Source organism: Typopeltis vanoorti, chromosome 15 (assembly GCF_054136105.1).
Source record: "Typopeltis vanoorti isolate ZY-2024b chromosome 15, IOZ_Tvanoo_1.0, whole genome shotgun sequence".
NCBI lineage: Eukaryota > Metazoa > Arthropoda > Arachnida > Uropygi > Thelyphonidae > Typopeltis > Typopeltis vanoorti.
In genome coordinates this window covers 39,113,293-39,257,471 of record NC_143563.1, presented here as the reverse complement: position 1 = coordinate 39,257,471, position 144,179 = coordinate 39,113,293, and the positions used below count along the sequence as shown (strand labels likewise).

At 36.3% G+C, this 144,179-nt stretch overlaps 2 protein-coding genes across 6 annotated transcripts in view; one reads left to right on the top strand and one right to left on the bottom strand.

Annotated features, from left to right (window-relative positions):
* Nucleotides 1-1,923, bottom strand: part of LOC150098660 (protein GVQW3-like) — a 6,357-nt gene extending 4,434 nt beyond the window's left edge. Inside the window, exon 1 of the mRNA XM_090405186.1 lies at nt 1,304-1,923. Coding sequence (XP_090261312.1) covers nt 1,304-1,555 — 252 coding nt within the window. The 5' untranslated portion in view covers nt 1,556-1,923. The remainder of the gene's footprint in view (nt 1-1,303) is intronic.
* Nucleotides 1,924-82,837: 80,914 nt separating this feature from the next.
* Nucleotides 82,838-121,745, top strand: LOC150098659 (uncharacterized). 5 transcript variants are annotated; one of them, XM_090404869.1, is made up of 3 exons: nt 82,838-82,880; nt 94,581-94,689; nt 118,040-121,745. In XM_090404869.1, the coding sequence occupies exon 3, from the start codon at nt 118,386-118,388 to the stop codon at nt 119,718-119,720; it is 1,335 nt and encodes a 444-aa protein (XP_090260995.1). In that variant the 5' UTR covers nt 82,838-82,880; nt 94,581-94,689; nt 118,040-118,385; the 3' UTR covers nt 119,721-121,745. The 5 variants fall into 5 exon arrangements, with proteins under 5 accessions (XP_090260995.1, XP_090260994.1, XP_090260996.1 ...); XM_090404868.1 differs by lacking the exon at nt 82,838-82,880 and adding an exon at nt 82,897-83,026; XM_090404870.1 differs by lacking the exon at nt 82,838-82,880 and adding an exon at nt 82,921-83,022.
* The last annotated feature ends 22,434 nt before the right edge of the window (nt 121,746-144,179 follow it).

The following is a 144,179-nucleotide window of genomic DNA, read 5'->3' as shown; positions in this document are numbered from 1 at the left end:
TTCCTGGTGTACAGTACCATCAATGTGGTACACAACTTATAATCTTTCTAACCCAAAATGCATAACTACACTTTTCCACATTAAACTGCACCACCCATTATCTTTTTTTCTCTCATACATTTAGTCTATATAAACCATCCTGCATTAATTATTATTACTATCCTGAATAGGCTTTCACATAAATTTACAGATGAGTGTTTTTATGTTTGTAGATGCTGTCATGTAATACAATTGAAATTGAAAAAAAAAAAAGACAATTGAAAGTCCAATTCAATTTATATTTGGGTATCTCTCTCTCTCTCTCTCTCTCTCTCTCTCTCTCTATATATATATATATATATATATATATATATATATATTGGAACTTGGATCCTTGAATCTATCTATGTGTGTGTGATGATGAACAGCCTATTTTTCTACCCACTGCAGGGTGAAGGCCTCTCCCATTGAGGAAGGTTTTGGGTCTACTACTCCCATGGTGACCCAGTCCATATTGGGAGAGTGTATCTATACTTGGGTGAATGAATGTATGAAGGCAGAAGACAATCACAAACATCCATGCCTATGCGGGATTTGAACTCACAGCCTCTTGGTTGGAAAGCAGATATGCTAGCCATTCAGCTAACCAGGCCCAGTAACCAAATAAGGTAATCATGAAACTACTAAATAAATAAAACCTAATTCTGATTAGTACAAAGGGTCAGGCCATCATTTTCAAATATTGGAAAATAACCTAAGGGCAATGAGAGCAGTTTTTTTTTTTTTTTTTTTTATGTGACTCTCACCCAGGAATAATTTTAAACCTATAAAATGTTAGTACAGTGGGTGGGCTAAATATCTTTTCTATAAATTTTTATTTATCTTTACATGGTTTGGAAGTCACCACAGATCTTTACTGGGAAGGGGTCTCACACTAAGGAATGAAATCAATCCGCTACCTGTTAACTGCGTTTCCTTCTAGCCGGTGTGCCTGTTTTTGTTCAATTCAGTGAAAACTAGCTTATTGACAACTTAAGAATAAAAATAAATAATAAAAACCCTTCCACCACTATGAGATCGGATAAATCACCTTCGCCTGAAAGGCTCTTCTAAATATTCTTCGCATCCTAGACGGGATTCAAATGCAGGTCTTCCAAGCAGAATGGCATCGTCGTTACCGTCTGGGCAATGGGAGCTTTTACACTTTTACATGCGAGTTGGTTGCGATCAACATCTTTAGTAACGAATATAAATCAAGGATTAATGATTGAAAAGTAACGAACCATTACAGTTATACGAAAGGAAAAAATGCACTAATACATACGGTGTCAGACTGCATTAATTCCTCGCGTTTTGCTTCGTTGCCTTTCTTTCGAGACCTGGAATATCGTCCTCTATCGATATCATCTTCGTTGCTTTCCTGACCTTTTTCAAAATTCTTAAACCATTCAAATACGGTTTCAGAGGATGGGGTGGCATCTCCATACGCCGTTTTCATCATTTCATAACATTCCGTAGGCGATTTCCCAATTTTAACACAAAATTTTACACTTGTACGCAACTCGAAATCTGACATTGCAACCGAAATTCCAAACAAATAACAACAAAGTAGCGGATAGCGCTAAGCACAAAAACTTCTTAAATTTATTGGTGTTATATTTTATATTATTTTTTAATATAAGTTTGTCGAGATCGATTTCTTTGCATTTATAGAAATTTAATTATCATTAGAAATGGATAAATTTACATCCACCCTTTTCTAACTTCCTTCATAAAAGAGTATGCAACACTCAACCACTAAGGATTTTTCAGAATTCTAGTGGTGCTAAATGCTGCTACGGCGACTGCTATATGTCATTTGTGATTACAATGATATAATGCAGCCTGAAATGATACACTTCTGCAGAGAAATCACTAACCTTCTCATACAATTATACACGAAAAGAAATAGCGGTTAGTGCCTTGACTAGAAGGAACTTCTACAATTATACATGAGAAGAAATAATGGTTAGTGTCTTGACTAGCAGGAGATTTCTACCTTTATATATAAATATAAAGGTAGAAATACTTATATTCAATAATTATATTTTAAACAACGGTTTTAAATAAAGAATAAAATATCCCATAACATTTCATTCTTCAAACGGAAAAAATAACGCACTTTTAGCCATAACGTTTCGGAAAGAGGTACATAAGATGCCATGTTTTCTAACTAATATTTATTTGTATGCATTTGTAAATGTTCTGAGATCAGAACTTCTACATTAAAATCTGAAATTTCATCTGTGAGAAAGAGGCCTGGGTTCCAAAGATGGACTAACGCTAAAATCAGGAAGGAAATAATAATAATAATAATAATAATGATAATTTTATTATTATTATTATTATTATTATTATTATTATTATTATTATTATTATTATTATTATTATTATTATTATTATTATTATTATTATTATTATTATTATTATTATTATTATTATTATTATTATTATTATTATTATTATTATTATTATTATTATTATTATTATTATTATTATTATTATTATTATTATTATTGTCTCAACCGCTACACCGAACCTCTACAACCAATCATCTCCATCAATGCCATCTACCGCCCACCACCAACAGTATTTTTTGTCTGTAAATTGCGTGTGTTCTGAATGGACGATTTGTTTCTATGTAGGATGAAAAACCCGAGTTTCCTGGAGAAAAAACCCTGCTACCTCCGTATGAGATCGGCTAACTCACCTTCGATTGAAAAAATCAAACTTAGGCCTGTTCCAATCGAAGGGCGCAATGTACCTTCGTTCTTCCAATTGCGTTACAGAGGCGCTCTAATAATAATAATAATAATAATAATAATAATAATAATAATAATAATAATAATAATAATAATAATAATAATTGTTTTTTAAATTTAATATGTATTTATTTATTGATTGCTAAAATATTTATACATACAATAAACATCTTGTGCGACATTGCACCTTATAATTTTACAGAGTTCAGCACAAAGTGCTGCATTTCCTACATTGGATTTCAATTAAAAATTTTTAATAATACTTTTTTGCCTTTATATTATGTATTTACAACACATGTTCTTCTAATATTAACAATGAAGATTATACAGAATTTTTTGTATAATTTTTTATTTTTTATTTTCTTTTTTTAAATTTTGAGAAAGAGTGATTATACATACAATTTTCTGCATTTGCTTATAAGGATTACTTAGATGAGTGAGACAAGTTAATCCCACCTACTTCGAAGCTTGGGTTAGCTTTGATGAAGAGGAGTGGGATTTAGCCTTCACTATTTGTGTTGTTGCTACTGTTTATGTATGGGATGTAGGCATTGGATGCTAGTGATTTGTGATGTGTATATTAGTGTTAATGGTTTCTTAACTTTGTTGGTATATTTTCCAGAGTTCGTTTTTTAATGTTCTGTAGTTATCTACTTGTTTTAACTTTCTTAGTAGGTTGTTGAATTGCGTGGGTATCTGATGTGATCTCACAAAAGAACCGTATGAGTTGTTGAAGGGCGTGGGGATGTAGAGAGTTGTTGTAGGTCGTGTTATACGATATGTGTCTCTGTTGTTTCGATAGGTGATGTTGAAGTAATTCCTTGTTAATGTCATGTAGTGTTTTAGTTTTTTAATGCTCAGAATTCTGTGTATCGCCATGTGCTTGTCGGATATTGGTTGTTGCGTGTAAGGTGTCCAGATCACTGTTGACACGATTTTCCTGATAGTGTTTCTAATTTTGTTAGGTGGCTATTTGATGTATTTGCATAGACTGTTATTCCGTATTATCTGAGTAGGGATTCGCAGATACCGTGATATAGGATTTTTTTTATGTTGGGTGGAATAATGTCTTTAACTTGGAAGAGTTTTGATGCGATGATCCGGAGTTTGGTGTGTAAATATTCTATATGTTTCGATAGGTGATGTTGAAGTAATTCCATTTAAGGTGGGAATCTATATAGAGACCGAGGTATTTTGCGTGTGTAACAGGTTTGATTTCGGAACATCGGCAGGTATTTTTGTTGTTAATGCACCGGTATGTGTGACAATGTATCGATAGTGATGCGGGGCGTATGATTCTTGGGTTGTGAATTTTCAACATCTGTGTTTTGATGCCGTTGATTAGAATTGCGTTTTGGCGGAAATATGTTGTGATTTCGTTTAGGTCTTGTTGTGCTTTGCAGAGAGCCTGTGTTAATGTCTGTGTGGATTGCTGGTAGTGCAGTGTCATCTGCGTATTGATAAATTTGACTTCTTATGGATATGTTATGAACATTGTTAATGTATATGTTGAATAGAGTGGGCGATAATATGGCACCTTGAGGTACATCGTGTTTTACTTGTATACGACTGTGACATGTACCTATTTTTATTACTTGTGTTCTGTTTGAGAGGTAGTTCTTGAACCATGTATGCGGTGTTCCTCTTATCCCTATTGCGTATAGTTTGGTGAGTAATATGTCATGTTCTAGTGCGTCGAATTCTTTGGTTAGGTCCAGCGGTATAAGGACGGCGTACTTGTTTTTGTCGAGAGCTTTGTTTATTGTGTCGTCGATGTCTTCTAATAAAGTAATGGTGCTTTTTGTTTTCTGAAAGCCGTATTGGTTTTGTGAGATGATGTTGTACTTCTGTAAATAGTTCTGTAGTCTGGTGTGTGTTATTTTTTCTAGAATTTTTGAGATGACTGGTAGTGTAGCTATTGGTCTGTAGTTCTGAGTATCGTTTCTTTTGCCGTGTTTGTATATTGGCGTAATTACTGCAGTTGTTTTTTAGTTGTTGTGGAATAATGCCTGTGTCGAATATTATGTTCACGAGTTTCAATAGTATTGGATTTATTTGTTCAAAGTGTGTTATAAGATCTGTGATTCTTATTTTGTCTATTCCTGGACTAGTCTTTGGTTTTAGTTGTAGGATTGCTTCTTTCAGTTCCAGTTTTGTTATGGGTGGAAAATACATCGTTTGTTGTTGACTTTGTGTCGGTAGTTTTTTGTTGATCGTTGGTAGTTTGTCTTATTTGAGTTGTGTGATGTTGTTTGTGAAAGCATGGTTGAAGGAGTCTGCTAGTTCCTCTTGGTTTGTGTCCTGACCAAAGCGTTTTGCAATAAAATCTTGTGCTGAAGTTTTCTTTTTTCGGGTTACTAATTCGTTGAGTGTAGCCCATGTTTGCTTAATGTTGTCGTTATATTCCATGAATTTTTGGAAGTAGTAGCGTCTTTTTACCCTACGAATTTTTGTTGTTAGTTTATTTCTTGTGTTTTTGTATAAGGTTTGTAAATCTGTGTTATTGGGCGACTTTTTAAGTTTTTTCCATAGATTTTCTTTTACAGTAATAGTATTTAGTATGTCGTCATTTACCCATGAATTGTTCTCTGTTTCTCGCCTCGGTTGTGTAGGTTTTGTTGGTTTTTTGTATATTTCTGTGAACTTTAGTTGAAAATTCTCGTATAATGTTACAGGATGGTTTATTTTAAGTAGGGAATTCCAGTCTTTATTTTTTACTTGGTTATCGATAATGCTCTTTAGTATGATCGAGTTTTGTCGACTTTGTGGTGGTGGGAGGGGGGAGGGGTAGGAAACGTAATAAAACGAAGTTGAGACAAAGTAGTCATCGGCAATTTTTACGTTAATTACTGATGATATATATGGTCACCTAGTGAATGCAGATGACGTCAAACTTTTGCAGGATGATTTGGATAGATTGGAGGTCTGGGCTAAGGAGAATGGATGTCAATTTAATGTGGCAAAATGTAAGGTTATGCATTTTGTGGTGAAAAGATTAGCGGCAGTTTACTGCATTGGTGGAACCGTGCTCCAGGAAATTGATGAGGCACGAGATTTAGGATTGTTGGTGGATAAGGAATTAAAATTTAGGGGACGCATTGCAAAAGTGGCCAAATCAGCTCATCAAATCACTTGGTTGCTGAAGAATACGTTGACAAGCAGAGACAAGCAGGTTATTGTTCCTCTGTATCGAGCCTTGATAAGACCCCAATTGGACTACTGTGCTCAGATTTGGTCACCTAGGTTTCTTCTTGATGGGGAGGAGGTGGAGAGGATCCAGAGGCGAGTGACCAAGATGATAGCAGGTCTGTGGAATGAACCGTATGAGAACAGGTTGAGGATTTGTGGGTTGCAAAAATTGGTTGATAGGCTGAGGAGGGGAGATATGATTGAGACATTCAAATTACTGAAGGGTTTCTATAAAATTAATTCAGAAGATATTTTTGAGAACAGGACTGGTTGTAGGAGGACTAGGGGACATCCATGGAAACTGGGCAAAAGTGTGGTTAGTAAAGGTGTTAGAGCTGGGTTCTTTACTTTTAGAGTAGTGAATGAGTGGAATGCGCTCCCTGAGTCTGTGGTGGATGCTGTGACAGTGAATGAGTTTAAGGCGAGGTATGATAGATACTGTATGAATGTCGAATAGTTGTGATGAATATGATTTGGGGCCACCCTCGATGAGTCTAATGACTCCCTGGAGTTGCCCGTAATAATAGTAATAGTAATAATAGTAATATGTATGAATGGGAGCCCGTGTGTTGATATGATCAATGCATGATTGTGTTAGTGAGTTACTGAGTATTTCTTCTCTTGTTGGGGAGTTAATAGTAGGGTTTATGTTGTACTGACTTAGTATATCAAGATATGTATTAGTGGTTGAAGAAGCATGGTCAAGAGTATTTATGTTAATGTCTCCTATTAGGATGAGCCTGTGTGTTGTACGAGGTTCGATGCCGCTTAGCCATATTTCTAACTCGTGAAGAAAACTGAGTGGATTATTATCTGGGGGTGTGTATATTGTGTATTTGACACTATTGTGGCTATTTATGATTTCCAAAATTAGTGTTTCAGTATGTTCGAAGTGAGTTTGTTTTTCAGTCACATTGTATTTTTCTTTGATAAATGCCACAATGCCACCTCCTCTTTTGTTTGGTCTACATAAGTTGTAAGTTTGATCATTATTTATGTTGTATCCGTAAATTTCTGTGTCGTTTATTGCAACTTCGGTCAGTATTAGCGCTTTTATGTTTATCATGGTATAATTGAGCTGTGTTATCAATGTAAGCCAGTGTTTTTTTTTATACTTCTTATGTTTGTGTGTATGATAGTGAAGTTGGTGTTGGTGGAAATGTTGTCTGACCATTTCTTCAAAGAGTCAAAGACCTTGAAATTTATGTTGTCTGACTGGGTATGTTTGCCTATGTTTGAGATCTCCATTATATAGTTTTTAAATGAGTTCTAATCTTATTCTTGAGGATGTGAAAAGTTAGTGTTTATATTAGTACACTGTGTAAGACGGATTCACTTGTAATTATGTATACTCGAGTGTTTTTATCCTTTCTCAAAAATATCTGGGTTCCTCTTTGTCCAGAGGAACTTGTAGTTTTTCTCTGTTTTTATCTTCCTTGCTAGGTATAGAAGATTTTTGAAGTATGGAGTCCAGTGTTCCGTTATATAGATTGGTGTTGGGAGTTTCTTATCAGTTGGGATCGTTGTTGTCGGCCTTGTTTTCTTGCTTGCTGTAAGAATGGAGTCTCTCAGATTTCTGTTGGTAAAACGAGCGATGATTGGTGGCGGTCTCTCTTTATTTTTTTGTGGGCCTTTGCTGATATAGGTGATATCTCTCGTTGCGATTTGAATTCCAATTTTGCTGCCGATCAGTTGCAATATGTTACTTAAGTCTTCTGTATTTTCTTTCGTTATTCCCTCAATTTGAAGTTCTTTTTTTCTCTCTTTCTTTTTGTAGCATGTGTTCCATTTGAGACTTGAGTGTGTTTACTTCTTTCCGCTATTCTTGATTTTCGCGTTGGAGTGTTTCTTGCGTTTCTATCGCTACCGTTAATTTCGTCTTTATTTCTCGCACGGTTTCTAACATTTCTTCAGAGGTCTCGTAATTGAACTGTATGTAACGTTCATACTCCTCTAATTTTTAGTTAATTTGTCCATGTGTGCATTTAATAAGTCTTTTACCATCAGTTTAAATGAATCAAAGTTATCTGTAATTTTAGGATCCAGAAGCGGCTAACCTTGATGTGAGTCGTTACTTTTCTTTGGTGTCTGGTCTTTGTTCTTCGTTTTCTCACGGCACTGTTGATATCGCCCTTCGGTCCGTTTCACTGCTCCTTTTGCTTTCCACGTGCTTTTTGAGATCCCTGAACAGTTGAGGTGAGATTAATAATAATAATAATAATAATAATAATAATAATAATAATAATAATAATAATAATAATAATAATAATAATAATAATAATAATGCTTACACAAAGTAACTCTCTCTGTTAATGATCAGAAATGAACCCATGATATTTCAATACGTTTGTGTATTTTATTTTCCTATGCTGCACTCCTCCTCTCAAAAGTAGAAAGGCCAGATCGACCTGCTTAGGCTAAGGTAATATAAAGAAAATCGAAACCTATTAGTGATTATAAAACTAATTATAACAAAGGATATCCATTATAAAACTCCAAAGCACAAACTTTTCCAAAATACAATGCTAAGTGGTTAGAGATTTTTTTTTTCTTTATGTCTGTTCACTCATGTAGCTGTTGAAATATATTTGTGAGTTAGATAAAATAAGCTGGAAACAAACTGATTTTGTAAAGAAAGGTAGCAAGTTTACGATTTTATAAATGGTTTCAGTTTGGTAGAAAAATCAAAGATGGTTGTTGACCAGAAATGGCAATCATTTGAGTGGTCTTTAAGTTCGATACCATTATGACTCCAAATGAACTTTTCAAATATCCTATGAATTGCATTCATACATGGAATAAAAAATTCGGTTATTGAGAAACTGAAATGTTGTAATGAAACTTGATAACTTATCTGAAATTGAAATCGCCATTTAATTCCAAAGGGTGAAGGGTATATCATGCCTCAGTAACTTGCTCAAGTTTTATAACACAGTGACGGCTGAACTGGATAAGGGTAATGGATTTACAGTGATAATGATGGACCTAGCTAAGGTCTTTGACAGGATACCACATGGAATTCTAATCCGTAAACTGCAACATATGGGAATGGATATAAGGTTGGTTAGATGGATAGGTGGGTGGTTGATGAAGAGATAACAGAGAGTAGTTTATTCAAGATTAGAATCCAAATGACGGCCTATGACTAGTGATGTGCCACAGTGTTCGGTTCTTGGACCACTGCTGTTTAATTTGCTCGTTAACGATATAGGGAAGGATCCAAGAGGAACGGTTCATTTGTTCACTGATGATGCAGAGTTGAGTAGGGCAATAGTGAATGCAGAAGATCTCAAAATCTTGCAGGCTGATTTGGATAGATTGAAGTTCTGGGCTAAGGAGAATGGATGTCAATTTAATGTGACAAAATATAAGGTTACTGCATTTTGGGGTGAAAATTAGCAGCAGTATACCACATTGGTGGAACTGTACTCCAGGAGGTTGATGAGGCCAGGGACGTGGGAGTGTTAGTGGATAGGGTGATGAAGTTTAGGGGACACATTGCAAAAGTGGCTAAATCAGCTCATCAAATCACTTCACTTCTGATAAATACTTTAACATGCAGAGACAAACAAGTTATTGTTCCTTCGTATCGAGCCTTGATATGACCCATTTGGACTACTGTCCCAGTTATGGGCGCCAGGGTTTCTTCGTGATGGGGAGGAAGTGAGATGATCCAGGGACGAGTGACCAAGATGAGAGCAGGTCTGTGGAATGAACCTTATGAGAATAGGTTGAAGATTTGTGGGTTGCCAAAATTGGTGGATAGGCGGAAAAGGGGTGATATGATTGAGACATTCAAATTACTGAAGGGTTACTATAAGATTAATCCAGAAGATATTTTTGAAAATAGGACTGGTGGTGGGAGGACTAGGGGCCATGCATGGAAGCTGGGCAAGAATGTGGTTTACAGGGATGTTAGAGCTAGGTTTTTTACTTGGAGAGTGGTGAATGAGTGGAATAAGCTGCCAGAGTCTGTTTTTGGTGCTATGATGAGCGAGTTCAAGGCAAGGTATGATAGATACTGTGAGAATATCGTATAGTTGTGTGGACATAATGTTTAGGGCCTCCCTCGATGAGTCTAAGGACTCCCTGTAGTCGGCCATAATAACAGTAACTTTAGCATCAAGCATCGAAACCAAGTTTTCCCTACTAAAGAGCATGAATAAACTCATCCAACTTTGAAGCTAATCATGCAGCCGTTTAATTATATTTAATACAAATTGCAGTAGAATGACTAATGTTGTCCCAATGCATAAAAGGTAACAGAAAAGTGAATTTGGGAAATTACAGATAAGTCACAATCATCTGAAGTGAGTAATATAATGTATATGTGGTTAGAATATCCAGTAATAATAAAATAAATCATCTACACCTTCCCTTCCTAGCAGCAGGGAGGGGTATATATATATAGCTTTTTCAGGAAAAATATGAAAATCGGTCACCATGCTTTGTCACTGTATCTAATTGAATTCATTTCTACCATGAAATAATAATGCTGATTTCTATGGATCAAAGCCAGAATTTCTCGCAGCAACAGAAAAGGATGGGAAAGATCTACTTACTTGCTCAGAATTTCAACTCAGCTAAACATTGACGGAAAACATGCTAGCGAATCTGTCCGTTTCTTTCTTTTTCAGATCAAGTTTAATGGATGTTATCACTAGGCTAATCAGTTTTTCCTCATTTAATAGATAAAATTGCGCATTTATCTAAAACAAATTCCATTTTGATGTCCTGACTGAAAATACTAACTGTGTTCAGTAAAACGTCTATTTGCTGGGCCGATTTTCCGTTTTAACTTCAAGTCATCCATAAGCAATAGATGGGAAATTTTAATATTACATTTAGGAATTTCATATCCAAGTTTTTTTTTTTTTTTTTTTTTTTTGTTCAGAACCATAAATAAAGGTTAAAGACAGATAAAGGACTCGCAACTGATTCTGGCAACTAATCCCACTCATTCACCCTCACCAAGCGAAAAATCTTATCCTCACACCCATGCTTATCACACTCTTCTCATATTCGAGGAGTAACATCTGTCTGATCCTCTAGACAACTGCTGAAATATACACTCTTCAGCAATCCTGTTGTTAACTTAATTTTTTTTTTATCATATCCCCTCTTTTCCATTATCAACTAACTTTCGTAAAACACAAATCCTCAATCTATGACCATAGGGTACACTTCACCAATCTATTAACCAGCTTGGTTAGTTTGTTTCTGGATCATCATCATCAACGCTTCCTCATTCCAAGGAAATCTAGGTGACCTGACCTGAATTCATTAACATGCATTAGTTTCTATAAGTTAAAGAATAAGGGGGAATTCGCGATATCTCATGCAGTGGTGTAGCTAAAGCGTTTGCCGCCCTGGGCGGTACTTGAGTTTGCCGCCCTTCTCAATACACACCAAAAATACTATAAAAAGTCAAAACGACGTATAGGGAAATAAATTAAAATACTATGTTTATTTTAAAGTAAAACTTTAATTTCAACATTCTAAAATGTTATTTTTCTTGCTTTTCTGTTAGCAAAATCGTCAATGATATTGGTGAAGTCTATTTAATAGTAATGTTAGTAATTCTTAATCAATTGTATTTAGGAAAACTCTTCTCACAACTAGCAACACTTACAGCAATTATGAGGAAAATTCGCAGTAGTATTACAATATTTGGAAATGATTTCTCGAGACTGTATTTTAGAATTAACTGCAAAAGTTCAAAAAGGTTCAAAGTGCTGCTGGGGCGGACCTCCCCCTTTGCCCCTCGCTAGCTACGCCTCTGATCTCATGGGAAAAGATAAACAGAAATCATATGATAGTCAGGTACATTATATGAGCAGTGAGGATGAGTCGGTTTAGTATATACAAATGAGTATCTAGTAGCAAGTTTGAGTACATGGGATCCAATATTATTAATGAAGAATTGCTATTCAGAAAACGTCAGAAGAAGAAGAAGATTAGGAATGCTAAAACAAGTCAGAGATTTGTCTAAAATCTGGAAGGATGGATCCATCTGCATGGGAACAAAGTTCAGGATTTTGGATGCAGTTGTTTTTCTAACAGCGACTTATGGATGCAAGACAGGTAGGCTGACCATACATACCGTTTTTAACGGGAGAGTGCCATTTTTTTTTCCATATTTACCAGCCGTCCTGTCGTTTTATTAAAAATGTCAATTTTGTCCCGTTTTTAATTAACTATAAATATACTTCAATCATAAATTATTATTCCTAACCTATCATGAATATCAGTAATTTGTATAACTATGGAGTCGCATTGTTCGATACTAAATATTGATATATGCTGTGATTTATTCAGAAAAGAAAATACATGTTGGCAACACTTGCGCGTCTCGCTCGTCGTGTCTGTTCTGTTGTAACGTTAGTTTTCGTTTTGCCTATGTGCTAGCTGGGCTTTATTATTCAATGCCGGTAGTTTAAATTTCATATTCTTCAAGTCTATCCTTGCAATGTCAAAGAGGCGAAACTGCATTTTTAATCATGATATTCAGAAAGAATTCAAATTTATTAAACTGGACAAGGTGTGTAGTGATGGAACAAAAGTGGTATGCCTATGCCAACATTGTGATGTCCATTTTTCAGTTGCTCATGAAGGCAGAAGCGACATCAACCAACATCTACGTAGAGAGAAACATAAGAATACTGAAGAGACTCTGGTTTCAGTTAAAAATATCAACTCGTTTAGGGTGAGACGTCATGGTAACAGTGAAAGCAATAAAATTGCAGCAAGTGAAGCTTCCTGTTTATCATACTGTGCGTCACGGCCAAAGTTTTCGCGCAAATACTGCTTGTCGACATTGACAAATAAAACTTGTGAACCAAAATTTTCTTCAGCACGTACCAAATCAGAAGCAGTAATTACCAATGTTTTTTCAACATACATATTGGGCAAAGAAAAAGTTTTTTTTTTTTTTGATCGTCTTACATTTTCATGAATACAGAATATTACGTAATCCCTGTCCCGTTTTTCCCTCAAGGAAATATGGTCATCCTAGAGACAGGGAACTTAAAGAAGTCAGCTAAGAAAAGGATGGCTGCTTTTGTGATGTCGTGTTACAGAAGGCTGTTGAGGATATCTTATACTGAAAGGCATACAAATGAATGGGGGGGTAGAAAAAATCAGTAGAACTTTAAGGCTCCTTAAGGATATTGACAGAAGAAAGTTAAAATATTTTGAACACATTGAAAGGATGGAAGGAGGAATTCTCAGAACAGTAATAGAAAGTGAAGTTCCTCGAAAAGAGGATTGTGTGTGTGTGTGTGTGTGTGTGTGTGTGTGTGTGTGTGTGTGTGTGTGTGTGTGTGTGTGTGTGTGTGTGTGTGTGTGTGTGTGTGTGTGTGTGTGTGTGTGTGTGTGTGTGTGTGCATGCGCGTGCGTGCGTGCCTGCGCGGATGCCGTGAACATATGACGAGTTGTGCTGTTAATGGTATGTGCAAGTCGTCCATAGCATAGAAGTAGGCATTTTGGAGTGATTTACCATTTCATGTGTGGATTGGGAACAAAACATTTCTTCAGAGAACAACTCTTGAACCGAAATTCAAGATACCATCATTTAAATGAATTTGGGTGGCGAACCATTGTAAGACTAGAGTCAAGCACAGGCAGCTAGAGTAGTTCCTCTGTTTACGGACTTTGGAGCGAAATTCAACAGGCACAATCAGCATTCTGTAGATATAGCAACGGAAGAACATTTCTTACAACTCAGTGGGTGATCAATATCTCCGATTATCAAGCGTCGAAACAGAAGTGGAACAGGAATCAGCCACGACATGACCTCTCCTCGGCTAGAGGAACATTGCCATTTGCTTGCACTGTGAGCAGAAGAATTCACGAAGGTGGCCGGCACATAAATCAACCCCTATATCAACTGCACAGGAGAGAACCTTTGAAATGGACCAAGCTGCACTTTAAACTGAATCCAACAACAACAGGTGTCGGTATTATTTACAGAGTTCCGATTTCCTCTACTAAGAAATGCTAAGCGTGCCCATCATACTGACGATATACTCATAATATACCCATGTGGTATATGATGAAACGCCTTTACAATATCCAGGAGAATCATTGTGTAGCTGTCCCCTTTACACAAGTCAGCTATCCCTTTATTATAAAAAGTTTACAAAAACATGCTGCCACTCCATACACTACCATATTCTTATCAACGCATCTCTGAATTTTGTCTTTCACCAACTTTTCCAGAACTATTCCTTTGCATAGTCAGATAGAATGGAGTCAAATTTCCATACAATCCTTTGGAGATAATTGCATTCAGATTCTGCGATATCTTAAATACTTGTCTTTCATCACTCTCTATTCTCATACAGTTTTTGTCAAATAAACAGAAATATCCTCACATTAAAGAAGTTGAAGTTTAGGAGCCATGTAGTAATGATTGCATATACAGCTCAAAAGAGAATTGAAATGCTGAAACGAACTTCACATGTAAAAATAAGCATGTCATTTTTCCTCTTTACAAAGCCTTGAAAGACCTCACTTGGACTACTGTACGCAGGTCTTGTCTCCTGGTTTCCGTTGAGATTCTGATATATTAGAGAGACAGTGCAAAGGAGAGTGTTAAAAATGATATCAAGATTATGGTATACTGATTATGAAGACAGATTGAGAATTTGTAGGCTGCAGACACTAGCAAACAGAAAGAAAGAGGAGGTTATGATTGAGACTTTACAAACTTCTGAAAGGGTCATACAGGATTTCAGTTGATGGAATTTTTCAATTTATTGAGGGTGGGGAAAGGGCAGGAGGGCAGCCTTGGAAACTGAGAATGAATACCGCTAAGTATGAGGTGAGTTTTAGATTTTTCTGTAATAGGGTGGTGCTTGATTGGAATGGATTGCCATTGGATGTTGTAAGTGCAAGCAGTGTGAATGAATTCAAGAATAAGTAAGACAGTTGGTGCGTGTTGTATATGGCCTCCCTCCATGAGACCATGACTCCCTGGAGGTGTCTCTTAATAATAATAATAATGAATAATAACCTTAAAAATGATCATTTATTAACTGAACTATTTCATCTTCTTCTGTCAACTCATTCAAAACAGAACTAGCTAAAGTTATCCTTCCATACTCATTCTTCGTTTTACTAATCATATCGCAGAAGAACTGTGTGGGGTTTTCTTTCTCCTGTTCGGCTAATTTATTATTATGACCCGATTTGCTTTCCTTGCCTTTCTCTTCATCATTCTTGCGTATCACAGTACGCTGCTCATGAGCTTAGTGATCATCTTTCTCCTTGTTTACTCTCTGCAATATATTATCTTTTGATTTTGAAGCTCCTGTTTAATAATACCACTCATTCATGCAACTCCTACCTGATTTATCCTCTTCAACTTGAGGCCTGATATTGCTTCTTTCAAATATCTCTTTCTATATCTCCTTGCCTACTGTTGATATCCTTCCTTTGTAGATTTTTGTAGTCGTCTCGCTTCAAGTTGCTTCATAAGCTTTTCCTAATCATCCGTCTTATATTAGCACAAGCTCTTCTTAACTGAAAATCCCACCTCCCAACTTCTCCAGTCATGACTACATGATCACGCTACCCAAATCTAAGGCACTGTGGTTATGGTCCTTAATTATGGACAAATCTTCTGATCCTATGTGCAGATCCACACTCTAATATTCAGTGTCGCCTACATCAAATGTTGCTTCAAAAAATTACCTCTTATTAGGTGCATATATTCCGTTTGCTTCTTCTCTCATTTCTTCCTTCTTCTTTCCAATGTATAACTCCATTTCTGATGGAGTTTAACCTGTTCTCCTTCTGCTAATGCGCCAATGTGGATTTTCTACATCATCCCCTATACATGCTAGCATATATGAGCAACTAAAATTGTGTCCTATTTGCCACTATTTGGCAGAACTTCTCTGCTATCATCGTTTGTACTCTACCGTCGTATTTTCCTTATCCTCTCCGAAACTACTAAATTCGTTGCATTCTGTCCCTGTAATTACATTATCTGCAGTTAGCTAAGTCTCACTAATGACTAGAACTTTTGATCTGGTTTGCAATGACTCATGGCAAAAGCATTTCCCTCCTATTCTTCTAGCATCAGTATACATAAACTGCAGCATCTCCTCAGTCCCAAAGTCATCTTTATATTCTTATTAATCACCCTATTTATCGTTGTTGTTTTAGAGACTTTCGCAATTTTTCGCATTTGTACTAATCATTTGCTCGTGAGTTACAACGGAGCCACCAGTATGAAGCTTTACCTTTCCTGATTTTTTTCTTCCATGCTATCAGTGAGCACAGCTAACTCTGAATCTATTTAGGTGTAGTCCATCAGCATTATAAATCATTCCATCAGTTAAATTTCGTCATTATAAGTAGAAACACCACACCAAAAATTCCTTCTGCACAACCTGTGCATTGATTCATTTGCAACATTGTCCTTATCCTTCTTCTCCTCCTCCAGTTACCTGTAACACGGTCTAATATCAGACATAACATTTTTCACTCTCTCTCTCTCTCTCTCTCTCGTTCTTCATTTTCACTTTTAAGTATAACCCTTTCATATCCTCTTTTTCATTAGTAACAGAGAAAACTCTCCATTCTTTCACTATATCTTTTGCTTTGCAGAAGTCCAACGCCACGTCCGAAGCATTTGCCAAGTGCAAGGCGAAAGTGGCAAGAAGTAAGGGATTGCCTGTAGGGTGAAGCACAGTGGGGACATCGAGGGCGCTGAGCCGATACAGTAGCTGTGAAGGCCTGCAGAGAAACCTGAATTTGCTGACTAACTGGTCTCTGGCGCACCCAATTCCATGAAGAGTGTCTGTTCCGAAAATTCGAATTTCTCATCGGGAGCTCGATGAGAAATATGCTAAGAAGACTCTCAACATATTTCAGCTTAACATCAATTGCACTCGAAAAAGAAGATGGAAAAGCTTAAGAACATTTTATACAAACATAGCATCCACATTTCATATCTACAAGAAACGATAATAAATCAAAATCTGAAACTTCAAATCAAAGGCAATTCAACACTCAGGAACGACAGACAGGATTGTTCTGGCTGAGGCTAGCTGTTCTCTTACGGACCAAACACATTAAATATAAAGAAATTATTTCAACTACAAATAGCAATCTAAATAGTAACACAGAGGCTCAAGCAGTCCAGTTGTTTCTACCAAAACGCATTATTACAATAGTCAATGTATATCACCCAGATAACACAGACATCAATACAGAACTAATTAAGCAACTAAGTCAAGCAATGTCAGATACAAAGATCCTTTTAGGAGATCCAAATGCCAAAAGCCCAACTTGGGGCTCCCCACTACTAGATCGCAAGGAGCACAAATAGAAGACATAATTGATGATCTAAACCTTGAAATTATAAACAACAAGCAAAATACATATCTGTCAAATACAACAGATACAGAATCAGCATTGACATCACAGCAGTAGATTATGAAACTGCAAATCATACCCAGTGGAAAATACTAAACAATGCCATCATTGATCATAGGCCTATCATCACAACCATTAAATTGCAGTTAGGCCAAAAACCACATAAAAAAGAAATCTTGGAACTTCAGAAAAGCAAATTGGCCCAAATACACACACCTATTAGAAACACATTGCACAGGCACATCCACTAGTAAATAACTTTATCAGCAACCGCTAGAATTAACTAACAACATACAAAGAATCAATTCCCAGAGTACTCAGGAAAAACAACTGGTTCCATTTTGGAAAGATCATAACATCAATGCTATGATCACCGATAGAGATATTATCAACGATCAGTTAAAACAAAATAATACAGAAGAAAACAGAGAGAAGTTAAAAGAATTAACTCAAAAAATTGAAGATGAAATTTCAAACTGCAAACAAGAAAAGTGGAAAGAATTCTACAACAAATTAGATCCAAAAAAAGAGTCACAAAATGGAATACCATCAGATTATTAAACAACGCTTTGCCCAGATGCTGATCACTTTTCAAACACAATCTCCTCTGGAAATAATACAGCAACAACAAACAAATAGATGGCAAATGTTCTAGCCAAACATTACTCAAAAGTAAGCAAACTGCAATACAACAACGAACACAAATGTGCAGGAAAATTGTAAAACATCTGCTAACACAATCCAGAACCTATCCTTCTGAAGACATCTTTGCTCAGGATCTCACAATGACAGAATTAGAAACAGCAATTAGTCAAGTTGATCTGACAAATCATCTGATATAGATCTTATCTTTGGACATATGATATAAAAACATAAAGCCAAAACCCGACTTCTGAAGATATTTAACACTTCCTGGAATACAGGCAGACTGCCAAAAATGTGGAAAACATCAGTCATTATACTCTTACTAAAACCTAATAAAAACACTACTGACTGTAAGAGCTACAGATCAATAGCTTTAACTATTACTCTCTGCAAACTAAATGAAAGAATAATACATACTAGACTTATGAATTGGCTCTTAGAAAATAACAAGATCAACTTCTATCAAACAGCTCACAGGTACCAACACAGTACAGAAGATCAATTATTTTATTTTTGCTAATCAATCATAGATAGCTTTCAAGAAAAACCACCAAAGACGACAACAGCAATTTTCTCAGATCTTACAGCTGCCTTCGATCGTGTATGGAGACAAACGTTAATAAAAATTGCATGCGATACTGGAATAAGGGTAACGCATTAATTTGGATTTCAGATGTCATGAAAGGAAGAAAATTTAAAGTAAAAGTTAATGGAACTTCTTCCAACATACACCGAACTTGGGCTGGAGTCCCACAAGGTTCTGTTCTAACACGCTCCTGTTTCTCACCTATATGAACAATATTCATCCTCACGTAATAAATGACACAAAATTAGAATGCTCTACGGATGATATAGCAATCTGGCACACAAGGGATAATCCTTAACAATCTGAAAAAGTCCTAAATAAATCAATAAAAGGCTCGGGAAGATGGGCAAAGTAACTCAAATTACAGATAAACCCAGAAAAACCAAAACTCAGTATCTTCTCCACTGATAGAAAAAAAAGGCACAATTACAAGCCCCAAATCAAAATATATAATACCAAAATAGGAAAAAACAGAGTCTTCCAAATACTTAGGCCTTACCATAGATACTGAACTAAGATTTACAGCCCATATCACAAATGTATCTAATGAAGCTCTTAAAAAGCTTAATATCATCAAAAGGCTTTGTGAAACAAAGGGGGTGAAAAATCGAAGACACTAAAAACTACATATACAGCACTCATACTCACACTGTGTAATATGCCTCAACAATCTGGTGTCCAGCTTCGACTTGCTCAAAAGAAAAGTTTGACAGAGTACAATCAAGAATAGCAAATATTATTATAGATGCAGTCTCATCCACAAATAATTTTAAAACTCAACAAGAGTGTGGGCTTAACATACTAGATGACAGAAGAAAACTCTTCACGGTTAAGTTCACTAACATAATCAGGAGCCAACAACAGGATGTCATCTCACTCAGGACTTTCGATGTCTGGACAGGTAAATCTAGACTAAAGAGATCATCTACTTTACAATATGATCATGAAATTAGAAAACAGATAGACCGCGAGCACCTGTCCACTGAAATAAGCAAAGAGCCATTCTATTTCACTAAACTACCAAAAAACACAATAATTAACTTAAATCTCTTAGAACGATGCTCAAAAAGGATTCACAGCATGTAAATAAAAGAAAAGGACTTGACACTATATACCACTTAAATAATTAAAACCATGTCATTGCCTACACTGATGGATCATCTGATGAAGCACTCAACCAAAGAGGAGCAGGGGTTTTTATAACTCTACCTAGAGGAGAGGTAATGCAAATGAAAACCAAAGCTAGCAAAATAGTTTCAAACTTCACTTGTGAATTAACAGCCGCACAAGCAGCTATCAAGTTCTATCTATCTAATCTAATAAATAGTGGAGAAAGAATTAGCATCTACAGCGACTCAAAATCTGCACTTGAAACATTAAAAAATTGAAAAACAAAACTCACACAGGAAATTCATGAACAACTAACAACTTTAAATTTGAAAAATAAGAACTGTACACTGCAATGGACACCAGCTCATGTAAATATCGAAGGCAATGAGAGAGCAGACAGATTAGTCAAAGAAGCAAGATACTTACTTTACACAAAAATCAAATCCACTCTCAATAACTGATGCAAACCCTGTAGCAAAAATAAAAATGGTAAAACAAACTAACAAGAAGAAGTATGAAATCTGCGAAATGAATGAAAATAGAGAAATAATCACCAGGCTAAGGACGAAACACTTTAAAAGCATGAAAATTCATTCGGACAGTACTACAAGTTATGAAACATGCAAGAACTGTTCAGGGATCGAACTAACACCTGCCCATATCTACTCTTGTCACTTCTCTACTACAGAAAATTGGCAATAACCCTACGGAAAGTTTTACTTCATCAAAGTTCAAGAGATTGCCAAAGCAGTTCTACAGGCCCACGATCATATCTAGAAGCTCTTTAGTAGACTCAACAACAACAACCCCAACTATATCTTTTTACATTCGAATAGCTTCACTACAATTAATTTTTACACCAGCAAAGCATAATTTAGTCTTGTACCTCTTGCTTTTTTCTCTTATTTTCTCTACCAATCTCTTGACGTTTCTGCATCTGTTTAATTTCACGATTTGTCTGGGGAAGGATTTAACTGTCAACGCGGATTCTTTGCCTAAGATCATATTCGCTCTTACGTGTCACCGCACTTTTAACATAACTGTCAATAATAACATTTCCAAACTTCTTTCAACATTTTGCAATCCACTGTCATGTGATTTTCTCTCTTCACACAACTGGTACTCACTCTCAAAACATTCACTACTCCTCTTACGACTCTTGATAGTCTTCTACAAATATTCCAACTCACGCAACGACTACGACAGTCAACCGCTGCTATATCATGATTTCTGTACCTGATACTATATGCTATTGTCAAAAATTGCATGAGTTCTCCTGTTGACTTTATTGAGTGAAAATGAAAACCAGAGATTTCGACGGGATAAAAATGGAAAAAAAAACTTGCCCTGCCAGAGAACGATTTATTCGGGAACATGTTGAAGAATAAACTAAATCCGTATTGTCCAAATTATGCAACAGCCTACCATGATGTATTCTGTCAGAAGCCTTAGCAAAATCCAAACGTATTGTGGTGTATCCATTCCTGTTGTTTAGTTCAATGGTAACACTGTTAGAAAATGTGATCAATTTGCTAAAACATGACCTTCCCTTACTAAACCTATGGTGTTCGTTGCAAAGTAGAGATTCACTTTCAACTCATTTCTGGATGCGAGCTCTAACCAATTTTTCCAAAATCTTTTCCACTCCTGAGATACTAATTGGTAGATTGTTGGATGCATCGGTCTTAGCACCACCCTTGTACAATGGAATTACCATGCCTTCTTTCCATTCCTTTGGTATGTATCTAACCAATTTTTCCAAAATCTTTTCCACTCCTGAGATACTAATTGGTAGATTGTTGGATGCATCGGTCTTAGCACCACCCTTGTACAATGGAATTACCATGCCTTCTTTCCATTCCTTTGGTATGTATCTTCCCTGTTCTGAGACTCATATTAAACAGCCAGGTCAAAGATATAGCTAGTTCAGCTGAACAATTTTTAGCATACATACTAATATCCCATCAGTCGTTATTGCTATATTCTTATTCAGTTTGTGCAAGCTCTAATACCTCGTCCTCATACACCTGAGTTTCTTCATCCACTAAAGAAGCAGAAGTGAGCTCAATGTCGCGTGTTTGATAGCTTTTAACAAAATGGACATGCATTAGTTGAACAACCTCTTCTGCTTCTATAACCCTCACACTATCTGCATTTAGACGAGTTTTTCTTTCATGTTCATTTTTTCTTTTACTTCCAGCATATCGATAGAATTCTTTGGGATTACCTTGAGCTTGCAGAGCCAGTTTCTCTTCATACTCAGACAATTTCCATACAACAGTTGTGCCTCTTCTCGCCTGCTGCTTATAATATTCATAATGGACATCCCCTTGTATACATGATATTCCTTTCACATCATCCTTTTCTTCCGAATCTCTTGCTTAATAAGATTACACTTCCATATGATTCCTACCCTATTCTTCTTCAAACTCTCGTGACACATTCTGATATCACATCATTCGAGTATTGTTTAAATATTTCCCATGTACTGTCGATATTCTTCCCATCCAGCAACCGATCCAATTTCACTGAACTCAGTATACTCCCCCAGTTGGTCATTATTTCCTGCTTTGTAGTTCAGCATGTAACCTTTTCTGAATGGAACATTCATAAACTTAGTCACTTTCCAAGTGAGTGCCCCATGATCGGTGCCACGAACTAGAGGCAGAATAGTTACGTCTTTAACTGTAACACACCCTCTGACACTATAATGAAATCAAACACTCTTTAACAAATAAACTCCTTATAAGAATCTTTCTAGATTCTTATAAGAAGAATCTAGCCGAGAAAGCCAATGGAAAACACAAAGAGCTCTTTCGTTATGTGGCAAGTAAGGAGAAGAACAACAATGCAAGATAAACATTAATGAGTGATGATGATCACGAGGAGCAGAGGCTGTTAAATAGTTAAGTTACTGAGTGATCACTTTGCAAGGGTAATCCTAGTGACAGATTAATTCTTCCACCTCTGACAGACACTATTGTGGGAACAGAGGTGGAAGAATTAAAGTTTCTCAGGATATTTCAGAATTTTAATGTAAATAGAGGATGGGATCAGCGAGAGTTAGAATGTACAAGAGAACTGGCAAGACCTTTGAGCAGGGACTTTCGTTTAAATCTCAGCTCTGGTAGAGTTCAAAGGGAGAGGAAAGAGGACCAAATAATTCCTTTGCATAAGGGAGGTCTAAGACAGCAGTAAAAAATTATAGACCAATCAGTATCTCAGGCATGGTGATAAAAGTACTAGAAAAATGGTAAAAAAGAGAATTCAGAAATGGATAGATAAAAATATAGTACTGTATGAGAATCAACCTGGCTTTGTGAAGGGTCAGCCATGCCATAGTAATTTACTAACTTTTTATAATAGAGTAACAGCTGAGTTGGATAAACGAAATGGCCGCACGATGATTTTGCTAGATTTTGCAAAGGCATTTGACAGAATACCACATGGAACTCTCTTATGCAATTTAGTACAAATGGAAATGAATATGACACTCGTTAACTGTAGAAGAGGGTGGCTGCTAAGCAGATACCGAATAGTGGTATATGGAGGGACAGAATCGAGGCGGAAATTGGTGGCTGACGATGTACCATATGGTTCAGTGCTGGGACCATTGTTGTTTAATTTGTATATAAAAGATATAAGAAATAACCTGAAAGGAAATATTGAGTTGTTTGCTGATGATACAAAATTAGGCAAAGTAATAGTTAATTATGGGAATGTGGAGAGCTTGCAGGGTGATTTAAATAGGTTATCACTATGGGAAAAAGATAATGGGTATCAGTGTAATGCAAAGTTATGCAATTCGGAATAAATAGATTACAAGCCGTGTATCACATTGATGGCACTGTACTCAGGGAAATAGATGAAGCTAGAGATTTAGAGGGTGGTGGCAGTCATTGAGTTAAAGTTTGGAGAACATTTTACTAAGGTTGCTAAGCAACCTTAGTAAAATTATGTGTAAAAAATCCTTAGTAATGGATTACGTGCTCAAGTGTGATCCTGGTCTCTTGGGGATGAAGAAGCAGTGGAGAGGATTCCAGGCGAGTGACCAAGATGGTGAGTGGCCTGTGGAATGATACCTATGAGGATAGATTGAAGTTGAGTGGGTGACAGAAGTTGATTGATAGGAGAAAGCGAAGAGATATGATAGAAACATTAATTTTTCTTAAAGGGTTTTACAGTACATATGCAAGCGATATGTTTCAACACTTGGCTAGAAGGACTAGAATATGGGGGTGTCATCCCTGGAAGTTGAATAAAGATGCAGTTAGTAGTGGTGTAAGGACTGATTTTTTTGCTTGGAGAACTGTGAATGAGAGGAATAGGTTGCCAGAGTCAGTTATGAGTGCTTTGTTACTTAATGGGTTCAATGATCGATTGTGTGGATAGAAGTGGTCTCTCGCGATGAGTCTTCCGGCTCCATGGAGGTGCCCGTATAATAATATTAATTATAATAATTATAACTGTATTGAAGTAGGCTGACCATACGTACAGATTTGAACTGGTTTATTATTCATAACCTACAATCGTATATCAATATTATGGATACAAGTAATTTGTATAACCATGGAGTCACATCGTTCGATACGAAATATCGATATCTGCAGTGATTTATTCAGAGAAACTAAAAAATGCATGTTGGCAACACTTGCAAGTCTAAGACGTGACGTCTGTTCTGCTGTAGCGTTTTTGTTTAGTTTTTGTTTTTGTTTTGTATGTATGCTAACTGGTGGCTTTCTTATTCAATAGCGGTGGTTTAAATTTCATATTTTTTTAAAGCTTTAAGTCTATCCTTGCAATGCCAAAGAGGAGAAACTGCAGTTTTAATGACAATTTCGAGAAAGAATTCAAATTTATTTAACTGTACAAGCTGTACTGTACAGTTTGTCCAGTACACAGGACTGGACAAACTGTACAGTTTGTCCAGTCCTGTGTACTGGACAAACTGTACAGGACAAACTGTACAGGTGTAAACGTATTCTGTTTCTTACTATTTATTTTATGTGTCTTTATTTTTTTTCTATAACTTGTATACCATTAATTCTTACAATATTTATCTTTATACTTTATTCTAATTATCTGTGCATGCTTTCTCTCTCTGAATCTTTCTTGCTTATATTATTACGCACTATGTTTAACTACCTTTCGCACTACGAATCTTATGCCTAAGATACAAGAAAATGTATTTAATTTAGACTGCGCCACTAATATTATTTAATTAGCATAAAACTCAATAACACGGCCGACAGATTTCTCTCTCTCTCTCTCTCTCTCTTTCTCTAACACAATTTCCTTCAGTAAAACTTTACATAAACAGCCTTGGTCTATTCTTTTGCTTAACTTTACGCTTCAGCTATCTCACTTAGTCTCCAACTCACAAGTCCGATTTTTTAGAAACAGTGCAGTTGTAAATAAACAATCAGGCAGCATTCTTTTAACAAAAAAAATCAAGACAGATTTCTATTTACATTACTATGAAATATACACGAATTTAAACATTAGGGCGATTGCTTTCTCTATCCATCTATAAAAATTCTTTAGCCTAAATTAGAACATTTTTACTTCAACATTAATTAATTTGTTTAACCGAAAAACGTATTTACTCTCTGCTTACAATTTTCACTTATTAAACTCCTAGTTTACTTGCATAGTAAACTAGGAGTTTAATAAGTGAAATATCAAAATATTTCACTTATTATAAAAGATAAGTCTAAATATCAACCTCAAATTTCAACTTTAACTTCAAATGTCAATAGATTCTCTTCATGACACTTTTTGTTACTGTTAATCTATATCTTAAGTGTCCAACTAAAACACATTATAAGAGGAATTGTACAAAGGTATATAACATACAAAGGCTCTGTATCGCACATTCAGTCAAAAGACTTTCATTAAAAATTTTATGGCAATTCTTTCAATTCAGATCTAGAGCTTCCTCAGGAAATCTGGCATCAGCAGTGTCTCATCAGGAACATACCGGGCTGTGGACTCGTACAGCTGTGCAAAAATGTTGCTCTCCCACGGTGAAAAGAATAAAAAAAACTTGAGGGCGAAGGTGCTTCAAGTAATTTTCCTCACCTTTTCTCCTCTGCTTGGGCTCGCCGAAAATGCCTGGATGACTGCCTCCTTTTTCTGCCGCCTCCACTAACTCGAACTGCCACCAATTGTCAACCGGGATTCCTCTCTTTAGCGTCTGGAAACCTTCTCTTCTACGGCGTTTGGGACTTCTGTTTTGGGCAATTCTGAGCCCTCTCTCTCTGGCCTGGAAGCTATGTCTCTGCAATTGCTGGAGCCCCTTCTCTGACTGCGACTGGAACCAGGAAGCTCTCTGTCTCTCTGACGACATCTGGAACCGGGCAGCCTACTCTCTAGCGACTTCTGGATCCAGGAAGCCCCCATATGCTTGGCTCTGTCCCATTTTATTATGCCTTCTCTGATGATGACAAACTTCGCACGAAGTTTGTCATCATCATCATCATCATGCATATCAAGGATTTAGGCCCAGCATGGCCTGTTCCGGCCTTAGAAGTCATCGTTGAATCGTTTAAGAGGACGTCCTGGTTTTATTTTTTCCTAATGACTTGTATTTTAAGGCTTGTTTTGGTAATCTTTCTGTTTTCATTCTTTGAATGTGTTCCATCCATTTATGTTTATATTTTTAAAATTTTTCTATTACTGGTTCTTGGTTTAATTCTTTCATAATTTCTCATTTCTTTTGTGATCGAATAGGGTATACTTTGCAGGTTTTCCCATAAACTTCATTTCTGCTGTTAATCTTTGTTTGTCTTTTTGTTTTATTGTCCAGATTTCGCTTCTATACATTAAGACTGGAAGGGCTAATGTATTGTATACTTTTAGTCTGGTTTGTTTTTGGACTAGGTTTGGTTTAAATATAGAGTTAATTACACCTGTTATGTTTAAATATTTTGCAATTTTTATGTTTATATCTTTTTCGTTTTCATATGTGATCGTATATCCTAGGTAGTTAAATGAATTCACCTGTTCTAAGATCTTGTTATCTATCACTATTTTAGTTCTTGCTGGATCTTGTCCTTTAAAGGCCATAGTTTTTGATTTTTTGGTTGATATTATCATACCATAATCTTTGGATATCTCTTTTAGATCTAAAATAGCTTTCTGTAGTTTATCTTCAGAATTCGTAATTATTATTTGGTCGTCGGCAAAGAGGAGAGTGTTAAAGTTTACTGTAGGAGAAAGTTTAATTCCTTGATGTAAATTTTTATTCCATTTTATTATTATTTCATTTAAGTAGATATTAAAAAGAGTTGCTGAGAGGGGACATCCCTGTCGGACCCCTTGGTTTATCTCTCTCGTATATGATAGCTAGTGATTTAATTTTATTTGTATTTGATTATATACTTGTGATAGCTTTTAGGATATTATTTGGTATTTGTCTTTCTTTTAATATGTTAAATAATATGTTTCTTTTAACTTTGTCGAATGCTTTTTCAAAGTCAATAAAAGTGATTTATTGTGTTACAAACGAAGTGTTACAAACTTCATTTGTAACACAGGAAGAATTCGGCATGATTCTTTCATCTTAAGTTTCAAGTTCGGCCTTCTCTCTGTTCTCCTCCGCGTTCTTTTGATTGTAAGTTGTCGGCCATCGGAAAGTTGTTCGAACCTTTCTGACTGACTTTGGAGGTGCTTATGTGCAGAGCTTGTACGCCTTTCACATACACACAAACTTTATAAACAATCTTTCTTATGCTGCCATGTAGGTCTATTAGATACAGCTCTGGCGGCAAAACATTGCCTTGTTTTTTTTTTTTAACACTCTGAAATATTCTTATTAAAGGATTATATACAGTTAACTTCCAAAGGGTTATTTACAAAAATATCTAGTACAAAATATGCAGAGACAAACACGTTATTTTTTGCAACATTCTTATGGGACTTGACCTAAGTAAAAAATCGACGTAATGTGCTTTGGAATATTTAAGCTACAATCGAGTTTTTACACAAGTGATGGAACAAAAGTACAGATTTCATTTTCTGAAATGAGCGAAAAAGGCCTAGACTTTCAAGACTTTTGCAATATTGTAGAGTTTATTCTTTGTCTCTCAGGAAGTACAGCACCTGTTGAGAGAATATTTTCTGTTATGAATCTGTTATGACAGTATGTGGTCAAAGGAGAAATCTAGGTTGTGTTGAGACAACGAGGGCTATGTCAATTTTAAGACAAAATTGTGTCATGGAGTGTGAGAATTTTTATGATAAGATGTTGAAAGACCCATATTTACTGCGTAAGATCACTTCATCGGAGAAATATTCATGGTACGATCGTGGTGAAATACAGTCCACCCTTTCTACGTCTACCTAAATTTTTGTATGGGTTCTGTCACTGAAGAATAATGGTGAGTTCAATATGTTTATGTAATAAAACTTTTTTTTATCGTCTTACTCTTTCATGAATACAGAATATTACATAACCCCCGTTCCGTTTTTGCCATCTCAATGTCCCGTTTTTGTTTCAAGAAAATATGGTCGACCTAGTGAAGTTACAGTGACTGTTAGTGAAGTTAACAGTCACTGGAACAGAATAATATACAGCATTCAATATAACATTAGTTTTTCACAAGGATATTGATTTACTTCAACTTTCAATATGCATAATGTAAACAATGCCAACTGTACAGAACTTTTAATTCCATTTCTGCAACAAAAAAATAGACAAATATCGCATAATAATTCAAAATTACTAAATATTTGGTCATTGTTTAAAGAACGAAAAGAAAATGAAAGAAATTAAAAGTTTAAAAAAATTAATATATATAATTTATTATATTCTGACCAAAACGAACGTTTCGTAGATTACAAAGAATGAAGGTGGAAGTCTTAGGAACAAACAAAAGCTTCGCAGAGAATTTGTCGTTTCGTCGAGATTTTTGTCATGATTATGTGGCAGTTTTTCTGAATATTATTTGGCTTGTTTCCTTTTTTGAATCCGATGATTTCTAGTCTTCAGCGTGACGTTCGTTCAGTTTTAGGCGCGGCTACGCTTCAATTGGAATTAGGTATCATTTCCGTAACGTTAATTCGTGCCGCCATTAACTCACCTGCTTTTGTTTATGTACAGGTTCTAGGAGAGTAGGCTACCGTCCTATAGTAATGTTGTGGTGGAGATACTTCTGCAGAAGAGGATGTTAATTGAATGGAATGGCTGACCCGCTTCCCAAATCTGAACCGCATAGAACACGTTGGGAACGCAATAGGAAGACGCACTGCTGCTCGCAAGCCCCTCCAGAAAACAAGGCTTTATCCTTGCTCTGAAGGAGGAGTGGGCCAGTTCGCCTCAAAAACTCCTGAATCACTTGGTGCTAATCATGGTATGACGTTGTGTGAGCTGCATCGCAGTTCGGGGTGGACATATTCCATACTGAAATATCTCCGCATTGTCTTCTGTAAGCACTGCACAGTAATTCCTTAACTACGTCCTTAGGTAAATTTGTAACATTTTCCCAAAACGCATTGCAATATGATTTATACGAAATTCATAATACATTTGCTAATCATGTATGCTGGCAATAAATTTATGTGCACATTTGGCTCTAGTCATGAAAGTTTTTTCATATACAGGGGAAAATGTAGTTCGTCCTTAGCTTTTGGACACTAGTGTAAGATGCAGTCCCAGGGCTCAGAGAGATAACTTCAGCTGACTATATTCTACCATATTAAACATATATACTGCTCAAAACAATTAGGGGATATTTTGATTTTCTTGTAAATTATAAAGTTATAAAAATAATTTACAAATGTAACATAATTTGTAATAAATATCGATTATTTAAACAGTGTCAATCAATTACACCCAATCCATAAGTAAGAAATATTTATTCATGTATAAAGTATCCAATAGTTATAATTATTTGCAGAAATTTATAATTATCTGACAGAAACTAAAATATCCTCTAATTGTTTTAGCAGTGTATTTCTGTGTTGATTGTGTGTGTTCTCTCTCCAGATAGTTTTCCCTGAAGAAAAAGCCTTTCTCCTTGCATTGCATAAGACAAAGCTCTTTTCACAGTTGTATCTGAAGTAATGAATACAAATACTGTAATGACTTCAGATACAACTGCAAAAAGAAACATGTCTTGATGACCTGATATCATTGTGATTTCTTGTTTACTCAATGTGTTGTCATGCTCATATTTAGGTTATTTCTAAACACAGACAAATAATTAACATTTAGTTGTGTGATTGCTGTTTCAGTTTATGTAAATCATTTCTTGTAATGTTTTTCTTCCGCAGTGATGATTAGCATTTGTTATGTTAAAATTATGGATATTACTACTATCATGTTAGGAATAGATACTACATTCTCAGGGAATGTATTCGTTATTCCCCACATTATTAAAGTAGCAATGTCATAGAACTGCTCATTTCATATATCAACTATATCCTCTGCAGCTGTTATACTTTTATCATATTCTCCAATTATTGTCTTCCATAATCATTTTTTTCTTCTGCTAGCTACATAATCTACTCTTGATGGAATTCTTTATTAGGTAACTGCTGCTTACATTACACTTTTGCTAATCTTAGTGACATCCTCCTTTGCCTGTTGCTTGTACTCTTCATAAAAATTATTATTACCATTCATCTTATGGTGCCTCTAGAATGCTTTCTTCCTGTATAATGCTTAATCTCTTGATCCATCCATTTCATACCTACATTATTTAACCTTCTGATCTTGGAATACATTTTGACATTGCTTTTGCTAGGTGATTTTTAAATTGCAATAAAAGACAGCATTAATCTCCTTTACACCCAACTCCTCATTCCATGCTATAGCTACAAGCCATTTCCAGAGCTTTCCATAATCACCAGCTTGTAGTTCCATATATAACCTTTCCTCACAGAAGTTTTTGTGTGTGTTGAGAACCACTAAGATAATCACTTCATGATTACTCTCACCAACCAGAGAGAGATTTGACATTTCATTTATATTGACATCCCCTGATGAGATGATCATATTGAAGATCCTTGATCTTCACTTGACCTCTGTTGCATACTTCCTGATGTAGTTGTTCCTCAAACTTGAAAAATTCATTTCCTTTACTTTCAGATGCATACATGTGTGTATGTATGTACTTTCAGATGCAATCTCATGATCCCAGTCAATATTGCCATAATTAAAATGACCCATAATAATCACCCTTTTCATATTTGCTTTGCTAATTTGCTTATGCATTTCATCTTCATTACCCTCCACATTATCAGGTCTGTTCAAACATCCATCTAGGTATTTCATTCTATTCACCTCTGTCATACCATAATGTTTCAAAATTACTGCTACTCTTTCCCCTTGGATCTTTACCTTGCTTGTGCACAGCTCCTTTTCTGTTATCAATGGCTTTCTACCTTCCTTTTTTTCCTTTTCTGTTAGTATGATAAACATCATAACCTTTTCTGAAGGTTATGATGTTTTAAGAAAAACATCATAACCTATCTCTATTCCTGTTGGGATGTCATCCTTATCCAACTATATCTCACTCATTCTAACAGTTTTTGGGTATGCAACTCTATCAGTGCACAATTTTATAACCCTTGTTTCTTATAATTGCAGCATTCATATAGAATTGTAATAGTTCGTTCTGGATCTTTAACAAATTCCATCGATGCCACTTATTAGATGCAACTTCTCCATGCCTTCCTCTAGTCATTTCTTTCTCGTTCCACATCCCAGTATCCTTTCTAAATCCAGCTGCTTTCTTTACAAACGAGTACATTTCATACCTTTCTTGTCTAGTCACACATTCACTTCCTCTTTGAGCATCAAGGTTTTCACATGTTGTGTCTTTGTCCACCTTGACTTCCATATTTAGCTGTCCATCTTGTATACTTGTTCTCTCATTCTCTACATTCATGCTAGTCATTTCTCCATGTATAAGTTCTCTCCCTCAACCCCCCCCCCCTTTCATATTGCTTGTTACTTGGTGCTCAGATTCATTCTCTGCAGACTTTCACCAAAACCATGAATGAAAGATGAATGTGACTAATACAGTTACATTCATCCTTCAAGCTCATGCCACACATTCATAAACTTAACTACTTTCTCTTCACACATATCCACTAGCATCCATAATCTTTGTTCTTAATTTCAACTCAACGTTTCTTATCACACGATTATCTTTTATTCTTCTCAACTACCTCCTGATATCCAGTCTTCTCTTCTCCTTGTCTCCAATCAAGTCATTTGTTTTTACTACACTACTAACTCTTTTGCTCGCTTACTCCTAGTATTCAGTGCCTCAATTACTCTACTCATTCTACTTCCCAGAAAACAAAATTTTGTTCACCACACTTCTAGTAATCGAATCCCTTACAATTTCACTCACGAATCTTTCATTACCTCTTTCATATGGCCATCATTAATTTCTGTCTTCTTTGCTCTTCCATACATAACTACAGTTCTTTTTATTTAACTCTGCATTTGCATCATCTCCTTCCTCATCTTTATCTTTGCTTTTAAATCTTGAGTTATTTTTTTATTATCATTCACTCTGTCTTATCGTCATTTGCACATGCTGTTTCGCTGTCAGTCCCACTCACTATCTTATTGTTAGTTGCACTCTTCTTGACAAGTTTCGGGCACTTTTCTGACATTTGCACATTCTTCCTTGGCATGCGTTTCACTTACGATGCTATGTTCCTTACTCTGATTTAAACAAGCCTCATGGTCTATCAGCATATTGCACTTTCTGCATAGCCAAACTCACCCATCTCTTATTCAACCTCTAAATATAATACACACAGAGAAACAAGCTACATTACATCTCAAAGAATGTGCCCAAGTATCACTGATTTGGTCATCCATTGTCCCGCCAGCCTGACTCTATAGAATCAAAAAAGACAGTCCTCTTTGACAAAGATTAAATTCAGTCAGCTGTCATTTAAAAAATTTAATTAAAAATATTGGTAAACTAAAGTTTGTTGTTATCAAATTATGCCTGGAGTAATTAATATCTGAATTAATATCTGAAGTAAGTGATCGTGAGATCTACAGTCCTAATTGACCTTTTAGAAGAGAGGTTATGTAAATTGAGTGTGTTCCATACATATTCTTGATATTTTTAGGCCATTATTATTTTTAAATTGGGGTAGTTGATTAGAATTAAATATGCACTTGAGTTTTGGTATAGTGTAAAAAAGAGATGCTTTTCCAGTCGTTTCTGTACATAGTATCCAGGGCAATGAACAAAAAGGCCAAATTTTCCATGTTAAATTTGATTTGTCATTTGTGTTCCTTATTTCTGATAGGAACTGTGCATCCTGTTTTGTTTCTATATTACAAGTTACAGGTAGTACATCAAGTTATGGTACACTCCAGCATGGCCAGAATGTACCATAGCTATAGCCACAATGGGGAGGAAGTATTCTTGTTTAGAATTTGTGTAGTAGTCTGTTTGTTTTCGGATAACCTTTTTTAAACTGTGAAATTACTAAGATTTTATAGTAATCAGATTTATTTTTAGGTTCAGTCTTGTTGAATTTTGTTGATAGCTATTTTTGCTATAGCCATTGTTTATAAAAGTACTTCTGATAATTTGAAATTCACGCTTAAAAGCTTTCTCCTTGGAGAATTATTTCTCTGTTTTTAAGAGTATTAATGACACTGCTTCTGTTAAGTAGCAGAAAGAGTATGGGCATATAGTAGACAGCGAGGGTTGGGTGACAAGTGTCCTTCAGAAATGGAAGTGTATTCTGGTTTTCAGTTTGTGCTGAATTTGTATTGTTTATTCAGTGGCTAATCAGATAATGAAAATATTATCACTATATCGAAACAGAACTTTGGGAGAAATGGGAGAAATGTAGAGCACATTGCTCAAAAGATTTCAAATGAAAGTATGGCATTAGGAAGGGATATTGGCAAGCCCATGGCTGTGCGTTCTGTTTTGTAGATAAAAAATATTTTGCCACGTGAAGGAACAAGAACAATATCCGGGCAGAGGACTTTCATAGTGGGTGGGTGTAAAAGAAGAATTGTCTGAGTGGGGCAAACTGACTAATGAATCATTTTTGTTGAGTGTGGTATTCTTAATTTTCTTTATGAAATGTTGCATTTTTAACATAGGGGGAGTGGAGAAATGACCTACCAACTTCTTGAGTGTTGATTGTGTTAGTTGTTTGGCCAGGTTACAATTAGTTCCTCTGCCACTGGAATAAACAACATAAACACGTACAATTGACCACTGAAATTAAACCAGGATACTCATCCATTTCTGGATACATTTGTCACATATCTTCCCTTAGCCATCTGTCCTACACATATTGGCCAAGACTTACATATTCCACCTCCCAATACAAAAACTGTCATTAACACCCCTCAACAGAGGAATGAATATTTGTTCCAATAAGTTCTCAATTATGAATTATCAGCAGTACTTTTATGACATTATAGCTGTAGCAAAAATACTATTCATGAAAATCTTTACAAGACTGCAACCTTCCTATCTTTCCTTGTTAACATGTTCTTCAACATCCAAGTAATCATCTGAGCTATTTTGCCAACTTTTGCAGTATGTCCTCTGAATCTCAAATCTCTATCCACCATCATCCCCAGATCTCTAGCCTCATCAATTTCCTGTAATCTAGTACCATCAGTATGATACGAAGTATGTAATCTTTTCATCCCAGAGTGCATTACTTTACATTTTACTACATTAAATTGACATCCATTGTCCTTTACCCAGACTGTCAATTTATTGAAATCATCCTGAAAGATATCTATATCATCTTTATCAACTATTGCCCTCCCCAGTTTTGCATTATCAGCAAACAGCTATATCCCCTCCCCCATTCTCAAATCTTCTGCTGTATTATTGATGTGCAAATTAAAGTGTAGTGATCCTAGTACAGAACCCTGGAGCAATCCACTAGTCACCCTCATTTGCATTGATTCCACTCCACCATACACCACCCTCTGATGCCTGTCTATCTTCTCCTCTTCCCCACCATGCCACCAACATCACATCCATTCCCATAATATCAACAATAATGATGGCAGAAAAATCTCAAGAAAGGGATGGCACACAGGTAATCCACATAACTTTGATTCTAACAGTTATAATAATTAGGGCTGTAAGCATCACGATCTACATAATTTGACAATAATAAACCCCAGTCCTTATTTTAAATATCAAACTCCTTACTAGCCTTGACGTATTTTCACAACAAGTTTGGATGTGAAGCATATGATAGAAACATAAATGAGAAGTGTTAACCATCAATTATCACCATTAAAAGGTGGGGTAATGCTTCACACTCTGTGGAAGACACTTAACTGGATTAACCTGTGTTCATAGCTGCATCTTAGAGCCAATACCACTAGCAGCATGAAACATGGCTTGTTTTCCTGGAGGTAAAATGGATAAAGTGACTGAGACATCGGATATGAGGACTAAGCGAGCAAAGGAGTTGGTAGTGGATATAAATGACTTGACTGGGGACAAGGATAATATAAGATTGGATATTACAAGGTTGTTGAGAAGGATAAAATATAATAATAGGAAAGGTAGTCAGTGTGTTGAACAGGTATGTTAGTGATGAGATGAGGCGGAGATCAAGAGTTATGAATGATATGTTAGCAGAAATTTGTGAAGAGAAAGGAGTGCAGTTTATTAATATGTGGAATGAGTTTGAAGAAAGAATTGAACTGCATAAGAGTAGACTACATTTGAATGGTTTTGGTGTGAGTCATTTGAACACTGCTGCTGAAAGGGAGAGTAAACAGTGCAGAGAATGAATCTGAGCAAGTAAGAAGTGATGTGAAAGAGCAGGAGAATAAGGAAGGAGAGATTGAAAGTGGTGCTTTCAATCTCTGCTTATGAATGAAGAAGTGGGTAGCATGAGTGTGAAAATGACAAAACAAGTGTTCAAGACAAAGAGACTCTAGATGGAGGGGAACACAACATGAGAAAGGTTGATGCTCCAAGAGGCTGTGAATGCATGTATATAGACAAAAAGGGAAGAAGTAACCTGAGATGTAGTTAAAACAGTTGGATCTGAAGAAGGTTCTGGGATGAGTAAGGAGAAAAAAGATATGGCTCAAGGAAGGTGTAGAGAAGTTGCATCTAATAAGTAGTATCGGTGAAACTTGTTATGCATCTAGGAATGAGATGTTATGTTTGTATATGAATGCCAGAAGTATCAGAAACAAGGGAAAGGAAATGGTCTATTGATTCAGTTTGTTCACCCAAGAATTGTTGGAATAAGTGAGGCATCATCGGATGAGAATGACATCCTGACAGGAATAGAAATTGAAGGGTATGATGTATTTCGTGAAGATAGAAGGGATAAAAACAGAGTGGGAAATGCTGTTGATGATAGAGAAAGAGTTACGTTAATACAAGATGGAGATGCAAGAGGGAAATAGTATGAGTGGTTTTGAAACAGTATGATATGAAATAAAGGTGAATAGAATGAAATACTTGTCAGATGTTAAAGACCTGGTAATGTGGATGGTAGTGACCATGAAATATATAATCAAATTAGCCAAGCAAATAAGAAAAATGTGATCATTATGAGCCATTTTAATTATGGCAATATAGACTGGGATAATGAGATAGCAACTACCTCAGGCAGTGTGTAATAGAAAGCACACGAGGGTCTTGGATTTGATCATCTCATCAGAGGATGTTATTATAAATGAGGTGTCAAGTCACCCTCCTGTTGGTGAAAGTGACTATGAAGTGATTATTTGGGTAGTTGGAAGCCATGTGAGAAAAGGGTATATGTGGAACTATAAGGCTGGTGATTATGCGAAGCTCAGGAGACAGCTTTGAGCAGTGGCATGGAATCAGGAGTTGGCTGGAAAGGAGATCAGTGCTGCTTGAGTGATATTCAAGAACTATCTAGTAGAAGCAATGTTTAAATGTATTCCAAAGGTCAGAAGATTGAATAAGGTAGGTGTGAAATGGATGAATGATGAGATTAAACATTCAGTACAGAGAAAAAAGGCATTATGGAGGCCACATAAGAGAAGTGGTAATAATAGATTCCATAAGGAATACAAAGAACAGACAAGGATGGTGACTCTGTAAGGGTAGCAAATGTTCAGAAAGAGCAGCAGTTAGTAATGAAGCAAAAAAAAAATCCTAGTGAGTTCTTTCGATATGTAGCCAGCAAAAATAACGATTATGGTCAGATGGCATTGATTGGAGAAAATGGTATAAGGACAACTACCGGTTATAGTTGAGGTATTTAATGAGCAGTTCATAAAGGTCTTTCATCCTTGTGAATGTGACATGATGGAGAGTTTGAGAGCAGCGGATGATGAGGAGGAGAGACTGACTGTGGGTGAGGAGGAAATACATGAGGAATTAAGCAAACACCTTCCATAACCACAACACCTAACACAGAGATTGGTCTATAATTTGATGCTTGACTTCTGTTACTTCTTAAGTGGTACAATCCTGCCTTCCTTCCACTCCTTTGTAACTTGATCTAATGTAAGACTCATATTAAACAAATATGTCAAGGGATGTCAATACCTTGGCACAATCCTTCAAAATACCTGGTGATATATCAAGTTCCACAGTTGATATTAATAAAGCTGTGGGACTTGATGATATTAGTAGGATGTTGCTGTAGACCTGATAATGTGGATGGCAGTGAGAAGGAGCTGTTTAGGCAAGTCTGGCTAATAAGAAATGGTTGATCATTATTGGCAATTCAATTATGATAATATAGACTGAAATGAAGAGACATCATCAGAAACCAAAGATAATGAATTTCTTGGGTTTTTAAGTGAACTACTGTCTTAAACAGTACGTAATAGAAGCTACATGGGGATTGAGGATCTTGGATTTGTATCCCATAAGAAGATATTACTGTAAATGAAGTGTCAAATCTTCTTTCAGTTGGTGGAAGTGATCACTTGGGTGATGGCCAGTCATATCAGGACTTCATGAGAAAAGTTATATGTGGAAGTATAAGGCTGATGATAATGACAAACTCAGGAGGTGGCTTGCAGTGATATTGTGGAACGAGGAATTGGATGGAAAGGAAATCAGTGTTGCTTGATCTCTACTCAGGAAGTATCTGGCATAGGCAATGACTGAGTGTATTCCAAAGGTCAGGAGATTAAGTAAGGTAGCTGAAGAGGTGAAGCATGCAATCTGGAAGAAAAAGGCATTGTGGAGGTGGCATAATATGAGTGGAGATAATCAGTTACATGAGAAGTACATAGAGTGGTAAGGGTAACAAAAGTGCAGTATGTGCAGCAGTTTGCAAAAGAAGCTAAAAGAAATCTTAGAGTTTTATCGATATGTGGCCAGTAGAAGGAAGAATGATTATGGGAGGATGATGCTGGTCAGTGATAATGGAAATATGATAAACATTCATGAGGATATGGTAGAGGTGTTTAATACACAGTTCATTAAACACCTCTAGAATTTGAGTAGTGGGAATGGGGAAGGAGCCAATGATGGTAAATGAGTAAGAGGTATATGAGGAATTGTGTAAACTTGATCAACAATTTGATGGTATATCACCATGTGTCTTCAGGGACTGTTCCACAGAGTTAATAACAGGTTTAACTTGCATTTTTAATATGAGTCTTTGATTTTCCCGCTTATAATCCTTTATGCATGAAATAACTTAATGACTGAGAAACTAATTTCTTGGCATCTTTATAGTATAACCAAGTGGAAAACCTTTAAATATTTATCTTTAACCCAGAGTATTTTAGTAATAAGGTGAGATGCCTTTTGGCTACTTGTATACAGAAATATGATTTCTGCCTTACTTTAATCTGGGTATCACTTCTGGTTCTGGCTACCACTGATGAGACCTTAATAAAGGTCAAATCTGGTCTGGGTAGTGAACCTTCCCATAATGCATAGCATTATACATGTCCATAAGAATGTGCTTTGCATTATGGGATACTAAGGGAAGTGATGTGAAGTCATTAGCCTCTATGCATGAGTTGCCCAGTCGTGAAATTATGTCTACTGTTCACCACCACAACTAGTATTTTGTGTCTGTAAATTGCATGTGTTCTGAAGACTGATTTGTCTGTATGTGAGATGAAAGTTGTTGGAAGTTTTTCCACTTGGGTATACTATAAATTAAAGATTCCAAGAAAATATATACTTGGTTTAATCATTTATCCAAGTGTAAGCAAACAAAGTTTGTGCCAGAAATATAATCAGAACTGGAGCAACTTGTATATAAAAACCAATGACTTCACATCACTTGCCTTAGCATCCCATAATGCAAAACACTATAATAAATTTAGTTTAATCCTTTATCCAAGTGTGTGCAAACAAAGTTTGTGCCTGAAAGTATCTTCAGGACTGGGGTAAAGTGGTACAACACCAGGAAACTCCTTGCAAAAGTGGAGCAAGCTACCAACACTCCTATCTCAGTATCTCCCATATTGCAAAACACATCTCCTTGCAGATATGTATAATGTTATGCATTAAGGGAATACCCAGACTTGTTTCGACCTTTATTGAGGTTTCTTCAGTGGGAGTCAGGCCCAAGTGGAGATACCAGGCAGAAGCATTGGCAAGGTCATCTCCTCCTATAGGAGCTGCCAAACGGTGGGCCACCTTTTTATTAAATTACTCTGGATTTAGAGAAAGATGTTGAAAGTTTATTTTTCACTTGGTCAGACTATAATAAATTTAGTTTAAGTCTTTGTCCAAGTGTGTGCAAACAAAGTTTGCATCTGAAAGTATCTTTAGGACTGGAGTAATGTGGTACAACACTGGGCAACTCCTTACAAAGGTGGAGCAAGCTACCAACACTCCTATCTCAGTATCTCCCATAATGCAAAACACATCTCCTTGTGGATATCTATAATGTTATGTATTAAGGGAAGGGCCACTACTCAGACTAGTTTCGACCTTTATTGAGGTCTATTCAGTGGGAGCCAGGCCCAAGTGGAGATACCAGGCAGAAGCATTAGCAAGGTCATCTCCTCCTATAGGAGCTGCCAAACAGTGTGCCACCTTTTTTATTAAGTTATCTTTCTCTAAATCCAGAGTAATTTAATAAAAAGGTGGCACACCGTTTGGTAGCTCCTATAGGAGGAGATGACCTTAATGCTTCTGCCTGATATCTCCACTTGGGCCTGGCTCCCACTGAAGAGACCTCAATAAAGGTCAAAACTAGTCTTATAACATTATACATATCTGCAAGGAGATGTGTTTTGCATTATGGGAGATACTGAGATAGGAGTGTTGGTAGCTTGCTCCACCTTGGCAAGGAGTTGCCTGGTGTTGTACCACTTTACCCCAGTCCTGAAGATACTTTGAGGCACTAACTTTGTTTGCACACACTTGGATATAGGATTAAACTAAATTTATTATAGTCTGACCAAATGAAAAATAAACTTTCAAAATGCAAAACACATATCCTTGCAGGTATGTATAATGCTATGCATTATGATGTGAAGTCATTAGCCTCTATGCATGAGTTGCCCAGTCATGAAGTTACTTCTACTGTCCACCACCACCACTAGTATTTTGTGTCTGTAAATTGCATGTGTTCTGAAGACTGATTTGTCTGTATGTGAGATGAAAGTTGTTGGAAGTTTTTCCACTTGGGTATGCTATAAATTAAAGATGCCAAGAAATTATATACTTGGTTTAATCATTTATCCAAGTGTAAGCAAACAAAGTTTGTGCCTGAAATATAATCAGAACTGGGGCAACTATATAGAAGCTAATGACTTCACATCACTTGCCTTAGCATCCCATAATGCAAAACACATATCCTTACTGGTATGTATAATGTTATGCATTATGGGAATGGTCACTACCCAGACCGCTTTTGACCTTTATCAAAAATAAAAATTTTAAAAAGGTCGCACCTTATTCTTAGTAATGCTAGTCATATATTTTCATATACAAGTAGCCTAAAGGTGTCACACCTTATTATTAAAATACTCTGGATTAGAGATAGCCGTGGAAGTTTTTCCACTTGTTATACTATAAATTAAAGATACCAAGAAATTATATACTTGGTTTAATCTTGTATCCAAGTGTAAGCAAATGGGACACTAAGGCTGATGTTTCCATAGATTCTGCAAGGAAAGCATAAATTACTCACTTACTACTTTCAGCTAGTAGTAACTGTGTTACACCAACTGATAATGTACACATAGATGAGTGTTTTATGTTTATTTGACGTAATGCTGTTGTATTCTTTCAGAAATAATACCTAATACTGTTGTTTTTTTCTCCATGATGAGCATTATATGAAAATTACACTAAACTTGAGCGAAATTTATATTGTATCCTCTTATTTTTAAGTGATTTTGTATATTATTATTATTGCACCCTCCATGGAGTTGGCAGACTCATCGTGGGAGATTATTCAACTGACAACACATTTATTGTAGTGAAATCTTAAAATCATTACCACTCCTTGCATTAACAACACATTCTGGTAATGTGTTCTATTCACTGACAATTCTCTTTGCACCCTCTCTTCACTGTGCGTGTGCGTGCACGTGTGTGTGTGCGTGCGTGCGTTCCATCGAGTCATTTTTGACTCCTGGTGATTCTGTGAATATAGAAACTGTCAGCTTCTGCTATATGTCGAACAGGAGACCTGCATTTCAATAACTTTTTATTACCGGGCTGATAAGTATGACAAGTTTAGGAGTTTGCTTGGTTCAGTGCCACGGCATGTAAAACTGCAAGGGCTGGATGTTGATAGTTCATGGGAGGTGGTTAAGGAGTGTTTGCAGGAGGCAATGGCTGACTGTATACCTAAAGTCCGAATAGTAACTCAAGTAGGAGTTAAATAGATGACTACGTCTGGCTCATGCAGTTTGATAATGTCTCTCCCTTTTTTGCCAGCCTGGCTAGCCGAGTGGTTAGCATATCCGCTCTCCCGCCAAAAGGCTGCAGGTTTGAATCCTGCCGTGGGCATGGATATTTGTGATTGTCTGTGGAAATACTAGTGGTAGTCGTCGTAGATGCCGTTGGCGTAGTTGTGGTCAGTTGGTGGAGAGAGACCTGTAGAGCAGGTGCCCTCCCTTGATGAGTCTCTGGACTCCCTGGAGGTGTCTGATAATAATAATAACACCATTAAACTTGAGCTGCAAAAAAAGAAACAACTGTGGAGGGAATTTAAGGAGAAATGTGATCTGCAGGCACATGAACGGTATAAAGTGCAGGCCAGAAGGGTAACGAGTGTGGTAAGAAAAGCAAAAACGGATTATGAAAGAAAATTAGCCATGCAGGCTAAAGAGAATCCCAAACAGTTTTTTCGATATGTTGCAAGTAAAAGAAAAAAATGTATACGGTAGAGTTTTAAAGAATGCCGATGGTAGGGAGGTAACTGAATCAGTTGATATAGTGGAATTACTGAGCAAACACTTTGCAAGAGTATATCATCCAGGTGGTGACATTGCAGGAATGAAGGAACCAACAGCTTATATGGGAATGGTGGTGAATGAAGTGGAGGTGAATAGTCTATTACAAAACCTCAATGTCAATACATCTGTGGGATTGAATGGTATGCCAGCTCATGTCGTATGTGAAGCTGCTAAAGAATTGTCAGTGCCCTTGACCATTTTGTTTAATTTGAGTCACGGGTCTGGGTTAGTTCCAAGGGGATGGAACTAACCCAGATGACCAGATTTGAGTACAGCAGTCCATGTGTGGTCTGACCAGTGCTTTATATAGTGGCACAACCACTTCCTTATTTCTTTATTTGCTTATTATTTGATGCATTGTAACTAGCCTTTTAATTAATAACTTTTTTTTAAAAGTAGTATATTTAAGGCAAATAGTATTATTTTATATTTGTGTAGTCCAGCTGTGATTTGTAAAACTACGCTGCACATTTCAGATATTAATTTAAAATTTTTCTTTTTTTGAAGGTCATAATGAGAAGATAAGATACTAAAAATCAAGCAACAATATTCTTTGTGGGGATGAACATTAAATTATTATAACATGTTCACTTCTGCAAGAAGTACTGAAGAACTGTACTTTTGTAAAAAAAAAAAAAAAAAGTATGGTGTTTTGTAAAACAATTCCTGAAGGCATTTTTAAGATGGCAGCAAGCCTTTCATTGAGTGAAGCAAGACTGAATTTTATGAATATGGATGAAATATCTTAGTGAAGGACAGACTTATGAAGATAGAAAAACATTATCTGAATCAGAAAATATTAAGCCAAATAGGAGATTGAATATTAACAAGAAAAACATTACTAAATACAATAGCATTTACTTTGAACAGAATCCTTTTGCATTGTGAATTATGGTAAGGTTTTTACTTTATCATTAGTTCTGACGACACAGCTATTTGGATACTTAGAATATAGGAAATATAGAATAGTGTGCAGTGAAGAGGGTTTATATATATATATAAAATGAAGACATCCTTAAGTTACATAAAACAAGAAAGAGTAATCATTAACTGAACTATTATAAGACTTCTTCTCTTACAGTTTATATTAACATAAGATCCAAATCTATTATAATTTTGATACATCCCAAACAAAGTTCTTGGGTACATCACTTTAATAAAGTTAAAGGGATTAAATCAGTTTTGGTTACTAAAACGATAATTTTTGCAAAAAAATAAAAAAGGCCAAGAAATTATATTCTTACTTAATCCTTTATCCAAGTGTGAGCAAACAAAGTTTGCATGTGAAGTATATTCATAACTAGGCTACTTGTATTATACATACAAATAACTGTATAAAAATGCAAGCTCTTCTTTATGGAAAAACATAAAAAGATGGGAAAAGGGAGGAGTAATATGAATTCACAGACACAATACCTTGGCCACTTAGCAGATAGGTGTCAATCCCAACATGAAAAGTTGGAAACAATCACTTTGTTTGCACACACGCTTGGATAAAGGATTAAACAAGAATATAATTTCTTGGCATTTTTTTTAAAACTATATTTGTTAATCTTACTAATATTTCACTGGTTTTCTACCCAGAATCTTCAGAGCACAATTATAAAGTGTGACAAACACATTACTGAACTAAATAATTGTAGAAAAAATTCTAATTGTAACTGAAGCAGGACTAATATCCTGCATGGTGCTCTCTACAAGCTGGATAAACATAAATTTAATTTGGAGAAATCGGGCTCCAAAATGACATCCTCCTAGATATTGGCAAATTAATGCAACCATACTTGTCAATGTTGGGAGAGTACTTCATAGCTGATGCTGATTCTATAGTCTCTCAGACCTATAATGACTTCCACATAATATCGAATACTCCTTCACTCTGTGAAGGAGTAACCAGAGCATTGTCTGCCAATCCTGACTTGTCATACAGATGATTGTGGATGTAATTTTTGTGTTCTTCAAGGCAAATGTTAGTTGATCTACCAGTCTGTTCAAAGTAGGCTAAATGCAGACATGAGGAGCTTGAAACAATCCAGGATGTGCAAGAGGATACAGTTGATCTTAGGAGAATGGATGGATGAAAGTAGCTAGCTGAATGAAAGGTCTAAAAGTGGTATGGAGATCATATTGGCTTAGAACGTTGTCTATTTTTTCTGATATATCCTTAATATATATGGGATGGAAATGGATATTGTGTGTGATTGCAGGAGGATAGGAGTACATGCAGTATTTTATCTATTTTATGTAGGTTGTAACTATTGGCTAAAAAGGTGTTGTGATATGTATTGTATAGTGACAGTTGACTGTACATAAGCAATTATTATTTTAATTTGTGCATGAAAAATATACAAGTTATGTCTAGACTATAGGGTTCTTAATCTTTTTTCAAGTCCTGCACTTCTTGATGATGTATAGAAGCTTTATTCCCATGTTTTTTTTTTTATATTAATTTTGATTTATTTGAATAGTTCAAGATTGATATTTGTTTACATTGTTGAAAAAATGAACTGTTTTATTATAAGTCTTTCTAAAGAGTTTTTTTCCCCTTCTTTTAACTTTAAGCATAATTAAATTGTAAATGATTGATTTTGAAAACTAGAATAATTCAATAATTTTGAAAATGGTTCACTGGCCACAATTTTTTCTTCACTAGTTAAGTAATGTGTCAGCTGAAAAAAATTACTTTTTGCTTAATCACAGTTCAGTATTTAGTGGAAATATTGCAGCTATTAAAACATTAGCTGAAGTCCAGTCCAGTCGTTTTTTTTGTTCTGTTTTGATGTTGAAAAGCCTGATTTGCAACAGAAGTGGGTTATAGCAAAAGGAGCAATTATGGATGAAACTCACTTAGTATAAAGCATCCCTGGATTTGACACAATTTTTTGCACCAAATTCACTTCTTAACAATTCCCTCATCCTTAATCAGATCACAGCATCAGTGGTATTGGGGTCGATAAGACTGTGAATTCAGGAGCTATATATATTTTTTAAACTGAAAACCGTATGTTGGATCGTGATCCGCCATCTTGTTTTAACTCTGTTCTTAAACAAGTAATAAGTTGCTGGTTGATTACTAATTTAAATATAGAGAAATTTATATTTTTAGACTGCACCACTCTATATCTAGATTAGTCTAATGAAATATAGTGAAACCAAGCATCAACTTATTTTATATCAATATTATTTCTTACGTAGACCGAGTTTATCTTTTATTTTAAAGCTCCTGCTAGGTCCAATAATTTCATGAACGGTGCAGTAAAGGAGATTCAGGCAAACACAATTTTAAAATCATTAAAACAAAACATTTAATTCAGGGTTATATATTATACATATAAACTCAATTCTGAGAACAAGATAATATAATTGTCTTAGCTTAACTGGTCACAACATCTTACAGATTCAGTCTATGGGCATTCTGCCATCAGACTTATAGCTTTCACAACATTAAAGTAACTTTTAATAGAGTTCAATATCACAAAATCTCTTAGTAACAAATTTTACTATTATCACACAGTCAGTAAAGTCTCAATACATTAATGGTGGCAACAACTGCTTCATGAGTATACACTTTCATACTTCATACTCTGGCTGATTTCAGCAAAAAATGTTATAGTTAATGTGGGGAATAACAGGAGGAATTACACATATCTCTGCACTGAAGTAACATAAAATTGGACAGTTCTTACCGGATAAATCCTTTGCTCATCATTTTCACTATGGGTACACTCTATAACTATATTTACTTAGCACACTATGACAACACTATTTAGAATAAATCTTCTCAATGATAACTGAACTATTAATGGTTGCACTTCACGTGTATAGATGTACTTGGATAATGGAAAATGCTCATTCCTTCTTTAACACTATTTGACCAATTCAGCTCTCTGTTAGTTCCATGAAACGAATGGAACACATAGTAATTCTTTTAACTTCTAGAATTATTCTTAGTTGCCTATTACTTTCCCAGTCCTCAAATATTCCAATTACAGCACTAAAGTTCTAGACACAGCAATCCTTTGCATTCACTTTGCTGCCTCTAGTATTCTCCTTGTCTGTCTGTGCTATACTCCATGCTTCCTTGTCCCAGCATGGTCAGTCCTGAAAAAGAGAAGAGCTCCTGGTTTTCTCTGCCCTCAGCTTATATACCTCCCTTCTTTTTCCCACCCCAAATTGTTTCTCACACTCTTATGTCAATTCCTTCTCTCAGTTGAATACCACATCTCGTGATCCATGCATGTGCTAGCTATTTCTAGCCCGTCTCCATAGTAACAAACAAAATAAAATAAAAACAGAAATATTGCATAACATTATACCTTTTACATACTGGTAGTGATAAATAAAAAATCAAAATATTATAATTCACACAAGGCATATTAACTTTATATATACAATTCCTCATAATATTAAATTAAGAATAATCAAAATAAACAGAATAATATTTCAATACAAGATCCTATCATTGCTAACACATATTTTAGATTAATTAATAAAATTTAATAAACTCAAGGCAATTATATGAATAATAATTTACAATCATGGGATTAATGTCAAATAATTTTTACAAGTATAGCCTTTGGTATGGTGGATTAAGTTGGATTCTGTAAGGAATATTAATAATTTAAATTTCTCCTTATTCAGACTCCAACAAAACCGTAAAACGTTTTCAAGAGAAAATGGAAGTTTTATCACTTTCTATTATATGCCTGAATAATATTCTCAATTACCCGGAGATTTGGTAAGGTGTGGCAAGAGAAGTCGCGGTGTGTAAAGAGAATTCCGGTTTCGGATGTTTTTTATAAATAAATAATTGTATATAAGTGTGTGTTCATGAGTAAGGTTGCTATAAAGGTAGTTATTAGTGTGTGGGATATTTTGTCTAAATTTATTTACAAATTCATTGATATTAGAACTTAGCATAGTAACCGGCAGAAAAAAGATGGTGGCGGCTTTGTCATTGCAGCAACTTCGACTTCAGTCGTTTTGTGAAATGCAAGGTGTGCTACATGCACTCGTTTGATTACATTGAAAAATTGTGGATATTTAAAGCGGATGGAAGGAGGGTGTGAGCTGAAAGGATTTGATGAGAAAGCGATGCAAATGTGGCAGAAGGCAACGAAATTGGGAGAATGAATGAAAGCGGAAATAGTGTGACGATAGGTCGAAAGAATGAATGACAGCAAAACTTTGACACAAGGATCGAAAGGATGAATGAGAGTGAAAGTGTGATGCAGGGTTCGAGAGTTTGAAAATTCGAAAGAATGAATGGCAGAGAAAATGTGACGCAAGATTTGAAAGTTGAGTTAGTTAAAATGAAGCAAGAGATGATGTGGAATGAAGTTAAGAAAATACGGGAAATGTATGGGAGAGCGAAAATGATGAAAACAAATCATATTGGTATAAAAGAGGTGATGAAAGATCTGCAAGTGGCGTTGTATGATGACTCAATTATTAAAGGTGTGCTGGACGACAGCATGCACAAGGTATGTTTCACTGGAGGTAGAATGAGTAGAGTGATTGAGGCACTGGATATGAGAAGGAAGCAAGCAAAACAGTTGGTAGTTTTAATAGGTACAAATGACTTGATTGAGAACAAAGAGCACATGAGATTAGATATCAGGAGGTTGCTTAGACGGATAAAAGATAATAGTGTGGTAGGAAAGGTAGTCGGTATGTTGAACAGGTAGGTATGACAGTGGTGAGGTGAGGCAGAGAGCAAGAATTATGAATGCTATGCTAGCTGAAATGTGTGAGGAGAAAGGAGTGCAGTTTGTTAATGTGTGGAATGAGTTTGAAGGACGAAGTGACCTATATAAGAGTGATGGACTGTGGTTGAGTGAATTTGGTGTGAGTCCCTTGGAGAAACTGCTGCTGGAAGGTGGAGAAGTGAGTATAGAGAATGAATCTGATCAAGTGGTAAGTGATGTGGAAGAGCAGAAGAGTAAGACAGGAAAGATTGAAGAGATGGTTATGAATGAGGAAGTGAGCGGCTTGAGTATAGAGAATGAGAGAATAGGTGTGCAAGACAGATAGGGAAATGGAGAGGCTCAGGATGGACAGAAGAACACAGCATGAGAAAGGTGGATGCTCCAAGAGGATGTGAATGCATGTGTAGACAGGAAAAGAATGGGATGACCTGGGATCAAGAGGAAACAGTTGGATTTGAAGAGGATTCTAAAATGAATAAGCAGAAAGGGAAATGACTTCAGTTGAGCATGGAGAAATCACATTGAATGAGTGGTATTAGTGGAACTAGTTTTAGATCCAGGAATGAGCTGCTGTGTTCCTATACAAATGCTAGACGTGTAAGAAACAATGCAGATGAAATGGTTGCATTAATTGGTCTGTTCACCCAAAAATTGTTGGAATAAGCGAGACATAGTTGGATGAGGATGACATCCTGACAGGAATAGAGATGGAAGGGTATGATGTGTTTCGTGAGAAAAGGGGAAGAGGAGTGCTATTGATGATAGAGAAAGAGTTATGTCCATACAAAGTAGATATCCAGATATGCAAGAGGGAAACAGTGGCTTTGAGGCAGTATGGTGTGAGATAGAGGTGAATAGAATGAAATACTTAGATGTTGTTATAGACCTAGTAAACTGGGAAGATGAGATTGCAAGTAAAGAAAATGAGTTTTCAGTTTTTGAGGAACAACTACCTCAGACAGTATGTAACAGAGGGCACATGAGGATTGAGGGTCTTGGATTTGATTATCTCATCAGAGGGTGTACTTAGAAATGAGGTATCCAGTCATCCTCCAATTGATGAGAGCGAACATGGTGATTACCTGGGTGGTTGCCGGCAGTGTGTGGGGACCTCTGTCCCCACACACTGCTGGCAAACTTTTTTTTTTTCACAGTGTGAAGACCTCTGTGAAAAAAGGGTATATGTGTTAAGGGTATATGTGGAACTACAAGGAGGAGGGGGTGATGATGATGATGAGCTCAGGAGACCACTGACAGGTGTAGCATCAAATGAGGAGTTAGCTGGAAAAGAGATCAATGCAGCTTGCGGAATTTTCACGAACTATCTAGTAGAAGCTGTGTCTAAATGTATTCCAAGGGGCAGAAGGTTAAATAAGGTAGCGTGAAATGGATAAATAAAGAGATTAAGCATGTGATACAGAGAAAAAGGGTATTATGGAGGCAGCATAAGAGAAGTGGTAATAACCAGTTCCATGAGGATTACAAAGACCAGGCAAGGTCTTTTACTTGGTTGGTGAGGGTAGCAAAAGTGAGGTATGAGCAGCAGTTAGCTAATGGAGCCAAAAAGAATCCTAGAGAGTTCTTTTGATATGTAGCCAGCAAAAAAAAAAAAAAAAAAAAAAAAAAAATGATTATGGAAGAATTACATTGATTGGAGAAAATGGTATAAAAGACAGCTTTTGCAGAAGATATAGTGGAGATACTTAATGAGCAGTTCATAAAGATCTTTCAATCTTGCGAATGTGACTTCATGGAGAGATTAAGAGCAGTTGATGATGGGGAGGAGAGACTGACTGTAAGAGGTGTATGGGGAGTTGAGAAAACTAGATGTTAATAGGGCTGTGGGACTTGATAATATATCATCACATATTCTAAAGGAATGTGCCAAGGAGTTGACATCTGCCCTGACATTTTTTTTTAATGAGTCTTGCACTAGGTCAAGCTCCTAAGGAGTGGGAGGAGGGTAAGATTATGCCACTTCATAAGGGAGGTGATAGAACTCAAGCATCAAATTATAGGCCTATTTGTCTGTCAAATGTTGTGGTTAAGTTGTTGGAGGAGCTTGTGAGAACTAGGATCCAGAATTAGGTTGACAACAATGGTGTTATCTTTGATGATAGCATGGATTTGCTAACGGGAGGTTATGTTTTAGTAATGTACTTACTTATTACAATAAGGTGACTACTTCCTTGAACAGAGGTGAGGGATACACAGTAATATACCTACATTTCGCAAAGGCTTTTGATAGATTACTACATGATAAGTTGTAATCAAACTAGAGCAGATGGATTGGATATTAGATTAATGCATTGGATCAGAGACTGGCCATCTGATAAGTATCAGCAAGTTGTGTATGTGGATCATTATCCTGGAAGAGAATAGTCACTAGTGATGTGCCCGGGAGATCTGTTTTAGGGCCATTGCTGTTTAGACTGTATGTCAGTGATATTGGAAAGGATTTGGACATTGATATTCAGTTGTTTGCAGATGATGCAAAGTTGGGACAAATTATGAAGAGTAGAGGAGTGATTGGGCACAGCAATGGGGATGCAAGTTCAATTTTGCAAAATGTAAGGTTTTAAAATTTGAGGAAACAAAGATGGGATGCAGAATTTATTCTTGGTGGGGATATATTGTCGGAGGTGGAGGAAATAAGAGATCTTGGGGCGATAGCGTATAAGTATCTGAAATTTAGGGGACACATTGCCAAAATTGTGAAGACAACACAAAGACTTTTGTGATTGATGCAGAGGACACTGTCTTGTAGAAGTAGGGAGATTCTTGTTCCATTGTATAAGGCTTTGATTAGGCCACACATGGACTACGGTGGCCAGATTTGGTCTCTTGGTTTTAAAAAGGACTAGGAGATGTTGGAAAGGGTCCAGAAGCGACTGACTAAGGTAGTTCTGACCTCTGGAATGTCGATATGAGGACAGATTGAGAAGATGCAATTTACAGAGTCTAGTGAATAGGAGTAAGAGAAGGAGATATGATAGAGACCTACGAGTTAGTAAAGGGTTTTTATAGGATCAGTGTTGGAGAGGTTCTACAGAAAACAGTGGGAGATCAGGGGAGAACCAGAGGTCATCCCTGGATGCTGTATAAAGAGGGTGTGAGCAGGGGAGTGAGAGATAGGTTTTTTGCATGCAGAGTTGCAAATGGGAATTCCTGAGAGTACAGTGTCTGCAGAGAATTTGAGTGTATTTAAAGCATGGTATGATGAGCTGTGTGTATGATAAAAGGACCGCCTAGATGAGTCTCGACTCCGTGGGGTCTTGGGTAATAATAATTTCCATGTGGTGCTCAACTCTTTGTATCCAAAGGTGCAGTTTTTTGCAAGAAATGTTCTAAATTTTTTTAGCAGCATCTTGATGATTACTTCAGGATTGACTAAATTTATATAAAGATTAATACAAATGTAAATGTTAGAATAGGTCCTTTGGGTATCATAAGAAAATAATAAAATACTTATCACTGTTCAGCAAAGAGACTTTCTTTAGTTATTGAACAGTGAAATTGTATCAGTGGAAAATTGAAACACTGAACCTTAACACAAAGCTGAAAATACATTCATGAGTGCTCTATGGATATGAAATGTGAGTAACAATCAAGGACTGAAGACTGAGGGAAATATTGGCATTCAAAACAACATGCTATAGAAATGCTCAAATTGGTTGGATGCAAAAGTAGCAAAGAACTTTATATAAAAGTAAACTAGAAAGACAATCCAATGCAGAAAATAAGAAGAAACTCAACTGTTTGGACATATCTGCAGGATGGATGACAGCATTAAAACATCAAGCAAAACCTTCATGTTCAGTACACCAAATAGACAGAAGAGGATGGCCCAAACAAGAGGAGGTAGATTGGAGTGGTGTGGAAACAACCTACAAGAATTGAATTATTAGCAGAAAGTGAAACCTGTACCAGATACTAATTAGTATTACAGCTGTGGGCATTGATGATCCACTTCCAGGTACAGTTGCTTATACATAACTAATTCAAGACTCAGACTTGAATGAAGTGAACTATTCTGTATAGCAGTTTGTTGTATGTCAGTGCAGGAAGCAATAGATTGCAATAATAGAAGGAGCGTTTGTGTTTAGCAAGATGCAAAACCAGATTTGTTTCACAGTAGGAAGATGCATATTGCACTAAGATATTTCTTCCAATTAATTTCATGTATAGGAAGAAACTTTGAACTAGAATGTCTTACAATTTTTTGATTGACTAGTATAGGTTTATAAAAAAAACAAGTCGTTGACTGCACAGTGATTATTCAGTAGTTTCATCCAGCTGAATGAAAAGTCAGAATAGCAGCAAATAAAGATGTTAAGAAACCTTTTGTGCTATTCTTGGTCCACAAAAGTGAGCAAAAAATAAAAATTATGCCAAATTCATGAACTCCTAGTTTGCAGTGGAATACTTACAGGACTTCTCATCCTTTCCTCTTCAGTTTACCATTTCTCAAATTCAATTTCCCATACAGTTAACAATAAATTTGCAAATTTACATCTGTTAACAAAATGCTGCAAACTGAAGAAAGCATATGAAATTTTGATGTGCTAAATAGATAAACATTTTTCACTCCACATTGCATATAAGCCTAAGTGCGTATGTGATCAAACATTAACAACAAAACAAAACATTTATTTCCAATTAAATCTACTAACCCTTTGATTAGCAAGAAATAAAAGCATTATATATTTTTATTTTAATCTTAAATTTATACAGTTAAAGAATATGTTTACAGAGTTTTTTAGTAAAAATATTTTTGCATAATTAACTTTTGCATGTGGTTCCACATCGAAACTACTGGAAAACCAGGTTGCTCACTTTTTTGCGATAGTCAGCAAAACAGTTCTTGTTCTTGCTCATACAGAGTCCAATTCCACATGTCTGACACATCCATTTTGTACGGTGTGATTTTTAGCTGTACCACATTGCACACCTTCTGGATGTTACCTGAACAGGCATATGTGCAGCTTTGTCTAATCGTTTCTCTCAAGGAACGTACAGCTTGAAGTGGTTTCTTGCTCATACAGAGTCCAATTCCACATGTCTGACACGTCCATTTTGTACGGTGTGATTTTTAGCTGTACTGCACAATGCACACCTTCTGGATGTTACCTGAACAGGCATATGTGCAGCTTTGTCTAATCGTTTCTCTCGAGGAACGTATGGCTTGAAGTTGTTGGCGCGAGTTACTGATATTCTAATCTTGGGGGAACCTAGTTGTGCTCCTACAAGTCCTGCAATTACAACTTGTCGAAAGTCTTTGAGATTCATGACCTCCTCTGGATTTAGCTCCTTGAAAATAATGCAGGCATTTACCACTATGACATCCAGGAAATGCCACATTATGCGGTGCCACCACTTCTTACTCTTCCGGTCAATTCGCAACAGGACTTCAACATATCTGCTTTATCCAGGAAGCCCATATGGGCACTGTAATCCCTTACTAATGCTGAGCATGTGATCTCCACATGCAAGCCATCTTTATTTTTGCGTGACACCAGTGTTGTGTCATCAACATCATGGAAATTGGAAAGGAATTGCATCCCTTTTCTGTCTTTCCAAAACATTGCCAGCAGTCCCTCTTCTCAGCACCAGAATTGGGATTCCTCTCTTTCCATACCCTTTTCGCTTGTAAAATCTGAAGGGAATCGTACTCTCCCCTTTCTCACTGTTCTGCATCAAGTACTTCATCAGTGGGACAGAGGCGAAGTAATTGTCGAAATACACTTCATGATTTTTTCTAATCAGTTTTTTGGTGAGGGTTTTGACAACTCTCCCCCCCAGGCACTTTTCAGTTGAGGATCCTATTTTCCCTGTGTATATTTCAAATTGTGAAACGTAACCATTCTCATTAGTTCATATCCACACCTTGTAGCCACGCTTTGTGGGTTTCTGGGGCATGCATTGTTTTAGGCTTGGGCATCCCTTGAACCTTATCATAGATTCATCGACAGCCTGCCTCTTGGTTGGTTTGTAGGAGGACAGGAATGTACCATCCAAGAAATTGAGCAGTGGATGAACTTTGAAAAGTTTGTCAAAAGACTCTTCCCCCCATTTTTGGTTGCTTACTGTTATCATTTATATGAATGTTGCTCAAAAGCCATTCAAAAAATTTCGTGGCATAACTAGGGCTGTCAAACTGGGACACAGGACTGGATCAACGAAATTTTGACAACCAAAAAAAAAAAAACTACACAACTTCTTTCTACAAATGTCACAGTCACGAGATTCTTTATTTTATAAAGATAATACAACTCAACTAGAAAAAAAATCACAGAGACAAATAAAACTCTTTGTTTTATAAAAATTCTACAATTCAACTAAAAAAATCACAGTAACAAATATGAAAATTCTTTGTTTTATAAAGATCAATTAAAAAAATCAGAGATAAATATTAGATATTCAAGTTATTTGACTTTATGCTTTTTATTATTATTATTATCCAGGCCTCCATGGAGTCAAAAGACATTGTGGGAGGTCCTTCCTAAGAAACAGTCCGTCAAGTCTCATCGAGGGGAGGTCCCCCCCCTAAGAAACATAAAGTCTATCATACCACTCCTTAAACTCATTAACCGTTCTCACTCTCACCACTCCATCAGGCAATGCATTCCATGTTTTAACCATCCTCCATGCAAAGAAACCACTCCTCACCCTCTTGCTCATGGTTTCCTTTTGTAACTTCCAGGGATGGCCTCTTGTCATCACTCCTTTCTGCTGTTCAACCAAGCGAAAGAACTCCCCAGTGTCAACCCTGTATCCACCTTTCAACAGTTTAAAAGTCAATCATATCACCTCTCCTTCTATCCACCAAACTCTGCAGTCCACATTCCCTCAGCCGATCCTCATAACTAACATTGTACAGTCCTGAAACCATCTTTGTTATCTGTTTTTGTACCCTTTCCACAGTTAATTTATCCCCTTCAAATCCTGGGGACCAAATCTGAGAACAATACTCTAAGTGTGGCCTTATCAGAGTCTTATACAACGGAATGATAACCCTTTTATCTCTGCAGGTCAGTGTCCTCATTATTGCAGCAGTCCTCAAGTATAACACAAACACAAAATTTAAAGAAAAGAAAATCACAAAAACATTTTTTTTAAAATTATAACTATACAAAATAATACCATGGGCTTATTTTAACTATTTAAAAATCATAAAACTAATATTAGTTATCCTTTGTTTTAATTAAAATATTACTCTTTATTTTTGAACTTTGAACTCCGCAACAACAATCTAGGTATAGAAAAAAAATTTTCACATATCTTATACCTAGATTGTTGTTGCGGAGTTATTCTTTTGGGAACCTCTGGCTTCGTCTGAAGAGCATCTGACCTTTTATATTGAACTTCAGGAAACTGTGAAGTAGTCTCTGATATAGGTGTGCTGAGTGAGGAAGAAAATGTTTCTGCTTCTGATTTTCTATTTCTTGGATTTTTTATTTTATTTTATTTCTTGCATCCTTTGTAATTGGCAATGTGAGGACTGCCACAATTGGCACATTTAGCTGGGGTAGATTTTGGTTTAGTGCATGTATTTGTTGGGTGGGCGAACCTCACATTTTAGACATCTGAATTCAGCCCTGCACATCTTCTGGGCATGCCCAAATCTTTGACATTTGTGGCACTGCCCTGTTGAAGCTCTTTTTCTTAGTGGTTCTATAGTAATTTTTAGTCCACAGATGGATGTCAGATCATATACAGGGTGTTCGGGATAAATTTGACATATTTATAATTAATTATATTTTTCCGTAAGTTACATGTATTAACACACACTTCTCTTCATTTAAAAGTTTGACTTTATACTTTTATACTTTATACTTTGGACCCTTCTTCATTCATATACAAGATGTCAGAAAGGATGGATAGCTGGAACCCACCTGAATCATGGAAGAGAATAACTTGTATCATGATGATTCGTGCCCGCCATCAAAATAAGGATATTACGACTGCTGCCCAATGCTCCCTGAATACAGTAAAAACAATCAGGCATGAACTAGAGACTTGCAATGGTGACTACGAGGATGTAGCAAGAAGAAAGATCCCTAGCAGACGATCTGATTGCGTTCGTACAGCAGAATTCCTCGCAAATCTGCAGGAACAGGTGTTGAAGAACCCTGGCATTGGAATTCGGGCTTTGTTCATGGAGTTGCTAACTGTAGTCAACCCCTGGATAACAAGGGTAGCCAATGGTAGGCCGTATGTATGGCAGCAGGATTCGGCCCCTTGCCACACCTCTGGGAAAAGTCAAAAATGGTTGTCTGAAAATTTCTACGACTTCACCAGTCCAAATGTTTGGCCTCCAAACTCCCCAGACCTTAACCCCATGGATTATTTTGTATGGGGCGCAGTTGAAAAAGACACCAGTCGCACTTCCAGTAATACAAAAGCCCAGTTAATGGATAAAATTAAAACAGTTTTTGCGGCCCTTCCCAGGGAGACTGTAGCATCAGCTTGTTCGAGGTTCCGAAGCAGAATTGAAGCTGTGATCGATGCTAATGGTGGTTATTTTGAGTAAATCTTGTTGATAGTATTGTAATTAACTCTGCCTGTAATGTTTTTTTGTCAATTCATTAAATTTAATAGATACAAAGAAGATTTTCTTTTTCCTTACGAAACTGTCAAATTTATCCCGAACACCCTGTATGTACTTATATAAGTATGACTGATCTCAATTAGAACCAGTGGCATTGGAGTTTCGTCTTTTTTGGTCATTCTACTGACCTTAACAGGTGGTAGGTCTTGTTGGTGTAGATCTGCAACCACGTCTTCTGTGGAAGCGTCTTCCAAGAGACACCTCTGATTACTACCTTGAGGTTTCTGATCCTAGTGAAAAGGTGTGATACTGTATACTTTTGGCATCCAATTCACCAGTCAACATTCCATAACCCATCACCGAGCAGGGCTGTATTTTAATACCTTCTGTGACATTCTTTGCTTGACTGTATGAAATCCTTAAATTGGGCATCATAGTCCTTAGGGACATCCATTTTTTCTTTTCTCGCAGAATAATCGGAGGTTTCTTTTCCCTTGAGAAGGTAGGAGAGTCTGGGTCAGGGCCGTCTTCTTCCATTCAATTCGCTTTGGGTGGTTCAGAGGATGAAGTTTTGCGTTTTTTTGCGAGCGTGAACCTCCTGATAATCGCTGTGATCTGCAATGGAATTGTCATCAGTAGTTGTTTCTATTACGCTGGTGCTATCTTGATGGATACTGGGAAGAAATTCAGAGTTGAGGTCATCTGAATCAAACTCTTCTATTTGATTAATTATGACTTTACCTGGCCGTTTAGTGTGCAGTAGATTGCCTACATGCTTGAAGATAGCCAGAAGTTCTTTGAAATTTAGTTCTTCATATGGTACCTCCATGATTGGCCCCGAAGTCTGTTCTGTGGGGCAGGACATGCCTTGCCCTTGTCACAATAGCAAATAGACAGTTGCTTATGATTACAAGAAATGAAACGATGGCGATACTAGCGGCAGTAGGCCTAGCGTATCGCCCTTGTAATTTCAATTGACTTACCTGGATAAACCACTATGGAAAAATAAAGTTTGTTTATGGTAGCAAGCAATTAACTACTATTATTAATGAATAAGCATAAATCACTAAAAAACATATCAATGAAATTCACAATTCACCATCAATAATACACGAAACGCTAACACGCAAGCTGCCATCACGAAAAAACTCCGTAATCTTGATGTTTCTCTTTTTTTATATGATCTTTTATATTGGCAATTACCCCGTGACTTATACTTAAATAATTATTACAATGTTTACAAAAACCTTCGTATTCTGTCCTGCCTCTTTTGATCAAAGGATAATTTTCACTATTTTCTAAAAATTTGCATTGTCTCTTTGGCATTTTCAGTAGAGCTAAAAAATAAATAATGTAATTAGAAACGTTATTATTGATTTCAAAGAATATATTTCAAGTAATTACTAATGATAAAGTTTTAAAATAGCAATAATAACTTAACTTACATAAGAAAACAAAACAAAATAAAATATAGTAAATAAATCAATGGTCAACGGAACTAAATGCATCTATACTGGCTTGCGGTCGAACAGTAGTTTAAATGTACGTGATCACTGCAAGTCTCCTCCACACATCACAAAATGAGACAGGCACACTTAAATCATAATAATATACATAAATACACTGCTAAAAATTTCTGTACACCGTTAAAAATTTCTTTAGTTCGACGAAAGCGAATTTCAAAAGCTTTCTAATATTTTGAAGTGTCCCGAAAGGTCTATTCGGGATTTGAGGCTTAAAATCAGGACGTCTGACAATTCTAGGCATAACAGAAGAAATGTAATTTTCACTCAACATTGGGTCCGAAGACTAATAGTCTACATAGCTGGGAAGTTTCGTTGGTTTCTATTATATTTGAATCATTCCTCTATAAATGCGAAATGTAGCATATCAGGCAATTTGTTACCTTTCAATGATAACAGTGCAATTCATAGAAATTGGCGCTCTTTATTTGTTTTTGAAAGAATCCATTTCCAAAATCGGACTTTCCCTTCCAATGGGCATTTTGTTAACATGGCAGTCTATGGGAGACCGGAGCGAACGCATTTTTATGTGAGAAGTACCCCGTGTTTTTTCGCAACCGGATATCACGTCACCAGAAGGGGGATGAAACCGGAAGTTATGCCAAGTTGACTTCGGTGTGACGTGCAGCTCTGCTGCTGTCTCAGCGATGATAGATTTTAGCGGTTCCGGTATCTCGTACGGAAACTTACAGCAGGTCATTGATTAGGGTTAGGTTACGTTCCAGCGAGATGCTTTCCTCCTAACCTAATGTAACCTAAACTACAATATCTAGAAAATATCTACATTATCCACGTCAGTCAGCTGGTTGGTGTGTGTGTGTGTGGGGGGGGGTAATGGGAATGATTCCATGAATCTCGTATGAGGCAGACCATACCAGATATACTCATTTCCACACCACCTATGAGGTAGAGTATGAGGCACATTTTTTTTTAACTTGGTACCCCCCCCCCCCCTGTAGGACTATTCCATGATCATTTTTCATTAACTTTCCGTTTGTATCTACTCAATTGTAATCGATGGTCCTGGGTACATTTTTGCAATCTGGAGAAGAAAAGGATGCACTCTTCCTGTAGTCGGTATTGCATGTTTGTACTGATATTCAGCTAGGTACCCAACAAAATGATATTCATTTCATCCAGTTCGGGGTAGAGAAAATTTCAAATTTCGCCACTGGGCCTCTATTGCGTTGGTGTGAATAGTGTGATTGTCTGGATTCACAAACTGCTTGGAATGTTTGATTCTTTCATGGATGAAGCCTTCTTCACTTAAGCAGTTATAAGCTCTACAGCAGTCAGAAACGATGGTTGTTCCGAGCAAAATCCACTCTTTTATTATTTGCAGCATCGTGGCTTTATCTCTCTTTTCGACTGGAACAAAGAATGTTTTTTTCAAACCCCTTTCTATTCCTCCAAATACCCACTGATCTACAACACACGTCGACCACGATTATATTTTCGTTTTCCGAATTTACTCTCATCAATTTCTACGAATTTTCCTTCGCCTCCCAATTTATTGAATTGTCCAACGCCCACGAAATGCATACCTCTCTGCAATACGATGCCCAATCAACTATGGAGCAGTCAGACGAACGAAGTTCTTCTTTCATTACTATTTGTTGTGGTGAATTCAGAATTAACCACATCACTGTTAAAGAACCGATATCTTCTAGGCCGAGGTGCGAATTGTCGAACCATGTACCCACCCCTCGTGGATTTTCTAAACGCACACTGTTTTCTTACCAGGCGTTTTTTGGGAACCCTGATCCATATGCGTTTATTACAGGTGAAGAATAGTCGGTCTGTATCGAAATGCATTTCCGTATGACATTTCGGGCACACTAAAAATTCTGGAAGTAACCCATGTGCAACAAAGAATTTGACAAGCCCCCGCCCCCTCTGTTCGAACGCTGTTGAATGTATGAGTGTAGGTTGGTTTGGCAGCCTAAACACCTCGTGGCCATCGTGTACTGCTCAGCGGGGGAAAAAAAAAATGATAATAACAAGTAATAACAATGCTAATAATTCCAATGCATAACAAGGCAGATGAAAATTAAGGTACTGGGAGAAAAGTTAAAATGAAAGATTGAATTTTATAAATTTTGATAGCAATTAAGACTTAGCTATATATCGTCTCTATTTCTTCTTATTCGAGATGTTCAAACCCATAAGCAAATTTATTGCAAAGAATTTCCTTATTTCTTCTGCACTTGTTGGCTGAAAATATGTTGAATCATCCATTTTCTGCATTGCGTATAAATTTGTTTGATACGGTACACTATATGATCAGTAATTTCTGAGGGAAAGAAGCACTGAAAAACCTCTAGCGGTAATGTTATTCCTTCAGGAATATTTGGCCCAACTTCTTCCCAAAATTCAGAGGCAGTGTTGTACACCCGATGATGCAACCATACAGTTTCCGTATTTCCTGCAAAATCATTATTTTCACATGCTGGCACTTGTGTGTCATAGTGCAGTGTAGCTCCTAAATCTTCTGTTTCATCAGCCAAATCTCGAGGTAAATGTCCTGGATTTTCAATTTTACTTTCATTGTCACTTTCGGATACACATGACTCGTCATCACTTGGTATTTCATCCAACAAACTGTACACATTCTCACGGTTCACTTCAATCGCGCTCGATTTCCTTCATCCCGTTTTTGAGGATATGCGACTGCTGCTTACATCCCAGTGGTTACAATCTGAAACCACACAGAATTTTGTGATTTTTTACGAAATTCTCACCGGAATAATGATTTACCATAAGGCAAATGTAATTTGAAACTTAAAATTATACGTTCCTTCAAAACAAGTGAAGCATCTCGTTTCATATAGTCACAAGTAAACAGAAAACTCTGACAGCACAGCAGTACACGTAAACACAATGCCAAACTATGAAAAATGCGGGAAATACGCGTGACCTTACATTAAGTACAACAGACCACCACTAAAAGTCAGTAGCTGATAAGTGTAACGTTTGGTTATGCCGAGAAACCATGGAGAGGCTAGGAAACCAACTTTAAAAAGGTGGTTACCCACCAAAACCACTAGAAAAAAAAAAGGTTAAAACTGGAAAAATATAATTTATAAATAAAAGGGGTATGAACAAAAGTTTATAAGTAAGGATCATTCACTTAGTGTTTAATTACTTAGCCTAAGTAAAAACTGCCATCCAAATTAAGTTTGCAGCTGAAAAGTATGATTTCAAAGTCATACTATTAAATACTATATTATTAAACACACACATATATATATATATATATATATATATATATATTTTTTTTTTTGCTAAAAAAGTGTCCAAATGTACCAGTTCAAGTGACTAGCTCTTTCTTGTATTATTTTGTGAACATTGTCCCTTTGTTTCACTTTTGTATAGATAGATTCAGCCCTTTTGGTGAATATTGATTTAAATAAATTATTTTATACTAATTTATATTTAGTGTGAATTATCTTTTGCATTTACATGTCTTCTTGCTAGGTTTATTTCTGAAATTAAAATGCAGAAACTGTTTCTAGATGTTTCTCCCATACTAAGGTTACCATATTCTAAAATGCCAAAATGCTGACACCCCATCGCCTGACCAACTCGTTCTGGACACAAACATCTAACACAAAAATAAATACATATATTTGAAATCTTTACCTTTGTAAGCTTTTCATTAATTAGATGTGACGAGTATGCTTATTAGAACACACAAAAATATGAGATATTAAGTGTATCTAAGTGGATATTAAGTGAGATATGAAACAAAAGTAGGCCTACATGAAAAAGAATTAGATTTATCACATTACATACATTACTTTGCCACCCAAGCATATTTTTCACTAGATCTAATTTTCTTTAGCAGATATTTGTTTCAATACAAATAGTCGAACATACTTTTACATGTAAAATGTCTGTAATTAAATTTAACTATAGCTAGTCCTTTCACAGAGTCTATGGTAAGTCTATTTCTTTCCTTGGTCCACTGAGTTTGTATTAATGAAAAAAAAGCCTTTCAACACTGAAATTGCAAACAGAAGCTGAGCCATTTTTACAATTTCATTGTACTGTTCTTTTGAAAATGTATGCGGACAGATATTTTTATCAAAATGCGGAGGACATGTCTGCATAAATGCTGGCATATGGTAACCCTACCCACAGTTAAGAACTCCTGGTTTAGATAGTGTGGATATTTCATTTTTGTTTCATATAACTTTCTGAGTATAAAGATGGTTTGCCACGTATTTCACATGTAAAAGGTTTCTCTTTAGTGTGGTTATACCCATGTTGAGGATATCCTGTTGCAGAGTGCTTTGTTATATATTTCACATGGAAAAAGCTTCTCTTTAGTGTGCAGTATTTTTTGTGCTTGTTTACTTCTAGTATGCTGTAATTTATTGAATTTGACTCTGAAATTGAATTATAAATCTTAATTTTAATTGTCTTGTTTTCCTGAATATAAGGTCACATTTTAGTTATAGTATCTTAATGATATTATAACGTATATCTTAGTTTACAATTTTATACTGATCCTGGCAATAGCTGTAAACATCATTTTATTATTCTGTTTGTTTAAAATATTTTCAGTTGCATTAAGTCTTTATTGAATATGTAAGATCATATTTGATTCCATACTTTTAAACAGTTTTATGCATTTAGCATTACCCAGTTTTAGTATTATGTCAATACTTAATGATTGAAAGGAGTCCTTCATTATATTGCATTATAGAAAAGAAGAAATAGAAAACAAAGTAAAAAAAAAAAAAAAAAAATTAAGACATTCTCTTCAGCTTCCCATGAATAATTTTTAAATCATCTTTTATTCTATTAACTGGAGAATTTAATAACTTAAATGTTGGAAGTTTATTTTACACTTGGTTAGACTATAATAAATTTAGTTTAATCCTTTATCCAAGTGCCTAAAAATATCTCCAGGACTGAGGCAAGGTGGAGTAATTTAATAAGGTGGTACACCTGTTGGCAACTTGTATAGGTAAATATGACCTCTCCTATTGCTTCTGCCTTAGTATCTCCATGTTTGGGTCTGCCTACCACTGACGAAACCTCAATAAAGGTCTAAACCAGTCTGGGTAGTGGCCCTTCCCTTAATGCATAGCAGTATACATGTCCGCAAGGAAAAGTGCTTTGCATTATGGCAGATACTGAGACAAGGAGTGATGAGAGCTTGGTCCACCTTTGCTTGGAGTTGCCTGGTGTTGCACTACCTTACCTCAGTCCTGAAGATATTTTCAGGCACAAACTTCGTTTGCTTACACTTGGATAAAGGATTAAACTAAATTTATTATTAATAACTAAAAATTGAAACCAAAGATAGCATTCAGGAAAAATAAATAAAACTGTTGTCTTTTTTTTATAGTATGTCAAAATGAAGATTTAAATAACTTGTCAACTCAAAACAGCTATTTTCGGTAAACAGTAATACTGCCTAATTCATTCAAATCGAATTTAATTTCAATTCAGCAATTATTATTATTACATGACATCACCTAAGGACTTGTTGTGGGAAGGCACTCTATTCCATTATGTGCATATCGCTATCTCCCTACTTAATCCAACTACAATGATGTTAATACCATCCACCACTCACTACAATAAAATTACTACCAACAAATATTTTTTGTCTGTAAATTGAACGTATATTCTTGGCTCATCTTCCAACATATGGCAAATCACTACCCAGAAAAAACTGCTATGCAGGCTTTTCTGGGAAGTGATGAGATTTCATATGATAAGAGGCAATTTTTCTTGTCATTATGAAGGAGTTGTAGGAAAAGTGATGCCAGGAGATCAGCTTTGTCTTTAAGCACTGTAGCAGTGGATGAGAGGTTATATGTTTTCTGCTTTTAGCAGAAACCATCAGCAAACTGAAATCTAACTTCTGTAACTTCTGGATTTCAGTTTGCTGATGGTTGTTCTGCATTTATTATACATGTTATACCTACAACATAAGTTTCAGTGTGAAGTTAGGGTCATTCATATAAGCCACCTACAATAAGCTGAGTTTGTTTTCAACTGCTATGATACACTTTCTTTTGAACTAACACTTGGAAAGTTGAAGAATTTTGGGAAGAATAGGGAAATGAAGTCCTCCATGTTTGTGAGATAATTTCTGTGGCTTTCTCAGAACAGGTGTTTGGGTCAGAAGAGCAGAAAATAGTCTGACAGTGAAAAGGAAGAATAGAAGTTACAGAGATCCCACTTGTGGTACCTTTGTAGTGCCTAAGGACACAGAGTTAGGAGTGGTTCTAGGAAGCATATTCCATGAGAGAGGAAGCTTGTGCAAGCGTATGATCCGAGTTACCAAAAGGAGTGACCTCTGTGGTGTATCTGAAGGAGAACATTAATAAGGGATTGAGGGTATTGGGAGAGTGAAGGTCATCAGGAGCTGGCTGTTGGAAAAGGAGAGTTAGTTGAAGTTCTGGACATTAAAGTCACCTAAGATGACCTCACTCATTTTAGAAATTATAGACTACAACCTTGTTATAACTATTTTATTTTCCCGACGGTCATCATCTGGAGTATATATATACAGGGTGTTCGGGATAAATTTGACAGTTTCGTAAGGAAAAAGAAAATCTTCTTTGTATCTATTAAATTTAATGAATTGACAAAAAACATTACAGGCAGAGTTAATTACAATACTATCAACAAGATTTACTCAAAATAACCACCATTAGCATCGATCACAGCTTCAATCCTGCTTCGGAACCTCGAACAAACTGATGCTACAGTCTCCCTGGGAAGGGCCGCAAAAACTGTTTTAATTTTATCCATTAACTGGGCTTTTGTATTACTGGAAGTGCGATTGGTGTCTTTTTCAACTGCGCCCCATACAAAATAATCCATGGGGTTAAGGTCTGGGGAGTTTGGAGGCCAAACATTTGGACTGGTGAAGTCGTAGAAATTTTCAGACAACCATTTTTGACTTTTCTGTAAGCAGCTGACCTTTGCGGCGCTTGTATGAGTAGTAGCGGAGGTCTTCATTGAGTGCAAGCTTCATAGTAGAGGCTGCAACATTCATTTCACGTGACAAAGCCCGAATTCCAATGCCAGGGATCTTCAACACCTGTTCCTGCAGATTTGCGAGGAATTCTGCTGTACGAACGCAATCAGATCGTCTGCTAGGGATCTTTCTTCTTGCTACATCCTCGTAGTCACCATTGCAAGTCTCTAGTTCATGCCTGATTGTTTTTACTGTATTCAGGGAGCATTGGACAGCAGTCGAAATATCCTTATTTTGATGGCCGGCACGAATCATCATGATAAAAGTTATTCTCTTCCATGATTCAGGTGGGTTCCAGCTATCCATCCTTTCTGACATCTTGTATATGAATGAAGAAGGGTCCAACCTTTTAAATGAAGAGAAGTGTGTGTTAATACATGTAACTTACGGAAAAATATAATTAATTATAAATATGTCAAATTTATCCCGAACACCCTGTATATATATATACACACAAATATAACATAAGAGAAACATTCTTTCATATAGATAGTTTTCTTACAGTAACAATTACAGTGATGTCCTATTTTAACATGATACTTGTTATATTAGATTTAAAATTCTGGATTATCTACCATCCTGTTTATAGTTAACTTTAACTATAAGCAGGACGGTAGATAATCCAGAATCTTAAATCTAGTATAATAAGTGTCATGTTAAAATAGGACGTCATTGTTACTGTAAGAAAACTATCTATATGAAAGAACGTTTTTCTCTTATGTTATCTTAAATAGAATTTAGCTTTGATGTAGTTTCTAAATAATTAATTTTTAATTTTATCTGTATATCTTTTTTGCTAGAGGTCATGCCAGTAGAATAACCATTGATCAAATCATTTTTTCCTTAGCACACTGAAATGTAACACAGCTTGTCCTTGTATATTTGTATATACACCTAAATATGAAGGTCGAGATGTCTGGAAATTAAAATAGTTTTTATAACACGGTTGTAAAGGCCATAATTTCTAAAATGAATGCTGATCACCACGTAACACTAAAAGAAAGGATTAAGATGACCTCACTATTTGGACTCCTGGATTGTAGATGGTCTAGCTTTATGGAGAGGAAGGTGAAGAGGTCAGAGTTTAGAGATGTAAATACAGAAGATGTGTTAATAAATGGGGCAAGGAAATCTGATCCAAAGGTGGTCAAAAAGCAGAGGATTCTAAATTAGCCATTCTCTGCAAAGCAGTGGCAGATTTCACAATGGTACAGGTGTCATCCTTGTGGAGAAAGGAATCATGAATTGTGTAATTTGGACATCGAGTGTGGACAGTAGTTGATACAGATCTAGATTTTTTTCAATAACCTGCAGAATATGTTCAAGCTTTCATGATATTCATTTCCCTATGGTACAGGTGTTTGACTTAATGTAGGACTTAATGTCTTACAAAGAAGTCTGGAGATAGCTCTGCAAATAAATATGGATAATTCAAAAATAATGTGCAGTCAAAATGCTCCAGAACGAAAGTAAATCAAAAACAGATTGAAATAATCAGTTTATATATATACATCTAGGACAAATCATTACAAATAACCATGAATTTATAATGAAATATCAATTAGAGATGTAAATGGAGCAATTTATTTTTAAAAATATTTAAAGGCAATTTACCAAACTGTTTAAAAAGAAAGATCTACAGACAGTGTGTACTCCCAACAATAACCTATGATAGTTGAAACTTGGAGTGTAACTAAAAATCAGCTACACAGTGAAACATGGAAAGCCATTCTAGAGTTCATAAATAGGATAATTTGAAAAGTAAGCAAACAAGGGCAATGGACATTATGGCAATAATAAAAGGTAATGAATGGTACTGGGCAGGATATGTGATGAGAATGGTTTACAACTGTTGGACAAAGATTAGAATCTACAATAAGAACTGGTCACTGGAAACCAAGTACACCAGCAGAAAGATAGGATGAGATAAAAACATGAATATTTATGGTGAAGAGATGCAAGAATTGGCCAAAATGGAAGAGGCATTTGTCTAGTAACTAACTAAAGAAGGCTTTTAATGACCATATGATGCTGTCAGAGCCGGCGCTAGGGTCTTTGCCGCCCGCATGCAATTTCTGTCTAAGCGTCCCTGTAACGATCTGGGCGTGTGTGGTTCTTTTACGATAATAAAAAAATTTAAATTATTTGAAATTTCTTAAATAAATTTTGACAGAACAGCCACACGTTGGTTCGCTAAATGTGACTAACTGGGGGTGTTGATTAGGCAGGATAATCGTAAAAAATCCGAATATTCAAAAAAATTCTCAAAAGTTAAAGCAAATTTTGATAAAGCCACTTCACTTTAATTGTTGAATATAATGATACAGGGATTATAGCCTTCTCACCGATCCGAATCGCTAACAAAATTAAAACGAATTTTAATTAAAGTTAAAATATATTTGAACTAAAGTTTAAAAAATTCTTTATTTTACAAGTTACTTGTAAAAATTGTAATAATTTTTTATAAGTGGAACTATTTAAGAAAATAAAAGAAACTCAAGATAGATGAGAAAATAAGAAAAAAATTCTTATTAAATGTTCTAATTATTAATAACTTCGTTATTAATAATTAGAACATTTAATAAGTATTAAAAAAATAACATCTTTACAGAATAACAGAAAATAAATTAAATTACATAAATATGCTTGAAATTTTTTTTTAATTAAAATTTTAGGGTTTTTGATTTCATATTCACAAAATTAGAAATAATGATCTTAACGTCTAATTCCGCACATATATCATTTTCAATAGCTATTAACGCCAAAACAACAAGCCTTTTTTGTGATCTACTTGTTCTTAAGTAGGTTTTAATCAGTTTCAACTTGGAAAAGGAACGTTCACCGCTCGCTACACTAATAGGTAAGGTTAATAGTATTCTTAAAGCAATTGAAAAAGTTAGGGAAAGATAAATTATTGGACACAGTAAAATTAAGAATATCGAAAGCTTTTTGAATATTTAAATTATCCTTCCGAAAAATATCCCGGAAAGCACATAACTCGTCATATAGTTCTATTGCATTTACGTCTTTATTGTCGCCGTCCTTCAAGAGAATCTAAATCATCACAATTTTTTCGTAAAACTTCGTTATTAATTTGTAGTAATCTATACAAGAAATTGAAGTTATCATATCTTTTAGTTGTTCAAAACGTTCTATTAACGAACACACTGCAACGCCTAGAAGTGTATAAAACACATTCACTCTAAATTTATCTTCTGGCGATTGGGGCGTTTCGTCATGATCTCATAGTCAAATTGTCGTGTCTTCTTTCGTCGTCGCGCTTCCGTACCAGTTTTAAATTCTTGTTCTCCATCCACCTCTTCACTCAGTTATTTTGATGTTTTTAGAACTTCTTTAAAATTTGTATCTGATCGATACTCTTGTAAGAATATTTTTAAGTTTTCGATAGATTCTAAAGGAAGTGTAATGTTCATATTTTTGTCTTGAAGCATTTTACTCACAGGGTTAATTCTGTTAAGTAAATCATACCAAGTTATAAGAGCAAATAAATTTGTAGTCCTTCATATTAGCACATAATGTTTGTGCTTCATGCTGAGTTTCTTTATTAAAATTTTCATTATTTAAAATTTCAAAAAGTGCATCGTAAATTTCTCGTAACTGATATCTTAGAGTGCGAATTGCATTAATTTTACTTTCCCATCGGGTTTCTGATGGCTGTTTCAATGTTAAATGTTTTACGAACTTTAAAAGGATTGCCCAACGTTTGTAAGAGAATGAAAAAAATTGTATATTTCTTGAATAATTGCAAATAAACTAATGTATCTGCATTCAATTTGGCTGCATCGTTAATGATTAAATTTAGAGTATGAGCAGCACTCGCGCTTAAAAAGCTCGAGGATTTTTGTTCAAAAGCAAATTTTGGAGCCCATATTTTTTCCCTTTCATATTTGCCCCATTGTCATACCCTTGACCTCGCATGTCTTCAATGGGAATGTTCCATTTTTCCAGTTGTTCCACATAAATCACGTCCTGTGGAATCTGATATATCTGCAAAACCTAAAACGTTTTCCCTGATCTTGACAATTCCATTGTCACAGGGAACAAAGAGAATATTAATGGTCATTTGTTCTGTTTTACTTGCACATCAGGTATACAGTCTAAAATTATGGAATAATATTTAGATTTTCGAATCGATAATAAAATTGTATCCCTGATTGCGTTACTTAAAGTTTCCAATATTTCATTTTGACTGTCTTTACTCAAATAGTGTACTCTATTGTTTCGTTATAGGGCCCTTTCAACATGATTTTCCATAACGGGATCAAACTTCGTAAACAGTTCTACTAATTTTAAAAAATTGCCATTATTCCTTTCATATAATTTATCAGATAATTCGTGAAAAGCTAAATTTTGGCTACCAATGAATTTTATAACTTCAATCAAGCATTCTAAAACACTCGTCCAATGTTTCTTTTCCATTTCATACATGCTTTGAGTCTGACAGTCAATAATAGTTTTGTTTTTTAAATTTTTATCAAGTTCCTTCCATTTTAAGAAATTTTTCATGTGAGTTAAACTAGTCTCATTGCTTCAGTTGGTGCGAAAAGTTTGCAACAAAATTAAAAAACAGAATTTAAAGTTTCGGAATAAATGATCCATATTGTGACTTATTGCGAAGTGCTTAGGTGAGTGACCAAAAAATTGCCTTTCCACTGTTGAAATACTTGATATTGAGTTCTGGAATGCCTTTGCAGGCAATACATGCAAAACTTGGCAGCATCAGCACACAAATCTGATGTGAAGTGTAGGGTAGAGTGACATAAAGATTGCCACCATTTGGATTCTGGAGCAGGGTAAATGAGTTCACTGAAGTGATGATTCATGCTTCATTATCTGGCAGTTCGATGCAGGAGTCTGGGTTTGACAGGTGCCTGAAGAATGCTACATGTTTGAATAGGTTGTGCCAACTTTGGTAGAGGAGGGATCATGGTGTGTGTGTGTCAGGAGAGAGAGTGTGTTTGGCAAACAGCTACCGGTTTTCCAATTTTTCGATGTTCAGTCATGACACATAAATGAAAACCATGGCGAATTTGAAATGAAACAATGAAAAGAAGTTATCTGTAAAAGAAAATTCGAGAGTTTTTTCTCTCTGGTAATTAAAAAGGACGGTCATGGAAGAATAAGCATAGTAAATGCAGACTGTAGGAAGTGTCAAATGCACTGAATTATGAAGTAGTTACCTTGATGTATATATATATATTCCTGACAGACCCATTAGTTATCTGCAAGTTGATACGGATCTAGATGAAAAGATGGAGGTGGACAAGATAAAGGTGTTACAAATATTCTGAAATCTTGACGCAACACAGAAGTAGTTTAGCTTGAGACATCAGTACACATGTTAAAGGAATATGCTAAAATTAGCGGTGCCCTTGACATGGTTGTTTAAATTGAATCTCAACATGAACACGAAACAGAATGAGAGCAAGATAATTTCATTATACAAGGATAGAGTTATAACTAGTACTACCTGACTTATACACCAGTGTATCTCATGTATTTATTACAATATTAAAGAAGTTTGTGAGAAATTGTATCCAGAGGTGGGCAGACAGCACTTGGATCTTTTATAATGGACAACTTAGCTTTGTTAAAGCTATCTCGTTTTTACCAATCTATTCATGTTTTACAATAAAGTGGCAAAAGAATTTGATAAAGGTAATGAACTCACAATAATTTTAGAATTTTTCAAATATTTGATAGAATACCACACAGAAGGATATAATGCAAAGCAGCAAGGAAGAAAGAATATGCTAAATACACTTATAAAAAGTGTTGGGAGAAATCAAAGAGTGATATATGGTGGAGCCGAATATAAGAGAATGAGCGTGACTAGACTGGTACCAGAGGGTTTTCTCCTTGGTCTACTCCTGTTTCTCTTATATTAATGTGGATGATTTGAAGGGGAATATTCAATTATTTGTGTATGACGTAATGTTGACTTGGGTGATGAGCAACATCCCTGACAAAGAATCCTTGCAAACTCATTGAAAGACAATTCTGTGGGCAAATGTTATTATCAGTTGAATGTTGCTAAGTGCAAGGTTATGTGTTTCGAACTGGGCACATTGCAAATGTTGTATTATTGGAAATTTCCTGAAAATGGTAGTTGAAGCAACAAATCTAGCAGGTAACAGTGAATGATGAATTAAAGTTTAGAAGGCACATTATTAAATTGGTTAAGACATTTACTGTTAAGACTGGAAGTTATTCTTCCACTTTACAAGGATATCGTAAGCAGTGGTGCACCCAGAGGGAGAGTCAGGGGCCCTCCCCCCAAAGAAAAAGGAAAGACATTAGAAAATTTTCCTAATTAAAATTCTTTTTTTTTATTTATGTTGTGTCGTGTCTTCTATTTCTATACTACTTATGAATTAGCGATCATTGCAGATGCTCAGTCATAGGTCGTATGCGATGCATAGTGTGTATTCTCAAATCGTTTACTCAACTCCCCCCCCCCCCACAAGATTAAATCCTGAGTGCACTACTGATGGTAAAACTATATCTGGAATAATGTGATCAGATATGGCCACCTTTTCCATGACGAGAAACACATTCAAAAATATTCATTGCTGGCTAACCAAAGTCATAACCAGCTTGTGAAATTTGGACATGATGACAGGAGTGTGGCCCTTAATTTTGAAAAATAGAACAAGGAGAAGAAATATATATTAAAAGATACAAGCTATTAACTTTTCTTACAGTATACATGCAAAAACCTCTGCATGTATACTGCAGAAACCTCTGCAGCTCTGGCAAGTGGAGAACTCAGGATCATTCCTAAATTCTCCTCCACTTGCCAAAGTGGTCACAAAAAGTGTGAAGTCCATATTTTAATCATTGCATGTAGAGGGAGTGAATGAATTAGGCTACCAGTTTATGACAATGAGCATGTTTAAGGAATGATTAAATGAGAGACATGATATGTACCAAGAAATTACACTTTCCAGTGCTCGATCAGTCTAATGTATGGAAATTTTATAAAATATATGTAAATTGTGATGGTTCAATTGAGAGTGAGCAGGAGGATTGAATGACAGCATGCGAGTTTAATAAGTATCAAAAGCATGTGTTCCAAGGGAGTGGAAAGAACGTAAAATTGTTCCACTGCCTAAAGGTGGTGATAAGGCTGTGGCTTCAAATTATAGTCCAATCTGTATATTTGGAGTTGTGGTGAAGATACTAGAGAAAGAGATTGATGAGAAGTAGCATACAGAAATAGGTTGATAACATTAGCAGTCTGTGTGTCTTAAGTGAATATTTCAAGGAAATTAGCAGTGGCGTTAGCATGCGAGTTTAATAAGTTTCAAAAGCATGTGTTCCAAGGGAGTGGAAAGAACGTAAAATTGTTCCACTGCATAAAGGTGGTGATAAGGCTGTGGCTTCAAATTATAGTCCAATCTGTATATTTGGAGTTGGTGAAGGTACTAGAGAGAGAGAGAGAGATTGATGAGAAGTAGCATACAGAAATAGGTTGATAACATCAGTAGTCTGTGTGGTTATCAGCAAGGATTCTTAAAGGGAGAATGTTTTACTAACTTATGTATTATAACAAGGTGACATAGCCTAGACAGGGGTGTCCAGGCATATACAGTGGTGAAGTTGGATTTTGCAAAAAGCTTTTGATAGACTACCCCACGACAAGCTGTTAAATAAATTTAAACAAATAGGATTAGTTAACAGACTTCTTAGGTGGATCAGTGTCTGGCTGTCACGTAAGTATCTCCGAAAGTTATATGTGGTGTGGTCCGAAAACTGACCCCTTTGTGTTCCACAGGGGTTAGTTTTGGGACCATTATTGTTCAATTTGTATGTTAATGATATTGGGATGGCTTTAACTAGTAATATGCGGTAGTTTGCAAATGATGCAAAATTGGGGAGAGCAATGTAGAGTCAGAGGCGTGCCAGTAGGGTATGGTGTCTGTGTGCAAAACTAGTTGCCGCCTCTATACCCCTCCCCCAATAAAAAATCACTTTATAAAAACGTATTTATAAAAAACGTATTATAAAAGGAGAAGAAATGGAAGTGATATCTTTAGAGGACTAGAAGAAGCAGAAATGCAGCTGATATATAGCTAAGTCTTAATTGCTATTAACATTTATAAAATTCAATCTTTCATTTAACTTTTCTCCCGGTACATTAATTTTCATCTGCCTTGTTACGCATTGGAATTATTAGCATTGTTATTACTTGCTATTATCACCTTTTTTCCCGCTGAACAGTACACGATGGCCACGAGGTGTTTAGGCTGCCAAACCGACCTACACTCATACATTCAACAGCGTTCGAACAGAGTGGAGCTTGTGAAATTCTTTGTTGCACATGGATTACTTCCAGAATCTTTAGCATGCCCGAAATATCATACGGAAATGCATTTCGATACAGACCGACTATTCTTCACCTGTAATAAACGCGTATGGATCAGGGTTCCCAAAAAATGCCCGGTAAGAAAACAGTGCGGGTTTAGAAAATCCGCGAGGGTGGATACATGGTTCGACAATTCGCACCTCGGCCTAGAAGATATCGGTTCTTTAACAGTGATGTAGTTACGTCTGAGTCCTCCACGACAAATAGTAATCAAAGAAGAACTTCGTTAGTCTGACCGCACCATAGTCGATTGGGCATCGTATTGCAGAGAGGTATGCATTTCGTGGGCGCTGGACAATTCAAATAAATTGGGAGGGTAAATTCGGAAACGAAAATATAATTGGTCGACGTGTTGTTGGCCAGTCGGTATTTGGAGGAATAGAAAGGGGTTAAAAAACATTCTTTGTTCCAGTGGAAAAGAGAGATAAAGCCACGCTGCTGAAAATAATAAAAGAGTGGATTTTGCCCGGAACAACCATCGTTTCTGACTGCGGAGAACTTATATCTGCTTAAGTGAAGAAGGCTTCATCCATGAAAGAATCAAACATTCCAAGCAGTTTGTGGATCCAGACGACTGCACTATTCACACCACACAATAGAGGCCCAGTGGCGAAATTTGAAATTTTTTCTACCCAGAACTGGACGAAATGCACATCATTTTGTTGGGTACCTAGCTGAATATCAGTACAAACATGCAATACCGACTACAGGAAGAGTGCATCATTTTCTTCTCCAGATCGCAAAAATGTACCCGGGACCATCGATTACAGTTGAGTAGATAAAAACAGAAAGTTAATGAAAAATGACCGTGGAATAGACCTACGGGGGGGGGTACCACGTTAAAAAAAACGCACCTCATAGGTGGTGTGGAAATGAGTATATATGGTATTGTCCGCCGCATGCGAGATCCGTGGAATCATTCCCCTTAACCCCCCCCCCCCCATCAACCGGCTGACTGACGTGGATAATCTAGGTATTTTCTAGATATTTTAGGTTTAGGTTAGGAGGAGGAAAGCATCTCGCTGGAACGTAACCTAACCTAACCTAACCTAACCAATGGTCTGCCGCAAGTTTCTGTACGAGATTCTGGAACCGCTAAAATCTATCGTCGCTGAGACAGCAGCAGAGCTGCACGTCACGCCGAAGTCAACTTGGCGTAACTTCCGGTTTCATCCCCCTTCTGGTGACGTGCATCTGGTTGCGAACAAACACGGGGTACCTCTCATATGAAAATGCGTCCGCTCCAGTCTTCCGTAGACTGCCATGTTAACGAACCGCCTGTTGGAAGGGAAAGAGTTCCGATTTGGAAATAGATTCATTCAAAAACATATAAAGAGCGCCAATTTCTATGAATTGTGCTATTATGACTGAAAGATAAGAAATTGCCTGATATGCTACGTTTCGCATTTAAAGAGGCATGATTCAAATGTCATTGAAACCGTATTTTGTACCACAGTCTGGAGGCTGAGTACATGTTATAAATCCTAGCTTTGCCTCTCACGTAAAGGTGTCTATTTCGCATATTATTGATTTTTTTAAGTATGGCTTCATACAACTCTTTCCATTGATATACACATGTCTCCAATTTTTATTCCTAATACTGGCAAGTAGTTTTTTTTCTCAACATTCCAGCCGGTATTTTTGGTTCCTTCTTCCAGTCACCAACCACCAAACAGCAGGACTTCGCCACGTTCACCCTAACAGATGAAGCCTTTGCAAAGGAGTCCAATATTTTTATTATTTCCTCCATGGATTTTTCGTTTTCTAGTGTGAGTGTCAGTGGCGTACTCAGGATTTAATCTTGGAGGGGGCCGAGTACTCATAACTTAATCTTGGCGGGAGGGGGTAGAGATGAGTAGACAATTTGAGAATATACACTACTCATTGCATACGACCTATGACCAAGCATCTGCAGTGATCGCCAATACATGATACCCGTGATCTCTGACTCGGCTCGGACAAAGTATTTCCCGAGCACTACTTCCTTTGCTTTGCATTCAACAACGGCCGTGATTCCCGAGAGCTAGAGGAAATTCCCACCTTATGCGACTGCTAATTCATAAGTAGTATAGAAATAGAAGACACGACACAATAGAAATAAAAATAATAATAAATTTCATTAGGAAAAGATTTTTGGAAAATTTTCTAGTCTTTTTTTCCCTTTTTTCTTTTGGGGGGAGCCAGGGCCCCTTTGCCCCCCCTCTCTGGGTGCGCCAATGGTGAGTGTTATGTCGTCTGCATAAGCTAGTAATTTTGCTTCACTTCTCCATGAATATTTGTTCCTTGAATTTGTTTATTTGTGTTTATTGCTCTGATTAGTGGCTCGATTGCTAATACAAAGAGGGCCATAGAGAGAGGGTCCTCTTGTCGTACGGAACAATTGATTTGGACAGGTGGGGAGAGTTTTTTATTTATGATTATATGACTTTGTGCATTTTTATAAAATATTTTTAACCAGTTCCTAAAGTTTGCTCCAAATCCTAATACTTTTGCTATTTCAAAGATGTATTCATGACTCACTGTGTCAAAAGTTCTTTCGATGTCTTTGCTGTCTCTTTCAAACTTAGTAATATGCATTGTCTGTTCGTCAATTGATAGTATTCGTATATACACATCTAAGATGTGTTATGGTATCTGTTATATTTCTTCCTTTAACTGCACATGCTTGATTAGGCGATACAAGTTTCTGTAGACATCTCTGTATTCTGTTTGCGAGGATTTTTGAGATTATTTTATAGTCAGTGTTTAACAATGTTATACGTCTCCATTTATTTATATCCTTCAGTTTTTCTGGATCGGAACCTTTTAGAATTAATGTGATCTATCCACCGTTGATGTTTTCTGGTTTTGCCTGTGTTTCTAACATTTGTTTAATCATTCTCATAAACAAGTTTTCAAACTTTTGAAAGTATCTTTTGTAGAATTCGCCAGTTAAACCATCTGCTCTTTGGAGATTTTCCTTTCGGGAGATGCTTTATTGTATTTATGTATTCCGATATTGTAATGGGGGCATCAATCTCTTCAGCCTCCGTTTTAGTTATCGTGGGTAGAAATGACAGGAATTTATTTCGTTCAGTGGCATCACTATCTTTTCCCGTGAAAAAGAGCTGCAAAGTGTTTGTAGTAGGAAACCCTCAGTAAGTCTGCATCTTCTTGCAATGTTTCCCCTTCATAATGCAGAGACTTTATCCTTCTCCTTTCGTTGCTGTCTCTTGCAAATAGCCAGGCAGTGGATGTTTTGCCTTCATCATTTTCTGCTGCTTTTAAACGCTCTCGTAACCATGCACCTTTTATTTCCTTGTATTGTAATTCTTTTATTTTATTTTTTAATTGATTTATTTCTGCTTTTACTTGTCTGTTTATTCTGTCTGAGTAGTATAAGCTAGATAACTTTTTAAGATCTTCCTGTTCTCTCTTTTGCTGATTCTTTATTTTACTTCCTATTCGGATAGCTGCATTTTTGATGTTTAATTTAAATATTTCCCACGCACTAATTGCGTTTTCATATTTTTCAGCTTCTGCTATTATATTTTCTACTTCCGTATTAAATTCACTTTCCTCTGATAGCTTTTCATTCAATTTCCATAATGGAAAGTTCCGATTAATGAATGTTTTTAGTTCAGTATTCGCAAAAAGATAAAGTTTAGTCTTTATTATATAGTGATCACTGAATGCGACTGGAGTATGTTTGACATTCTTTACGGTTCTTTCCTCGATAGGTTGAAAGGTAAATTCTGTCTATTCTAGATGCATTGCCTGGAGCGAAGTGGGTGAATTCTTTTTTCATCGGATATAAAAATCTGAAACCATCAGTAAGTCCACAATCTTTAAAGATGTTAGTGTATGCTTCTGTGGTACTTCAGTTATTTTCTCTTGGTCTTTTAACTTATTTTCTATAAAATTCATGTCACCTGCAACTATGGCAATGTTTTTTTGAAATAGATGATGTTTCATTTGTTTCCATTTTTTTTTTTTTTTTTTTTGCAGGTTTTGTTGGTCCATATACATTAATAAATGTGCATACTTTATTTTCTGTTACTATATCTGTTTCTAAAACTTTATGCCTTATGGGTACCTCATGAGAAAGTAAACGAATATCTGGGGTGCGTTTTATTAGTTATCAGTCCACCACTATTATTATTACTTGCAGATTCGTGAGTTAAGATATAATGGGCAGTTATTCTTTTTCCAAAATTTTGAATGAGTTCTATAGAGCAAATTTTTGCTTCTTGTAGCATTATAATATCTGGAAAGGATTTAAATATTTGGTTTACTAGTAAATTTTGAATATCCTTATGATGTAGACCAGGGGTTCCCAACCTTTTTGTTTCCTAGAGCACATTCAAAATACTGATAGGGCGACGGGCGCCATCTATTTTTTCAAGCAAATTTTTTGAATTCTTTTGTTAAATGAATACATACAAAGTTTACATTACAATCAAATGTTTTATTACTTAAAAGCTTACATTGTATAAAAATTTAAATATATATATATGTAAGTTAGTGTGATCTTTGGCATTGCATTTCATTAGCCAGTGCTTCATAATTAGGAGAATATGATGATATTCCAGTTCTTAAACTGGAATGAACAACTTCGAATGCGCGTCTACTTTACATTGTATGCCGAGTATTAAACAATACTCGTCATGTGTCATTAACGCATGCGTCATATAGCATGCCATGAATTGTTGCGTGATTATTTCAAACTATACGGCACACGGTTGAACAGCGGCAGGCACACACAAATTGGTTGACGGGCGCCATGGTGCCCGCGGGCATAGGATTGGGAACCGCTGATTTAGACCATTACAATTTCGGCTTATCACTTTCATGCTGTGTGTTGTTTATATTATTATTTGTACAGATTTTTTTTTTATTTCCTGTTCTTGTGATATTTGGAGTGACTTTTATTTTCATCTCTGGTTTGGGTTACAAGAGCCACTCGTTTCCACTGGGGATATATTATTTACTTCTATTTGCATTTTAATGATACCAGTGGTTTCCGGAACACCCTTTGTTTCTTCATTTTTCTCAATTTGACGCCACTTCCACTGAGCTACACAGCCCTTCTGGTACATAATTAAAAAATAACTATATTTTATTTGGCAAGAAAATCACTTTGTCATTTGTATCAGTTTCTTATTTATACCTATACAAAGTATAGGTATAAATAAACTTACAAGTTAGATAAACTACAAATTAGATAAACTTACAAGTATATAAAATAGAACATATTAAACATTATTGGGTAAAGAAATAGGTAAATAAATATTTAAATAGAAAGAAAAATCACTTCCGAATTGAACTTTTCTAGTTTTCATTAATGAAAATTCTCGAATAATATCATGTATATCAAGTTGATCCAAAATATTTGATTCTATTGATATAATGGCAAGATTTGAAAGTCTGTCTTGTACCATTGTATGGCGCAAGTAGTTTTTAATAATTTTAAGTTTATGAAAGGACTGTTCCGCAGATGCTACAGACACCGGTAATGAAAAAAAAAAAAAAAAGAATCCGAAGAGCAATTGTAAAGTTTGGATAAACTGTGATTAAGTTTTTTGAATAAATATACTGAATTATCTAATATATATAGTTTTTAAAATTAGAAATAAATGGTTGACAGTGTAAAATTTCTTCGCATAAATCGTGTGCGTCAATGATTCTCTTGATTCATTGACCAATACTCTGATTGATTCTCATGTGTTAATTTTTGTCGTAACTTTTTACAACAAGATGATAAATATTCTTTATTTTATGAAATACTTAACAAAAACTGAAATGAATTCATGTGTACTTTTAATAAAGTGAATTTTTCCTGCAAAGATTCTAATGTTTGAACTATTATGCAGAGAAAAAAAATTACTTTAAGTGAAATTTTAGGATCTACAATATTTTCATTTTCATGTTAGTAATCAAATTGTGTTGTCCTTTTACGTCGCCTTAGTAGTAGTGATCTACCACTACAAAATATAGATTCTGCGCCAAATTTTGCTGCAATTAATTTTGATCTTTCTATAATAAAAATTAATATTAAAAGAAAATGTCGAATTATTAAAAAAGTATATATTAATTTCTTTAGCGAAATATCTAAAAGCTTGAAAATTTAATTTTTTCATGACAGTTTAACAAAATTAAAAAATAAGAAATATATTACGTTAAATGTAAGAGAAAAGAATAAAGAAAAGATCTAAGGCAATAACTTACCTGAGATCTTAGTTCAAATTTACTTCTTGTTCTTGTTATTAGGTTATTACTGATGCACTGCACTTTACTGTCCTATGTCTAATTGCAAAAACTTACAACTGATACCGTTTTGATTAGTGATACGATACAGTACGTACACTGTAACAGCAGAATATAGAATAAAGTTAAAAACTGTAGCAGATTTTCTTATATATGTTTAGAGCAGATGCGAGTTTGAACAAGATTAAACAAATTCAAACGAGCGTCATCCTGACTCACGCAATTTCAAGTTTTTACTTGTTTACGCTAAACTACTTGTTAGAACTAGGATCAGAATAAAATAAGATCTTAAGGAATAATAACAAATAAGTGATTATAAATAATTTGTTTAAGACAAATCTAAAAAATAAAATTTAAATTAAAAAAAAATAATTTATTTTGATATAATTAACGAATTTTTTTTTTTTAAGTATTTTCTCCTCGCCCGAAATCTTTGGCGCCTGTGTGCATCGCACATATTGCACACTGGGCCGGCGCGCCCCTGTGTACAGGGTGTTCGGGATAAATTTGACATATTTATAATTAATTATATTTTTCCGTAAGTTACATGTATTAACACACACTTCTCTTCATTTAAAAGTTTGGACCCTTCTTCATTCATATACAAGATGTCAGAAAGGATGGATAGCTGGACCCACCTGAATCATGGAAGAGAATAACTTGTATCATGATGATTCGTGCCCGCCATCAAAATAAGGATATTACGACTGCTGCCCAATGCTCCCTGAATACAGTAAAAACAATCAGGCATGAACTAGAGACTTGCAATGGTGACTACGAGGATGTAGCAAGAAGAAAGATCCCTAGCAGACGATCTGATTGCGTTCGTACAGCAGAATTCCTCGCAAATCTGCAGGAACAGGTGTTGAAGAACCCTGGCATTGGAATTCGGGCTTTGTTCGTGGAGTTGCTAACTGTAGTCAAGCCCTGGATAACAAGGGTAGCCAATGGTAGGCCGTATGTATGTCAGCAGGATTCGGCCCCTTGCCACACCTCTGGGAAAAGTCAAAAATGGTTGTCTGAAAATTTCTACGACTTCACCAGTCCAAATGTTTGGCCTCCAAACTCCCCAGACCTTAACCCCATGGATTATTTTGTATGGGGCGCAGTTGAAAAAGACACCAATCGCACTTCCAGTAATACAAAAGCCCAGTTAATGGATAAAATTAAAACAGTTTTTGCGGCCCTTCCCAGGGAGACTGTAGCATCAGCTTGTTCGAGGTTCCGAAGCAGAATTGAAGCTGTGATCGATGCTAATGGTGGTTATTTTGAGTAAATCTTGTTGATAGTATTGTAATTAACTCTGCCTGTAATGTTTTTTTGTCAATTCATTAAATTTAATAGATACAAAGAAGATTTTCTTTTTCCTTACGAAACTGTCAAATTTATCCCGAACACCCTGTAGAGTGCAGCAGATGTTATAAGCTTAAAGGAAGACTTGAATAGATTGCATGAATGGACAGATAAGTGGAGTTATCAGTTCAATGTTGCAAAGTGTAAAGTTTGAGATTTGATAAGCAACGATGGTATACACTTGATGGGGAAACTTTGAAAGAAGTAGAGGTGATGAGAGATCTGAGAGTGGTGTTAGACAAGGACCTGAAAGTCAAGGGCCACATTGCACAAGTTGTGAAGATGTCACATTGGATAATGACACCAATACAAAGGACCCTATCACAGAAATAAAGTTACGATGTCATTGCATAAGGCTTTGATCAGGCCTCATGGATTATTGTGCAGAAATTTGGTTCCTGGTTTTCATAGCGACAAGGATATGTTGGAAAGGGTTCAGAGAACATTCACAAAAAGGTGGTCAGTGGCTTTTGGAATGTTGAGTACGAGGACAAATCAATAAAATATAAATTGCAGAGCTGCATGAACAGGAGGAAGAGGGAGGGGGGATATGATTGAGACATAAGCTAGTCAATGGTTGTTTTTGAGGTTAACACAGAAGAGATTTTTCATAGAATAGGAGGGGTAGAACAAGAAGCCATTGCTGGAAACTATAAAGGTGTGAGAAGAAAGTTCTTTGGATGAAGGGTGGTTGGTGATTGGAATGTATTTCCTGAGTGTGTTGTGAATGTAGACATATTTAATCAGTTTAAGACAATTTGGATGAGCATTGTGTGCAATAGTGTGTACCTCTCATGATGAGTCTCTGACTCCATAGAGGTCAGATGTTAAAAAAAAAAAAAAAATCAGCTAACGCCTTTTTATTCCCGTATATACGGGAGTAGGCGAGGCCATTTAGCCCTATCTAACTTTTGGAGACTGAGTGGGCAGTTCAATCTCCACTGGTACCCAATCAGAGACAGATGGCCCAAGGCTATCACTAATTAAGCGGTACGCAGTGAAGAGAGACGGCTCAAATGTGCCGCCATCTCGTGGTCTCTAACCCTAACACAATATATTTAATGTCCGAAATAATGTGGGTTCTACGGTCGATTTTCTTGAGTTTACAGGACGAAAAACCCGAGTTTCCGGGAGGAAAAACCTGCTTGCCCGTGCCAGAGATCGACTAACTCGGGAACCGGTCGAAAAAAGGCTTAGAAAAATTTCCTCTAGTCGCCGACTAGACTCGAAACCAAGACTTCCTTCGTGCGGCCTAGCGCGGTGGTATGCAAACGCCACATCCACTGAGCAGATGTTAATTATGTTAATTATATAATAAAAGTTCCTTTAGTCGGCAACTAGAATTGAACTTGCTAAGCTCTTTCTTCTAATGGTCCAGTGCCATACGCCACTTCCACTGAGTTACACAGGCACCTAAATTTTATGTAATAATAATTAAGAATTATTATTATTACTAACCAGTGGTTGGGACCGGCTCGTGCGAGCGGTTGTTAAAATTTTTCAAATTTAGCGAGCTGGTTAATGTTTTTAAGTCGGGCGAGCCGGTTATTAAAATTCTTTATCAAAGGATAGATGATGAATGGTAGTATATACTTTTTCTCGTAAATATTTTGAAATTGTATAATAAACACTTATATATATTAGTGTTATTATTATCATTATCAAAAATAAATGCATAAAGGAGAATTCGCAAAACACAAATTCAATTTTCGAACGGGAATTTGGAAACGATTTTATTTACTAAACAATGTCTGTATTCATTAAAACACAAACACGTTAGCAAAACTCCCAGTTATTTGAATAAACAATAATGCCTTATTTTTCGGCGAATTTCCAAGAACTTGCAACATTAAGTTCTTGGAAATGCAACATTGTTGCATTTCCAAGAACTTAATGTTGTATTTATTTTTGTATTTATCGATTGTTGCACTATCGATAAATACAAAAATTCGTCGCGACGGCTACAGGCTCTGGTCATTTGATCGACTACGAGTGGTAATATTAGTGTTACATTTTTTTGTTCAGGATTTCACTTGATAATAGGTAAGTTATTATTATTATTATTCGAGACACCTCCAAGGAGTCCGAAGACTCATCGCGGAAGGGCACCTCCAACTGTCTCAACCACTACACCGAACCTCTACTACGAATCAACGCCATCTACCGCCCACCTCCACCACAAGTTGTAGGTAATATAGGAAAATTTTCTTTAATATATGTTTTTATTTCGTTTTTTTCTTTTTTTTTGAATAAGTAAAATAATTTTAATCAGGGTTAGAGTTTTGCGGTCGAAAAAGCGGATAGCCGTTAGTTGAAAAAACGAAATAGAACGAAACTTCTTAAACATTAAAAGGGCAAAATTTGAAGAAGCAGAAACAAAGACATCTGAAGATACAATAGAACTTTGTGAAGAATCAAATTTTTCATAAAGCGATTTAGCAACACACTACTGTTACTAACCTTGCATCCACGAAGTAATTGGATCTGTTACGCATAGTCATGAAATGTGGAGGAGTTGACATTTTAAGTTGACAAGTTAAGCAAACGTTTGGATGATTACAGCAAAGAAAGTACAGAAAATATGTTAATTGAAACTTATAAAGAAAAAGTAGTAGTATCAATAAAGCAGTGCTGTCAGAAAGAAATGGCAAAAATATCAGAAGGTTGGAAAATTAAATCACTTTCTGGTCAATATTTGAAGGATGAAAAGAAAGTTAACAGTTGTTTAACTTATCACTAATTGATGTCATTTTCTTGATCATGCAAGGATCAACGAGGATGTTTCAGCCCTATATTTAACTTTTGGAGACTGAAGGGGGGAGTTCAATCTCCACCAGTAGCCAATTACGAGTTAGTTGGCCCAAGACTGTCAAGACTTCGCCTCTGGCGAAGAGAAGCGGCTGAGAAGTGCCGCCATCTCGTGGTAGCTAACCATAACACTGTTTTTACTCTCTGAAAATAGTGTGGGTTCGATGTTCGATTTTCTTGAGTTTACATGACGAAAACCGGAGTTTTCCGGAGAAAGCTCCACTTGCCCGTGCCAGAGATCGAAAAACACTTAGTAAAAATTCCTTTAGTAGGTGACTAGAATAGAACTTGCGACACTCTTTCTTCAGGCGATCTAGAGCTGTGAACAGCACACGCTACTTCCACTGGGCTACACGGGTATCAGAAAACAAAAAGCACTATCACCTTATTAGAAATTATCACTGACGCCATAAACATAGCTCTCGATAAAAACAAGTTCTCTGTCCTTATACTTACTGACTTATCTAAAGCTTTTAATACACCTGAACATGATATACTGCTGACAAAACTACATTCACACAGAACAAGAGGAACACATACCTAGTTCGGGAATTATCTCTCAAACAGCGCATAAGTAACAAAAATAGGCACACTTTACAGCCGGACTGTACAGATAAAACGTAGAGTCCCATTAGGCGCCACACTATCACCTACCCTGTTCAACATATACAGTAACCACGTTCGCAACGTGGCCACACGAAGTCAAATATATCAATACGCAGAAGACACCCCACTACTAGCACTCCTCGAAGACATCAACACGACTCTTTTCAAAGCCCAAGAAGACATAAACGATATCACAACTTACTTCTACCAAAACTTAATTATAATGAACAGCACCAAAACGCAGATATTAATTATACCTAATAAGAGAACATGTTCCCTGCACCATTATCGCTACACTGTCACACATATCACTGCAAAAATGGACAAAACATATATAATACCTACATGCTGAAGTCCGCATCATTCCAGAAAAACTTTTCGAAGTAAAAAGACATGATTCCATATATGATAAAAACCAGTAGCGCACTCATGATTTAATTTTTTTTTTTTTGGGGGGGGGGGCGAGTTGAGTAGACAATGTGAGAATGCACACTACGCATCGCATACAACCTATGACTGAGCATTTGCAATGATCGCCATTGCATGATACTGTGATCTCTGGCTAGGCTTGGGCAAACCTTCGTTTGCCCAAGCCTGGCGAAGTAGTACTCGGGCGCTCGGTTCGCCTGAGTACTACTTCGTCTTGTGTTCATAGCGGCCGCGATTCCCGAGAGCTATAGGGTATTCCCACCTTATGTGACTGCTAATTCATAAGTAGTATAGAAACAGAAGACACGATAAATAAAAAATTTTAATTAGGAAAAGATTTTTGGATTATTTTCTAGTGTTTTTTCCCTTTTTCTTGGAGTACCAGAGCCCCTTGTCCCCCTCCCCCACAGTATAACACTACACAAACACATAAAACAGTCATCTAGTGAAAACAGAAACACTACACAGGAAAATTATTTCAACAGTGATTTGGACGCCTCACATACAACAGCCAATAATCAAACCCTTTATGGCAATGCACAAAATCCTGATAATTAAAAATCTGAAACACTACATAATATTACTAAGGAATTACTTCAACAACACCTATCATAGCAACAGAGACATGTAATGCATGACACTGCCCACCACAACTCTTTACATCCCTACATCCTTCAACAACTCATATGGTTCTGCAGTGAGATCACATCTCATACCCAAGCTACTCAACAAATTACTACCAGAGATATACTGACTGGTTGAATTTATCACCACAGGTTTCAACTGGAACCGCCACTCTGCTGCGGTCTTTGTAGACGCTGCGAAGTCTTTTGATAAGGTGTGGCATCAGGGTCTTCTCTACAAACGTATCAAATTTAACATGCCAACTAATCTAATGAAAATCATAGAGAGTTACCTTAAAGACAGATTCATGCAAGTAAAAATAAATGAAACTGTATCAACCAGACGCAAGATCCTGGCAGGTGTGCCGAAGGATTTTCTTCTAGCTCCCCTGCTGTTTTCTATCTACATAGCTGATATGATTAAAAATCTAAGTTCCACAATCACAGGATTATATGCAGATGATACTGCTTTATTAGCTAGATATTTCAGTCCCAAACTAGCTATCAAAAGACCCAAAAACAGTATTCATACATGGAAATGGCTGATGGACTGGAGGATCCAGCAAACCCATTGAAGAGTTCAGCCATCCTGTTCTCCAAAAAGAAGTTTCAGATCAAGGAAGACATACACCTGTTAGGTGTCAAGATCCCATGGCAGAGTGAAGTCAAATACCTCGGTGTCATGCTTGACAGAAAACTCCAATTCACCAATCATATAAAACATAAGCTCGAAGACATTCAAAGCAATCGCTCAGCTGTACTCCATGATCAACAGAAGAAGAAGTAAACTGGATACCCAGAACAAACTACTCATATACAAGTTGGTAATATGCCCAGTTATCACTTACGCTTCTCCTGCATGGAGCAACACCTCGAATACAAATATTCAAAAGCTGCAGAGAATACAGAACAAATGCCTGAGAATGATTCTGGATTCGCCATGGTTTATTAGAAACTCCCAGATTCACAGAGAAGTCAACATTCCCTACATCATATCCCTTCTCCATGATCTAGCAGAAAAGTTCTTCACCAAGACAAATAATCATCCAAACCCGCTGAACAAGCAAGCTTCAGACTACAATGAGGCAGAATTCTACAAATACAAAAGACCCAAGTCAATTCTATGCTCAGCTGAACACAACTAATCTCTCTGTCCTTCCAGCGCAAGCTTAACGCTCAATAACTCTCCACTCAAAGAACTCCCCCATCAGACAAAGGGGAATATGAAAAGCATTTATGTTGGCAGCAACGTTCTACTACAAAATTTAAAACACACAGACAATTATAGAACATTAAAATACGAAATTGAAAGCTTTACCACCACAATTAATATAGCATTCACACTTATATACACTTCATAAATCACCGGCATACAACGCCTACATTCCATCCATAAAAAAATTCCAAACAACATAAATAATGTATGCTAATCCCACTTTCTTCATAAAAGCTCCTAGCTTCGAAATAATAATAATAATTAGTATTATTATTCCTGACACCTCCAAGGAGTCCAAAGACTCATTGCGGGAGTACATCTACAACTGTCTCAACCACTACACTGAACCTCTACTACGAATAAACTCCATCAACGCCATCTACCGCCCACCTCCACCACCACTAGTATCCTATGTCTGTAAATTGCGTGTGTTCTGAAGGGCCGATTTATCTGTATGCGGGATGATAAACCCGAGTTTCCGGGAGAAAAACCCTGCTAACTCCGTATGAGATCGGCTAACTCAACTTCGATTGAAAATCATCCAGATAAAGATTCCTCCCGTCGCGACGAGAATCGAACTTAGGCCTATTCCAATCGAAGGGCGTAATGTACCGTCGTTCTTCCAATTGCGCTACGGAGGCGCTTAGCGAGATTAGTACGGCTTAATCAACTAATCCCAATCCAATCCATCATTCACTTCCAGGTCATAATACCTTAACCGATAATAATTATTATTATGATTATAGGTATTATTTCTTGGAAAATTCCAATGTTACTCCTCTTGAAACTATTACTTTTACTTCTATTATAGCCTGTTTTTGTTTAGGAGAGTGCCTTATCTTAAATACATTGGCTTTTTCACTCAGGGAAATTTTTAGGGCATTATAAGTGTATTTTAAAGGAAAATATAGCAGAATAATTGAGAAAGAAAATTTTGTACATATCTTGCTTAGATGCTAGAATGACTTCATTGTCCATATTTCTGCTGTTAGGCTGTTAAAGGGGAGGGGAACGAGGGGGCAGTGTTCGACGCACAAAGCGGGAAGAATAATTTTGAAAACCCGGGTTTTTTCTAAAATAACATGTATATGGCGTTTGTACTCTACGGCGCTTGACCGCAAGACGAAAGGCTTTCGAATCTAGTCGCCAACTAGAGGATCTTTTTCTAAGCCTTTTTCTCAACCGGTTCCCGTGTTAGTCGATCTCTGGCATGGGCTAGCGGGATTTTTCTCCCGGAAACTCGAGTTTTTCGTCCCGTAAACTCAAGAAAATCGGCCGTCGAACCCACACTATTCTCAGACATTAAAAGATTGTGTTAGGGTAAGGCACCACGAGATGGCGACACTTGCTGTCCGCCTTGTTCACTGCGTACCGATTAATTAGTGATAGCCTTGGGTCAGCTATCTCTGATTGGCTACCAGTGAGGATTGAACTGCCTACTCAGTCTCCATAAATTAGATAGGGCTAAACGGCCTCACCTACTCCCTATAAAATCGGGAACAAAAAGGTGTTAGCTGATTTTTTTTTTTTTTACATATATATTATTATTATACTTAATGGCGCTTCTTTTTGGGAAGGGAAGGGTTTTATGGGAAAACTGGGACAGAGGAGAACGTTAACGGGGTAAGAGCCGTTTCGATCGTGTGACCATCATCGGACCATTTTCGGGATTAGTGCAGGGCTATGCCACGACCGTATGTTGTATCTGCCAAAAAAGGGCATTTGTTATCGCTTATTGGTCGGAGGCGTGACCTCCTTTTGTTTTTTGATTATATATAATATTTATATATATAACATTTCATATATAGCATTTGATTATATGATGTAACTTATGATTATATTATATATAACATGATATATAATATTTGATTATTATATACAGAGTGTTCCAAAATTCACGCAAGATTTAAATTTAGTGCCATTTGTGAGGTAAAGTGTTGCCAACGAGAAAAAAAAAGTCAGTGTGACAGCTGACAGTTCAGGGTTATTAAAAATGGAGCGCTACACGAAAAAAACAACGCTTGAATGGATTATGGAACAACAACAAGTAGATGCTTATTTTTCGAACAAAATCATCTTCAGCGATGAGGCTCATTTTCATCTTGATGGCTTCGTTAATCGACAAAATTGTCGCATTTGGGGTTCAGAAAATCAACGAGTGATTGTTGAGAAACAAATGCATCCACAACGTGTCACTGTTTGGTGCGGATTTTGGGCTGGAGGCATCATCGGTCCATTCTTCTTCGAAAATGCGGCTGGTAAGGCAATAACAGTTAATGGTGCTCGTATCGCGACATGAAATCCAGTTTTTTGTGCCTAAATTGCAAAGTATGGATGTGGACGACGTGGTTTCAACAAAACGGTGCCACATGCCATACAGCACGAGAAACAATTCAATTACTGCATGAGTCATTTCCTGGTCGTGTAATTTCCCGTTTTGGTGATCAGAATTGGTTGCCCAGATCATGTGACTTAACGCCGTTGGACTTTTTTCTTTGGGGTTTTTTGAAATCTAAGGTTTATCCCAACAAGCCCACGACCACCCACGCCTTGAAGGAGGAAATTGAGCGCTGTATCAACGAAATTCAGCCATATTTATGCAAAACGGTCAAGGAAAATTTCGACAAAAGAGTGCATATGTACCAGCAAAGCCGTGGAGGCCATTTACCCGATATGCTATTCCATACATAACCCTATACTGTATACTTTATGAATCAATAAGAAATTACAATTTTTATTTAAAACCTGTGTTTTCTATCAAAATTACTTCTTGCATGAATTTTGGGACACCTATTAACATTTTGTACAAACCGAAATTATAATATGCGATAGATGCAGCATATAATCATATTGTCTGCCTTGTGTAACTGTGAATTATATTTGCAAACGATTATTCTGATTGTTATGATTCTGTTATATGAACTCCACATTATACAAGCTTTAAAAAGATATTAAGAGTGAAAAGTGTAACATAAGAAATTACAAGCACTGTTGCCTAAATATTATAAAATATGCCATTTCTCTGAGAGGTAATGAAAAGTGAAAGTGAAGTGATACAAAATCATTGTACCGAATTGTACTCATGGTCAGTACAGAAGTTTAAAGTTTCATTGTTCATCGTTCTCGATTTTTTTCTAAAAAATTATTATTGTGCAAAGTGAAAAGAATGCATTTAGCATTATCTATTGCATGTTAACAATAAAGCAATTGTTAATGTGAACTGAATAAAAGTAAACTATAAAATTAAAATGTAAATGAGAAGATGCAAGAGCCTGTGTAGCTCAATAAGCTCACTTCCAGATATAAAAAAACCAAGCCCGAGAATGTTCAAAGAAATAGCCGAAGGGTACACATATATAATGAAACACTCAGATACCGAAACCTTACTGACAATCAAACCAAGAAAACTATATAAAACATTAAGTCAAGTGACATTCCCACCTCCCCAACACAGGGAAATAAGAAAAGGAGAAATTAGGCTAAGTCCGGTGCTTAGCAAAGTTTTCCGACTTCCAATATCACCAAAATACAAAACATTCTTCTATAAAGTACATCATGCCTGTCTCCCCACAAAAATGTGGTGTGTAGCAAAAAAATCCCACTACAAGGCCCAGCGAAGTGTCATTTCTGTCCCGACCCAGAAACAGTATATCATATTATGATGTTCTGTAGCAAAACGTCCACAGTATGGAACACCATACAGAAATTCCTACATAAGACACAACCAGTCTCTGAAAACACATTATTTTGGCTGGAAGACCAAAAAATGAAAAAAACAGAACTAATAATCATAATAATAACAATGTATGCAATATTGTCCCACAGATGTGACAAAATACACGGAAGAGACACCAGACCAGACATACTGACATACTAGCAAAAATTAACAATTATTTAAAGGAAATTATCATAAACACTACAAAAACCAAAAGCATAACAACACAGCAATGGAGGAAACTCGGCCTAATTGAAGAAGGAGAAGAAGAAGGAAAAATAAAATTTATACCGATAATGGAACCCCCGTAGTTAGTGGTAAACAATAATGATAACTCACTATCTGAACAAAAAGCATAATCCCAGACAAAGGTGCTAGTAATATAGGCCCATTCGCCACAATGAGAGGAATAATGACAACAAGATATCAAATCTAATAAAAAAAAAAATTAAAAATGTATATATGTATATAAAATAATAATTAAAATAAATAAGTAAAAGTTTAAAAAAATAATAAAAATATTAATAATAATATATAGGTACGCCTATATATAAGGGATAAGAATGTTATATATATGTATATCTAATTGTGTAAGGAAAAAAAAGAAGAAAAAAAAGAAAAGTAAATTGAAAGAAATGCAGATAACATAAGTTCATAACATGATAATAACCCAAAATGTTAATAGGATATATTATCCATTTATATTTATAGACCTGTAACTAATTCTGCAATTCAGAAAACTTTGTATGTAAGAAATTACAGATTTACCTCTTAAGTTAAGCAAACAATATAATGTTAAAGCAAGATGGAATTCTTTTTTGTAAAAACAAAAACAAGAGTGCCTACAGAAAAATAAAATCTGCATGAGATATAGAGATACTACCAAAATATATGCATATATAAATGTAAATAAAAACATAAGCAATGTATGTATTTTAAGAATAAGATGTGCATTTAAATTAAGTTAATAAAATAATCATCCAAAATATGTGAACAAAGATATAAAATGAAGATATATGTAAAACGAATTGTACATATGGAAAATGTCAATGCTAAAATATATATCTATGTATATGTATGTGTGTATGTGGATGTATATGTGTATATATATATATATGTATATATATATATATATATATAAACGAGAATAGACTGATCTTATAATGGAACTTATAATTATAAATAGACTGAAATCACTATGTAACATATACCAACAAAAATAACAGCTCAAACAATTCAATAGGACAATAAGGAAAATAGAAATTGAGCATGTGATCTTGTATCTTATTTAAACAGTGATTGTAAAACAGCTGTCATAAGTATATTGTAACGAGTAAATGAAAATGCCTAATAGAATTAGCAGCCTATGTACAAATTGTAAATAGCTGTATATATATTTATTTTTAAATGTACACAGCTGCTGTTGTTGATACAAATAAACTCAGTAGAAGTAGCCTCAAGAAATGTAAATCAAAATGTCAATTAGAATAAACATTCTATGTACAAATGTATATATTGTAAATAGTTGTATATATATTTATTTTGATTGTACATAGATGCTTTAGTGTTAATAAAAATATACTCAGTAGAAGTAAGTTGCGTATGCACTCTACAGCACTTGACCTCAAGTCGAGAGTCGTTCGAATCTAGTTGCCGACTAGAGGAACTTTTTCTAAGCCTTTTCTCGACCGGTTCCCGAGTTAGTCGATCTCAGGCACGGGCTAGCGGGTTATTTCTCCCGGAACTCGGGTTTTTCGTCCGGTAAACTCAAAAAAATCGGCCGTCGAACGCACACTATTTTCAGACATTAAAATATTGTGTTAATGTTAGGCACCACGATATGGCAGCACTTGCTAGCCGCCTCTTCACTGAGTACCGATTAATTAGTGGTATCCTTGGGCCAGCTATCTCTGACTGGCTGCCAGTGGAAATTGAACTGCCCACTCAGTCTCCATAAATTAGATAGGACTAAATGGCCTCGCCTAATCCTTATATACGGGAGCCGAACGGTGTTAGCTGATTTTTTTTTTTTTTTTTTTGATGAGAAAATGCATAAATAGCTGTTTAACTGTTTTAATGTAAAGCTATAACTGTAAATTGTTTTTGTTAGGATTATTATTCATTTTAACATTAATTATAGTATCATATTGTGCTAATCATTATAATTTTAATAACAATTGTGGGTTCGGCAGTCGATTTTCTTTATTTTACGGGACGAAAATCACGAGTTACTGGGAGAAAAAGCCTCCCACTCTTTAAGAAAAATATCAGGAGATTACTTTGTTTATAACTACAGCCTACACATGCTGTTTATTTGCCATCTGCCTTGTAGCCGCTCATGTGCTGGAGCAACATAAAAATTTACATAAATTTTAATAATAAAATAATAAGAAGAAACTAACTCTGTTTATTCCCTTATAGGGAGTAGGAGTAGGTGAGGCCTTTTAACCCTATCTAGCTTTTTTTTTTTTTTAAGACTGAGTGGGCAGTTCAATCTCCACTGGTAGCCAATCAGAGATTGCTGGCCCATGACGATTCATAGACGGCAACCGATGAAGAGACTGTCAAACAAGTGCTGCTATCTCTTGGTACCTAAGAATGTGTTACTCTCTGAAATAATGGGGATTCTATGGTGATTTTCTTGAGTTTACAGGGGAAAAAAACTCGCTTGTCCGTGCCAGTTATCGGCTTATTCGGAACTGGTCGAAGAACGTCTTAGAAAAAGTTCCTCCAGTTAGCGACTATACTTGAACTTTATGTCTGTCTTCGGACTGTCTAGCGCAGGGTATGCAAGCATCACTTCCACTGAGCCCTTACATATATTTTATTATTATTATTATTATTACGAGCGACTCCAAGGAGTCCTTAGACTCATCGAGGGAGGCTCTAAACATCATGTCCATCACAACTGTTCGGCATTCACATAGTATCTATCATACTTTGCCTTGAACTCATTCACTGTCATAGCACCACAACAAACTCTGGCAGCTTATTCCACTAATTCACCACTCTAAAAGTAAAAAACCTAGCCCTAACACCCTTACTAACCACACTCTTGCCCAGCTTCCATGGATGTCCCCTAGTCCTCCTACCACCAGCACTGTTCTCAAAAATATCCTCTGAATTAATCCTATAGAAACCCTTCAGCAATTTGAATATCTCAATCTTATCTCACCTTTTCCGCCTATCAACCAAATTTTGCAACCCTCAAATCTTCAACCTGTTCTCATAAGGTTCATTCCATAGACCTGCTATCATCTTGGTCACTCGCCTCTGGATCCTCTCAACCTCCTACCAATCAAGAAGAAACCTAGGTGACCAAATCTGGACCCATCTCAATACCTTGCCCACAATAACTTGCTTGTCTCTGCTCATCAAAGTATTCTTCAGCATCCAAGTGATTTCATGAGCTGATTTAGCCAATTTTGCAATGTTCCCACTAAATTTCAACTCCCTATCCACCAACACTCCCAAGTTCCTGGCCTCATCAATCTCTTGGAGTACAGTTCCACCAATGTGATATACTGCTGCTAAACTTTTCATCCCAAAATGCATAACCTTACATTTTGTCACATTAAATTGACATCCATTCTCCTTAGCCCAGAGCTCCAGTAATTATAATTATATTTATATAATTATAATTACCTGATAGATGATAAGCGTTTTAAAAAATCACGTGATACACCAAGGAGTCACAGCCTGAGGACACTGCACACTACTTAACTGACGGACGTAATTATTATTATTAATATGTGACACCTCTAGGGAGTCTAAAGACTCATCGAGGGAGAGTGTGGCAACAGCATCGAACGATTATCCCTTCCAACTACTAACCGCGCTCAAATTTGCTTATGTTTTTGCGAGCCATTAGTAACAATGGCTCTACCAATCGACCAACCTTTGCTACTTAATCCCCTATTTACACATCACATCATTATCCACTATCTACACATTTCTCTACCAGCCACTAATACTTATTTATTATGTACTGTAATTGTTAATTTTGTTTTATCCTCGTTTCAATGCTACCAAGTTTAGATAATTGCATAGATATGCATATCAAGTGAACTCATATTGCTAATTTACGATTGTAGAGGGCAGTGAATATTTTTTGTCACAGTGTTAATGGTATAAGAAACAGCTGTATCTGTTGTTATTAATTCTTTGTAAAACCGTATTTAAATTATGATCTTTCACTGAAAAATGCTGTTTAAACGTCTATTTTGCATATATGTGTGAACATTTCTATGATTTTTACCCATCAATTATTTAATGTATATTTTTACATCAAATAAGTAAGCATTTCAACATGTTAATAGTATAGCTAATATTGGTTTTCGATATAGGAAGGAGTTAAATGGAAGAATACTTCTTGCCAAGAGTGAAATATTGCTCGCATATGAAGACCACTTAGAAAAATTTCGAAGAATCGCTAAACTACCGACAATATTTCAGGTTTGTTTTCGGTATCTTTTCACTTGAGTTGCACAGATTAAGTTCCGAATGTTAGTTTGGAATCAAATATGAAATTGAAAATTTACGATTAAATCAAATGATAAACAGCAGGTGGGTTGTGTGTAGAGTACCGGGATCAAACATATATATATATAATTAACCTAAGCGGGGGAATCTTTTTTTGTTTTCGAAACTTATCGGCCGCTTACGAAAATATAAAACGTTAGCATGAGTTACTCAGTATTGCACTAATTATTATTATACAAACATCTCTTGGAGTCGAGATTCAATAGTAAGATGCATCCTAACAGTGATAACGGTTATCATACCTCATCTTAAATTGGTTCAATGTTTGCACACTCACCATCTCATTTGGCAATAAATTCCACTCCATGCAAAAATAGTCATGTTGCACTCTCCTATGAACCACACCTTTATACAACTCCCAAGAATGACCGCTTGTCTTTATCCCCTTCCCCCATTCATCTCTTTGAAAAATATCCTGGTGGGTGTCTATTTGATAAGCCCCCCCCTCCCTTAACAATTTATATGCCTCAATCATGCTGCTCTTCTTCTGCCTATTGACTAGCATCTATAATTTACATTCTTTCAACCTGTCTTCATAGTCAGTATTCCACAATCCCAATGTTGCTTTTGTTGTTCACCTCTGAACTTTTTCCAAAGCTTTGCTTTTCACCTAGGAATGCAGGTGAAAATCAATGCGTAATGTGGTCTATTCAAAGCCTTGTACAGCAGAATGACCACATCCTTATCTCTACTTGTCAGTGTTCTTAGTATATTGGCATTTCTTTGTGCTGTCTTATTATTTTTGCAATATGTCCCTTGAACTTCAATTCTTTATCCACCAGTATCCCAAGATTACATGCTTCCTCCACCTCCTGTAATACAACGTCTCCAGTATGATACACAGCGTTACATTTTTGAGATCCAAAGTGCAAAAACCTTACATTTACTGATGTTAAATTGACATCCCCCACTTGTCTTCCCACATAGCCATTTTATTCAAATCGCTCTTAAGCACCAATATATCTGCATCATTCCTAATAACTTATTAACAGACTGATGCTAAGCTGGTAAAAGTTATTAGGAATGATGCCTATATATTGGTGCTTCAGAGTGATTTGAATAAAATGTCAATTTAACACCAGTAAATGTAAGGTTTTGCACATATTGGATCTTAGATTAAAGCTGCGTATCATATTTGAGACATTGTGACCCTAGAACAGAACCCTGTGAGACTTCACTAGTAACTCTTCTCTTGAGAGACATGGCATTTCTATACACTACCATTTGATAATGATTAGAAAGCCCGTTTACTATCCAATAAATGAACTGATTTTCCAATCCCATTTGCTGTAATTATACACCAGTTTATTATGTGGTAGCCTGTCAAATTTCTGTACTTATCTGTGCAGAAAACAAGGTTCTCCTGCATTTTTTCATATCATTCTATTACTTACCTGTTGGAGGGAGAGTCATGCAGATGGATGTGCAAGGAAGGAGGAAGCGTGGGTGGCCAAAGAAGAGATGGAGGGAGCTGGTAGAAGAGGACTTGAGAATGAAGAACTCGGATGTGGTGACAGCCCAAGACAGGAAGATGTGGAGGAGACTCATCATCAACAGTGACCCCACTTAAGTGGGAGAAGCTGCAGAAGAAGAAGAAGAAGAAGATTCTATTCCTTACCTGTTGAATATTACAGAACAGCTAAGAAACACTTGTCACCCTTTAGTAGCATTTTATTTAGTTTTTTTCTGTACCAATATACCATTATGAATTTTAACCAGGAATCTATATTTGCTGTTGATTATTTTTAAAATGTGGATCATTCACAAAAGCTAAATCTGTGTGTTCTAAGCTTATATATAAGCTTAGAACACATAGATTTAGGAATCTATCTCAGAACCAAACATGGAACTTTTAATCCACTTCTGGTGTCCAGAAAGAAGGGTAGTTATCTTATACTGAAAACTTCAGCAGACATTGATTACACACAATGGAGTTCAAACCTGTAGCCTGTTGGTGGGAGAACAGGATGCTGAGATCCTATTCACTGGGCCAACTGATCTACTGCTTTGATTAAGGGTTTCTTAATCAAGCAACCATTTGAAAAATATCCTGATATCTCTTTGATAAGCACCCGTTAACGATTTATGTGTCTCAATCATGTTGCTCCTCTTCTGCCTATTGACTAGCATTTGTAATTGACATTCTCTCAACCTGTCTTCATAGTCAGTATTCCACAATCCTGATACTGCTTTTCATTTGGTTTCCAGTAATGTTTGCACAGACAGTGTGGGTGGTAGGAATGATTAAGCTAGTTGCGTTAATGATATCGCAAACGGTTTGGAGGGAAAATAATAAACATTTGACAATATAAATTTGAGGATGTTGATTAAAAATGCTTTTTTTTTTTTTTTTAAGGAAGTCATGAATGGATATGAGTCTAATGATGAAATGTGCAAGGGTTTACATTTTGGATTGATGACATTGTAGCCACATTATCTCAGTAAGTCTGTATTGCATGAAATTAAAGAAGCAAGTAGGACTTGGCAAAATATGTCATTTCTCATTTTCATTATTATAAAGCTAACAATGAAATTACTAACAAATAAAAGAATTAGTATTCCCCTATACATGCCTGTGATCTTCAACTGGACAATGCTCAGATTTGATTTCCTTAATTTTTCTTTTTATTTTATTTATTTATTTTTGAGAGGTGGAAGTTGGGGAGGAATTGGAGAAGGTTCAGAGTTTGACAACCAAGATTACTCCCTGGTTTATGTAGAAACTGTATAACCAGTAAATAATGAGTTACAGTTTGATAAATAGGCAGAAAATAGGACCGGAATAAGTTCTTAAAGGGGATCTTATAGGATTCTCACCAGTACACTTCCCATTCTCACAGGCAAGCAGGTGTTTTTCATCCTATAAACTCAAGAAAATCAACCAGAACCTGCACTATTTTCAAACAGTAAACATAGTGTTAGGATTAGGAACCATGAAATGTGTCACCTCTCTTCACCAGATGCGATGTATAATTAGTGATAGTCTTGGGCTATCTATATGTGATTGGCTACCAGTGGAGACTGAATAGCCCTCAGTCTCCAAGAGTTAGATAGGGCTAAATCGTCCTTGTCTACTCACTATACTGGAATAAAAAGCATTAGATACTTTTTATTTTTTTCCGCATTTCATGTGTCAGCAAAATCCAACACATGACAATTATCACATGCAGCCATACCTTCCTGCCTGAATTCTTCTGAGTTACCTGGCTCTATTTTTTTCCTTGGTTTTCTATCCATAGCAGGTAAATGAAAATTACCAATTCTAACACTAATATACTCTACTCCTTAGTAGACTACTTTGCAGTTAAATATGCTCTCAAGTTAATTCTGCTTTGTAATATAATACAATTATGCCATTAGAAATTAAGATTTCTGAAAACTTTTGGAATAGAAAGTCCATCATTGAGATTAAGACTCAGATGATGTCACAAGATGTAAAAGCTTTCTTTGATCTAACATTTACATTTAAAGATGCTTTGATATAGCAATTTGGCATTATTCCAGGGAATTCTATATCAAGTATCAGCTCAACATTGTGCTAAATCGGGCTTGGATGATTTAATCAGCCAAATACATTCGTGTTCAAGGATTTTCTTTTCATCTCAGTGGCTTGTTTACCCAGTGTATATTAAGTTACAAGAACATGGGACTTGTTAAATACCTATTAGTAACATTGGTACAAATGTGGGCTATATATATATATATCGGCCCCGCACATAAGAGAGGTCCCAAAACCTATGACACGATAGTGCTGTGTATAAGTGGTTAGATAGAAGAAGAGAGGAGAGGAGTTTGTCGATGTGTTTTTCGAAAACCTGAGGATTGTAGTCATTGGGGAAGACTGTTCAAAAGAGTATATAGATGTAGAAAATGAAGGTAGAGGATGAAAATTTGGTTTGATGGGTTTGTAGTGAACTGTAAATGGGTGTTGACTAGTGGCTGTTTATGTTCATATGTTAGTACAGGAAAGTGGAGGGATTGTTACAGCCAGTTCAGAGTATTGCTCATGAAATACCTAGAGAAGAGATATAATGCAGCAACGAAGGTGACTGGAGGAAGGCAGTGAGGGAGAAGTAATCAGTTATGCAAATCTGTATACAATCAGGCATTCTGAGCAAAGTTGTAGGTGTACCAACCGAAATATGGGGACAGTATTCTGAAGCTGAATGGATTTAAGTTTTATAAGGTGCCAAACGTCGAGCAGGAGAGAGAAAACTGGTCTTGGTTGGCAGTAGGAATATTGTCAAAAGTGAGGGAAAGAGAGGAATGGTCATTTCTTTCTAGAAATGAGCAGGACTGCATTTTGGTGGCATTAAAATTCACCAGGTATTCACCCAACTTGAGAACAGAAAGAAGATTGGTTTAATGCATTTTTGAAAATTATGGAGACAACTACCGTGTTTGAATAAAAACTTTAGTCTAATATAACTAAAATCTACATTCGACGTTTCAACCTTTATGTCAAGGTCATCTTCTGGAGCATACAACTATACACAGAAAACAAGCTACATCATCATCATCATCATCAAATTCCTGCCATGTACCCTCAAGGGGTGTACAGGATATGATAGTACTACATGAAAAAAATTATATCATTATTAATTTCCTATCTACAATTTTCCTCCAAATCAGTCTGTTACTTGTCAAGACTCCAACATTATCAGATCTTAAATTTCTATCGTCTAAAGCATTTTGTACCCTATCAATCCACCTATATCTTGGTCTTCTTCTGGGTCGTTTTGCTGCCAACCTGGCAGAGAACACTTGTTTTGCTAATCTTTCCTCGCCCATTCTGTTTAAGTGACCATACCACCTAAGATTAGCTTTGCTAACGCATTCCTGGATGCTGACAATGTCAAGTTCTTTCCTAATATCCTCGTTTTTAATATGATATTGCCATTGATGCCATCTGTTCATGCCTATAATCTTTCTCAGGACTCTCATATCTGTGGTCTCTAGTCTTTGGTCAAGTGTTTTACTTCTGACCAAGCTCTCAGATTCATAAGTTAAAATTGGTTTGAACACTGTCTTGTACACAGCTAATTTAGTGTTCCGACTGATTTCTCTCTTATTCCATATGAATTTATTCAATTGACTTCCCACCATACCAGCTTTGCTGATTCTGTTGTCTATTTCTATATTTAATTTACCATCTTCAGTAAACATAGTGCCTAAATAGCTGAAATGTTTTACTTGTTCCACAGGTTCTCCATTCACAACACAGTTGACATTTTCAATGATTCTGCTTATTTTCATTGTCTTGGTCTTTTTATTGCTGACTTTCATACCATATCTATTACAACAGCTATTCAATTTAGTCAGAGAATCTTGCAGACTTATAGCAGATTTATTTAGAAGTATAACATCATCCGCATAAAGCAAAGAGCTGACATTAACATCTCCAATTTTCATATCATGTTTAATACCACTTTCCTTCATAATGTGATCCATATAGATAATGAATAACAGAGGGGATAATGTACATCCTTGTCTCACACCAGATTTAATATTAAACCATCTTCCTGTACTTCCTTCAATTCTAACTGCTGACTTACAACTCAAATAAAGACTAAGTATTGCTTGATATAATGCCCCATTGACACCATATAACTGCAGCGTATTGAATAGCTTCTCTCTTGGCACCTTGTCATATGCCTTTTCCAAATCGACAAAACTTAAATACAGATCTTTGTTATATTCCCATGCTTTCTCAACTATTTGTCGTAAAGTGAAGATCTGATCCTGACAGCCTCTATTTGGCCTGAATCCAGCTTGTTCTTCACCAAGCTTTTCTTCCACAATTCTTCTCAACCGTTTCTCAAGTATACTTGCATAGATCTTGCCAGGAACACTCAGTAGGGAAATACCTCTGTAATTCTCACATTCAGTTCTATTTCCCTTTTTATATATGGGTACTATGAGAGCTCTACTCCAATCATCGGGAATTCGTCCCTCTGTCCAGGCTTTCTGAACTATGCAGTGCAGCCACTGTAAGACTCTTATACCACCATACTTCAGCATTTCTGGTCGAATATCATATATTCCTGCTGCCTTTCCACATTTCAAGCCTTTGATGGCTTTTTCTACTTCAAGTATGGATATGTATTCCTGACTGCATGCCTGGTCAGTGTTTTTTACCACTGTGCTGTCATCACTGCTTGTTTCATTTAGCAGTTTTTCAAAGTAATTACTCCATACTTCAACGATATCTTTTTCTCCCGTTTTCATGTCACCTTTATCATCTCTAATTTCTTTTACAGCACTCTTTCCTCCATTCTTAAGCTTCTTCAACAACCTCCAGAATATTTTGCCACCTTCTTGATATTTATTTTCTATATTCTTGCCAAAGTCCTCCCATGACTTTTGTTTAGCTAATTTTACACAGTGTTTAGCATTCTTGCATTTGTCTCTATATTCTCTAAGAGCACAAGCTGACTTATTTGACAGGAACTTTTGGTATGCTTTCTTCTTTTCCTTCACTGCCTCTTTAACTTCCTGTGTCCACCAGGGAGTTCTGATTTTTTTATCTTTACAGATAACCTCACCACATGCCTCTCTGGCAGAATCAATCAATGTTTTCTTCAGAGTTTGCCACTGACTCTCCAAGGTTTGATTACTGTTCTCAAACTCTTTCATTTTTTCTTCAATAATCTTTGTATATTTTAGCCTACAGTTCACATCTGAGAGCTGCTCAACTGTTATTCGCTTTAAAACTTTCTTACATGTTATTCTTTTCAATATTAAATTCAATTTTATCCTGCTCAAGACTAAATAGTGATCACTTCCAATTTCAAATCCTCTGTACACTCTGGTGTCCTGCACCAGGGAGAAAACATCACTATCAACAATAACATAGTAAATGAGACTTTTCTTATTCCTAGCCTCTTCTCTCCATGTGAATTTGTGCACATTTTTATGTTGGAACATGGTGTTAGTAATAACCAGTCCATGTCCTGAGCAGAAATCCAACAGATATTTGCCATTATTATTAGCTTTGCTCTTTTCTCCAAATTTTCCCAAAATATTTTTGTATGTCTCACAATCATTTCCTACTCTGCTATTTACATCCCCCAACAAGGACTAATTTTTCATTGTGTCAGTTGCTTTCTCTAAAGCCTTAAAAAAAAATTCCTCCACTTCTACCTTAGTAGAACCTTCTGTGGGGCCATAGACACAAATAAGTCTCATTGTCCAGTTCCCCATTCTCATATTTGCCCACATTACTCTACTTGAGACTGACTGCCATTCAAGAAGATTAGCCTCGTATTTTGTGTTGAATACTATGGCTACTCCTTCTTTTCCTTGATTGTCATTGCCTGAATATAACATTTTGTATTTATTGCACAGAAAGATCTCACCAGTTTTTGTCTTTTTTGTTTCAGTCACCCCTATTATGTCGATCTGGTACTTATCTAATTCCTCAGCTAGCTCCATTTCTTTGCTATTCAGGCTTCTTACGTTGATAGTACCGATCTTTATCTCTGGTGATGTTGAGTTGGGGTTTATTTTCAGATTTGTTCCAGTAGCTGACTTTTCGCTGTTCGCCCTGGTTCACTGGCGAAAACAACGGGGGCCTTGTTTAACCGGGCGACACTCCAGCTGGCATGAAATTTTGTCATGTTGTACCATCATTCTATATTTTGGTTTAACCAATAAGAATACAATTTGGTCGGCTAAATCCCAAATTGCCAGCCCATCCTCGTCCGTTCAGTATCCAAGTAGATACCCAACAGGGTGCACCACGAGAAGGTGAGGATTGGACATTAGGTCAGAAGCCCTGGTCGATTCTCCGCATTCCTTTAAAGGCTATGTGGAGGTCTCCTCTCAGTTATACAGCTTTGACCCTTAAGCTACACTAACAAGCTAAAGACACTGTTAAAAAAGACTGTTAAAGACACTGACCAACCGCTACAACAATTGTTGGCCTGACCTCTGGTGAAAAAAAAAAAAATTATACATCAGCGTTAGAGTCCTATTATTAGTGTTATCTGTTGGTTGTAGAAATACATTGGACATAACACGTATCTATCTATATACATATATTAACATCATGTACATTCCAGCCAGTTGGTATGGAATGGTTTCTAATACTAGCTGAAGATTGGCTAGAGTCCTGACTTATGCTGGATCTTATATATTAGGTAGGCTGAATGTGTGCCATCCAGATCCTTAGAATTTTCATGCCATCTTTGTTGTTGATATTTGGGTGGTTTATCAGGATTTTGCAGGCTTCCTATTCTTATGGGAGGCTAAGGTTTTAATCTAGATTCGTTTTTGTTGTTGTTTTATGGAGTATTTTATTAATAGTATTGATACTATTAATAAAATAAAATACTCCATAAAACAACAACAAAAACGAATCTAGATTACAGTAAAACCTTAGCCATCCCATACATTAAAGGGTTATCGGAAAAAATGAACAGAATCCTACAACATTATAACCTCAATGCCACCTTTAAACCACCCACCAAACTTAAAACCATATTCAACTCCTCTAAGGATCCCCTCCTCCCATTAGCACATCCTGGAGTCTATTGCATCCGCTGCACCTGTAACTTACCGTACATTGGTGAAACAGGACAGACAATCCCTATACGCAAGAAAGAACACATTAGACACATTAAATATAACCATTATGGTGAAGCAGGCCTCTCAGACCACGCACTCGACACCTTACACCAAATCAACTGGAAAAGTACCTGCTCTTTACGCCGCATAAAAACTTGGTACGAAAGGAAATTTAAGGAAGCCTGCAAAATCCTGATAAACCACCCAAATATCAACAACAAAGATGGCATGAAAATTCTAAGGATCTGGATGGCACACATTCAGCCTACCTAATATATAAGATCCAGCATAAGTCAGGACTCAATCTTCAGCTAGTATTAGAAACCATTCCATACCAACTGGCTGGAATGTACATGATGTTAATATATGTATATAGATAGATATGTGTTGTTGTTGTTGTGCCCAATGTATTTCTACAATCAACAGATAACACTAATAATAGGACTCTAGCATTGATGTATAATTTTTTTTTGTTTTGTTTATTTTTTATTTTTATTTTATTTATTTATTTTATTTATTTTATTTTTTTTTCACCAGAGGTCAGGCCAACAATTGTTGTAGCGGTTGGTCAGTGTCTTTAACAAACCAGTTTGATTGTAGTAGCTTGTTTTCTGTGTATAGTTGTATGCTCCAGAAGATGACCTTGACATAAAGGTCTAAACATCGAATGTAGATTTTAGTTATATTAAACTAAAGTTTTTATTCAAACACGGTAGTTGTCGCCATAATTTTCAAAAATGCATTTGGATCACCGTGTAAGCTTAAAAGAAAAGATTGGTTTAAGAAGATCTTGAAGCGCTAATTACGTGAGAGCTATCTACAAGGTTTTGAAAATGAAATAGAGTGCAGAATACTGTCATCAGCAAAAACTATGAATAGGACTGGATGTTAGGAAGAGCATAGATGACTCTATTGAGTCCTGTAGTACACCACCATTAATTGAGAAATCTGATGAAAGGAAACTATCCACCATAACCTGTAGTGAATAGCCAAAGAGGAAGCTGGCAATCTATCTGCTAAATTGATATTTCCAAATACCTTGGAAGCTTAAACAGTAACCGCTTGAGTTTCTCCCAGTGTTTTTCCATTGCTTGCATCCAAAGGTGGGTGAAGTTAGCAAGGAGGTTTGCTGCGGAATGAGAATTGTGGAATCCATGTTGATCATTATTAAGTAACTGCCGAGTCTTCAAGTAGTGAAGCAGTTGGCTATTGATGACCTTCTCCACTGTTTTTGAGAGTATTGAAGTCTGACTTTTATCTCCCTTTTTTTGGGAATAGAAAAAACAAATGCTTGCTTTCAGGTTATGGAGTAGATGTAAGATTAGTATGATGGCTAGAAGAGATGATTAGAACAGGTGAGTTCTGGAGCACAAGCCTTTAGTACAACAGGAGAACTAACATCTGGGCCAGGAGACTTATTGGTATCAAGACTGTCAAGGATTTTTCTGTTCTTATGGTGAAATTTCAGAGGAAACATACTGTGGATAGTTTGAGGAATGGTAGGAGGAGTTCTGCCTTGGATTATCTATATGAGAGTTGGATGCTCAAGAGGTCTGCTTTTTTTGTGAGATATTGTTATTGTATCATCAGAATATGAGAGAGGTGGAAACAAGGAAATACTGAAATTGCATACCACATCCTTAGCAAGCAACCAGAAGGCATGACTGCCTAATGGACAGGAGGCGAGCTTGGTGCATTTGACCCATACAAAGCCTGCTTTGGATTTGTTGATGTTTTTTGCAATTGTTACTAGCTGTAATGTAAGCTGAGTGAGTGGCTGGAGTTTTTGACTAGAGCCATTAAGAACAGTTGCTGGGGAACTAGGAGCTGGATAAAGGGAGGTCAAGGATTTTGTGTGGAATGGAGAATAAAAGTACTCATCCCAATGAGAATAATTTCTGTTATTAGGTTGCAGAGGTTGCTAGGATCAAAATCAATAATCGGACCATGGAAATGATGTGTAAAAGTCCCACAGATCATCCCATTTGGCATAGTTCTAGTGCCTCATTGCACTGCCACTGGATACAAGGCAAAGAGAATGAATGCAAAGGAGAAGGCTGATCTGTAACAAAGGATACAAGAATATGGTCTCACTTGCCAAGAGGAAATCAGACATTCACAGTGTATTTAGATGGAGAGCTAGTTAAAGAAAAGGTCCAAGATGTTTGGAGAATGAAGAGGATATTCTGTAAGTCTGTAGGATTCGTGGACGATTTGTGTTAAGTAATTGTTAATAGTAAACATTTTGGATTCTTTACTAGCTTGGTTTGTGAAGTTGGAGAAGGAAAGCCAGTCAGAATTGTGGACATCAAAAATGCGAGCTGAGTTTTGTTGATAATCCTCGCAGTATGTTTGCAGGGAGCGTGCTCACTTACAGAATATGGATTCTGTGGATTTACTTTGATTTGACAGATGCGAAGAAAACTTATAATTTGGATTATGATTGTGTTGTAGCTATTTAAGGTTGTTTGCTTGATATTTAGATATTCTGCTGGGAAAAGTGCTTGAGCAGCATGATCAATAGACACTTGATTATGCTACATTTCTGGAATGGATGAAATGCAAAGAACTGATCTGCATTTCATCCATGTGAGAGGTGCCAATAAATGGATGTAGTGAAGTTCTCAAAGTTTCATCTTTCTATCTTTTTTGCCTGCCTGGTTGGCCGAGTGGTTAGCATATCCACTCTCCAGTCAGAAGGCTGCAGGTTTGAATCCTGCCATGGGCATGGATGTTGTGATTGTCTGTGAAAATACTAGTTGTGGTGGTGAGTGGTAGATGGTGTTGCAGTTCATTGTAGTTGGTGGATTGAGTGGTGGAGACAGAAAGCTGTAGAATAGTGTTATGTTCTTTGGTTTTATATATTGTCTGTGGTCTGTGTGACCATCTTATTGTTATATCTCTGTCTTTACTTTAACTTTACAGATTAACATAAATTTTATTTGCATCACTTAATATCAGATATTTGTTTGCCAACAAATTTGTATTGATGAAAGACTGCGCCAGCCGGCAACTAAAGTCTGATACATTATCCAAGAATACTTAAAGAAAATGTAGGGACCATGAGGCATGCAGTCGTGGTCCCGATTCTTATACCACTATTGGTTTCCCCTTTAATGCACGGTACGTAAGTTTTCAAACGGTAGCTGAAAAGATGACAAACTCATTTGATTGTATATAAAGAAACACATTTATTATGGCACAAAGACAAGTATACATGTTAATCAAATCCTTAATCTTAAAAGAGTCTGGGTTCCCTTTACTTAATTAATCACATCCAAAACTTCTATGTTATAGTCCCTTACTTGACATAAATTTCTCACTTCTATACGTACATCTATTCTCTGACATGAACTTCTCTAGGGTAATACTTCTTATTCTTACTTAATCCTCCCTCCAAAATATTTAGCTAACATTTAATTATGTTCTGACCATATAATATTACTGTTCCTAAATCACACAAACAGTTCGGGCCTCGGTGTCCTGTTCGCCTGGAGCCTAATATGCTTTCTTCTCAACCGCAGACAAAAGTGTCCAAATCGCAGACTGTTCTTATAGCACCACATGGAAATAGCACGTTTCCTTAACTTCTGCTTCCTTACCCCACGGTTACTTTAATCGAACATATAACATAAGAAAATTTTATGCTTACCGTTCTTGCCTTGAACTGGATATTCTGGTCTGCTTACAGTGTCTTCACTGATGGCGGCCTTGCTATTCCTTTGTTTCCATACGAACCGAAAACACTCATACACAGGTTTGAACACTGACATTGATCTCATCAGTGGCTCTTTCTTCTTATGGATCTGAATACATTGTAGTTGCAGCCTTGGCCCACGTAGCATACATAGCAAGGGGGGGATTCTTGCTACACGTGGCAGCAAGCTCTACACAGCTCTCCGACAGGAAACTAGGTGCTGATGAAACCCGGAGACAAGAGACAAGAGAACGATTCGAATCCCCGCCGAAACCTTTATACCTCAGAACAGCTCCCTCACTCGGCGGTGTCGTCATGCATACGGCGACTGCCGATTGGACGCTGTGGCTACGGACTGTTTTTACATGGCTTAAAACATGCTCTAGCTTATACATATTTACTTGGCAATTTATACATGATTTTATATTCTAATTCATTTACAACTATTCTCTATTAAACTCATGGGTTATTTTAACACTGTTCAGAGCTTACACACTTGGATATTTACATGTTCTTGGGACATTAGTCGGTACATTTCCCATCCGGAGGCATAAGCATGTCCTTATCCACTCCTTATGAGATTACTTAATGTTGGGTGGGAAAAAAAGGCGACCCATCGTTTTTTTCCCACACAACAATAGGTACCCTCCCTCGATGAGTCTTTGGACTCCCTGGAGGTGTCACTTAATAATAATTATAATTAATCTTCTTCTGTCCATTCAACACAATCTGCCAGCTGATATCCTCTCTTGATGATGAACATGTCCATTGTTTATCTACCATATGTTTATCAGTTATCATGCTATTGTAGCCTAAGGAGCAATTGAGGAGCAGCTCTCTAAAGATCTGTGCTTGGGCCCAATGTGGAGTTTATACTGTCCATAGGATTTTTGGCATAATACCCAACTGCTACTTAGAAACATCTTCAGATATGAATGTTTACAGTAATTCTCTGGAGTTATTTCTGAATATTGTCTGAATGTTAGTCACAGTGATGTGATGAATGTGCTGCTTGATATTTGGGAAATCATGATTTCTAATTGCATAAAAGATTTTTTTGTTTTGTTACTAAACTCATCATCATAAATTATGCATACCAAGAAATTATATTATTTAATCTTTTATCCAAGTGTAAGCAAACTAAGTTTGAATGTGAAGAATCTTCATGACTATTCTAATTGTATGCAGAGGCTGATGATAATCATATTTGGATATGTCCATGGAGTTAGCAGACTCTTTGGCAAAGACTCACACTAACCTTTATATACATGATACCTATCATTACTTTTCTTAAACTTATTGTCAGGCAATCACAACTATTTATGGCAATCTATTCCACTCATTTACATCTCCAAGCAAAAAAAAAATCTAGTCTGTACATCATTACTCATCACACTTTTGCACAGCATCCAGGAATGATCCCAGTTCTTTCTATCTATTTGTCGGGTATCAAAAAATTTCTTTTATCAACTTATAGAACCCTTTTAGTTATAAGTTCTATCATGTCCCCTCTTTTATAACCTTGACATCTTTATCCTATCCTCATAGGGTGCGTTCCACAGATCTCCCACTAGCTTGGTTACTCATCTCTGGATCCTCTTCGCTACTTGATTCCCAAGATTGATGACTTCACATGCTTTAGTATCCCTTAATGTACAGCACACTTTCTTTTGAATGTGCATTGCGTTTAGAGAGGGTTGTGAAGATATTTCACATGCAAACTTTCCTTACAGTTGGATAAAAGATTATAAATGCAATTTCTTGCAAGTATAATTGTTCTGTTAGCAAGTAAAAAAAAAAAATAAAAAACTTCAACCAACTCTCATCCAGAATAAGATGAGACACTTTGTTTGCTACTTGTGTATGACAAATATATGACTAAGGCATTTATCAACTTTAGTATCTTTATGGGTCTGGTTATCACTAATGATACCTCAGTAAAGGTTGACACCAATTCATAGTGACTGGTGTCGCTACTTTCTTACTGCATAGCATTATGCACATCTGAAAGAAAGTGTGGTTTTCATTATAGAAGACTTAAGGCAATCGATGTGAAGTCATTATCTGTATATACAAGTAGCCTAATTGTGAAGTTACTCCATACTATGATACTATTATGCTGTTAAGTTCACATTATTACTAATGTTCTGTCAATTTTTTTTCTAAATTAATCTATCATTAGTCAGAACTCCAGTATTGTTATATGTTATATTTTTGTCTTCCAGTGCTTCTGACTACATCATTCCACCTAGACCTTTATCTTGCTCTGGGTAGTTTTCATGCTATTGTGGCATGAAACGCATGTTTTGCTGTTTCTTCTTCCGTTGTTTTAGTGACCATGCCCTCTTAGATTATCTCTGATCACACATCATTGAATGCTGAAAGTGTCAAGTTCCCTCTTAATTTTTTCATTTTTAATATGATTCTGTCATTGCTAGCTATTAACTACACTAATTTTTCTCAGAATTCTTATATCTGTGGTCTCCAGTTTTCATTTAGAATGCAGTTGAAATAACAGTATTCTCAATGGAGTTGAAATTTTCATCCCAAGTTGCTGCTGTTATTCAATTTAATAAAGAATCCTGGAAACGTTCCCTAGATTTGCATATGAATACAGCATCATCATAAAGAAAAGCACTATTATTTTTTATATCCCCCTTTCTGATTTCAGGTTTAATGTCATTTTCTTTTAAGAGGGTGGACTGAAAAGTTCTCATCCTAACAATGAAAAAACAAATTTATAATTTCAAAATTATTTTTATTTTTCAACATAATCTCCCTTAAGACTAATATGTTTATTCCAGTGATGCTCCAGCAGCATTATTGTGTTCCTGTAGTGGTTCTCAGTAAGATCTGCAAAATACCCCTCTACAACTGCAATAACCTCTTGATTCGAAGAAAAACACTGACCAGCGAGGAAGAATTTTATTTTGGGATGAGATAGAAGTCAGAGGGAGCCAAATCTGGGGAATAGGGTGGATGTTCTAAGAATTGCCAAAACACCATTGTGGGCAGGTGCATTATCCTGATGAAAGATGATTTTTTTCTTCTGCAAACTGGGTCTTTTCTCACAAATTTTTTTTTTTCTAGTCTGCTTAGAAGATTGGAATAATATTCCCCAGTTATTGTTTTACCCTTTTCAAGGTAATTAATAAACAAAATGCATCACAAAACACAGATGCCATGACCATTCCTGCTGATGGAACTGACATTGTGTTCTTTGGCGGCTCCTCCACTCTTTTGACTGCTGTTTAATTCTAAGTCTCATCCATAGTAATAAATCGACGCACAAAATCGGTTTTATTCTTGTTAAAATGCCCCAAGCAGTGTTCAGAGATTTTCATGCGAGTGCATTTTTGATCTGCTGTGAGCAAGCGAAGCATCCATCTCCCAAAAGATGGGTGCTTCGCTTGCAATTTTTTAAATTGCAATTTGCTTGTTTTTAATTTGCAATTCTTCATGCAAAATATATCCTACACATTCTTTTGAAATGCCTATAGTCTCAGCAATTTCACGCACTTTGACTCGCCAGTCATCCAATACCATATCGTGCACTTGACAAATGATTTCTGGTGTTTTTAAACTTTTTGGACGTCCTTCACGTGGATCATCTTCAAGTCTGGTACGGCCACGTTTAAGTACTTGGCAGCACATTTCTTAATTGTCGAAAACGAAGGAGAAGAGCGCCCATAAACTTTTATGAACTTCGAATGAATTTCTTTTGGCGTTTAACCTTCTTTTACAAAGTATTTTATAACAGCACGATACTCAATTGTATCCATTTCAATGGATACAGATAACACTTTTGCTTCAGACAGCTGTATAAAACAAACTACTTGATAGAATGACTTGCAGTTTCACATAGATGCTTATGACAGATGTACCAACTTAGAAAAAAAAATCTTTCCAATAGTGTTGCCATCTATGGCCGAGGTCGAGAACTTTTCAGACTACCCTCGTATAATGTGATTCATATGGATGATGAATAAGAATGGATTAGTGTGTGTCCCCTTGGCTCACACCTAATTTTACATCAAATTACCTTCCTGTACTTTTTTTCATTTCTAATTGCTTACTTACAGTTTAACATAGACCATGTATAATATTCCATTTATCCCATATAACTGTTGTGTTCTGAATACAATTTCTCTTGGCACCTTGCCATATGTTTTTTCCAGATCTACAAAATTTAAATACAGATCCTTGTTATATTCCCATGATTTTGTAACTGCTGGTTGTAAAGTGAAAATCTGATCTTGATAATGTCTATTTGTTTAAACCCAGCTGCTATTGTAATCCCTTAAGTTCTTAATTAGTATTACAGTTATGGTGCTTGTTGTTGTTGTTATTATTATTATTGATTAGTTGTAGTAATATTAAAAAGATTACCATTGTTAAGCATGGAGTTATAGTCAGTGTTATTTGAATTTTCCATTCTCTTAGTTTTATGCAATGTAACTTTTGTGGACATGAGATTGTGTCATCCATATCCAAAATTGGAGCAGTCTGTTATTACTATAGGTATCTCCATGGAATCAGTAGACTTATCACAGGAGATCCATTATTCACAGACTAGCCATTCTGCATACAATACCTGTCATTCTTCTCCTTAAACTCATTCACTGACCAGTCTCTCACAACCACCTCTGGCAACTGATTCACTTTTTTTTATTATTATTAGTGACACCTCCAAGGAGTCTGGAGACGTATCGTGGGAGAACACCTAGTGTACAACTCTCCATCTCCACTGCTATACAGAACCTCTACTACTAATCACCTACATCGATGCCATCTACTGCCCACAACCACTACCACCACAGCTAGTATTTTTTGTCTGTAAATTGCGTGTTCTGAAGGGCCGATTTGTCTGTATGCGGGATGAAAAACCCGAGTTTCCGGGAGAAAAAATCTTGCTACCTTCATATGAGATCGGCTAACTCACCTTCAATTGAAAAAGTCCATATAAAGATTCCCATCATGACGAGAATCGAACTTTGGCCTTTTCTAATCGAAGGGCGCAAAGTACCGTCGTTCTTCCAATTGCGCTATGGAGGCGCTGTAGTAATATTAAAAAGATTACCATTATTAAGCATAGAGTTATAGTCAGTGTTATTTGAATTTTCCATTCTCTTGGTTTTATGCAATGTAACTTTTGTAGATATGAGATTGTGTCATCCATATCCAAAATTGGAGCAATCTGTTATTACTATAGGTATCTCCATGAAATCAGAAGACTTATCACAGGAGATCCATTATTCACAGACTAGCCATTCTGCATACAATACCTGTCACTTGATTATAAATGAAATTAAAGATACCAAGAAATTATATCCTTGTTTAATCCTTTATCCAAATGTAAGTTTGCTTACACTTGGATAAAGGATTAAAGGCTTATTCACCTTTTCACTAATTGTGTTTTCCATATACAAGTAATGAAAAGGTGCATTATTTCAGCCTTGATATCTTTTCTGAATAGGTTGAAACTGGTATACTAAGGCAATTAATGTGATATCACTAGCTTCTATATATAAATATCCTAGTCGTGAACATACTTCACTCACAAACTTTGTTTGCTTATACTTGGATAAAGAATTAAAGAAGAATATGTTTTTTTGACTTCTTTAATTCAATTTGTAACCAAACAAAAACACTTTTAACAACTAGCTCTAACCTAGAGTATTTTAATAACAAGGTGTTACACCTTTTCACCACTTGTGGATTACTTCAACTTTGGTATCTTTTCTGAGTTTCGCTCCCACTAATGAGACCTGAATAAAGGTTGAAACCAGTCTAGGTTGTGGCCCTTCACATAACATATAGCATTATACACATCCAAAGGATGTGTACACTTCATTATTGAATACTGAGGCAATTAATGTGAAGTCACTATTCTGTATATAAGGAGCTTAGTTATGAATATACTTAACATGGAAATTTTGTCTACATACACTTGAATCTCGGTGGAACCTGTGTTTTTGTTGGCTTGGTTGGCCAAGTGGTTAGCGTATATCTCTCTCCAGCCAGAAGGCTGCAGGTTCTAATCCCGCCATGGGCGTGGATGTTTGAGATTGTCTTTGAATATACTAGTGGTGGTGTTTGGTGTAGATGATGAAGGTAGTCTCGGTTGGTGGAGACGGAAAGTTGTAGGTAGATGCCCTCCCTCAATGACACTTTGGACTCCCTGGAGGTGTTACATAAGAATAAAAAAAAATAATAATAATAAAGGATTCAATAAGAGTGTAATTTCTTGGCTTCTTTAATTTAATAGTGAGAATTGTAGCTATTTGCAAAGAATGTTTTGTGATTGTAGTCAAGTTCCATGGATAGGGCACTGTTATCTGAACTAATTTATTTAGTCCTGTTATGTAAAGGTTTAATAATCCCATACTGTTGGAGGGGGATCACTGTTTATGAATCTATCTACTTGTGTGTGGGAGGGGAGAATACCAGGAATCCATCATGATGGCATGTAATTATAGGAAGGTGAGACTGCTGCTGGTATTTCCTTTTTCTAATATGAACTGGTTTCTGGGATTTTGATTTTTTAGATCTGGTAAAAATATGTTGTGAACATTCAGGCCATGTGGCTAAATGAAGAACTGATCATCAACAAAGTGTAGCCAAACAGTAAGTCTATGTGGGGCACAGTTTAGAGCTAATTCTTCAAATGTTTTCATGAAGAAATTAACCAGCAGAAAGCCTACAGCTGTCCCCTCTATTTGTTTGTAGAAGTTTCTTTGCCAAACAAAATAGCCAAAGTTCATAGTGAACTTAAATAAGGCTGAAATATCAGGCCTTGTTTAAGTTCAGGCCTTAAGTTGGACATTGACAGAGAGGAGATATCGAAACTGACAATATAAGTGTGTTGGAGTGTGAGATTTTCTCTACTTGGGAAAGCACTTTTGCTAAATGTTTTTCTAATTTGTCAGTGGCATCTACATTTGGGTGTAATGGTCAGTCTATTTATGAATTTTAGGTAGTCCATATATATGGGGGGTGATCTAAAATTATATAGTTTTAGTTTATTAGTAACTTCAACAAGCCAGGAGGTGACTTTTTTAGGATCTGTGAAGTGATCTGATCTGCATATTGGTAGGGTCGTTGTTTAAGGTGAGGTAGGTTGAGCGATCTTTCAGCAAAGAAGCAAGTTTTAATGTGTAATTATAATAGTTTTGAACTATCATTTCTCTAATCAGGTTTAGTGATTATTATTCTTGATTTCCAATAGTGCTTCACATTCTTTATAAAAGAGATTACTTTTTGGTGTATTAGTTCATTGGCAACATCCGGTCTAATATTGTTAACAACATCAGATAGGAAGGTAAAGAATCCTGCATTCAGTATGAATCATAATTTTTTCTGTAATTTTTTTAGGTGCAAGTGCATAGTTAGGGCCGTAAGAGAATGCACTAATTTCTTCGGGTTTGAAGGTGGAGGAGGATAAGTTTATTACAGTGTTTCCTTGATGTTGAGGCTTGAAAGTTTTTTAGAAAATTAGCAAGCTTATTAATGCGATGACTTTATTTTTTGAAATTCTTTGGCAGCTGAGTATTAGAGACGTCTGAAAGGATCATCCAAAAGTCGGGACTTGCTGACCATGTGTTGGACTTCCACCTTGGAAGTCCAGCACATGGTCAGGACTTCCACCAGCAGTCCAAGGCAGAAGTCCAAATTACTTAAAATTATTTACTTCCCCAGCTAATTACTTCATGGTAACATTTGAAGAGAAAGCTCTAAACTCTGCCTCACATAGACCCACTGTTTCACTACACTTTGTTCATGTGTTCTCCATTTGGCCACATGGCCTGGAACCAATTCACATTAGGAAAAAGAAAATAACTGCATTCTTCCCTTCCTAGACATTTACTTACATGTCAGCCTGGTGGATCTCTGTTTACAGAACCCCCCCCCCCCTGCCCAACACACACACACACACACACACACTGGTAGATACATTCACAAAAAGTCACACTCCTTTCCTTCCCAACAGTATGGGATTATTAAAACATATATAACATGGCTAAATTAATTAGTTCAGATGATGTCCTCTCCACAAAACTTGACCACATTCAGAAACCTTATTAGTCAGTGGCTACAATTCCCACCACATCCAAAAAAATGTTAACCCCACCCCTTTCTCTCCAGAACAGAGAGTACATTAAAATTATCACCATTCCATATATCTAAGCCACATCTGAAAAACTAACTAAAATCCTAAAAAAATACAACCTTCCAACCACTTAAAAACTATATAAAAAGTTAGCATTCCCTATCTGTCCCAACCAAAGACCAACCGGAATCCCTAGACCTTACAGGTGTTTACCATGTCCCATATAGTCTTAAATTATCATACTATGCCAAAGCAGTAGGACAGCCAACATCAGAATTGCTGAAATAAGGACTATATCCATTTCCACCACTACAGCTGCTCATGACTTGCTGACCATGCTTTGCACATTCACCATAGGATACACTGGACTATAAACACGAAAGACTTTTTCTTGACTCTGCTGATACCTTAAACCAGGAGTATCAAACTCAATTGGACTGCAGGCCATTTACTATAAAAGTGTATCTCAAGTGGGCCACAAAACATTTTTGACTAAAAAAACCTTCACTAATTAAAATCGAAGGGAAGTGAAAGAATGAGCATAAATAAATTGGAAAATTAATAACAAAAATTTTATTTATTCTATATTAATACAAGACAAAATAATAATATAATGATTATGACAACTAAGAAAAATAAAGAATATTTTTATTATATTTATATTATGGGAATAAAAGACGTTAGCTGAATTTTTTTTATTAATATTTACAATAGATGGCATTTAAATCAAATTAAACCAAAATTAATTTTATTGTTGCTTTGTGTTTGAGTTAGTGGGTGCACTCACACACATCTAACTAAAATCAATAGTTTATAGTTAGATACTGTGTTTGCCGGTGCAACATATGGTTTTACTTGAGTCTAAACAGCATGGTTAGTGTGGGAGGAGACATGTGATTCATTAGTTAGTGACGTGTTTATCCCAGTTGTCTCAACTGCACTAAAGAAATATATTACACAGACACTAAATGTCTCTGTACTTTATTCAGTGGTACAACTTGTTTTCCTTGCATCTGCAATATAGTGGCAGTTGTGGAGGGCATGTTGTTTACCGTGGGAAGCGACTAATCGCCCCACCTTGAAAGTGGTTAAACTTTATTTTCGTGAGCGATGTATATGCAAAACTTTAAAAAAAAATTTTCATAAAGTGAAATCAGGGGTGCGAGGGAGAGTTATATTCGAGTAAATACCTCATTTCTGTTTTATTATAAAAAGCAACCATCCTTTTTTTTTTTTTTTTTCATCTTTCCTTGAGGCATCATGGGCCACAAGAAATTGCTTTCGGGGCCATATACAATCTGCAGGCCGCCAGTTTGACACCTCTGCCTTAAACCACCCAAACCTCTACAAATTTAGCTGCACGAAACCTCCCAAATTTGGAAAGCTCTCATTCTCTATACTTCAGCAAAGTAGCCAAGGATGCTATTTAGGACTAAATTTAGGTTCAAAGTAAGCCTAATATAGGGGTGCTATTTAGGACTTTAGGCTTATTTATGACAATTACTCTCAATTGACATGCATCAGCCTTGTTACTTAGTGTAGTGTCTGCATGCACATATCATAATATATTGTGTTCCATGGTGATGGAAATTTGACTTTGCCAAAATATTGAAAGTATTGATTAAATTTATATTAGTTAATATATTAGTGCATGTTATAATTTCCTTAAAAAATGCAGTTATAAATACTCTCAACACCATCAGTACTATTTCTGTCTCAGTATATCTTCTGTTGATCAGGTTTCACTACACCAGTAATCTCCAGACAAGTGGAGGCAATCAGTGCCACAAACTCATTCCCTTTATTTGTAACATGCCTGGCATTTGGTTTTAGAAAATTCAGGGCATTGTCAATATTCCCATAATTGTTGTTATTTTCCACAGACTTTGCAGTATACTGTGCACCTCATTTTTGAAGCTGATATCTCCCACATTTGGCCATCCTTGCTACTGTTCATCCTAACAACTGTATTAACAGCAGCTGTTCCGAATGTCTTCAGCCTTCCATGTTTGAATGCAGTGGATTCCAGGCATCCACTTATTTCAGCTATCTTCCTATGCATTCTCACTAGCATCTAACTCATTATCACTACTCTTTTTTTCTGCATAATCTTACTAACATCAATTTCAAATCTCTTGCTGCTCTATTCATACTGCCTCTTGGTTCATTCATACCAGCTATCACTATTATCTGATATACGTTTCATGTCACTTCATTGCCATCACTGTACTCTCTGTTGTTCCTTGTAGGCTACCATTCTACTCTGTACACTCCTGAATCATTGAATATCCGTACCTCATCCCTTCACATCTGCTCTCGTTCTTTCTTCACTGGCATCCCAACTCTTTTTTGCTTCCACTCTTTCACCTTATCTTATACTATCTCTCTGTATTGTCTTGAACTTTAACTTCCTCTCTTACCTTATCTCTTTCTCTCGTAAGATTTCATTCTGATAATTCAAGCTTGTATCCTGTCTTCAACCGGCATCTCTGACACTTTTGGTACATCTGATATAAAAACTGGCCTATATCCTGAATACCACTGACTTGGGTTCTTTTTCTTTGTGCCCCCCCCCCCCCCCCCACACACACCTTGATCTCTCATTCTCACATCTTTTTTCTTACTTTTCTTGTTTTCCTTGCAAAGGTTAATTATGATGATGTAATACCTATTAAGTCAATTATAACAAAATTAGTTAATGGTTAATATTATTAAACTGTGAAAAAAATTGGTGTTCAGTTATATTATCAGTTATATTATTTCTAACAGTAAAACAAATATGTATTGTAAAGTGCTAAATATATTTCAACAGGGAAAAGACTCTACATTTAAGACTGTCTTGTTAAAGATTTATACTCGTCTTATGAATTTATAAAATTTTTTTACAGATAACAATGAGATTGTTACAGAACTGATGAATTAAGAACCAAGCCATCAGAAGTTGGTTGCTTTTATTGAAAACATTCTAAACAGAAATATCTGTGAGACATGTCTCAATGTTCATATGATTTCTAATCATAAGATTCATATTTTTTGATAAACAGGCAACCAGTAACTTATTTCAGGCATTATGTAATTTTAAAGCTAGATTATATTATTTCAAATGATAATATTAGTAATAAAAAGTAATATATAATTATATATCAGTTTAAATATATATTAGGGACACGATACATGGAGAAAAAAGGAGGCAAAATCCCAAATTTTGTTTAGTTCTGCAAGAAACTTTATATCATGGAGAAATCTTTTGATAATGATTATAACAGCTCATTTTCTGAGTCATATCTTCTACCAGATATTGAAACAGACAATGCTGAGATAAAGCATACTTGTGGAAAATGTGGCAAGGTCTTTTTGCAATTGAAAGCTTTTACTGCACACATGGAAATTCACACAAATGAAAAACTGTATATTTGTAAAATTTGTAGTAAGACATTTAAAGAATCAAAGGATTGTAAAACACATGCCTTCATGCATAGAAATGTGAAATATTTCATTTATAAATTACATGGTACAGTCTTTCTAAGAATAGGGTATCTTAAAAGATATATAGAGCTCCACACCATTGCAAAACATTTTCCTTGTCAAACATGCAGTAAAGTATTTTTCCACAAAGAAATTCTTAACATTCACAAAAGAATTCACAAATATAAAAAACTTTGGACATGTGAAATCTGTAAGGCTACATTTTTGTCAATGGAAGATCTTAAGGAACATGTCACAGTTCATATGAACGAAGAGGCCTTTATGCATGAAACAAACAGTAATGGCTTTATACAGTCAGGAAATGTTAGAAGAAATTTAATCCGCCCTAGACCAGGACGTTTTTCATGTGAACTTTGTGGTAAACTGTTTTCTACAGTAGGAAATGTTAAAAAACATATAAGAGTTCATTTGAATGAAAAACCTTTTGTATGTGAAATTTGTCAGAAGGCATTTTCACGTTCAGAATTACTTAAAACACATACAAGAATTCACACTAATGAGAAGCCTTTTATATGTGGAGTTTGTGGTTATGCATCTTCACAGTCAGGAAATCTTAAAAGGCATGCTAGAATTCATACTAATGAGAGGCCATTCACATGTGAAATCTGCGGAAGGGCATTTGCATGTTCAGGAGATATTAAAGCACATATAAGAATTCACAATAATGAGAGACCCTTTACTTGTGAAATTTGTGGTAAGGCATATTCACAATCAGGACATCTTAAAAGGCATGTCAGGATTCATACTAATGAGAAACCTTTCGTATGTGAAATATGTGGAAAAGCCTATTCACAGTCAGGACATCTTAACAGACATGTGAGAACTCACTCCAGCGATAAGCCTTTTATATGTCGAATTTGTAAGTTGACATTTTCATCCAGAGAAGATCTTGAAACACACAAAGTGAGTCATGCTAATAACAAATCTTTTATATGTGAAATTTGTGAGAAGGCATTTTTTCTTTCAGATTTACTTAAAAGACACCTTAAAACTCATACTACCGAGAAGCCTTTTTTATGTGAAATTTGTGGAAAAACATTTTCACAATCAGCACTCCTGAAGAAACATAAGAAATCACACTAGGAGAAACCTCTGCTGTTTACATGTGAATTTAAGGATAAAGATTTATATTTACTGAAATGTACCTGAATTCCCAAGCAATGTTTTTTTGGAAGAGGAAGCGAGAATGACCAGAATCATCAAGGTTATAAACAGTTAAAACTGAATCTGGAAGCAGGTTCATACTCAGACTATGTTATATAAATAGTTACAAAATAGGTCTCTGTTTAGTTAGTAGGTTGGCTAGTTTCAAAGGAAAACTTGAATATGTGTATGCCCTTAGCATGAGCTAGAAGTAATCCTACACTGTTATTGTGTTTTCAGAGTAATCAGAGTTGAAAATGTAAAAACTCAAACATAGAATAATGAAGGAAATCAAATGATCACCAGCAATGCACATGTTAGATATATTGTCACTTTAAAGCCTCAGCAAAACTTGACACTCCTCTGATTAATTCCTGCTTTAGATAAAGATGTTGGTGCTTTCTAATAACTGAATTGTAGAATTTGTTGTGACATCAAGATTAGAGACCTTCCCTGTGCCTTTTAAGCAGTGTGAAAAAGCATGAAATGTAAATTGACATTCAGAATATAAGAAAATGGCTTAACTTTATTTATTGTATTTTATTTTGCTATTATTAATATTTTGTATTTTAAATGTGAAAATGGTTTTCTATTTTTTTGTTCAAATGTAGTAAATCGCCCTCCTTTTTTCAGGTGAATATTAATTATGGGTGAAAGTGTCATATAATTAAATAAAATGTGGAAATTAGTTTTGGATTTTAAAGCATTCCAAAAGATAGAAAAATCTGGAAAAAAAAAAAAATGAAAATAGAAAGGGAAAAAGTAAAATGGAAGTAGTTCTTGCACATCATAGTCTGAAAAGTAGTATGAGAATATAAGCTGTTAAAATAATCTGTAATACTTGTAAAATTTATATTCCAAGCATGATCCTTGTCAGACACTTTCATATTTATATGTAAGTTTTGTACTAATTTCAGTGAAATATAATAATGTGATTGTGAGTGCATAGTTTTTTTTTATATATATATAATGATATTTAACTTTGCATATAAGATATGTACCAACTATTTAAAGTGGCTAGCAGATCATTTTAAAGTCCTTTTTTTATTTAGAAGTGTTTTCTTTGTTCTTTTTCTTATTTGTGCATTACAAAAAAAAAAAAAAAACCTTCAGAAATTCCTTATATGAAGTGCATAAATTATTTCATAAAATGTATCAAAACTGTGATTTACCCACCCACCCCACCCAAGATAATAGGTTGCCATTTGAAATTTTTCATTAATCATGTTGAAGGCCAAAGAAAGTTGACTAAATTAGTTTAAACAGTAAATAAAATAAAAACAATAAAATCTGTTATTCATACAATTAACTGTTTTCATTTATTTACTATGTAAAGGTGTCATTTTATAATCTCAGTACCAGAAGTTCCACAGAGACTTCACTTAGCTGTCTATTATAAATGCATTTTTGGCGGAGTGGTTAGCATATCTGCTCTCCAGCCAAAAGGCTGCGGGTTTAAATCCTGCCACGGGCATAGATGTTAGTGATTGTCTGTGAAAATACTATTGGTGGTGGTGGTGGATGGTAGATGGCATTGGTGTAGATGATGGGAGTTGCGGTTCTTTGTATACTTCGTGGATTAGGTGCCCTCCCTTGATGAGTCTTTGGACTCCCTGGAATTGTCACATAATAATAATAATTTAAAGGAAATTTGGAAAAGTTAGAATTAAAAATAATAAAATTTCTATAACTCAGATAAGACATTTCAACAGTTAAGACTTTTTTGATAGTGACAGCCAGTGAGTAGCAAGATTCAAGATTACTAACTAGTGTTTATATGAAAATTAAGCTGGAATGGTGGGGTTAATAATAATGATGTCGATAACATGCAATTTGCAAAAATTTAATTTTTGAAAATTTTGAATAAATGTCATCGGAAACCTTGACAATGCTTTGTTTGATGTATGCAGTACTAATATGTATATTTTTTAATACATATATAATAAAACGCTGTCTTTATTTTACTTCCATTTTATTTTCTTTCATTTTGATAATCTACTGTATTTTTCTTTGAATCTTTGCTCTGTCCACACTAGCAACATCCCTTTAGCACCATTCTAATTCACTTAGCTAAGGACATAATCCAATTACCTAAATAGATAGAGCATACAAGAAACATTTACCTTACACATAGCAAGAGAGGATAAATCGTCAAGGAATGTGTAATACCACAATTTGTGTACAAAATTAATAAATTTAATTTTAAAAAAATTAAAACATAAAAATTTGAATTTTTTTTTTAAGTTTAAAAAATGGTACTTTACCATGATCTATTTAGACATCCACGTTTTTGAAATTCTTGCAGCTAATAAGATTATTAATTTATTTTGTGTAAAACAATTTGGTATTGGCAAAACATTTATCTTGATGGAACTGTACTGCAGGAAGGAAATAGATGAAGCCAAAGATTTGGGGTGTTGGTTGAATTTAGATAGAATTTAGGTTGGAGTTTAGAGAGTATGTTGCTAAGATAGCTCATAAGATTGCTTGGCTGCTGAAGAACACAAGTAGAAACAAGGAAATTGTTTTTCCTCTTTATGAGGCCTTGATATTTCCACTTCTGGATTACTGTGCTCAGGTCTGGTCACCTGAGTTTCTTGGGAATGAGGAACTGATGAAGAGGATCCAGAGGCAAGTTACCAAGATCTGAGTGGTCTGTGGAATCCTTCATATGAAAATAACTGAGGATTTGTGGATTGCAAAAGTTGGTTGATAAGAGAAGAAACAGGAATATGTACACCCTCTGTCCAAAAGGAAACCGAACTTTTCGAAAACAGAAAACTAATGGCGCTACCTGTTGTAACTTTGTTGTTGAAAGCGGCAACCTTCATTATTGTTTTGTCAACTGTTATATGACATTTTTAGAAGCCGAGTTGTAACGCCAAGAGTGACAATGTGTTTTGACGAACGGTCGGAAAATGAGTTTCAAACAGAGAGCTGTGATTGACTTTTGTGTTAAACTTGGTAAAAGTTTTACCGAAACGCATCAGATGCTTCAAAAAGCATACGGTGATGAATGCTTATCTCGTACTCAAGTTACAAGAGGTGTAAGCGATTTCAAAGTGGTTGTTGAGACGCTTCATGACGACGAAAAGCCGGGCCTTTCAAAAACTGGACTGAGCGAAGTTAACATCCAAAGAGTGCGTGATTTCATCAAATAAACCCGAACTCGTCCGTGAGATTGATTGAAGATGAATTGGGGATTCAAAAATCAACTGTGCACAACATTTTGACCGAGAGTTTGGGCCTTCGTAAATTGAATTCGCGATTTTTTCCTCACAAGTTGACCGCCGACCAAAAAAATGTATCGAATTGAACACTGCAAGGACCTCATTAAAACCGCTCGTAAGGACTCAAACTTCCGTGAAATGATCGTTACTGGTGACGAAACGTGGTGTTTTGAGTATGAGCCCGAAACAGAGTGCTGAGTGGAGACCACCAGAAGAGTGGCATCCGAAAAAAAAAAGTCGCTTGGAGAAGTCAAAAGTAAAAATAATGCTGATTTCCAAGGACATTATCCACCAAGAATTCGTTCCGCTTGGCCAAACAGTCAATGGTGAGTTTTATCTCGAAGTTTTGAAGCGATTGATAGCAAGACTTTGTTGCGTACGGCATGAATATCGTGACGACTGACCGTTCAAAACACACTGTCATTCTTGGCAGTATAACTCGGCTTCTAATGAAAGAAATGCCATAAACAGTTGATACAACACTAATGAAGGTTGCCGCTTTCGACAACAAAAAGATACAACACGTTGCGCCACTAGTTTCTTATATTTTCGAAAACTTCGGTTTTTTTTTTGGACAGAGGGTGTATTGTGCCGATAGTTTGGATCTCACATGATGAGTCGTGTCCATGCAATAATAAGAATAGAAAGAGAATAGAACTTTTATTGAAAGTGATTTGTTCCCTCCTGGATAATGTCATTTTTAAAAAGGCTTATGGTACATTAGACCGAAATGTGAGGATAGTATTCTAAACATTGGTTGAGATTTATATAATTGTAGGAGTTGTACAGGTGACAATTCCTGTCTAGAACAGAATTTTTTTTTTTTTTTTTTTTTTTGGAAACCAAGGTAGCATTGAATATCATGTTTGTGTTAGGAAAGTTTACAGATACACTACCTGATCAAAAATATTCAGATACCTGTGCATTCGAACAGTGGTGCACTCAGGAATTAATCTTGGGGGGGGGGGGGTTAAGTTGAGTAGACGATTTAAGAATACACACTATGCATCGCATATGACCAATGACAGCATCTGCAATGATCGCTAATTCATAAGTAATATAGAAATAGAAGACACGACACAACATTAAAAAAAAAATTAATTGTGCCAGAACCCCTTTCCCACCCCCCTTTCTCTGGGTACGCTACTGCATCCAAATCTCACTCTAATATGAAAGCCATAAATATGGAGTTGGTCCTCCTCCCTTTGTGGCTAAAATAGTCTTCAGGATTCTGGGAAAGCTTTCCACTAGATTTTGGTAATATTACTGCAGTAATTTCCTCCCATTTTTCTTCCAGAAGAGCATTGGCGAAGTCAGTCACTCAGGCGACTTAACCTGGCTCAATCAACATTCTAATTGATCCCATAGGTGTCTGATGAGATTGAGATCAGGGATCTGTATGCCAATCAAGTTCTTTAGCAACCATCTCATCAAACTATTTCTAAATGGCCCTTGCTTTGCAGATAGTAACATGTTGATATAGGAAATGGATTTTCTATCATCATCATCATCATCATGCGTGTCAAGGATTTAGGCCTAGTATGGCCTGTTCCGGCCTTATAAGCATCGTTTAAGAGGACTTCTTGGAGTCTTAAAGTACAAGCCTAATGGCTTGTACTTTAAGACTCCAAAATAGAAAGATTACCAAAACAAGCCTTAAAGTACAAGCCTAATGGCTTGTACTTTAAGGCTTGTTTTGGTAATCTTTCTATTTTCATTCTTTGAACGTGTTCCATCCATTTATGTTTATATTTTTTAATTTTTTCTATTACTTTCAATTACTGGATTTTCTATAAAGTTGAAAAACACAGAATTGTCTGGAGTGTCATTACAGGCAATTTATTTTTGTCAGGTATATTATGTAAAAAGTGGTGCTGTGTCTGATCATCACTGGAACTTAGGGAGGACCCTAGCCTGAAGCATGATGACCAGACTCAGTACCACTTTTTATATAATGGACCTGATGGATATGTTTTTTTCTCTTAATTTGTTTTTGTTCCTTAATTCAGGACTGTCCAAAGCACTGCCCGCGGCTGAATGCGGCCTACGGTGTGATTTTGTGCAGCCTGCCTGTGGGTTTTGATTTTCACGAGCGAAAAAATAAAATAACAATATGAATCGAATGCGTATTACATATTTTAATTCTATCACTAATCGATAATCCCGATATTGGTATTTTTATCTGGTGTGTTTACATCACTATATACCCACATGTTTTTCAAATATTAGATGTCAAAGAAGCATTCTTACATTGTTTTGTTCCAATTCAGATGCTCCGGGCTCTCTCAGGGAACGTGAGCGCGCGATTAGTGTTGTTCGTTTGGAGGTTGTGTCGCTGCTGCTCATCAAATTACTAGATAAGCATTGCGATGCGGCCTTCGAATTACCCAAGTTTGGACAGCCATACCTTCATTTATGGCAAGCAGTAATAAAGTTGTTCAAAATATTAATATGAAAATGGTTATTAAAAAGAGGAAATACAGAGAAGGTTATATTAAATTTGGTTTTTAATTTTTTTTTTTTAGATGATTATCCACTCACAATGTGTCATTTGCATTGAAGTGCTTGCCAATAGTAGTTTGAAGCCTTTCCTCATGAATCATCATTTAGAATCAAAACACGAAAATTATTATTAATAACATCTAACCTCCACGGAGTCAGAGACTACTGGGAGGTACACACTATCACGCACAAAGCTTATCCAACCGTGCCTTAAACTGATTCAGTGTGTCTACATTCACAACAAACTCAGGTAATGCATTCCACTTACAAACCACTCTCCATGTAAAGACCTGCACCTTATTACTCTGTTCACACCCTCTGTCCAAAAAAGAAACCGAACTTTGCGAAAATATAAGGAACTAGTGATGCAACCTGTTGTATCTTTTTGTTGTCGAAAGAGACAGTCTTCATTATTGTTGTGTCAACTTTTTATGACATTTGTTTCGTTAGAAGCCGAGTTATAGTGCCAAGAGTGGCTGTGTTTTGACGAACGGTCGGTCGTCACGATATTCATGCCATACGCGACGAATTCTCGCTATCAACCGCTTCAAAACTTCGAGATAAAACTCGCCATCGACCGTTTTGCCAGGCGGAACGAATTCTTTGTGGATAATGTCTTGAAATCAACATTGTCTTTACTTTTGACTTCTCCAAGCGACTTTTTTTCGAATGCCCCTCTTCTGATGGCCTCCAACTCAGCACTCTGGCGCTTTGTTTCAGGTTTGATTCCTTATGAGCGGTTTTAATGAGGTCCTTGCGGTGTTCAATTCAATACATTTCTTGGTCGTCGGTCAACTTGTGGGGAAAAAATCGCGAATTCAATTTGCGAAGGCCCAAACTCGGTCAAAATGTTGTGCACAGTTGATTTTGGAATCCCCAATTCATTTTCAATCAATCTCGCAGACGAGTTCGGGTTTATTTGATGAAATCACGCACTTTTTGGATGTTAACTTCGCTCAGTCCAGTTTTTGGAAGGCCCAGCTTTTCGTTGTCCTGAAGCGTCTCACGACCACTTTGAAATCGCTTACACCTCTCGTAAATTTGAGTACGGGATAAGCCATCACCGTATGCTTTTTGAAGCATTTGATGGGTTTAGGTAAAACGTTTATCAAGTTTAACACAAAATTCAATTGCAGCTCTGTTTGAAACTCATTTTCCAACCGTTCGTCAAAACACACCTTCACTCTTGGCACTGTAACTCGGCTTCTAATGAAACAATTGTCATAAACAGTTGACACAACACTAATGAAGGTTGCTGCTTTCGAGAACAAAAGGATACAGCAGGTAGCGCCACTAGCTTCTGCTGGTTTCGAAAAATTCGGTTTCTTTTTGAACAGCGGTACAGTTTCCAGATTTTGGCCTCTTGTTCTACCCTCTTTTTATGAAAAATCTCTTGAATGTCAACCTGATAACAATCCTTACTTGCTTATGTTTCAATCATCTCCCCCTCCACTTCATGAGGATTTGCAACATACATTCTCTCAATCTGTCTTTGTACTCTACATGCCAAAGACTGCTGACCACCTTTGTGAATCTTCTCTGGACCCTTTGTAGCATATCCTCATCAGTATGAAAACTCAGTGACCAAATCCACAATTATGCAGAAGAAAAGCCTGATAATTTTGAAGCAGAGATTTCAAGAACTCAAAATATATATTCATATCTATCACTTTGAAATCAGGAGACAGTGATAAAAGCACTTGAGAAAAAGGCCTGTGTTTCTGAGTGGAAGTGACACTTCCATCCTCTGCCTCTAGGCTTCCTGAAGGTAGACTAAAGTTCATGTCTAGCTGCCGAGCAGATGAACTTTCTAAGACAGGCTTAGAAAGAGTTCATCCGACCATATAACCCATATTAATTCATAGAGTAACATATCTTCTTAGGGTAGGTACCAAGAGATGGTAGCACTTGTTTGCCCATCTCTTCATCAGTGCTGCCTATAATTAGTAATAGAAATGAGCCAGCTATCTCTGATTGGCTACCGGTGGGGATTAAACTGCCCACTCAGTCTCCAAAAGCTAGGTAGGGTTTAAAGACCTCTATAAGGGAATGAAGGGTGTTCGCTGATTTATTTATTATTTAATGAAAGTAGAAGCTGGACAAGCTGTACTATGACAAAAAATTTGATTATCCCAGGTGTGAAAGTTATTGCAAAGATAAAAAAAATTGGCTATGATAGCTTTCTCCAGTAATACTGTCTCGCTGAATATATATCCTGGATATGCGATGTTGAAGCCTTTATTACAGAATCGGTGAGAAAAAATTCATTTTATGCTTTGCAATTAGACGAGACCACACATATTTCTAATCTGATCATTTTCATTGGACGAGTAATTTGCATGGTACTTGAATAAAGGTAAAGTGGAGGGGGGTAATACTCGTGTTGTCCTTGAACAAAGTTGATAACTAAAAGTCATTTTAATTCAACTAAACTGATTTAGTCTATATGCTGAAGAATTTGTAGAAATGGAGCAAAATCAGGAACAGACAATCTGTGGGCCTTCGTACTTACATCAAAAATATATATTAGCATGTATGTGTTTAATGCAAGTAAGAAAGTCCATATTCGATTTTCTATAATCGAATTTGCTCCATTTGCACAAATTCCGCAGCATATAGACTAAATTGGTTTAGTTAATTAAATTAATAGGCACATTGGCATTCATAAACAAGTTGTACTGTCTAAGCAAATGTCTCTACAAATTGAAAGTGTACTTCTTTTCCAAATTTATAAAGTCGAGGGCGACAAATGCGAAAGCAATTACTTTATAAAAGTCGGTTGAATAGAAGTTTGCACCTATATGTAAGCCCGCCTTAAGAAAGCCGTTCCAGTTCGATTCTAGTCGCAGACCAGAGAAACGTTCTCGGATGTGGGCAAGTGGGATTTTTTGTCCCTGAAACTCAAGAAAATCGGACGTAGAATCCACACTATTTCGGACAATGAATACACTGCTTGGAAAGAAATCAACGGACACCACAGTGAGGAATAAACAACCATGACACCCACCTTAATACGATTGAGGACATCTCCAACAGAATAACATCTGTGCTATGAACTGGTGCGTCGATTGAGGTCAAAGGATACCTATCCCACAATAGTCCACGACCTCATCACATGCTTATAGGAAGAATCGTCCAAAATTCCTATTGATTGCTACCATATGCTTATGGAAAGTGTCTCATAGGATTGCTGCCAATGGAAATTTTAGACAATTCTTCCTATAAGTATGTCATGAGATCATGGACTGTTGTAGGGTGGAAATTTCTTGACCTTACCTGACACTCCAGTTCATTCCTGCTATATTCAATATCAGGGCTTTGTGGAGGCCAGTCAAGCGTGGCGAGGTTCTTGTCCGCAAACCACAGTTATGGGAGCAGCCTTATGACACAGCTCCTTGCTTTGCTGAAAGAGATTATAGTCGATTCCATAGAAACACCACATAGGAAGCATTGCATTGTCCAGAATGTTCAGATATCTCTAGGAATTCAATATTTGTGGCAGCACAAACAGGTCTAAGGTGAAACTAGGAAAAACAGGATCATATCGCCAACTCTGAATTTCATAGTTGGGGTAACGCACTCTGGTAACAGACATTTACTGGGTATCCATCACACCTACAACTGTTGATATGGTCGTAGAGGGTGTAGCCTGATTCGTCGTAATACAGCTTTTCACGCTTCCACGTCCCACCGAACACGGTCTTTGTACCACTGAAGACAACGCTTCGTGTTTATTCAGATAATGTGATGATTGCAAATTTAGGTCGTACCATGGAAACCCATGTTGTGGTCAGTCTTTTGTCACTTCTTTTGAAGCAGTGTATGTGCTGCGTAAAGTAATCCTTTCTAAGCAATTCGACCAAATCAATCTCGTGTTATTTCTTGCTTCCATTCAAGGCTTCTATAGTTATAGTCATCCATTATATATCTAGACCTTTATCACTCAAAAGGATATGTAGAGTAAGAATCATCTTGTTACTGTCATTACTATCAAGTCTGCATTTCCTCTCCACAGCCTAAATCACTTTTCCTGTCACTCCTCCCAAGCAGAATTCAATACCTGCTCCGTTTTCAAATCTTCACCATAGTTCCAATACAACACTATACTATACTACTTTCCAACCATTCCCTGCAGTCATTTGTGTTCTACTGCTTTATCACTGGGACCGTCTTCATATAATTTCAACAACCAATTTCTTCTCCAAATGCCCTATCTCAGCCTGTACCCTGACTTAAATCCCTTCCCAACTTTTCCAATTCTTTATAATATCTTTACCCGTGTTGATATCTTTTATACCTTTTGATAGGACGGTGAGGGGGGGGGGGGGTATGTTGATCGTGGTAGATGAATTGAAGCCAAAAAAAAAAAAAAAAATAGGAGATAGGCACGAGGGTGGTCTTTCATTTGAAACAGTCTCGTGTAAGATCAAGGCCAGTAAAATAAAATATCCAGTTGGTTGTTGCCATAGTCAAGGGAGTTCAACAGTTGATCTGGAAGACATGGATCGCCAAATTAGTACAATGAGTACAGGTTGAGTGATTAATGGGGATATCAACTATGGAGAAATAGACTGGAAGAAAGAAAGATAGCATTGCAGGAAGTAAATGGAATTTAAACAACTACTGAGAGAAAATTGAGGCAGCATGTAATCGGAGGGTAGAGTGAGAGTATTGGACATGGTTATAAAAACAAAAGACCTATCCATAACCAAGGTGTCCATATTGATTTCGATTGGCGAAAGTAACCACGCAGTCTTGACTTGGGAGATTGTAAAACATGGGAAATATTCTGTGAAGAAGGGGTGTATGTGAAACGACAAGGCAGCTGATTGTAACAAGGTTAAGAGGAGGCTTAAATGTATGCATGACATAAACTGCAGGATAAGGACGTTAGTAGTGCATGGAATATAGTTAAGGATCATCTAGAGGTAGAAATATTAAATTGTGTGTCTAAGGTAAGGATGGTTAATCAGGTTGAAGTTAGATGGATGAGTACTATCATTAAAGTATAAACTACATAAGAAGAAAATTCTGTGGAGGGAATATAAGGAGAAAGTTGACCAGCATGGCAAGAGAGGCAAAATTAGATTACGAAAAGGATCTAACCGAGCAGGCCAAAGGAAATCCCAAAGAGTTCTTTCGTTGCGTTGGCAAAAAAGTGGAATAACAAACATGAAAAATTAACCTTAATGAGTCGTAATGATCGCGAAGTGAGAGAAGCAGATAAAATAGTGAGTTAAGGAGTGATGACCACTTTGCAATGGTATATCATCCAAGTTAGGTTACCGCTATAACATATGTAACAGATCCTAATGTGGGAACAGTGGTGGATGATTTGGATATTGCAGAATCTCATTGTAAATACAGATGCGAGATTACATGGAATATCAGTTAGGGTTTTGCGAGAATGTGCAGGGGAACTGGCAATGCCTTTGACTAGACTCTAATTTAAGTCTCAGCTCTGATAGAGTTCCAAGGGAGTGAAAAGAAGCAAAATTATTCCCTTGTATAAGGGAGATTCTAAGACTGCAGTAGAGAATTATAGACCAATCAGTATTTCAAGCGTGATGGTAAAAGTACTAGAACAATTGGTCAAAGAGAATTCAAGAATGGGTGGATAAAAATATGATACTGTATAAGGGGTAACATGACTTTTTGAAGGGTCTGTCATGCCTTAGTAATTTAAATACTTTTTTATAATAACAGCAGAGTTGAATTAAGGAGATGGTTATGCGATGATTTTGCTGGATTTTTTAAACGCATGTGACAGAATACCACATGGACCTCTGTTATGAAATTAGAACAAACGGGAATGGATATGACGCTGGTTAAGTGGATAAGAGGGTAGCTGCTGGACAGATATCAAATAGTGGTATATGAATAGGTAGAATTGAAACAGGTGATTAGTGGTGTGCCTCAAGGTTCAGTGCTGGGACCATTGCTATTTAATTTGTACATAGATGATACAGGAAATAACTTAAAAGGAACTATTCAGTTGTTTGCTGATGTTAAATTAGGTAGAGTAATAGTTAATCAAGGATGATTTAAATAGGCTGTCTTGAGCGTGTCTTCTTCCTCAATTGGAAGAACGACGGTACGTTGCCCCCTTCAATTGGAGAAGGTCTAACTTCTAGTCTTGTCATGACTAAAGGAATCTTTATGTGGACTTTTTCAATCGAAGGTGAGTTAGCCGATCTCATACGGAACTCGGGTTTTTCATCCCGCATACAGACAAATCGGCCCTTCAGAACACACGCAATTTACAGACAAAAAATACTAGCTGTGGTGGTAGGCCGTCGATGGTGCTGATGTGGATGATCGGTGTAGTGGTGGAGACGGAGAGTTGTACAATAGGTGTCCTCCTGCGATGAGTCTTCGGACTCCTTGGAGGTGTCATGAAAATAATAATAATAAAATATAATGGGTATCAGTTTAATGTGAAGAAATGTAAAGTTATGAATTTCGGGATAAATAGACAACAAGCCGTGTATCAGATTGATAGCACTGTACTACAAGAAACAGATAAAATTAGAGATTTAGAGGTGGGGGTATGAGCTAACTTAGTAACCTTAGCAATATGTCCTCTAAAATTAAGAGAGTTAAATTTTAGAGGACATATTGCTAAGGTTACTAAGTTAGCTCATAAGATTACTTGACTATTGAAGAACACATTAACAAATAGATATAAGGCAGTTGTTATTCCTCTTATAAGGCTTTGATACGTCCACATCTGGATTACTGTGCTCAAGTATGGTCCCCTGGGTTTCTTGGGGATGAGGAAGCGGTGGAGAGAATTAAGAGGTGAGTGGCCTGTGGCATGTTTTCTATGAGGATAGATTGAAGCTGTACGGAGTGCAGGAGTTGGTTGATAGGAGAAAAAGATGGGATATGATAGGAACGTTTAAATTGCTTAAAGGGTTTTATAGGATAGATGAAGGGGAAAGATTTCAGCATTTAGCTAGAGGGACCAGATGAAGGGACCCCTCCCTGGAAGTTGAATAAAGGTGAGGGCTTGAGGAATAGATATTTTGCTTGGAGAGTTGCAAAGAGTGGATTGGGTTGCTAGAGTCCGTTGTGAGTGCTTTGCGTATTACTACGTTCAAGAAGAGATATGATAGATTGTGAGGATAGTTTGGGTTTCTGGCGATGAGACTCCCACATATTAATAATAATAATGTATTTCAGTTTTTAATCAGGTGGCATTCTTTTCTTTTCAGTTTCACTCTCTTAGCAATTTTGTCATTCACAGCTATAATATCACTTTCATTCTCCCGTTTAGCTTATCTTTCACGCACAAGATCGCCCTGCAGCTTTTTAGTTTCTTACTGCTGACTTCTTGTTCTTCTCACGTTGTCATCCTTCGCTATTATCGGATCACTCATTTCGTGCATTCTTGCTATTATCGTATTCAGTTCATCAACACATAGGCTGACCATACGTATCGTTTTGAACAGGACAGTACCGTTTTTATCCTTTCCCGGCCGTCCCGTCATTTCAATAAAAATGTCAATTTTGTCCCGTTTTTAATTAACTATAAATATACTTTAATATTGGTCAATCATAAATTATTATTCATAATCTGTAATTGTATATAAATATCATGGACACCAGTAATTCATATAACCATGTAGTCGCATTGTTCAATATCGATATCTACAGTGATTTATTCAGAGGGAAAAAAAATACAGTTGGCAACACTTGTGCTTCGCAGACGCGGCGTCTGTTCTGCTGTAGCGTTAGTTTTTGTTTTGCCTGTATGCTAACCGGGTTTTGTTATTCAATGCCAGTGGTTTAAATTTCATATTTTTTAAAGTTTTAAGTTTTATTTTTTAAAGCTTTAAAAAATAAAACTTTAAGTCTATCCTTGCAATGTCAAAGAGGCGAAACTGCATTTTTAATAACGATCCCCAGAAACTATTCAAATTTATTAAACTGGACAAGCTGTGTAGTGATGGAACAAAAGTGGTATGCCAACATTGTAATGTCCATTTTTTCCATTGCTCATGGAGTTATAAGCGACATCGACCAGCATCTACATAGCCAGAAACATAAGGATGCTGAAAAGACTCTGGCTTCAGTTAAAAACGTTAGCTCGTTTATGGAGAGATGTGGTGGTGATAGTGAAAATGATAAAATTGCAGCAAGTGAAGCTCATGTTGCTTATCATACGGTGCGTAACGGCCAAAATTTTCGTGCAGACTGCTTGTCGACATTGATGAATAAAATTTATGAACCAAAATTTTACCCCGTTTCGTTTTTGCCATCCCAATGTCCCATTTTTGTCTCAAGGAAATATGGTCAGCCTGTCAATACATCACCGCCCGTCAACTCCGCATTCATGCTGAACCACGCATGGGCAAGCTTCCCCCCCCTCCCCGTCCAATCACTAGTCACACATATTCCTTCCATTTGCTATAATAATCTATAAAGTTATCCATACGAATCCTACGAATACATTGACATGTTTCATACCCATGAGCAGTATGAAAAGCGGGCCAGAAAAGTGACTAGTATTGTACTTGTAGTATAATTGTAGATAAGATAAAAATAGGTAAGCAAGCCAAAGTAAATCCAAACGAGTTTTTTCGTTATATAGAAATAAGAGAAAGAATGATTATGAAAGAATAATTTACTCAATGCTGATGGTAAGAAAGTGACAAAAAGAGAATAAACAGTTGAGTTGCTGAGGGATCACTTTCCGAAGGTGTATCATCCAGGTGGAGATTTTGCAATTACTGAGGAGACAGAAACTAATGTGAGAATTAATTTAGACGAAGAGAAGCTTTCTCCGCATATGGAAAAATATAAAAAAATAAACTCAGCAGAGGGACTGGATCTGTGCTAAGCGAATGTGCAAGAGAATTGAGAGCGCCTCTAACGAAGTTGTTCAGTCTAAGTCTCAGATCTGGTAAGATGAGGTAAATTATGCAAAAGTGGCTCCAAGACAAAAGTAGTAACTTACAGACCAGTTACTATCTCAAGATTGGTGGTTAATGTATTGGAAAAGTTGGTTAAAGGTAAAATCCAGCAAATGGATGTATTGGAATAAGATACTATATCATATTCCTATTGATGTAATGGACTGCAAGAAATTGGTGAGTCAAAGGGACTTGGGAGAAATGGAGGACAGAGATTTGAAATTTAGAGTGCACATTGGAAAAATGAAAAATGCAAATGCAAAGTAGCTCACAGGATTACTTTGACACTGAAAAACGCATTCATGTGCAGATAGGGAAATTCAACTGTGCACAGATTTGGTCACATGGGTGTCTTTGGGATCAGATGGTGGTGTAGAGAATCAGAAACGAGTAACCAAGCTGGTAATAGGTCTGCTGTGGAATGCTCCTTATGATGATTGATTAAAGGTGTGTGGGTTGCAAAGTTTAGTTAATAGGCAGAAAAGAGGGAACATAATAGAAACTTATAAGCTATTGACAGAAAAAACATTTTCAATATGTGAAGAACACACACACAGACAGAGAACAAGAGATTAAGCCTGGAAGTTGTGTATGAATATCATTAATAAATGTATACAGATTGAATATCTTGCTTGGAGAGTGGCGAATGGAATCGATTGCCAGAGGAAGTTATGGGTGCCTTGACATGACAATGAATGAGTTTACAGAGAGGAACGATATGTGTTGTGTATATAAACTCGTCCCTGAAATAGTCAATCTCTATGATGGGTAAATGTTTTTTTTTTTTTTTCTCTCGAAAACTTGGAATTTTCATTCTAAGCTCAATAATATCGGCTTGTGAGTTCACAGGATTCCAGATACTATATAGTATTATGGACCGCGAGGTGGTGACAGTTGTTTTCTTTTTCCCGTATGTCAGTTATAAATATCACTAATAGTGCAACGCTAGTTACTTCCTGATTGGCTATGGGTGGAGGCTAGCTGCTCATTTGTCTTGAAAAGTTAGTAATAAACAGCACTAACGTTTTGGAACGACTTTATAATCCCAATATTTTATTTTATTTTTATCATGCTTTCCAATCGATTTTGAACAGCAAAATTAGTTATATTTGAACCGTTTAGTGATAAACTGAGTTCTTTGACCTTGAAAACTTATTCCAGTAATGAACATAATTTCAAGCCTTTTCACCTCAGTGTATACTGACTGATATGAAAAGATCATTCTGGCATTAACACAGTTCTTGACTTAATCTGCATAAACGTGTAACTGTTTTGTCAAAAAATGCATTTCTATGTTAAAATGGTTACATGTTCGTTGTCCATTTCTTTACATAAAAAAGTGATCGACTAATTCCCCTTTATTTCGTATGGAGAGTAGGCGAAGCTGTTTCAGCTCTGTCTAGCTTTTGGAGACAGGGGAAGTTCAAACTCCATTGGTAGTCAATCAGAGGTAGCTGGCAAAAGACTACCACAGTCATACACATCTAATGAAGAGAGAAGAACAATTACCGCTATCTCGTGGTCTTATGAGAAAGATACATCGTGCCATGTAACGAGTCTCATGCCTATAGCCAGTATAAATTACAGAAATATGATACATCTAAGTCAGTGCAACTGTATTCGGGTGAAATGGCTATGACAAGGAAACTGACGGAGATTGAAAGAAGCGTTGTGATAGGATGCCATGTTGCAAGTCTACTGTTAGGCGAATTGTTAACAAATTGGACCATCCCAGGTCAGCAATCAGTGATATCATACTGGCATAGTGGAAGCACAGGGATGCATCTGCAAGTGTTACCTGCAGTGAACGATCCACCACATTTATCTAACGTATCCATAGGGTACTTATGGATACGTACAAAGGATAATTATGAAAAAATCGCCATTCGTCGTCCGACACGTTGAATCCGGAGTTATGTGCATCGACTGGAACACGAATCTGCACAATAACATTCAGAACCGAGGCTCACAACATGGGTTTCCATGGTAGGACCATAACTTGCAACATCGTCTTCATTGGTGCAAAGAGAGTGTGCATTGGGATGTGGAAGCTTGAGAAGCTATGCTAAGGAGCAACGAATCTCTACACCCTCTACCGAGCAAATGGATGCGGATGCCTGGTAAACGTTTCTTGCCAGAGTGCCTAACCCCAACTATGAAATTCAGAGGTGGCGGTGTGATGGTAGTGCCCTCTTTTTCCTAATTTGGCCTCGAACCTCTCTTTGTGATTCCACAGGTATTGAACTTCGAGAGATATCTGAATATTCTGTACCATACAACGCTTCCTACTTTGTGGTGTTTCTACGGAACTGACCATTGTCCTCTTCACCATGTCATAAGGCTACTGTAACTGCGTGGTTTGTGGACATGAACATCACCACACTTTACTGGCTTCCACAGAGCCCTGATCTGAACCCTAGTGAACATCAATGGGTGAACTGAACCATCGGGTGTAGTCAACGAACGTCCGTCCCACAAGAGTCTAGTGCCCAGTTTCATTCCTACAGGAAGATTGTCTAAAATTTCTAATGATCGTTATCGTCTACTTGTGGAAAGTATACCCCGTATGATTAATGCCGTCACCGCAGCAAAAGGAGGTCCTTTATCTTATTAACATGGGCGGTGCAATGGCTGTTTGTTTCTCACACTATGGTGTCCATTGACTTCTTTCCAACTAGTGTATCCACAACAACATGGACCTGAACGTTTGATTTAAATTTCTAATGATCGTTATCGTCTACTTGTGGAAAGTATACCCCGTATGATTAATGCCGTCACCGCAGCAAACGGAGGTCCTTTATCTTATTAACATGGGTGGTGCAATGGCTGTTTGTTTCTCACACTATGGTGTCCATTGACTTCTTTCCAACTAGTGTATCCACAACAACATGGACCTGAACGTTCGATTTAATAATATCCTCTTTTATTATTCATTTAATGGTACCACAACACCACTTGTTGCAGAGACTGATAATATAGTTTTCGATGTGTGAAATAACTTAATTCCAGAGCAAGAAACTCTAATGAAATAAATAACCAGATTGGGTACCTTCCACGGCTGGAGCAATTGAAGTGGAGAGAAATTGGCAGTGCCTGAAACTTCGTCCGAAATCAGTTACTTATGAAAACGTCAGATTGTGTTCCTATGATTAGGAGAGGAGGATAAACAAAGTATGGTGAATCTGATATCATGGAATTATAAAGATACTGAAAAAGATGATGGTATATATGATGTATTAAGAACGGAGTACTTCTCAGCAATATGAGAAGTACTCTGTTCTCCTTACGTGAGTGTAAGGAGCAGGCTAGAAAGTTGGCATATGAAAGCAGATTGAGTGAAATAGAAAAGAACTCCTGAGAATTCTAACGTTTTTTATCTAGTAAATAAAAAGCGTCTATATGGAAGATAGGTTAGTTTGTGGAGACTGAATACATAAATCCATGGAAGTTATTCAGGAAATGTTCATTGGCTAATTTATTAGTATAATTCATTTTGGGGATTGGAAGTAGTGTTGCATAACAATGGGAAAGAGGATAGCAGGCTCTGTGGGACTGGACAGGATATTAGCATGTGCAGTAAGGGTATGTACAAAAGAGCTGTCAGTGTATCTAACTTCTATTGTGTAACATCTGTGGCTAGAGGAATCTCTGAAAAGTGGAAAGAATGAAAAATAGTGCCACGATCCAAGAGAGAGAGAGAGTGAGAGATAATCCAAGTCAATGGTGTTTAGATATAGGCCAGTTTGTATATCAGATGTACCGAAAGTGTCAAAGATGCTAGTTAAATACAGGATACAAGCCTAAATTATCAGAATGAAATATTTCAAGAGAGAAGCACGATTTTTTAAAAGAGGTTTTACTTTAGTAACTTGGCTGTATGTTATAATAGGGAGACAAGTGTATTATACAAAAGGAGATGCTTATACAGTTATTTATTTTTATTTTTAAATCATTTGAGAGAGAACAGTAGCGGCCCGTACATAAGCACTGCGACACTGCAGCACCCACAAGGAAAAAATAAAAAATTTAAATTGTGTTTGTGTTTATAAATAATAACAATGCTTACAACATTATATAAATGCAATACAACATGTTAAAGTCTACTGCTTATGTTTTGACATTGATTGAATAGTTAATAATTGGAATTGTTCGATTAACACTTAAGATTACGAAACAAATGCACTGAGACCTGACGCCGATATTCGTTTTCGCTTGTCATTCCACGTTATGTCATTCAGACACTGCCCAAACGGCAGTGTATTTTTAGCGTTCTGTCCTTATGTATATTATTTCTGTGAGATATGAAACGTTTATTATTGGTGCTTGTGCATGAAATATTTTTTGTCAATATTATTTTATTTTGTTAAAATAACATATAATTATTTATTTATTATAGATACAAGGCTGAATTATGACGAGTGTCACTGTTGAAATTATGAAAAGAATTATATTTTTTGAATTAGCGTTACACGAAACAAATGCACTGCGATCTAACACCGATATTCGTTTGCGCTTGTCATTGCTATTGATACGAAACTTTTATTATTGGTGTTTGTTCGTGGTGAGGATGAAATATTTTTAATAAAGCAATTTTTAATATGTAAATTTATTTATTAATAAATTCGTTACTGATTACATTTTTTTTTTTTTTTTTTTTTGTATATGCAGCACCCCCACTTAAAATTTTCACCGACCGCCACTGATAGAGAACCACATAACAAATTACTGTTGAAATTGAGGCAGTACGAGAATAATAGTTAGTGTAGTTAGAGGAAAGCTCACCTGATAGGATCCATTGAGTTGTGTATGAAATGCAGTGTCCCGAAATGAAAGGTGATGTGTACTACAACAAGATTCTGTTCTAGGAGCACTTTTGTTTAATTTATATGACATATCAGTTGTGCTCTTCAAGAGGAGATGTTGAGTTGTTTCCTGTTGATGGCAAATTAGAAGGCAATTTTAGTAAATAAATGAATGTTTAAGGGGATTTGATAGGTTGTTCGTATTTGGGCTGATGAACTTCGAGGTCTCTTTAGCATTGCTAAATGTAAATCAGAACATGGTTTATTATGAAGAACTTTGCTCCAGAATGTGCAGGATCTGGATCTTAGAGAATAGGTAATAGAATATAAATGTATCTCCTGAATATGCAGTTCAGGAGACACATCCCAATGCATTGCAAAGGTTAACCAGAAAATTATCATTGAGAATTAAAATTCTGAAATTGAATTGAAAATAGGTGATCTGATTGATGTGATCTGAAAAATTCTTGGCCTAACAATGAAAAAACGAATTTATCATTTCAAAATTAATTTTTAACATACTCTCCCTTATGGAGCCTGTGTAGCTCAGTGGATATGGCGTTTGCACACCACGGCGCTTGGCCGCACAAAGCAAGACTTGGTTTCGAGTCTAGTCGGCGACTAGAGGAAATTCTTCTAAGCCTTTTTTTCGACTGGTTCCCGAGTTAGTCGATCTCTGGCACGGGCAAGCGGGTTTTTCGTCCCGTAAACTCAAGAAAATCGACCGTAGAACCCAAATTATTTCAGACATTAAATATATTGTGTTAGGGTTAGGGACCACGAGATGGCGGCACATGTGAGCCGTCTCTCTTCACTGTGTACCGCTTAATTAGTGATAGCCTTGGGCCATCTATCTCTGATTGGTACCAGTGGAGATTGAACTGCCCACTCAGTCTCCAAAAGTTAGATAAGGCTAAATGGCCTCGCCTACTCCCCGTATACGGGAATAAAAAGGCGTTAGCTGATTTTTTTCTCCCTTATGGCAAATACATTTATTCCTGAGATACTCCAGCACCATTATCCAGTCCCTTTAGTGGTTCTCAGTAAGATCTGCAAAATACTCCTCTACAGCTGCAATCACCTCTTGATTCAAAGAAAAACACTGACAGCAAGAAAGAGTTTCAGTTTTGGGAAGAGATAGAAGTCAGAGGGAGCCAAATCTGGGGAACAGGGTAGATGTTCCAACAATTCATAACGCTGATCCCTTAATTTTCCCATTGCCAAAACACCTTTGTGGGTAGGTGCTTTGTCCTGATGAGATGATTTTTTTCTTCTGCAAACAAGTCTTTTCTCACGAAGTTTTTCGTCTAGTCAGGTTAGAAGATCGGAATAATATTTCCCGGTTATTGTTTTACCCTTTTCGAGATAATTAATAAACAAAATGCCTTTAGCATCCCAAAACACCGATGCCATGACCTTTCCTGCTGATGGAGCCGACTTTGTCCTCTTTGGCGCTGAACAACCGGCTTCTGTGCACTGTTTTGACTGCTGTTTGGATTCTGGTGTGTAATTACTAAGTCTCATCCGTAGTAATAAATCGACGCACAAAATCAGTTTTATTCTTGTTAAAACGCTCCAATCACTATTCAGAGATTTTCATGCGCGTGCATTTTCGATCTGCTGTGGGCGAGCTCAGCACACATGTTGTGCAAAGCTTTTTCATTTGCAATTCTTCATGCAAAATGTATCCTACACGTTCTTTTGAAATGCCTATAGTCTCAGCAATTTCATGCACTTTGACTCTCCGGTCATCCAATACCATATTGTACACTTGATCAATGAATTCTGATGTTTTTAAACTTTTTGAACATCCTTCACGTGGATCATCTTCAAGTCTGGTACGGCCACGTTTAAACACTTCAGTCCATTTCTTAATTGTCGAAAACGAAGAAGAAGAGTAGCCATAAACTTTTATGAACTTCGAATGAATTTCTTTTGGCGTTAAATCTTCTTTTACAAAGAATTTTATAACCGCACGATACTTAATTTTTACCTATTTCAAAGGATACAGACAACACTTTTGCTTCAGACAGCTGTATAAAACAAACTACTCGATAGATAATTGAGTAGTTTGTTGTCGAAAACGAAGTTTTATACAACAAACTACTCGAGTAGTTTGTTGTATATAAAGTAGTTTGTTGTATAAAAGTATCGAGTAGTTTGTTGTATAAAACAAACTACTCGATAGATAATTGAGTACTTAATTGTCGAAAACGACTATAAAACAAACTACTCGATAGATAATTGAGTAGTTTGTTGTATAAAACAAACTACTCGATAGATAATTGAGTACTTAATTGTCGAAAACGACTATAAAACAAACTACTCGATAGATAATTGAGTAGTTTGTTGTATAAAACTCGAGTAGTTTGTTGTATATAAAGTAGTTTGTTGTATAAAAGTATCGAGTAGTTTGTTGTATAAAACAAACTACTCGATAGATAATTGAGTACTTAATTGTCGAAAACGAAGAAGAAGAGTAGCCATAAACTTTTATGAACTTCGAATGAATTTCTTTTGGCGTTAAATCTTCTTTTACAAAGAATTTTATAACCGCACGATACTTAATTTTTACCTATTTCAAAGGATACAGACAACACTTTTGCTTCAGACAGCTGTATAAAACAAACTACTCGATAGAATGACTTGCAATTTCACACAGATGCTTATGACGGATGCACCAACTTATAAAAAAAAAGTCTTTTCAATAGTGTTGCCATCTATGGCCGAGGCAGAGAACTTTTCAAACCATCCTCGTATAATGTGATTCATATAGATGATGAATAAGAATGGAGTAGTGTGTGTCCCCTTGGCTCACACCTAATTTCACATTAAATTACCTTCCTGTACTATTTTTCATCTCTAACTACTGATTTACAGCTTAACATAGACTAAGCATATTATTCCATTTATCCCATATAACTGTTGTGTTCTGAAGACAATTTCTCTTGGCACCTTGCCATATGTTTTTTCTAGATCTACAAAATACTATCAACTTTACTGACATAAGGGGTGAAGCAAAAGCTTTTCATATTCCCCGCTATCTTCAGAGAAACTCTAAGTGGAGAAAGTTTATGAGCTAATTGTTCGCCCTGAGTGAGCTAGTAGATTAGTCCTCAGTGTTGAAGTTTAGGATGGCTTTAGGTCTTTTATGTTTGAAATAATCCATTGCATCATAATCTGCAACCAGTTGGATCAGTTTGTTAGGGTGCACAGATGCTTTTGAGATGAATTTGATTGCTATGGTCTGCATGAAAGTGTAAATATAGGAGACATTTGTGTCCCGATGTAGCTGGACAATTCGGATGAACCACGGGGTGCCTAGGATCATTCTGAGACATTTATTCTGGATACGTTGTAATTTCAGAATATTAGTATTTGAAGTATGACTCCAGGCCGGTGAAGCATAGATGAGTATTGGATGAACCATCAGTTTTTATATGAGAAGTTTGATTCTGGTGCTCAGCTTACTGTTTCTGTTAATTAGCGGGTAGAGCTGGGCTATGGTTTTTGATGTGTTTGCACAGAGAGTCTTGATATGGGATCTGAAAATCAGTTTTCTATCTAAGAGTACACCAAGATATTTGATCTCAGTTTTCCATGGGATTTTAGTGTTGAAAAGGAAGATATCTTCTTTAGGAAGCACTGATCTTTTAAAGAATAGGACGGCTATGCTCTTCAGGGGATTCACCTGGAGTCGCCATTTGGTGAAATATTGTTCGATTAGCAGTAGGTTTTCTTGCAGTTTCTGGATGGCTAGGTGCGGCTTTAAAGATCTGGCCAATATCGCTGTATCATCAGCATATAGAGCTTTAATTTAAGATAATGGGTTGTGTGCTCTATCATACAAGTATAAGGAGAATAGGATTGGTGCTAATAAGGATCCTACAGCCAAGATGCGTTTTTGTGTCGAGACTACCCACACATCCTGATTTGCATGCGCCTATTGTAGAGGTATACCTTTGTAAGATGAATGATTCCAATTGGTACACCAAATGATGTCAGTTTGTACAGCAAGCCATAATGCCAAACCTTGTCAAATGCACTGGCTATGCAAGGAAAACAGCCCCAGTGCATTGACGCCAGTTAAAACCCGTGATGATGTGTTCCATTAATCTGTGTATTTGTTGCATGGTGTTATGCGATTGTCAGAAGCAAACTGCTCCTCAGGCAGTATATTTAGTCGGACTACTGAATCTTGGAGTCTGGTAAGAATTACCTTCTTGGTAATTTTGTCGAGATTAGAGATGAGGCTGATTGTTCTGTAATTTTGAGGCAATCTGGAATCTTTTCCAGATTAGAAAGTAATAAAGTAGAAGCTTTATTACTTTGTTAGAGATACCATCTGGTCCAGGAGCCTTTTTGTTCTTAAACTTCTTAATGATATCATATATTTCAGCAGGTAAGGTGGGTGCAATTTAAGTGGAATATGTGAGAGCAGAATTGAGTGAATATCTGACGTTGCTGTGGATCTTGTATATATGGTTAAAATCGAGGTGATCGTATGCAGGTTTACATTGTTTTTGAAGATGATTTACTATTGCTTCAGTTTTATCAGCATCAGTGTGGATGAGACCGGAATCTGTTGGGAGGGGAAAACAGGTTTATTTCTGTTTTTAATCTTTCGGATGAGATTCCATATGGAGTGGTTATCAGTAGAGATGGAGGTCAGTTTTTTATTCCCAGAGTTCAGTTCTATGGGCTGGGAGGGCATCTCTCACTGCAGAGTTGAACCTATTCAAGATCCGTTTGTCTTGTGGCGCCCTGGTGTTTTGGTATCTTTTTCTTGCCTTATTTTTTTCTCTAATCAAATTCATAATATCTTCTGGCAAGTGGTTGGATTTGCAGATTGTTGCAGGGGTAGTAACTGCTGCACAGGCTGCTTTAATCTGTTCTGTTAGATTTTTAATGGCTGTTTCAATTTCCTTTTGATTTAACCCCTTAACG

What these genes read in the sequence shown, in the direction of transcription:
- LOC150098659 (XM_090404869.1), top strand. Translation starts at nt 118,386, where the DNA reads ATGGAGAAATCTTTTGATAATGATTATAACAGCTCATTTTCTGAGTCA.